Source organism: Loxodonta africana, chromosome 17 (genome assembly GCF_030014295.1).
Source record: "Loxodonta africana isolate mLoxAfr1 chromosome 17, mLoxAfr1.hap2, whole genome shotgun sequence".
NCBI lineage: Eukaryota > Metazoa > Chordata > Mammalia > Proboscidea > Elephantidae > Loxodonta > Loxodonta africana.
The window spans coordinates 66082869-66216755 of record NC_087358.1 but is presented as its reverse complement, the minus strand read 5'-3'; the positions used below and the strand labels follow the sequence as shown (position 1 = coordinate 66216755).

General features: G+C 41.4%; 1 protein-coding gene and 1 pseudogene across 1 annotated transcript; one reads left to right on the top strand and one right to left on the bottom strand.

The window, feature by feature from the left end:
- The first annotated feature begins 42237 nt into the window (after positions 1 to 42237).
- Positions 42238 to 107771, top strand: LCP1 (lymphocyte cytosolic protein 1). Its single transcript, XM_023551298.2, has 16 exons — positions 42238 to 42367; positions 66969 to 67056; positions 67660 to 67823; positions 68012 to 68141; positions 70124 to 70256; positions 73676 to 73757; positions 75669 to 75834; positions 77753 to 77895; positions 81697 to 81792; positions 85527 to 85722; positions 88972 to 89050; positions 90013 to 90127; positions 91223 to 91356; positions 98570 to 98693; positions 102848 to 102972; positions 106302 to 107771. The coding sequence occupies exons 2-16, from the start codon at positions 66993 to 66995 to the stop codon at positions 106432 to 106434; spliced, it is 1884 nt and encodes a 627-aa protein (XP_023407066.1). The 5' UTR covers positions 42238 to 42367; positions 66969 to 66992; the 3' UTR covers positions 106435 to 107771.
- A 23631-nt stretch (positions 107772 to 131402) lies between these two features.
- LOC100662851 (acidic leucine-rich nuclear phosphoprotein 32 family member E-like) lies at positions 131403 to 133182 on the bottom strand (annotated as a pseudogene).
- Between the last annotated feature and the right edge of the window lie 705 nt (positions 133183 to 133887).

The following is a 133887-nucleotide window of genomic DNA, read 5'->3' as shown; positions in this document are numbered from 1 at the left end:
GTCCCCGAAAAGCGCACGTTCTGTTTTCCTTCTCTTCCTTTAATCCAACCGATTTTGTCTTTCTGTTGCTTTAAAGTTCCTGGTTGAAGAGGAACTGGGTAGAAATAAGGGGACTAGGGGGTCCAGGTGGCTTTAGAAACCCATTTTTCATTGACGTAGTCATTTGTTCTGATTATCGTATTGTAGCTTGTCTCCTCTGTCATGGTGTTGACAAACCTGTATGTACAGTGTACCTATGCACAGTGATCGTTTGTGGCTGCATGCATGTGTATGTTTCTCTGGAGATTTGAGGGAGAAGGCGAATTTATTAGGTAGATGTGTAAATCCCAACTCGGAAAGTAAAATATATGGACGTTCCTTCCTTTTTTAAAAAAATGTTAAGTGCAGGTGCAGGAACTTAACAGGTCTTGGAAGATGAGAGACTAGTTCTAGTTTGGGGCATCTTTCAAGATTGATTTCCTAACTCAGCCTTCCTTTTTCTGCTTAAGAGCAAGTATATATTTTTTAAATAACAATGAAAGAAGTGGAAAAGTAAAAGTTGTATCTCTGTTTCGTCAGACTCTGGGAAATATTATGCAATTTGTTTTCCTTTAGGGTATTAAATGTAGGTTTTCCTCCCTTGTTACTTTGTCCTAGTTAGACTCCTGCCCCAAACCATAGATTTGTCTTATTTTTACCCACATCTACTTCGTGGATCACCTTCTCAGACAGACAAAAAAGCTGACCGTGAATGGCGGATCCAAGTGTTACCGTTTTGTGTTAAGTAATAATATATTTTGTATCTGATGCTGCAGCAATGTTAGGAAGTTCTGTGTGTGAACTCGATGCTTATATTTTTAGTTCACTTAGCATATTTGTGCATATTTTGTAAGTGTGAAAAATGTTTACGTTCTTAAGCATATAAGTGTGTATGTAAGTTGAGTCAGGTTCCTATGCTCTTAAAAACTTTTGTACCATGAAAACTACTGGGATTCAGTTTTACTGACCAATGCCTGCCGTTGAAAATTTGTGCTTAGTATCGCAAAGTCAAAATCTAGGCAAGGTGCTTATCGAAATATATTTTTAAAATGCTTTGTCATACATGGAGTTAGGCATCAGACTTCATTCCCTGAAGACTTCTTCAGGCAAGTACCAGGCCAGATCCTCGTCCAAATTCCACTTGGATAATTTTATTACATATATTTTGAAAATTAATATTAATACATCAGTTTTCTTTCTTTTTAAAATATGTCTCTTTGAAATAACGTAGCTCCCGCTTTGACTTGAAGGGTCTCCTTTATCTGTTGTACAGTACTGTCAGCCTACTTATTTGTCTCATCAGCTCTGCACTTTGGCACAACCACGTGAAGCTTGTCAAAGAGAACCACAACCACTTTTGCTCTATTAGCAGATTGTATTAGGCCAGGGTAACGGTGAGCGCCAAAGTTATATATCCTGTAGTTTTTTTTTTTTTTTAATGTTGCTAAAATAAGATAAAAGCCTTATACAAAGGCAACCCTAGGCACCCTGCAGGTAATGTTATTGATTTTCTTCTGAGTAGGGGATGCTTGGGGAACTTCAGATTTGCTGTTGGCAAAGGACACAACCAGCTCTGTTGGAATGACGTAGAAATTGTTGCCTGAATCTTCACTGTTTTGTATATACCTCCCTTATCCTACTTAAATTAAAAAAAAAACTTAAATAAATTGGAGAAAATATTATTAAAATGTAGAGTTAAAATATACAGTATTTAAAATATGTTACACATTAAAATAAGGAACCCTGATGGCGCAGTTGGTCTTCTAACCAAAAGGTCAGCAATTTCAATCCACCAGCTGCCACTCCTTGGAAACCCTGCAGGGCAGTACTACCCTGTCCTTATAGAGTCACTATGAGTTGGAATCAACTTGACGGCAACTTTTTTTTTTTTAACATATTAAAATATAAAAATAAAAATCTCTTTCCTTTTAAACAGATCAGAGCTTTTCAAAACAATTAGGTAAATGTAGATTTAATTCAGCGTTTTACCTTATGGGACTAACTAGAGTAATTTGTGCTTTTATGCTCATATTAGTTTTTAAAAATTCTTTCAAAAAATTAGTAGTTACTTTTGAGTGCACATTGGATAAACTGGTAATTTCCCAGGGTAAGCCCAGGACACGAAAATGCTTTTGAGAAACAGGTATTATCTTGTTCTGAATTTACCAGACTGCCTGATTATATTAATTATGTTTACTGGGAAACGTCCTTAGACTTCACTAGTCACAAAGGCTTAAATGTATACATTTATTTCATGGGTTTTTGTGTTATAACTTAGAGAACAGTTTTATGTTTTCTTAAATGTTAATAAAGATATTTTGAAGAAGAGGTTTTTCTTTTTACCCCTCATTATCTCACTGTAAAGACAAAAACTTCAACCCTGTTCTCAAAGATTTTTTGGCCAGTTATTTTTTTTTTGTCTTTCAAGATAATATTTATTTTCCTTTGTGTGAACTAAAGGTCCTGGGATTACTTTCAATGAAAACATTACTAATAAGTAAATGTCAGGCAACCTACATCATAGAATTAAAGGAAATATTCCCAGACATAATGAAAGGACAATGGCTATTTGTTTTAAAAAGTGTATTAATTTGGCAAAAGTGTGATAGATATACTTACAACAATGACAAAAAAAAAAAACAAAAAACGGTAGCTGCTGAAGCTGCTTATGTACAACCAAATACCTCCTGGGATTTGTTTCCTTGCTTTGGAGGTTTAGGGTCATGATTTCATGGGACATCCCAGTTCATTGGCCTAATAACGTGTTTAGTGCTTCTGTGCTACTTCCTAGTGCGTTGCATCTTGCCTGGGTAATTAAAAGCTTGCAATCAGCTGTTCGAGGCACAATAATTGGTCTCTATTCATCTGGAGCAAGAGAGGAAGGAGAGTCAGGAATAGGAGGGTATGGAATGTGTGGCTAACTGCACCCCTGAACAACTGCTTCCTCTGCCATGAGATCAGAACTGGATGCTGCCCAGCTACTATTACTGAACATTTTGATTAAAGATGCCATAGAAGAATCCTGATCAAAATGAGGAAAATTCAGAACAAAATTCTAATTCTCATGAACTCTAGACTTTCTAGAGCCTTGGAGGGTGGATAAACCTCAAACTATTGCCCTGAGATAATCTTTAAACCTTAAATCAAAAATATCCCCTGAAAACATCTTAAAATTGAGCAATACTTTGGCTTAACTAGTAAAAAAAAAAAAGGTCTGCCTTGAGGTTTATGCTATTTTAAGAACTATCTATATAGGGTCAAATTGACAACAGCAACTCAAAAGATTAGATAGGAACCTTAGGGGACAGTGAATTTATGTTAATGAGGGAGGAACAACTCAAAAAAGGAGGATGAGAACGGTTGTACAACTCGAAGAATGTAATCAGTCTCACTAAATTGTACACGTAGAAACTGTTGAATTGGTGTACGTTCTGCTGTGTATATTCTCAACAATAACAAAATAAATAAACTTTAGGAGAAAAAGTGTATTAATGAATTCAGTCATTCATTCTAGAATGATCTATTGGAAACCTGCTATGCATAAGGTACTCTGCTAGGTGCTAAACTTTAAACAATGATCCCTGGTGTTGCAATAGTTAAATGCTTGGCTGCTGACCAAAAGGTCAGAGGCTCAAACCCGCGGTAGAAGAGACCTGGTGATCTGCTCCTGTAAAGATCACCACCTAGGAAACCCTATGGGGCAGTTCTGCTCTGTCCTGTAGGCTCACTATGAGTCAGATTGACTCGACAGCACACAGCAACAAGCTTTAAACTGTATTAATACAGCTTACAATTATTAGTTGGAGGCTTTATGATCTTAGGCTTTGAACTGAAATTCTAAATCATTTCCAAAGGCTTTACTTATCTCTAATTATAGCTGCTAGAAGCTTTAAAAGAAATTTCACAATTTTTTATGTTGCTTAGATAAAAACCAATTTCCATCAAGTGGATTCTGACTCAGGGTGACCGCGTGTGTCAGAGTAGAAGTCTTTAATGGCTGATTTTTTGGGAAGTAGACCGCTAAGCTTTCTTTCAGGGCGCCTCTGAGTAGACTCAAACCGCCAGCCTCTTGGTTAGCATCCAGCACATTAACTGTGTGTACCGCCCAGAGACTCCTTATTGCTTGGATAGAATAGTGTTTGTTATTCACGCTACCCCAAATACTCAGAAACAATTTCATATTTCCTTAGCTGCAGTGGTCATTTTAGATTGTTTGTCTCTCTGGACTTAGCTGATATTAGATACTATATATTTGTGTCCTTTCACCAAGCAAAATTAAATAATTTTTGTTTCCTTGGGCTTAGTTTGACTAAACAACATTGCTTTTCGTGCAGCGAGTTATGAAATTTCTCATCTTTAAGTGCAGGCAATGTCAATGTCGGTCACTTACTGTGTGGAAGACACTGGTCTACATTTACATTTCTAAATTTTGCATTTTATCTCACTCCGCAATTATCACATTAATTGAAAATTCCAATCAAAGGCAGCATGGCAAAGTTTAGCTTGTCTGGGCTCAAATCCAGCTGCTGCCACTCGTTAGCTCTGTGCCCTTGGACCCGACACTCAACCTTTTTAAGCCACAATAGTTTCCTTACCTGTAAAACTAGGTTAAAATGATACTAATTCATACAGTGGAGTCCCTGGTGGTGCAAACGGTTAACGGGCTTGACTGCTAACCAAATGGAGTTTTGAGTCCACCTAGAGGCACCTCGGAAGAAAGGCATGGCAACCTACTTCTGAAAAATCAGCCACTGAAAACCCCATGGAGCACAATTCTACTCTGACACACATGCGGCAGCCATGAGTTGAAATTGACTCCATGGCGATTGGTATGAGGACCTCATAAGGTAGTGTGGGAATTTAAAGAGATAATCTGTGTAAAGGGCTTAGTACTGTGCCTGGCACAAAGTGAGCGCTCAGTAGATGTTCTTAGAAAACTAAAATAAGAAAATAAATGACTCAGGTTTCCTGTCTCCCTTGTCCTGCTTTATGTGATGATTCTTGATATGAACAAGAATACGTGGAGTATTAGAGGGTGAATCCTGGCCATGTTTCCATCGAATATCACTCTGAGTTTGCTGATGGCCCTGTTATGTCGGTGAGTTGAGTTCACAGCTTTCTGAGTGTGAAATAGGTGCTGCGTTCTAGACAGCATCCTGCATTCTGTCACAGGTCCTTATACTCCTCTGGGCTTCAGAGAAACTGCAGGACAGCTCGTGCCTGAAAAGGTCCGAGAACAGTGATGTAATTAAGGCCTGGACTCTTCCCTCAAGTGAATTGAGTTCATGAGGTCCTGTCAGCACTGATAGAGCTGGGCTGCATCCATGATGCATTTCCACCAGCAATCCGAGGCAGAAAGCCGCCTTGTACTCTGTGTCCCCTGGGCCAGCTGTGAACCTAGCAAAGGTGTACAGCGTTAAAGGGCACAACGTGAAGCTCGTTTGGATGGCTGGAGGGAAAGGTTATAAAAGCACACAGTCTTCCTCAAGTCTTTTTCTGCTCTGTGCTCCAGACTTTGGAAGATTAGTTGAATATTTGGAACCTGCAGGAATTTAGTTCTAAACTTACAAGGAATATGTGCATGCCCGTAAGCTACTTGAGCTGCAAGACCTCTGTTCAGCCCTTAAAAACCACCTGTAGCATTTAGACCCATAAACCAAGCCAGTTGATTCCAACTCTTGGCAACTCCATGTGTTTCAGAGTAGAACTGCTTCAGAGGGTTTTCATGCTGTGACCTCTCAGAAGCCAGGCCTTTCTTCTGGGGCACCTCTGGATGGGTTCAAACCATCAAGCTTTGGGTTAGTGATCAAGTGTTAACAACTTGCACTACCCAGGGATGTGCTTTTAGACTCGTGTTGTTGTTGTTGTGTGCCATCGAGTCAATTCTACTCATAGCAACTCTATAGGACAGAGTAGAACTGCACTGTAGGGTTTCCAAGGAGCAGCTGATGGATCTGAACTGTCGACCTTTTGGTTAGCAGCCTGAGCTCTTAACCACTCCGCCACCAGGGCTCCACCAATCTGGTAATGCCCATAGAATTTCAAACTCTGATGAACTCTGGGCTTTCTGGAGCCATGGAGGGCGGTTAAACCCCTGAAACTATTGCCTTGAGGTAATCTTTAAACCTTAAATCAAAAATATCCCCTGAAGTCATCTTAAAATCTAACAATAGTTTAGCTTCACTAGTAAAAAAGGTCTGCCTTGAGCTTTGTGCTATTTTAAGAACTATGTATATGGGGTCAAATTGACATCAGCAACTCAAAAGACTAGATAGGAACCTTAGTGGGCAGTGAGTTTACATTAACGAGGGAGGGACAACTCAGAGAAGGAGGGTGAGAATGGTTACACAACTCGAAGAATGTAATCGGTGTCACTAAATTGTACATGTAGAAACTTTTAAGCTGGTGTATGTTTGGCTGTGTATATTCTCAACAACAACAACAAAATAAATAAAATTCAGGGGGAAAAGCGTATTAATGAATTCAGTCATTCATTCCAGAATGACTTATTAGGAACCTACTAGTATATGGTAGCTATGAGTTGGAATCAATTCAACGGCAACAGGTTTTTGGTTTGGTTTACTCTGTATTAGGCATTTTGCTAGGTACTAAACCTTAAACAATGATCCCTGGTGTTGGAATGGTTAAATGCTTGGCTGCTAACCAAAAGGTTGGAGGCTCGAACCCATTAGCCACCCCGTGGGAGAAAAGACCTGGTGGTCTGCTCCTGTAAAGATTACAGCCTAGGAAACCTTATGGGGCAGTTCTACTCTGTCCTATTGGGTCACTATGAATCGGAATTGACTCAACAGCACACAACAACAAGCTTTAACCTTTATTAATACAACTTACAATTGTTAGTTTGAGCCTTTATAATTTTAGACATTGAAATGAAATTTTAAATCATTTCCAAAGGTTTTACTCCTCTATACTTATAGCTACTTGACCCCTGGGTGTGCAGAAATGCTTTGTAATGATTTATTCTTCATCCTAACACAAATAAGAGTTTCTGAGCTGAAACCACGCATGAGATGGATTTGCTTTTCAAACTTCTCATTCTGCTTTGTGCTCACCGTCCGATTACTCACAGGTGTGGAGAGGCTACTGCTGTGTGGCTGAGGGAGGGTGGGGGAAAAACACAGACTGCTTGGGCATGTGCTGGGACTTTATATTCCCCATGCTGATGGAGGGCTTCCATTTCTTAACCATAACTGGACAAATAGAACCATAACTTACGTTTCAGTCTCACACAGTTTCGTGTGCTTTTGACAGTTGTACCTCATTTCCAACAATCACAATCCCCCACCCTAATAATTTGTTTTGATGTCAGACATTTTATCAGGGTTGAAGTTAATGAATTTCAGGACCTAGATTCTCCTTCCACCTTGCCCCAGGTAGTTACATGCCTTGATGATACGGAGAAAGTTCCTTTATTCCCGGTGAGGTAATACCCTCTGAGGGAGACAATATGGTATCTAGCCCTATTCAGGAGCCACGTGGAAGACAGGTTAGGGCTTCACTCTTCTCTCCACTGCAGTTCCAAGCAGAACTATTTGACATAATGCCAGCTGCTGTCCAGCCAGTTCCTACTCATGACTACCCCATGTGTGTCAGAGTAGAACTGTGCTCTATAGGGTTTTCAATGGCTGGTTTTTCAGAAGCAGATAACGAGGACTTTCTTTCAAGGCACTTTTGGGTAGATTCACACCTCCAGTCTTTCAGTTAGCAGCCAAATCATTAACCATTGTGCCACCCAGGGGCTCCATTTAACATGATAGGCTCTGCTTAAGGTTATAAGAGATTTGTATGCAAACTACCAAACTAGTTGCTTTTTAGTTGCTTTCGACTTGACACTTAGTCTGTGCCCCTGTTTCTCACTAGATGTTACGTTGTCCTGAGTCATGAAAGCTTACGTGGCCACTGCTAGTGGGGTGCCTTCCTTGTGCCCAGGAGCACCCCGCACACATCATTACTTCCCACCCCACCCAGAATCAGACCACCATCAGGAGACACTTCTGAGTCACCGCTTCTCTCAGCAGGAGCTAAGGAAACCAGAACTTTTCCATCTTCCCCACCCCCACCCCATACCCAGCTCACAGCATTGAAAGAACTGTGTCCAGAGGATTTGTAACTTGGTCTATCACTTTACCCAGGTGTTGCTACTTGGGAGAAGGAAAAACAGCTCATCCTCCACACTCACTCCATGGAGATTATCAGTGCATAGTTGTGAGACATTTTATGTCCCCAGTGGAGGTAAAATGAAGATTACGCTAATGAGGTCAGTGATGTACATATGTACTAAAAGGAGCTAAAGTGATAGACCACAGTGATTGAAAGCGGAAACACGAGTCTACCAAATCTGGCTTGGCACCATTTGCTTAGTAGAAATCAATTCGGAATCAGAAGGGCCGGTTTTGCTAATTTTGTACTGTAAGCCGTAAGATGAGCTGCGGTGATTTGTAGACCCACTCCTAAGGACTAGACATGGCCCAGGGTGTCTCTGAATACATGCATTTCACTGATTTATACTTACTATAATGGGGAAAATGTTATTTTCAATGAGAAGTGTTTTTTTTCTTAGGTGTAGAAGTATTAGAGCCTTGAATGCTTCAAGAACTTCCCACCATAGTGGAGGTGTGGATTTTAAGAGGTCAAAATCTTTCGAATGCATTGTTGGCATCTTCCAGTGAAGGATAACCAAACCAAACTTGTTGCCGTCGAGTCGATTCCAACTCATAGCAACCCTGTAGGACAGAATAGAATTGCTCCATAGGGTTTCCAAGAAGCAGACCTTTTAGTCAGCAGCCAGGCTGTTAACCATTGTACCACCAGGCCTCCACAGAGGCAAAGGGCTTTAGTAAAATAGAAGAGAGAACCTATCTTCTGCTTGACCTCTAGATGTCCCCAGAGTGACCTCCACTGTCCAGAATATCTGTATAAAGACTAACAAGCAACTAAGAATCCCTGGTGGTGTAGTGGTTAAGTGCTATGGCTACTAACCAAAAGGATGGCACTTTGAATCCACTGGCCACTCCTTGGAAACTCTATGGGACAGTTGTACTCTGTCTTATAGGGTCACTGTGAGTCAGACTCAACAGTAATGGTTTTCTTGGGTTTTTTTTTTTTTTTTTTTTTTTTGCTCTTCCTGGTTGGAGACCTAGTGGCACAGTGGGTAAGAGCTCAGCTGCTAACCAAAGGGTCAACAGTTCGAATCCACCAGCTGCTCTTTGAAAAGCCTATGGGGCAGTTCTACTCTGTCCTATAGGTCGCTATGAGTCAGAATCGACTTCACGGCAATGGGTTTACTTCTTTTGGTACCTATGAACATGGAACATCTCTCCATTTATTTAGTCCTTTTTAAATTTCTTACATCAGTGTTTTTTAGTTTTCCTCATATAGATCTTGTACGTATTTTGTTAGATTTGTACCTACATATTTAAATTTATTTGCATCATGTATTTGTTTCTAAGGGCCACCATAGAAAAGCACCACAAACTGGGTGGCTAAAAACAACAGAAATTTTATTCTCTCACACGTCTGGAGGCTAAAAGTTCAAAATTGAGGAGTCGGCAGGGTCATACTCTCTCCAAATGCTCTAGGGAAGATCCTTCCTTGTCCCTTCCAGCTTTTGGTAGTCCCACTCATTCCCTGGCTTGTGGCAGGATAACTCTAATCTCTGCCTCCATCTTCACATGGCCATCTTCCCTGTGTGCCTGTCTGTGTACTCTCCCATGGCATCTTCCCTGTATGTCTCTCTTTCTCTTTGTCTCTTCTCCTCTTCTTATAGGGGTACCAGCCATATTAGATTAGGGCACAACCTACTCATGTTAACTAGTAATATCTGAAAAGACCCTGTTTCTAAATAAGATCGCATTCAAAGGCACCAGAGGTTAAGACTTGAACATATCTTTTTGGGGAAACAATTCAACCCGTAGCAGGTGCTAATATAATTTTTAATTTCAATTGTTCATTGCTGGTATGTAGGAAACAGTTTTTTTTTTTTTTTTTTTTTTTGCGTATTAACCTTGTATCCTGCGATCTTGCTATAACTGAACATTTTAATTCAATATTTAACACATCTTTTTTTTTGTAATATATTTTTTTATTGTACTTTAGATGAAGGTGTACAGAGCAAATTAGTTTCTCATTAAACAATTAATACACATATTGTTTTGTGACATTGGCTGCCAACCCCACGATATGTCAACATTCTCCCGTTCTCCACCTTGGTTTCCCCATTTCCTTTCATCCAGCTTTCCTGTCCCCTCCTGCCTCCTGGTCATTGCCTCTTGGCTGGTATGCCCATTTAGTCTCATATACGTGGTTGAGGTACGTGCATTGTTTGTTTTATGGGCCTGTCTAATCTTTGGCTGAAGGGTGAACCTTAGGAGAGACCTCAGTACTGAGTTACAAGGGTGTCTAGGGGCCATACTCTCAGAGTTTCTCCAGTCTCTGTCAGATCAGTAAGTCTGGTCCTTTTTTGTAAGTTTGAATTTTGTTCTACATTTTTCTCCAGCTCTGTCCAGAACCTTCTATTGTGATTCCTGTCAGAGCAGTCAGTGGTGGTAGCTGGGTACCATCTCATTGTGCTGGACTTAGTCTGGTGGAGGCTGTGGTAGTTGTGGTCTATTGATTCTTTGGACTAATCTTTTCCTGTGTCTTTGGTTCTCTTCATTCTCCCTTGCTCCAAATGGGGTGGGACCAGTGGAGTATCTTAGGTGGCTGCTTACAAACTTTTAAGACCCCAGACACTACTCAACAAGGTAGGATATAGAATATTTTCTTTATAAGCTCTGTTATACCAAGTCAGCTAGATGTTCCCTGAGACCATGGTCCCCAGCCCTCTATGCAGCAATCTGATCCCTTGGGGAGTTTGGATATGCCTATGAAGCTTCCATAACTTTGCCTTGCTCAAAATGTGCTGCCTTCCCCAGTATTGTATACTATCTTACATTTCACCAAAAGTTACCACTTATCTATTGTCCAGTTGTAACCATCAAAGATTGTCCCTTGTATAAACCTTTTCATGAGTTTTTACAGTAGTGGTCTCATACAATATTTGTATTTTTGTGATTGGCTTTAACTCAGCATTAACATGTCTTTTATTTTCTCCATTTATCAACTGTAGCCCACCCCAGATATTCAAGCATTGGACGAGGAATTGGTCCAATGAATATTTGTTGGGTGAATGAATGAAAATCTAGAATATCCTTTCTACTTATGAACAGGTTAGATTTCAAAAGACTATTTTCAAATTCATTTATATTTAAATCTATAGTGATTAAAAGAAGCAGTAGTGGTGCAACAATTAAGCACTTGGCTGTTAACCAAAATGTTGGTGATTTGGACCCACTTAGCGGCTCAATGGGAGAAAGACCCGGTGATCTACTTCCAAAGAGATTACAGCTTAGGAAACTCAATGGGGCAGTTCTACTCTGTCACGTGGGGTTGCTGTAGTTGAAAACTGACCCGACAGCACCTGACAACAACATAGTGATTAAACAACAACATCATAATTAAAATGGATTTAAGAAGTATTTCCTGGAAGTTTAGCATTTCCACTAAAGATGAAATCTTTAAAATCAGGTCTATTTTGTTCCTTTGTGATGATATACAATCTATAAGACACTGTTTCCTATAGTTGATTGTTCTGATCTACATTGAAACTCTATGGAGGCAGTTAACTCTCCTCTATACCCTAGGCAATTGTGAGCTGAAATGGACTAGTATTGGCCATTTTGAATCAGACAGTCATATGGTCTACTATGCCAGGAGTGACAAATTGAAGAGGAATGGCATTGCATTCAGCATCAAAAAGAATATTTCAGGATCTACCCTGAAGTACAATGCTGATAGGATAATATCCATATGCCTACAAGGAGGATGAGTTATTATGACTATTATTCAAAATTTACGCACCAACCACTAAGGCCAAAGATGAAGAAATTGAAGATTTTTACCAACTTCTGCAGTCTGAAATTGATCAAACATGCAATCAGGATGCATTGATAATTACTGGTGATTGGAACGCGAAAGTTGGAAACCAAGAGGAAGGATCAGGAGTTGGAAAACTTGGCCTTGGTGATAGAAACATTCCTGGAGATTGCATGATAGAATTTTGCAAGACCAACGACTTCTTCATTGCAAATATCTTTTTTCACCAACACAAACGGCGACGATACATGGGAATCTCACCAGATAGAACACATGGGAATCAAATTGATCACATCCGTGGAAAGAGATGATGGAAAGGCTCAATATCATCAGTGAGAACAAGGCCAGGTCAAGTTGAAGCTGAAGAAAATTAGAACAAGTCCACAAGAGCCAAAGTGTGACCTTGAGTATATCTCACCTGAATTTAGAGACCATCTTAAGAATAGATTTGACATATTAAACTCTAATGACCGAAGACTAGACAAGGACATCACACATGAAAAATGCAAAAGGTCATTAAAAAGACAGGAAAGAAAGAAAAGACTAAAATGGATGTCAGGAAAGACTCTGAAAGTTGCTCCTGAATGTACAGTAGCTAAAGCAAATGGAAGAAATGATGAAGAGAAAGAGCTGAACAGAAGATTTCAAAGGGAAGTTCAAGAAGACAAAGTAAAGTATCATAATGACATGTGCAAAGGCCTGGAGTTAGAAAACCAAAAGAGAAGAACATGCTCAGCATTTCTCAAGCTGAAAGAGCTGAAGAAAATATTCAAGCCTTGAGTTGCAATACTGAAGGATTCCATGGACAAAATACTAAACAACGCAGGAAGCATCAAAAGAAGATGGAAGGAATACACAGAGTCACTATACCAAAAAGAATTGGTTGACGTTCAGCCGTTTCAGGAGGTAACATATGATCAGGAACTGATGGTACTGAAGGAAGAAGTCCAAGCTGCACTGAAGGCAATGGCAAAAAACAAGGCTCCAAGAACTGATAGAATATCAAATGAGATATTTCAACAAACAGATGCAGCGCTGGAGGTGCTAACTCATCTATGCCAAGAAATATGGAAGACAGCTTCCTGGCCAACTGACTGGAAGAGATCCATATTTATGCCTATTCCCAAGAAAGGTGATCCAACTGAATGTGGAAATTATAGAACAATATCATTAATATCACATGCAAGCAAAATTTTGCTGAAGATCATTCAAAAGTGGCTGCAGCAATATATCAACAGGGAACTGCCAGAAATTCAGGCCGGTTTCAGAAGAGGACGTGGAACCAGGGATATCATTGCTGATGTCAGATGGATCCTGGCTGAAAGCAGAGAATACAAGAAGGATGTTTACCTGTGTTTTATTGACTATGCAAAGGCATTCAACTGTGTGGATCATAACAAGTTATGGATAACATTGTGAAGAACGAGAATTTCAGAACACTTAATTATGTTCATGAGGAACCTGTACATAGATTAAGAGGCAGCTGTTCAAACAGAACAAGGGGATACTGCATGGATCAAAGTCAGGAAAGGTGTGCATCAGGGTTGTATCCCTTCACCATACCTCTTCATTCTGTTTGCTGAGCAAATAGTCCAAGAAGCTGAACTATATAAAGAAGAACAGGGCATCAGGATTGGAGGAAGACTCATTAACAACCTGCCTTATACAGATGACACAACCTTGCTTGCTGAAAGTGAAGAGACTTGAAACACTGATGAGAATCAAAGATCACAGCCTTCAGTATGGATTACACCTCAACATAAACATAACATAAAACATAAAAACAATCAACATAAAACAATTGCCTCATATGCATGCTAAAGTTAGACAATGAATGAGGAAGACTGAAGAAGAATTGACGCCTTTGAACTATGGTGTTGGTGACGAATATTGAATATACCGTGGACTGCCAAAAGAATGAACAAATCTGTCTTGGAAGAAGTACATCCAGAATGCTCCTTAGAGGCAAGGATGGGGAGACTTTGTCTCACATACTTTGGACATGTTATCAGGAGGGAACAGTCCCTGGAGAAGGACATCATGCTTGGTAAAGTAGAAGGTCAGCGAAAAAGAGGAAGACCCTCAAGGAGATGGATTGACACAGTGGCTGCAACAATGGGCTCAAGCAAAGCAACGATCATGAGGGTGGCGCAGGACTATGCAGTATTTCCTTCTGTTGTACGTAGGGTCTAGGGTTGCTGTAAGTCTGAAAAAACTCTCCAGCACCTAACAACAACACATTGAAAATCTATGGAGGGAGTTAACTCTCCTCTTTAATGGTATCTGCAACTATTTCAGGTTAGTCCTTAGCTGAGGTACTCACTGGATAACCACATGAATTAAATTCAACTCTTCACCTAGTCAGTATCTGCAAACACCAGTGTAGCTGCACGAAGTGGAGAGAAACCATGCTGAATGCTTGTATTTTAAATTCATGATTGCCAATGTACTAATTGCAAAGGGGAAAATAGTACCTTTACAGCAGAGGAGACTGCAGGCATCATTTGCCCATGACAGGATGCTCCAGGAAGGACACAGCATCACTTATGTGGTATTGTCACCAACAATGCATACCATGATTAAATCGTGAGGAAACAGACAAACGCACATTGAAGGACATTGTATAACCTGACAGTACTTTTCAAAAGTGTCAAGGTGATGAGAGAAGGACTGAAGAACTGTCCTAGATTAAAGGAGACTAAGGAGACATGATGACTAAATGCAATGTGGGATAATGAATCCTGATCCAGAAATAGGACATTAGTGGGACAGTCTGCTAAACTTGAGTAAGGCCTATAACTAAAAAACGAAACCAAACCCACTGCTGTCGAGTCGATTCCGACTCACAGCAACCCTATAGGACAGAGTAGAACTGCCCCATAGAGTTTCCAAGGAGCGCCTGGCGGATTCAAACTGCCAGCCTCTTGGTTAGCAGCCGTAGCACTTAACCACTACGCCACCAGGGTTTCCTGAGTAAGGCCTATAGAATAGTGAATAGTGGTGGGCCAATGGTAGTTTCCTGGTATTGACAATTGTACTATGATTGTGTAAGATGTTAACATTTGGGGAAACTGGATAAAGAAAAAAAAATGTATGGAAATTCTTTGAACCTTTATGCAACATTTTGTAAGTCTGAAATTATTTCAAAATGAAAAGTTGAATAATTAAAGGAAAATAATGTAAAGTTTGTGGTTACTAGCCTAAAATGTTACTCAGCTACCACTTCATATTGTCCCAAAACATTGATTCTTTCAAACTCAGAGGCAATTCTTTTATATACTTTCCTTTCTCTACAACTCTTCTATACCGCCTTCCCCAACCTCATTTGTTATGAAAATAGAAGCAAACAGAACAGTTTCCCAGGCCCACCTCCCAACATCTGGGACCATTCCCTCTGCTTGCTCTCTTATTACAATGGATGTGCTTTCCTTGGTCCTAGACAAGGCCAAGCCCTCCACTTGTGTACTGAATCTCATCTTCTTTCTTATCTTTTCAAGAAAATTGCTCTGGAAAATCTTCCCTCTGTCTTTTGCATTTTTTTTTTCCTCTCCCTGTTGGATCATTCCTGGAATCATAGAAACATCCTATTATTTCTCCTCCATTAAAAAAAAAATTCTTAAGAGAGACTGGAAGGAAGGAGTGGGCTGTCTCATTAGGGGGAGAGTAATTGGGAGTATGTAGTAAGGTATATATAAGTGAGAGAGTGACTTGATTTATAAACTTTAACTTAAAGTACAATAAAAATTATAAAAAAAAAAAAAATTCTTGAGCCTACTTCCCCCTTTAGTCAGCTCCCACATCACTTCTCTTCTTCTGTTTTCAATAAAACTTTTGAAATTAGTTTACAGTTACTATCTCCAGTTTTGGAGCCCTGGTGGCACGGTAGTTAAGACCTTGGCTGCTAACCAAAAGGTCAGCAGTTCAAATCCACCAGCCACTCCTTGGAAACCCCATGGGGCAGTTCTGCTCTGTCCTATAGGGTCACTATGAGTCAAAATCGACTCGACAGCAATGGGTTTAGTTTTCTTGGTTTGTTTCCAATTTCTACCCTCCCATTCTTTTGGTGGTATGCCTGGGTGGTACAAATGGTTAATCCATTCAGCTGCTAATCAAAAGTTTAGAGGCTTGAGTCCACCCAGAGGTGCCTTGGATAAAAGGCTTGGCAACCTACTTTCCCCAAAATTATTCCCCAAAATTAGCCATTAAAAACCCTATGAAGCAGGTGGGGCCAAGACGGTGGAGTAGTCAGATGCTTCCAGTGGTCCCTCTTACAACAAAGACCCCAAGAAACAAGTGAATCTATTATATATGACAATCTAGGAACCCTGAACATCAATGGCAAAGTGGAGGAATCGGACCGAGCAGCTTAGGAAAGGAGAGATGGTTTAGAAGCAGTGAGGAGTAGCCAAACCTGACCTGGCAGGAACTGGCACCCTGCAGGCCAGGATCAGCTGGCACCAGCTGTGAGGCAAGCAGTGGCATTCAGGACAAGTTTTCCACATCAAGAGAGATTGAGCGGTGGAGACTTGACTCATGCCTCCAGAATCAGTGAAAAGCAGCTTTAAATCGACAAAAGATAATTACATGCGCCCAACTTATCATGCAGATCAAAAAATACCCCTTTGGGAAAAATCTCTCTCCCACTTACCTGCTCCCTTCCCTCTCTGCACTGGGTCTAAGCCAGCTTCAGAGAGTGCTGCATCCCCTGGTCCGGAAGTAGGACCCTACATGCACCCTGAGCCATTCTCCCAACCTTGGAGAGGGAATAAATTAACAAAAAGGGAAAAAATAATCTGCTGGGTCCCCTAAGCCAGGAACTCAGGGCAGACACAGCTCCTTTGCCTAGGCACCGGCATAAAGGGTCCATGGACTTTGAATGCTTTTTACCCCTGCATAGACCTGGTGTGGGCCCATTTCAAGAGAATAGGCCCTCATTAGTACAGTACAACAGGGTATATACCTGAAGTCTAACTTCAGCTGTTTCAGTTATATGGTGGAGAGGCAGGTTCGTGATATTTGACACAGCTCTGCTTATTAAGCACGGTCCTCAACTACCCACATTGGAGGCCTGAGGACTGGTGCTCCACCCATGCCACCTAGCCCCCATGACAGGGGTCCAAGAATAAGTGGTACCCCCCAAGTCTTTACACCAAACAGCATTGGGTGCATATAGTCCAGCTGCAAAACCTACCCACCTATGCACTTTAGGGAACAGGGACATGATTTCCTCACAGACACTCGGGCAGCTGTCATCCCCTGCCTTGCTCAGCATGTAACCTTCTACTGAAGTCAGATACCTGTGCCTGCACCAATCACCCCTACTCATCTAGGACTGTAAGTGAGAGCCTACACCCCACACTTGGTGATCAACTACCTGGGCACCTGAGCTGAATCCATTTAAGAAAAGTAAAAGGATCCCTGGGCTCACATACCTAGTAACAGCTCTAACCACCTGGTGACAGGACGTTAGAGCTTCAAAGGCACCAATAATCAAATTAGCTCACTAGAGAAGCCTATTTGAGCATATCAAAACAAAACAAGAAGCCAGGACACAGTAAGCAAACATAAATGAATACAGTAACTTATTGATGGCTTGGAGACAACAATCGATATCGAATCACATAAAGATGCAGACCATGATGGCTTCAGCAAGCTCCCAAAACAAAGAATCAAGGTATCTTCTGGATGAAGAGAATTCTTGAATTACTGCAGATAGAATACAAAAGATTAATATACAGAATTCTTCAAGAGATCAGAGAAAACGCAGAACAAGCCAAGCAGCATACAGACAAAGCAACAGAAGAACCTAAGAAGATTAGGGAAGAGCATAATGACAAATTTAACAGGCTACAGGAATCCATACAGAGATAGCAAACAGAAATCCAGAAGATTAACTGTAAAATTTCAGAGTTAAACAACTCAATAGAAACTCATAGGAGCAGAATTGAGGCAATGGAAGTCAGAATTAGTGAGAATGAAGATAAAGCACTTGACACCAACATATTTGAGGAGAAATCAGATAAAATAATTAAAAAAATGAAGAAACCCTAAGAATTATGTGGGACTCTATGAGTCAGAATTGACTCGATGGCACTGGGTGGGGTATCAAGAGGAATAACCTATGAATGACTGGAGTACCAGAACGGGGGATAACAGAAAATACAGATCGAATTGTTGAAGATTTGTTGGCAGAAAAGTTCCCTCATATTATGAAAGATGAGAAGATAGCTATCTAAGATGCTCATTAAACCCCACACAAGGTAAATTCCAAAAGAAAGTCACCAAGACATAATCAAACTCGCCAAAACCAAAGATAGAGAATTTTAAGAGTGGCTAGGGACCCAGGGATAAACGAAAAGTCACCTACAAAGGAGATTCAAGAAGACTAAGCTTGGACAACTCAGCAGAAACCATGCAGGCAAGAAGGCAATAGAATAACAAATATTAAGCCTTGAAGGAAAAAAATTGCCAGCCAAGAATTGTATATTCAGCAAAACTGTCTCTCAAATATGATGGCAAAATTAGGACATTTCCAGATAAATGGAAGTTTAGGGAATTTGGAAAAACCAAACCAAAATTACAAGAAATACTAAAGGGAGTCCTCTGATTAGAAAATCAATTACATCAGATAAGAACCCAAGACTAGAACACAGGACAGAGCAACCAGGTATCAACCCAGATAGGGAAATCACAAAAATAAATCAAAGCTAAAATGCCAAAAACAGGGAAACAGAGACATCATTATGTAAAATGTGACAACATTAAAACAAAAAAGAGGGACTAAAAAAGGTAGTCACAGATTTTTCATATTGAGAGGAAGTCTAAGCAATATAAAGAAATAAAAGATTGGTTTAAACTTAGGAAAATAGGTGTAAATATCAAGGTAAAAACAAAGAAAACTAATATTGCTACACATCAAAATGAAAAACATAAAAACTCAGCAAATACAAAATCAACAACAATGAAAAAGAGGAAAAGAAACTACAGAAGGAAAAATGACTCAGCACAGAAAATTGAGTGGAACAAAGAAACTGTCAACAACGCACACACAAAAAAGACATCAGAATGACAGCACTAAACTCATACCTATCAATAATTACACTGAATGTAAATGGACTAAATGAACCAATAAAGAGTCAGAGAGTGGCAGAATGCCTACAAGAGACACATATTAGACTTAAAGACACAAACAAACTAAAACCCAAAGAATGGAAAAAAATATATCAAGCAAACAACAATCAAAAAAGAGCAGGAGTGGCAATATTAATTTCTGTAAAATAGCCTTTAAAGTAAATCCACCACAAAAAATAAGGAAGGACACTATATAATGATTTAAGGGTCAATACACCAGGAGGACATCACCATAATAAATATTTGCCCACCCAACAACAGGGCTCCAAAATACATAAAACAAACTCTAACAGCATTGAAAAGAGAAACAGCTCCACAATAATAGTAGGAGACTTCAACACACCACTTTTGGTGAAGGACAGAACATCCAGAAAAAATCTCAATAAAGACATGAAAGCATCTTTTCTGATCATAAAGCCATGAAAGTAGAAATCAGTAACAGAAAAGCAAGGAAAAAAATCAAACACATGTAAACCGAACAACACCTTACTCAAAAACTACTAAGTTATAGAAGAAATTAAGGATGGAATAAAGAAATTCACAGACTCAAATGAGAATAAAAACACATCCTTTCAGAACCTTTGAGACACAGCAAAAGCAGTGCTCAGAGGTCAATTTATATCAATAAATGCACACATCCAAAAAGAAGAAAGGGCCAAAATCAAAACATTAACCCTACAACTCGAGCAAATACAAAGACAGCAGCAAAAGAAGCCCTTGGGCATCAGAAGAAAGCAAATAATAAAAATTAGAGCAGAATTAAATGAAATAGAGAATAGAAACACAACTGAAAGAGTTAACAAGACCAAAAGCTGGTTCTTTGAAAAGATCAACAAAATTGATGAACCACTGGCCAAACTGACAAAGAAAAACAGGAGAGGAAGCAAATAACCTGAATAAGAAATGAGATGGGTGACATCACAACAGAACCAACTGAAATTAAAATAATCATAACAAAATACTGTGAAAAATTTAACTAACTCTAACAAATTTGAAAACCTAGAGGAAATGGACAAATTTCTAGAAACACACTACCCACCTAAACTAACACAAACAGGTAGAATAAATAAACCTATAACTAAAGAAGAGATTGAAAAGGTAATTAAAAAAAAAACAAAACTTCCAACAACAACAAAAAAGCCCTGGCCCTGACAGCTTCACTGAGAATTCTACCAAACTTTCATAGAAGAGTTAACACCACTACTGCTAAAGGTATTTCAGAATATAGAAAAGGATATACCTCATGAACTTAGACACAAAAATCCTCAACAAAATTCTAGCCAGTAGAATTCAACAATATATCAAAAAAATAATTCACCATGACCAAGTGGGATTCATACCAGATATTCAGGGATGGTTCACCATTAGAAAAACAATCAATATAATCCATCACAGAAATAAAACAAAAGACAAGAACCACGTGATCTTATCAGTTGATGCAGAAAATGCATTTGACAAAGTCCAACATCCCTTCATTATAAAAACTCTCAACAAAATAGAGGAATAGAAGGGCAATTCCTCGGCATAATAAAGGGCATTTATACAAAGCCAACAGCCAGCATCATCCTAATGGAGACAGTCTGATAGCATTCCCCTTGAGAACCGGAACCAGGCAAGGATGCTGTTTATCACCACTCTTATTCAACATTGTGCTGGAGGTCCTAAACAGAGTGATTAGGCTAGAAAAAGAAATAAAGGACATCCAAATTGGTAAGGAAGTAGTAAAAGTATCTCTATTTGCAGACGATATGATCTTATACACATAAAACCCTAAAGAATCCACAAGAAAACTACTGGAACTAATAGAAGAGTTCAGCAAAGTGTCCTGATACAGGATAAACATACAAAAATTAGCTGGATTTCTCTACACCAATAAAGAGAACGTCAAAGAGGAAATCGCCAAATCAATACCATTTACAACAACCCCCAAGAAGATAAAATAGGAATAAATCTAACCAGAGACATAAAAGACCTATACAAAGAAAACTATAAGACACTACTACGAGAAACCAAAAGAGACCTACATAAGTGGAAAAACATACCTTGCACATGCATAGGAATACTCAACATTGTGAAAATATCTATTCTACCCAAAGTGATCTACAGATACAATGCAATCCCGATCCAAATTCCGATGGCATTTTTTAATGAGATGGAGAAACAAATCACCAACTTCCTGTGGAAATGGAAGAGGCCCTGGATAAGTAAAGCATTACTGAAAAAGAAGAACAAAGTGGGAGGCCTCACTCTACCTGATTTTAGAACCCATTATACCACCACAGTAGTCAAAACAGCCTGGTACTGGTACAACAACAGATACATAGACCAATGGAACAGAATTGAGAATCCAGACAAAAATTCATCCACCTATGAGCAGCTGATATTTGACAAAGACAGTCTCTTTAACAAATTGTGCTGGCATAACTGGATATCCATCTGCAAAAAAGTGAAATAGACCCATACCTCACACCATGCACAAAAACTAACTCAAAATGACCAAAGATCTAAATATAAAATCTAGAACAATAAAGATCATGGAAGGAAAAATAGGGACAATGCTAAAAGCCCTAATACATGGCATAAAATGTATACAAAACATTACCAAGAATGCACAAACACCAGAAGAGAAACTAGATAACTAAAAAAAAACTAGATGCTCCTAAAAATCAAACACTTACGCTCATCCAAAGACTTCACCAAAAGAGTAAAAAGACTACCTACAGACTGAGAAAAAAAATTTGGTTATGACAAATCCAATAAGTGTCTAATCTCTAAAATCTACAGGATACTGCAAAACCTTAACAACAAAAAGACAAATAACCCAATTAAAAAATGGGCAAAGGATATGAACAGGCACTTCAAAGAAGACATTCAAATGGCTGACAGATACATGAGGAAATGCTCACAATCATTAGCCATTAGAGAAATGCAAATCAAAACTACAATGAGATACCATCTCACCCCAACAAGGTTGGCATTAATCCAAAAAACACAAAATAATAAATGTTGGAGAGGTTGTGGAGAGATTGGAACACTTACACACTGGTGATGGGAATGTAAAATGGTACAACCACTTTGGAAACCGATTTGGTGCTTCGTTATAAAGCTAGAAATAGAACTTCATACAATCCAGCAATCCCACTTCTTGGAATATAGCCTAGATAAATAAGAGCCTTCATACAAATAGATATATGCACACCCATGTTCATTGCAGCACTGTTTACAATAGCAAAAAGATGGAAACAACCTAGGTGCCCATCAACAGATGAAGGTATAAACAAATTATGGTATATTCGCACAATGGAATATTATGCAACGGTACAGAACAAAGATGAATCCATGAAACATCTCCTAACGTGGAAGAATCTGGAAGGCATTATGCTGAGTGAAATTAGTCAAAAAAGGACAAATATTGTATGAGACTGCTATTATAACAACTCAAGAAAACACACAGGAAAACATTCTTTGATGGTTATGAGGGTGGGGAGGGAGGGAGAGGGATATTCACTAACTAGGTAATAAGACGGGAATTATTTTAGGTGAAGGGAAGGACAACACACAATACAGGGGAACTCAGCACAACTGGACTAAACCAAAAGCTAAGAAGTTTCCTGAACACAACCAAACTCTTCGAGGGATGGAGTAGCAGGGGCAGGAGTCTAGGGACCATGGTTTTGGGAGACATCTACATCAAATGGCATAACAAAATGTGTTAAGAAAACGTTCTGCATCCCACTTTGGTGAGTGGCATCTGGGGTCTTTAAAAGGTCACAAGTGGCCATCTCAGACACATCAGTTGGTCTCGACCCACCTGGAGCAAAGGAGAATGAAGAACACCAAAGACATGAGGAAAATATGAGCCCAAGAAACAGGACCACATAAACCAGAGACTACACTAGCCTGAGACAGGAAGAACTAGATGGTGCCCTGCTACCATCAATGGCTGCCCTGAAGGGAACACAACAGAGAGTCCCTGGTGGAGCAGGAGAAAAGTGGAGTGCAGAACTCAAATTCTTGTAAAAAAAACCAGACTTAATGGCCTAAGACTGGAGGGATCCAGAGTACATGGCCCCCGGACTCTCTGTAAGCCCAAAACTAAAACGTTCCTGAAGCCAACGCTTCAGATAAAGATTAGACTAGACTATAGGACCTAAAATGATACTGTTGAGGAGTGTGCTTCTTGGCTCAAGTAGACACATGATACTAAGTGGGCAGGAGGCGAGATGAGAAGGCAGAGGGGGACAGGAGCTAGTTGAATGGAGACAGGAAATACAGGGTGGAGAGGAGGAGGGTGCTGTCACATTCTAGGGAGAGCAACTAGGGTCACATAACAATGTGTGTGTAAGTTTTTGTACGAGAAACTGATTTGAATTGTAAACTTTCACTTAAAAAAAGGGTGGAGAGAGGCTAATAAAAAAAAAAAAAAAACACCACTTCTGCACACAGTTCAACTCTAACACACATAGGATCGCCCTGCGTATGAATCGACTTGACGGCAACTGATATTATTCTTTTGGGAAACCACTCTGATGGGACTTCTGCCCCACCCCTCCAGCAAACTACTCCTAAAGAAGACTACTGATGACCTCCTCCATGTTTCTGTACTCGGTGCTAGGCTTCCACACCATCCACATTGCCTGGTTTATCCTGTACATCTCTGGGAGCTCCTCCTTAGTTTCCTTTGCTGGTTGCTCCCTCTTCATTTTCCTAACTTGTTATGTTGTGATACCCCAAAACTCAGAGCTTGAGCCTCTTCTCTTTTCTCTGTACTCACTCACTAAGTGATCTCCTCTAATCTCGTAGCTTTAAATACTTCTATATGTTGATGACTCCAAATTTATGCCTATAGCGTGGACCTCCAGACATCTATCCAATTGCCTACTCCACATCTCCTAACTGGAAATCTAATAGGCATCTCAAACTAACAGGTCTAGAGTTGAGCTCCTGTGGTTTCCTACCCCACGCCTGACCTCCAGCTAGTCTCCTCCACCTCAGTTAATGATAACTGCATCTTTCCAATGGCTCAAGCCAAAGGCCTTGGATTCACCTTTGACTCTTCAGTTTCTTTTACTTCGCAAAGAATCTGTCTGCAAATTCTCTCAGCTCTGCTATCAAAATATACGCAGAATCAGATGACTTCTTGCCACCTCCACTGCTAAGACCTTGCTCCAAACCACCATCATTTCTCATCTAGATTATTACAACAGCCTCCCATCCGGCTTTGCTCTCCTTTGGTTTAATTAGGGCATAGCAATCAGAAGGATCCTTTTAAAGTGTACATCAGATCCTTTTAACTCCTTTGATTAAACTGCCGTTACTGCAATAGCTTCTCATATGACTTATTTTAAAAGCAAATACCCTGCATGACCAGGCCTTTCTGACCTGAGCTCCTCCTTCTCTACCTCTTTCACTTTATTTTAGCACATTAGCCTTGAAAATAGCAGGCACTTTCCCCTCAAGGTCTTTGCACTTGTTTTCCTTCTGCCTTGAATTCTCTTTCCCCAGACATCGTATGGCTTGCTCCACTTTCACTTCCCGGCTGTCAGTTTTCCTCCTGTTTCTACCTTCTTTCTAAGTAAGGCCTTTCTTGTTTGCTAAATTTAAATTTTCAATTCCACATCACCACCCCTCCTCCCTTAAATGCACATGAACACGCATGTGTACGCCCGTACACAGATACACAGACTTTCTCTTCCTCTTCTTTGCAGTAATTTTTTTCCCCCTGGTGGTGTAGTGGTTAAGAGCTACGGCTGCTAACCAAAAGGTCAACTGCTAAAATCCACCAGGCGCTTCTTGGAAATTCTATGGGGCAGTTCTACTCTGTCCTACAGGGTCGCCTTGAATCAGAATTTACTCGATGGCTATGGGTTTGTTTTTTTTTGGAAGACTTATTTCTATCTAATATGTATCTTATTGTGTTTATTGTCTGTCTCAACTGGAATGTGAACTCTATAAGATCATGGACACTTGCCTGATTTGTATGCTATTGTGTCTTATGAAGATATCTGGCGCGTAGTAAGCCCTCGACGGCAGTGGGGTTTTTTTTAGTGGAGTAAGCACTCGATAAATATTTGTGGATGAATGGATGGATGTAGGAGTGTACACTGGAACCTCAACACAAACTTTGGTGAAATAGGCTTTGAGCCAATGTAATCGTCCATGTTTTGAACCACTTTCAGCAGTATTTCACCATGATAAGTTAATTTCTCAAATACCTACCCTTATTCTGAAATAACATTAAAACCAAAAGGCCAAATCCATTGCCATAAAGTCAATTCTGACTCATGGTGACCCTACGTGTTACAGAGTAGAACTGCTCTATAGGGGTTTTTGTTTTGTTTTTACTGTAATTTTTACTGAAACAGATCAATAGGCCTTTCTTCCACCATGCCACTGGGTAGGTTTGAACTGGCAACCCTTAGGTTAGTAGTTGAGTGCAAATGTTAGTGCCACCCTGGGACCTGAAATAACATTAGGCATTCAATATTTTCCACGCCAAAGATTTTCTCCTAGTTCTAGCTGCTGATGGTGGTTATGATTGTGTAGGTGAAGTCCATTTCAATATTTTGCATGATTTATTATTGGCCTTGTAGATTCTTTTACTGTTCTCCAGTCTTTTGCACTTATTGCACAAAAAAAGGTTAATAATGTTTGTAAAGCACAAGCAAATTTACCATGGAGCAGAGGTTGTGTATTAATGACATCCAGATGAATCTGGGTCCCAGATTAGCCAAGATGATGTTTAATGTTTTAAAATTCATTGTCAATATTTTAAAAATCAAGTGATTTCTCATAAAAATCCAGATTTCTGGTTTCTGTCGAACAATCAAGTTTGCATTCCTTCTGCTACTACCTTTAGAAAGACATGCATTTCCAGCGTAAGGCAGTCCCCGCCACTTACACTCAACCCACTTCGCTCAATTTCCTTACCCCTCTGGGTCTGGAGGCATTTGAGATTGACTCAAGCCATAGGCAGGGAAATGGTTTAGAGACTAAAACAACACTGAGCACTTACTAATGCCACCCCCTGGGGAGCACAGAGTTGGCATACTTATTCTGAAGCGTTTCTTCCTACCTGTGAACATTTATAAAATAAGTGTTTCTAAGTAGAGTAGCTTCAGTATATCTACTACCAAATGCAGTTTTGGAGAGTCCATGCTTCATTCGTGCTAGTGCTTTTTTCTTTCTTCCTCTCTTTTAAGTAAAAAACATATATTTTATCTTTCATTTGCCTTCGTTTATCTTGATTTGGACAGGAGAAAGTGATAGGAAGGAAGTTGAGGTGGAAAGGGACCCTTCTCCTTTCCATGTTCGCATTTCTCTGACTGGAGTTCATAAAGAATTAGGAGGCCTTTGTAAGGTTGAAGCCCTCTGTCTTAGTTGTCTAGTGCTGCTGTAACAGAAATACCACAAGTGGATGTCTTTAACAAACAGAAATTTTGTTAAAGACATCCACTTGTGGTATTTCCTCCTTTCTAGGAGGCTAGAAGTCCGAATTCAGGGCGTCACCTCCAGGGAAGACTTTCTCTGTTGACTGTAGGGGAAGATCCTAGTCATCAATCTACCCCTGGTTTAGGAGCTTCTCAGGGCAGGGACGTTGAGTCCAAAGAATGCACTGTGCTCTCTACTCTTCTTTCTTGTTGGTATGAGATCCCTCCCCTCTCTGCTGGCTCGCTTCTCTCTTTTATATGTCAAAAGAGATTGACTCAAGATACAACCTAATTCTGTAGATTGTGTCCTGCTTCATTAACACAACTGCCACTAATCCTGCCTCATTAATATAGAGGTTAGAATTTACTACACATCAGTTCACAAAATGAAGGACAACCACAAAACACTGGGAATCCATGGCCTAGCCAAGTTGATACACATTTTGGGTAGACACAGTTGAATCCGTAACACCCTCCAATGTGTAGAAAACTGACACAGGCCTTTGGGGTTGTGACAGGAAATACTCAATCACCCAGGTTAAAATGTGTGACCACTTATATATTTATCATGTTTCCTGGCTACTATATCATTCATCAAAAAGAGGATCTCCGTCTACTTGTTAACAAGCACTCAGCCTTCAGCTATGGAAAGTAGGTGGCCAAAGGACAATGGGAAGGAGAAGCAGAACTAGTTAAAATACCACTGAGGTTTTGGAAGAGAAGTTAGGTTGTTGTTATTGTGAATTGCCATTCAGTCAGTTCTGATTCATGGCGACCTCATTTACAACAGACCAGCCCTGCACCATCTTCACAATTTTTGGTATGCTTGAGTCCATTGTTGCAGCCACTGTGTATTTTGAGTGTCTTCCAACCTAGGGAGCTCATCTTCCAGCACTGTAACGGACAATATCCTGGAAGAGTAGAAGAACTAATTAAATGTCACTGAGGTTCATGCCTGGTTACTTTGAATTGGAAGGAAGAGGTATGATATAAATTGTCATGGGCTAGACTAAGCATTCCACAAGGGCAGAGAGTATGTCCCTCTTACTCTGTGTTCTCAATGTCTAGCTGAGTACCTTCTGAACAGTAGGAAGAATGAATAAATGAGTGACAGAATTTGGTGTTGTGGTCATTGTAGGCTGAAGAAAGTTTTCTGATTTCCTGGGCACATACACCCTAGGGTCTCATTGACAGAAACAGTGCTCGCACATTGTTGTATATGGAAATGGATTGTAAATATTCCTGTTTGGTTCAAGGGGTGTCATTTTTAGTCATGATTTCCTGCCCCTGCGTAGGATTCTTCTCAAAATGACCAGAAGCTAAATGGCACATGCCTTCTTTATTGAGACTTAACCTTTACTGGGCACAGAGAAGCAGGAATAAAATGTTCTTTCACACCAAAAAATTGATCAAAGCTGCCTGTCATTTTTCTTCCTCTTAATTTTAGATGTCAGTCCTTGAACTTCTTCTCATTTGCTTCTAAGTGCTCCCTCTTAGAGAGCTGCCCCATTCCATAGTGTTAGTTGTCATCTCCCTGCTGATGAGGCTCACCTTTATCTTCTGCCCTGACTGAGTCCTCGAGCTCTGGTTACATAGCTTCCATCATCCATAGGCTAGTGCTCTGGAGCTATCATCAGTGTTGCCTCAACCTCATTGTTGTCCAAAAGGATTTCATTGTTATCTCCCTTAAATGCTATGTTCTGTCAACAGCATCAACTCTTCCTGAATTTCTCTAGGTGATTAACCTCGAAGTCATCTTTGATCCATCCTTCTAATTTATCCCCTATGAACAGTCGGTCTCTGAGCTATCTCCTGTTTGTCTCTCGCTTCTCTGACCCATTGCCACGGTCCCAAGCTTGGGAGTGATCACCTCATGCCTCATCCATAGCCACAGTTTCCTAATCCTTATTTCTAGTCTCTTCCCATCACCTTCCATTTCCCTCTCACCAGATGGACCTTCTAATATCATTCATTTTGTCATATCACTCCGTACCACATAAGCTTCCCTTGGTTTTCTTTATCTTTGTTTCTTTTGTGTCTTCTTTAGCACTTCATTGTACACAATAAGTACTTGCTTTGCAAAACTCACTGCCCTCCAGTCGATTCTGACTCATAGTGACTATATAGGACAGAGTAGAACTGCCCCACAGAATTTCCAAGGCTGTAAATCTTTACGGAAGCAGACTTCCACATCTTTCTCCTGCGGAGTGCCCGGTGGGTTCAAACCAGTGGTAGAAATACGGAAGCTGTGTCATATGAATTCACCAAAGCAACATTGACTGTCCTTTGGCCTCGTTAGTGCACTATAAACAGCTGATTCATATCTCCATGTAAGGAATGGAGAACTTGACAAGAAATATTTTCATATTGTAGCTGCAAATAAACACTAAGGTCAAAGACGTTTCATCTGGGCCTCATTGTCCCCACCTTAAAATAGAGAAAATGCCACATGTATCATAGACTTGCTGGGAGTATTAAATGGGATATGAGAAGCTAAGCAGCATGGACATTTAGTAGATACAAAAGAAGTTTTAGTTGAATTTTAATACAAAATAATTGTTGTTGGGTGCAGTCGAGTAGATTTTTAACTTATAGTGACCCCTTGTGACAGAATAGAACTGCCCCATAGGGTTTTCTAAGCTGTAATCTTTACAAGAGCAAATCGCCAGGTCTTTCTCCTGTGGAGATGCTAAACAAACAAACAAACAAAGCCTTTGCTGCCGAGTCTGATTCATAGAGACCCTATAGGACAGAGCAGAACTGCCCCCATAGGGCTTCCAAGGAGCGGCTGGTGGACTTGAACTACCAACCTTTTGGTTAGCAGCCATAGCGCTTAACCACTGCACTGCCAGGGCTCCATGGAGACACTAGGTGGGTATAAACCACCGACCTTTTGGTTTGCAGCTGAGCACTTAACCGTTATACCACCAGGGCTCCTCGATTGAGTGAATGGATGAATTCTAACTGACATAATGAACTATTTAAGTATTTTATATAAATCACATGTTCAGATTCAACTAAAATTTGGCGCTAACTAGGTGTCAAACACATGGCACTAACATAACCCCTGTGTTAGGTATGTTAACACCTCTAACTCATTCAGTCTTCAAAGTCACCCTGTGATACAGGTGGTGTTTTTTTCCAATTTACATATAAGTTTAGCTGAGAAGGGGGAAAATGTAATATGAAAATATGTTGCAAGATGAAGGTATTTCTGGTCAAGTTCTCTATTTTTTAATTGGAGATCTGAATCAGCTGTTTATTCTGTACAAACCAGGCCAAAGGATTATCGGTGTTGCTTCGGTGAATTCATGTAACACAGCTGCATGTATAAATCCTTACCCAAGGTCTGTTATACACTCTGCAATCAGGATCTGTCTCTAACATTTTCGATTTTAGATCTTTTGCTTTTCCCACGTACCATGTTCCTCAAATGTTTTTTGTATCAGTTTCTTTCTTTCTTTTTTTTAGGTTTGCATTGTCAAAAGGTTCATGCTTTCACATTTTTATCTTCCATTGTATTTGACTCACGCTTTTTCTCTTATTGCTTTCTATATCCTTATTTTAAAATCTTTGACCCTGTGTTTGTATTCTTGGTGGCTGGGAGTGTTTCAAACATTGTCTCAGCAGCAGCCTATCTGTTTATAGAAGCTGCAGAAATTCTGTACTTCCAGCTTGGGAAACTGAAGGTAAGTGACAAACATTGGTTTCAGCCTGCATTGGTTTTAATGGCTCTGTTAGTGAAATGCAAGTCCCGGGGAGGGGGGAGGGGGTGCAAACAGTTAACGCGCTCCACTGCTAACCAAAATGTTGGAGGTTTGAGTCCACTCAGAAGTGCCTCTAAAGAAAAGGCCTAGTGATCTACTGAAAACTCAGCCACTGAAAACCCTATGGAGCGCAGAATCCGCTTGACGGTAACTGGTTGGTGCAGATGGATTGTACAAAGTCAGTGAACACCTAGGGAGCTGTTATAAGCTAGGAGTGTGGGGATTCTTTACTTTTGAAATGGTTATAGCCTCCACAGTTAGCTGAAGTCTACTTTTTAATACTTAGAAATGTTATAGGAATAACATTTTTATATGCCTGACATTTCTTGAAAATAAAATTTGCGGATATGAACAGCCCTCTATTTTACAATCTAACTGGCAATAATAGCTGTAATTAACTTTCATTGTGACGTTATCAGAAAAGGTTGGTAAAATTAGCCTTTAGCAGATGTAAAGTCAACTTTTATGCTGTAAGTCTTATAGGGCAGCTGCCTATGTAAAATCTCTGGAAGACCTCTCTTGCTAAGAGAGTGAATTTTTGATGTACATTTAAAACATCTAATTACTTTTGCTCTTTGGTTTAATTTGTAAATACCATGCTATTTATGGAAACAATTTGCTTTCTCAGTTAATTGCGTATTGACTGACTTTGGGCTGTGTGCAGTGCACTGTGTTAGGTGCTGTGGGAGCGTGCAAGTCCTGTGCTCCAGAAGCTGACATTCCCTTTGGGGATGTCTGGAACATCCCGCACTGTTTGTAGGGGCTGGCCCCTGTGTCCACAGTGCCCTTCCTCCCTCTCTCCCTCCTCTGCCTGGCTAGCTTCTGCACATTTTTCAAGGATCAGCTGCACATCTGCTAACAAGTGTCCTTACTTCTGCCCAGCCCCATGTCTTTTTTGTACACTAGGCATCTCTCAATCACAGTGTTTGTCACAGGAATTGTAATTGTTAGCATATTCGCTAACCTCCTGATTGTGAACTCCTTGAGCGTAGAAGACTGAGTCTTTTTGTTTTGCTTTCTGAGCATCTGGCACATAGGATGTTCCTCATAAGAGTTTGATGAATGAATAAGGACACTACAAACACATACAGCTATATAAAGATTGTCAAAGAAAAGTGGTAGGCAATAAACGTCAAGAATGGCTTATAAACAAGTACAATACATTTTTGGTTCCCTGGGTGGTTGGATGGTACAAAGAGTTAACATGTTTGGCTCTAGCCAAAAGGTTGGAGGTTTGAGTCCACCCAGAGGCACCTAGGAAGAAAGGCCTGGCAATTTACTTCTCATAAATCAGCCATTGAAAACCTTCTGGGGTGTAGTTCTACTCTGATGTACATGGGACTACAAACAGTCGGAGTCAACTTGATGGCAACTGATGGGTTTTTACCACTCTCATTCCCTTATACCTAGCTGACGGTAAAATCTTCCTGAATGGTCTAGTCTCTATCCTACCTACCCCCACTCCAGCTGTTGGATTTCATTTCTCCTCATTGGAGTTAGAGGGATTGATCTAAACCACAGGTCTGACTGTGTCACTTTCCAATTGTGACCCTCAAATAGCTCCCAATTGCTTGAAGTATAATGCCCAAGCTCCTTAACACAGCTTAATACACCCACCTAGTGTGGTGAAATGAGTTCCTTTATGTGGCCTTTTGCCTTGGTTCTTATGGCCCCAACTTGAAAGATTTTTCCCCTCAAGCCCTGAGGAGTTACCTTTGCCCTAGTTTTTATCCCAGAGGGTTTGTTACATTTCCTGGGTGAACTGTGAACAACTTGGTTTGATACTTTTTGTCTGGTCCTGTGCTGCAGCCTGCCTTGCAATTTGTATGTACTTTGCAGGGATTGGTCAATATACGCATGCAAATGAAATGAGTGTGGACTATGCAAATGAGGTGACTGTAGCCTACTATGCAAATGAAGTGTCTGTGGTCTACTGAGGGGTGATTGGTCAGTTTGTGGCCCTGCTAGAAGGGGCCATGCCTTGAAATTGACAAGAAGTTGTGTATACATGCGCTCAACTTCACAGAGGTTTTTGAGACAAAGAAGCAGGAAAGAAGCAGAGAGAAGCAGAGAGAGAGAGGAGGCAAGGAACCTCCTAAAAGAGCTGTAACACAGGTCAAGGGGCTATAACACTGAAGACAGTGAGAAACCCAGAAGGGCCCCAGCAGAAGAGCTGGCATCAGGGATTTGAATCAATTCATTCTGGTTCGAACCCCTGCTGAGAATTTGCATTTCCACTCCAGATATAGCCACTGCCACTGAGTGGATTCCAGCTCATAGCAACCCTATGAGACAGGGTAGAAATGTCCAGTAGGGTTTCCAAGGCTGTAAATCTATATGGAAGCAGACTGCCACATCCTTCTCGTGAGGAGCAGCTGGTGGGTTCGAACCCGGACCTTCTGGTTAGCTGCAGTGTGTTTAACTACTGTGCCACCAGGACTCTTACCATAGATATACTGAATAAGAATCTACATTTTAACAAGATCCCCAGGTGATTCTTATGTACAATAAATTTTGAGGACCACCACTCTACTATTGGTTCTCAGAATTGGTCCCTAACCAGCAGTCTTAGTATCATCTAGGAACTTGTTAAAAATGCTAATTCTCAGCCGGGGTTCGAACAAGAACCAACCGGTTCAAAGTCCTTGCTGCCACTGATAGTCCCACAAGGGTTCTAGTGGCAGAGACGGTAGTGACAGACGGCAGGACCAAGAGGAGCCTGTCCTCAGAGGGCTGAGAGAAGCTGAGAGAGCTGTCTTGCACTGAAGAAGGGAGGCTTTGCCTACATCTTCCTGATCCTGTTTCCGAGTTGTAGCCTGTTGATCCTAATCCCGAATTGTACCCTGTTAATGAACAAATCTTCCTTGGAAGAAGTGCAGCTAGAATGCTCCTTAGAAGGGAGGATGGCAAGACTTTGTCCTACATACTTTGGCCATGTTATCGGGAGGAAACAGTCCCTGGAGAAAGACATCATGCTTGGTAAGGTAGAAAGTCAGCAAAAAAGAGAAAAACCCTCAACAAGATGGATCGACATAGTGGCTGCAACAATGGGCTCAAACGTAGCAATGATTGTGAGGATGGCACAGGACTGGGCAGCGTTTCGTTCTGTTGTACATAGGGTTGTTATGAGCTGTAACCAACTCAATGGCACCTAACAACAACAACACTTCCTTAATAAACCACATAACTGTAAGTATGGTCTGCGAGTTCTGTGAAGCCTTTATAACAGATTATCGAACCCAGAAGTAGAGAGTGCCGTGGGAGGGATAGCTGGTGTCAGAATTGGTTAATAAGGTTGGAGAGTGGAGGTGTGTCTGCTCTCCACCTCATAGGGATCAGCCTTGGACTGATCTTAATTTGCATTATCCTCCCTGAAGTTAGAGAGGTTCTGACGCTACTACTGTCACTACTACCGCCACCCTTTTACATCTAGTCTCTGGTAAATTCTCCAGCCTTTTCCCTCTCTTTGCACCCCTTCCCCTGCCCAACCTTTGCAGTCTTGACTGCAGTAGTACTCAGCTTTTGTCAGGTTCTTGATCTGCCTTACTGTCTCTCATCGATGACCTTTTGCATATGCCATTCCCTTGAGTTTACAATGTACTTCCCCTTTCTTTTTCATCCCATCCGTCAAGTCTCAGTTTAGTCCACGTCATGGTTTGAATTACGTCCCCCCAAAAATGTGTGTATCAATTGGGTTGGGCCAGGATTCCCACTACTGTGTGATTTTCCTATATGTTGTAAATCCTGCCTCTATGGTGTTAATGAGAGAGGATGGGTGGGAGTTGTGTTAGTGGGGCAGGACTCAATCTACATGATTGGATTGTGCCTTGAGGCAATCTCTTGAGATATAAAAGAGAGAAGTGAGCAGAGAAAAGGGACCTCATACCACCAAGAAAGGAGTGCTGGGAGCGGAGTGCATCCTTTGGACCCCAGGTACCTCTTTGGAAAAGCTCCTATTCTGGGGCAAGATCAAAAAGAAGGCCGCCAGAGAGAGAAAGCCTTCCGCTGGAGCTGACACCCTAAATCTGGACTTAAAGCCTACTTTACTGTGAAGAAATAAATTTCTCTTTATTAAAGCCATCCACTTGTGGTATTTCTGTTATAGCATCACTATATAACTAAGACAGTCCACTTCATTAATTTATTCAACAATTACTTTAGAAACACATGGCACAGTGTTTAGATGCTGACAAAACACAGTCCCTGGTCTCATGGAATTCCCAGTCTACTAGGAGAAACCTGTGGAAAATAGCACAGTAGTAGACAAGATTGAATTGTGTGCACCAAAAAGATACATTGAAGCCCAAAACGATGTGTTTGTTTAGAAATAGAGTCTTTAAAGAGGTTGTCAATTAACATGAGATCATACTGGAGTAGGTGGGTCATAATCCAACCTGGGTGGAGTCTTATAAAAGAGAAGAGAGAGGAGATGGCCATGTGACCACAAAGGTATGCTGTAGCTGCAAGCCAAGGAATGCCTGAAGCTACCAGAGGCTGAGAGAGACAAAGGATCTTCCCCTAGAGTCTTCAGAGAGCATAAGGCCCTGCTGACACTATATTTGGACAAGCCCTCAGAAGAAGGTCCTTGAGAGGTGCAAATGGTTTGCCCTTAGCTAGTAACTGAAAGGAGCCCTGGAGGTACAGTTAAGAGCTCAGCTACTAACCAAAAGGTCAGCAGTTCAAATCCAACAGCCACTCCTTGAAAACCCTATGAGGAGGTTCTATTCCATCCTATAGAGTCACTATGAGTTAGAATCGACTTGATAGCAACAGGTAATGAGTGGTAACTGAAAAGGTATCCCTGGGTTGTGCATATGATTAAGTTTTGACTACTAGCTGAAAGGTTGATGGTTTGGACTCACCCAGAGACTCCTTGGAAGTAAGGCCTGGTAATTGCTTCCAAAAGGTCACAGCCTTGAAAACCCTATGGAGCAGTTCTACTCTGCCACATGGGGTAGGAATCGACTCTACAGCAACTAATGACAACAAAAACAGTAACTGAAGGGTTGAAGGTTCAAACCCACCAGGGGCACCAAGAAAACAAAGGCCCAGCAATTTGCTTCCATAAAGATTACAGCCAAGAAAGCAGTTTTACCCTGTAACACGTGGGGTCATCATGAGTCAGAGTAGACTTGACAGCATAAAACAAAAACAACACGTCTTCATAATAATAAATTTCTGTTCTTATAAGCCACTCAAGGAGCCCTGGTGGTACAGTGGTTAAATGTTCAGCTGCTCACCAAAAGGTCTGCAGTTCAAATCCACCAGCTGGTCTGTGGGAGATAGATGTAGCAGTCTGCTTCCGTAAAGATTTACAGTCTTGGAAACCCTGTGGGACAGTTCTACTATGTCCTATAGGGTCGCTGTAAGTGGGAATTGAGTCTATGGAAGTGGGTTTGGTTTTTTGTTTGTTTATAAGCCACTCAATTTGTGATACTTTGTTATGGCAGCCCTGAGAAATTAACAGAAGAGATGGTAGCAAACTATTGGAGTCCATAAAATCGATGGACTTGTGGCAAGTGCCCTAGCAAACAAGACAAAGCTGAACCTCAAGCCTGTATTGAGAGAAGCCAACCAGAAGCAAGTCAAATCATACCACCAAACCCCAGCAAAGCTCAGGACTCAGAGGTGCCATATAACTGAAGGCAGGGGTATGTGTAATACGTGAAGCAAAAGTGTTTTTCCCTTTGTACAAATCCTGCCGATGCATGGAGGGGAAGTGGGGGAGTATAAGAGATTAAAATGGTAGAAAAACATGAGATAATTGATGGAGCAAGGCAGCTGAGGAAGTAGAGAGAGATGAGATTAAATTGTAATGGGGAACTATCGACCTTTTCCCCACACATTTGTAAGTTTGTCTTACTGTTGGGGGCTTGTGTGTTGCTGTGATGCTGGAAGCTATGCCACCAGTATTTAAATACCAGCAGGGTCACCCATGGTAGACAGGTTTCAGCTGAGTTTCCAGAGTAAGACAGACTAGGAAGAAGCACCCGGCAGTCTTCTTCTGAAAAGAATTAGCCAGTGAAAACCTTATGAATAACAGTAGAACATTGATATAGTGGTGCCAGAAAATGAGCCCCTCAGGTTGGAAGGCATTCAAAAGACGACTGGGGAAGAGCTGCCACCTCAAAGTAGAGTGAACCTTAATGATGTGGATGGAGTAAGCTTTCGGGACCTTCATTTGCTGATGTATCACTACTCAAAATGAGAAGAAACAGCTGTGAACATCCATTAATAATCAGAACATGGAATGTACGAAGTATGAATCTAGGAAAATTGGAAATCATCAAAAATAAAATGGAATGCATAAACATTAATATCCTGGGCATGAGTGAGCTGAAATGGACTGGTATTGGCCATTTTGAATCCATCAATCATATAGTCTACTATGATAACTGGAAGAGGAATGGTGTCACTTTCATCATCAAAAAGAACATTTCAAGATCTATTCTAAAGTGCAATGCTGTCCGTGATAGGATAATATCCATACACACCTACAAGGAAGACCAGTTAATACGACTATTATTTAAGTTTACGCATCAATCATTAAGGCCAAAGATGAAGAAATAGGAAGATTTTTACCAACTTCGGCAATCTGAAATTGATCGAACATGCAATCAGAAGGCATTGATAATTACTGGTGATTGGAATACAAAAGTTGGAAACAAAGAAGAAGGATTCATAGTTGGAAAATATGACCTTGGTGGTAGAAACAATGCCGGAGATCACATGACAGAATTTTGCAAGACCAACAACTTCTTCATTGCAAATACCTTTTTTTGACAACATAAATGGTGACTATACATGTGGACCTCACCAGATGGAATACACAGGAATCAAATGGACTACATCTGTGTGAAGAGACAATGGAAAACCTCAGTGTCATCAGTCAGAACAAGGCTAGGGGCTGACTGTGGAACAGGCCACCAATTGCTCATATACAAGTTCAAGTTGAAACTGAGTAAAATTAGGACAAGTCCAGGAGAGACAAAGTATGACCTTGAGTATTTCCCACCTGAATTTAGAGACCATCATAAGAATAGATTTGACACGTAGAACACTAATGACTGAAGACCAGACAAATTGTGGAATGACATCAAGGATATCATACATGAAGAAAGCAAGAGATCATTAAAAAGACAGGAAGGAAAGAAAAGACCAAAATGGATGTCAGAAGAGATTCTGAAACTTGTCCTTGGACACAGAGTAGCTAAAGCAATGAGAAATGATGAAGTTAAAGAGCTGAACAGAAGATTTCAAAGGGTGGCTCGAGAAGACAAAGTATTATAATGACACTTGCAAAGACCTGGAGATAGAAAATCAAAAAGGAAGAACATGTTCAGCATTTCTCAAGCTGAGAGAACTGGAGAAAAAATTGAAGACTCGAGTTGCAACACTGAAGGGTTCTACAGGCAAAATACTGAACAATGCAGGAAGCATCAAAAGAAGATGGAAGGAATACACAGAGTCACTGTACCAAAAAGAATTGGTAGACATTCAACCATTTCAGGAGGTAGCATATGATCAGGAATCCATGGCACTGAAGGAAGAAGTCCAAGCTGCACCAAAGGCATTGGTGAAAAACAAATCTCCAGGAATTGACAGAATACAAATTGAGATGTTGCAACAAACAGATGTAGCACTGGAAGTGCTCACTCATCTATGCCAAGAAATTTGGAAGATAGCTACCTGGCCAACTTACTGGAAGAGATCCATATTTATGGCTAGTCCCCAAGAAAGGTGATCCAACCGAATGTGGAAATTATCAAACAATATCATTAATCACACTCAAGTAAAATTTTGCTGAAGATCTCTCAAAAGTGGCTGCAGCAGCATATCAACAGGGAAATGCCAGAATTTTAAGCCGGATTCAGAATAGAGTGTGGAACCAGGCATATCATTGCTGATGTCAGAAGGATACTGGTTAAAAGCAGAGAACACCAGAAGGATATTTACCTGTGTTTTATTGACTATGCAAAGGCATTCAACTGTGTGGATCATAACAAACTATGGATAACACTGCGAAGAAGGGGAATTCCTGAACCCTTAGTTGTGCTCATGAGGAGACTGTACATAGATAAAGAAGCAGTTGTTCAAACATAACAAGGGGATACTGTGAGGTTTAAAGTCAGGAAAAGTGTGTGCCAAGGTTGTATCCTTTCACCACGCTTATTCAATCTGTATGCTGAGCAAATAATCCAAGAAGCTGGACTGTATGAAAAAGAATGCAGCATCATGATTGGAGGAGGACTCATTAACAACCTGTGATATGCAGACGACACAATCTTGCTTGCTGAAAGTGAAGAGGATTTGAAACACTTACTGATGAAGATCAAAGATCACAGCCTTCAGTATGGATTACACCTCAATATAAAGAAACAAAAATCCTCACAACTGGCCCAGTAAGGAACGTCATGGTAAATGGAGAAAAGATTGAAGTTGTCAAGGATTGCATTTGCTTTGGATCCACAATCAACACCCGCAGAAGCAGCAGTCAAGAAATCAAAAGACTCATTGCATTGGGCAAATGTACTGCAAAAGACCTCTTTAAAGTTTTAAAAAACAAAGATGTCAACTTGAAGACTAAGGTACGCCTGACCCAAGTCATGGTGTTTTCAATCACCTTGTATGCATGCGAAAGCTGGATGATGAACAAGGAAGACCAAAGAAGAACTGACACCTTTGAATTGTGATGTCAGAGAATATTGAATATACCATGAACTGCCAAAAGAAGGAACAAATCTGTCTTGGAGGAAGTACAACCAGAATGTTCCTTAGAAGCAAGGATGGCAAGACTATGTCTCACACACTTTGGACATGTTATCGGGAGGAATCAGTCCCCTGGAGAAGGCCGTCACACTTGTTAAAGTAGAGGGTCAGCAACAAAGAGGAAGCCCCTCAAGGAAATAGATTGACACAGTGGTTGCAACAATGGGCTCACCAATTGCAATGACTGTGAGAATAGCACAGGACTGGGCACTATTTTGTTCTGCTGTACATGGGGTCACTGTGAGTCGGAACTGACTGAATGGCCTAACAACACAACAACATAACAAGCAGTTCTAAACAATGATTGATAAAATACTCCTCCTGAAAAGGTTTCATTGGTCTGTCTTGGTTATCTAGTGCTGCTGTAACAGAAATACCACAAAGAGGATGGCTTTAACAAAGAGAAATTTATTCTCACAGTCTAGTAGGCTAGAAGTCCAAATTCAGGGAGCCACCTCCAGGGCAAGGCTGTCTCTCTCTCGGTTCAGAGGGAAGGTCCTTGTCATCAGTCTTCCTCTGGTCAAGGAGCTTTTCCGTGCAGGGACACTTGGTCCAAAAGACACATGCTCCTGCTCTTCTTTCTTGGTGGTATGAGGTCCCTGTCTCTCTGCTCATTTCTCTCTTTTGTATCTCAAAAGATATTGGCTTAAAACACAGCCTAATCTTGTACGTTGAGTCCTGCCTCATTAACACAATTTTCCCTAATCCCACCTCATCAACATCATGGAAATAGAATTTACAACACACCAGAAAATCACATCAGATGACAAAATGGTAGACAATCACACAATGCTGGGAACCATGGCCTAGCCAAGTTGACATTTTTGGGGAACACAATTCAAACCATGACAAAGTCTAAGACCTAAAACTGCCTGCACTAAGTAGACCTGCCCCACAGGGAGGCAGATGAAGAGGTTAAGATTGAGAGAGTAGGCGGAGGCTCATAAGGACCAAGTGCAGGATGTGGGTGAGGTGGTAGTGGGTGGCTGTTGTGGTGAAGAGCGGACGTGGTGCTCGGGTTGAAGAGGACTCCTTCAGCTGGGTGGTTATAAGAGCACCCATTTCAACTGCTTTCAGCTTTTAGAATCTAAACATCATCTGGAATCCTACACTCCTTAATTTTAACTTGAACCAACTGCTAGTCATAATTACATATGCTTTACCATCTTCAAAGGTCATCTCTGCATCTGCATCAATGTCTCACTGTGTCTTTTCACCACTTTCATAATTGATGGTGTTATGAGTTGAATTATGTTGAAGCCCTAACTCCTGGTACCTATGAATGTGACCTTGTTTGGAGACAGGGTCTTTGAAGATGTTATCAGTCAACATGAGGTTATACTGGAGTAAGGTGGGTCTACTCCCATCTGAGTGGTGCCCTATAAAAGAGGAGAAGAGACACAGAGGAAAGACAAGTTCCTTGCTGAGAATTTGCATTTCCACCCCCAGATACACTGAATCAGAATCTACATTTTTAATAAGATCCACCAGATGATTCTTATGTCTAACTTCCTGGGAACTTGTTAGAAATGCAAATTCTCAGCAGAGGTTTGAACCAGAACAAACCAGTTTGAAGCCCTGCTTTATCGATTCTTCAGATCTCAGACGACCAGGCATCAGTAGATTCAGAAAGGTACTGTTTTGTCTTCTTTCAGGTAAATGAAATGTGTATATGTTCCCCTTTAGGAAGTGTTACTGTTGGATCTTCATTCCAGCACGAAACCACAGGGATGTGGCACCTGATGAGGGAGGTCCACAGTACAGCCAGAATGTTCCTTAGAAGCAAGGATGGCAAGACTTGGTCTCAAGTATTTTGGACATGTTATGAGGAGGGACCAGTCCCTGGAGAAGGACATCATGCTTGGTGAAGCAGAGGGTCAGTGAAAGAGAGGAAGACCCTCAACAAGGTGCATTGACATAGTGGGTACAACAATGGGCTCAAACATAGCAATGACTGTAAGGATGGCACAGGACTGGGCAGTGTTTTGTTCTGTTGTACATAGGGTCGCTATGAGTTGGAACTGTTGGTGTGCTCAAATCCATTATTGCAGCCACTGTATATTTGAGTGCCTCTTGATATAGGGGGCTCGTCTTCTAGCATTATATCAGACAGTGTCCTATTGTGATCCATAACATTTTCATTGGCTAGTTTTTAGAAGTAGATCACCAGGCCTTTCATTCTAGTCTTAGTCTGGAAGCTCCACTGAAACTTGTCCGCCATGGGTGACTCTGCTGATAGCTGAAATCCTGGTGACCTAGCTTCTGGCACCATAGCAACATGAAAGCCACCACAGTGTGTTGACTATGCTTAATATTTAGTCAGCATTACTCAGGGTGCTACAGTGTAAGTAGAGAAAACTTCACCCTCTGTTAGGCTATCAGCACTTGAAATGTGTTTAAACACTGGAATTCACCCTCAAACAAGCATCTGGGGCTTGGACATAGAATATAACTTTTTTCCCCCTGCTAATTTTATAAAATGTGTATTCAGAAAAAAAATATATCTGGTCTATATGAAAGAACTTGGCTACCTGTTTAACTCTAGCAAGTTGCCTGTGTAATGTATTGCTGCTCTTGATAGGAAACTTCTCAATAATTTAAGTCATGAATTGGGTTAAAGAGATCCTTAGCACATAAGTGTTCTATAAATAAAAGAATGAGTGAAGAATATAGTAACCCTCCTTTCCAAACCCTGCCCTTAAAGAGATCCTTTTGTTTTGTTTGTACCAATAAGATCACTGCTAGGGGACTCTTAAGGGAGGTTTAGCTTCACCTGGGTGGGACTTTTCCAAGGGAGTCCCTTTTAGCTTGTTTCAGGTGTTCGGCCACCTTTTCCCTTGGCTCTGTCACTAAAAATGAATAGTTTGTTGATTTCTGATGTAAGTAGCTTAGCACCAGGGCTTTGCGTTGCCATCCTGGTCAGAAAAAGAAGTGAAGGCGGAGCGCTGAGCGTGCCTTGCTGTCTGAAATCAGAATGGTTGAAGCAGTCCAGTGCCTACTAGGAGAAAGCTAGAGGAGAAAGAAAGGGAAGGAGAGAGAAAAATGCTTGTGAAGAGGAAGTGGTAAGAGGCTTCAGCATTTCAGTGTGACCTGTTCTGTCAGGTGATTTCTGTGGGGGAGGGGACATGAAAAAAAAAAAGTTCGGTAAAATGTCCTTATAAAGACAAAATCTATTTCTTTCCTGGCTGATGATTTGTCATTCTAGTCACTTCCTGCCTTGTGACCACACACCCGGGGTTGACAAAGTTGTTCTCCAGATCAGAAAGAAGGGGGTTTCTGATCACACGCCAGTCCTACCGAGGACAGTTTCTCTACAAGGTAAATTTTCCTCCTGGCTTTTTGTTGTCTCCAAGTGTTTATGGTGTAGTTGCTGGTTATTTGGCTCTGTTTCTTTGACTGTAGACTTTGGCTTCAGGGGACTGGAGATAGCACCTGTCCTCTGAGTCCTCTGTGAGCCCCACTACCCTTTAACTGCCCATGAAACCTGCAGCCACCTTGCGCTGCCGTCATGATGGGACCCCTCAGCTCATTGGTTTGGGTTCTCCTCAAGTTCTCCACAGTTCTCCCCATGGGGGGGGCGGAGAAAAAAAACTCATATTTTTCCTTTTTAAATGAAGCCAAGTTCTAATTTATTTTTATTGCTTTATTTTAGAGAGGTTATATTTACTGTGATTTTATCTCCTTTAAAATGTTTTCAGCAAGTCCATATCGATCATTTAGATTGTGCTGCTCGGTGGACTAATGGGGTGGTTTAATTTTAGCTCCTGTCGGTCTGTTGGTCTAACATTTTTCTAAGGTACTTTTATGGATGGGTTAGCATCTTGAGTCAGGCATGACTGAGTGTGCTGCTGGTTATTTGAGTCATTTTGGCGCCAAGGTTTTTTAATGGGTGCGCTTAATAACCACATGGAATTAGAGGCCTCTTCCTCTCCATTTATTCTCTGAAAATAAAAGCAAATTGGGTTGCTTAATTGTACTGTGTTTGTAAGATTGTCCGGACTATCCATTATGTTTATGCATAGACAGATGAATACCCAGTTAAATCTTGGGAAAAGGCTTCTGTCTAAAATAGAAGTTCTTTTAAAGTTGATGTAGGGTATTTATTCCAGAAACTTTGCTGAAATATAGAGACTTTGGGTCTTGTAGTATCAGCCCTGTTGGCGCAGTGGTTAAAGTGCTAGGCTGCTAACTGAAAGGTTGGCAGTTCGAATCCACTAGCTGCTCCATGGGAGAAAGATGTAATAGTCTCTTCCTGTAAAAATTACAGCCTAGGAAACCCTATGGGGCAGTTCTACTCTGCCCTGTATGGTTGCTATGAATGGGAATCGACGTGATGGCAATGGGTTTGGTTTCTTTGGTTTTCAGTATCAGCTTTTATTTAATGATCATTATCAAATAATGTTAAGAACCAGAGACAGAAGATAAGCATAAAAGCCATTAAGATTGGAAACAGATTCATTCATCAGCACAATTTTTCCTAATCAAGTATGGCAGCTTGTTTTCCAAAATTACTCCTTCAGGACAACATAAAAACAATGACAACAACTTACCATTAAGCAAATAAAGGCAGCTTGTTTTTGAATTTGTATAAATTTATCTTAATTTCTTTGTATGAAAATTTTTAAAAGAACATCTGTGGAGGCAAATTTAAATGGAATTAACCCTTTACCTGTAAGTGTGAATTTCTGGAAGTTGCAAACTGTGACCATCAATATTATTTTTATAACTCACCTGAATATTTTTAAACTAGCAAAAATGTGGAGTTGGGATAGGAGCTTGAACCCCAGAAAGGAAGAGATTTTAAAAAATATGCTGTGTCTTATTGTGTAGGAAAAATATTAATGAGAATAAAATTGATTTAGATATAAAGTCATGATTGTATTTTCCATGCATTGGGAGGGAATAAAAAGGAATATGAAAACGTTAATTCAAAGAAAAAAAAGTCTTTTGATTGAAATCAAATTTAGGTTGTGAAAGGATCATAACAAAACATCCATTCATCTTGATTCTATCTACTCTCTAGTAAAGTCAGGACATAGTCTTCTGGACCTTGTAATTTGAACAAGCACTGCTATGGTGGTGGAGATGTGCTTAGGAAGACATTTCAGTAGCAATTCCAGAGATTCTTTCCTTTGTAGCATTTTGTCTCCTCTGTGAACTATGTGTCTTAGGGTTCTTTTGAGAAACAGAAATGTATATAGAGAGAAAAAAAAAAAAGGGAGAGGGAAAGGTATTTACTTCAAGGGATTGGCTCATGTGATTGGTGCGGGGGGGCGGGGGCAAGTCCAAAACCCATAGGTCAGGTGGCAAGCTGGAGACTCCTGAAGGCTTGTGTCCCAAGATCTGTGGGTCAGGCAACAGGAAGAGTGAAGTGAGAGGAAGAGTTTTGCCAAAATATCTGTTTATACTTTGGAGACAGAACATACCCAAAGGGAACTCCCTTTTCAACTGATTGATTAGATTAGATTATGGACGATGATTCCATAACATTATATTACGTTACATTACAATACAGAACAGCAACTAGACTAGTGTTTGGCGAAACCACTGAGAACCATAGCCTAGCCAAACTGACAGAAAATTAACCCTCATACTGCGCCTGGAAATAATCAGTAATTTGGGGAACAATTTCAGTGTTTTAACTTCATTTATAATTTTATCTCTCAACCCTTTGGGGAAGGGGAAGGCCAACAAGCAAAATCTTATTCAAATGTATCTATTTAAATTAGAGAAGAGGGGAACAGTAATAATAACACTGCATATTGGTAAGCAAATATTCTACCCAGCCACTCTATGTGCATTATCTCACTTAATATCTCAGCTACCTTTAGAGATGAGGAATGGGTTTAGATCCTTGATGGAGCTGGCCTAAGGCCACTGGGCAGTTAAGCAGTAGAGAGCAGCCAAGATTCCAGGCTCCGTACTGCCTCATCTGTCTATTACCAGATCTTCCGTTCCATGTCAACATACTTTTCCCAGATATAGATGATTATAGGCTTTTATTACTGATGCTGACTAAAGAGATTTTGGGACTCACAGTTTTGGGAGAGAGAGAAGAAATTTCCAAGAAATCCAAAATTGGTTTTATTTTGATAAATGAGAGGTTCCATCACAGGTTTCAAATAATAATAGAATGAAAAAGTATTTTAACTAATGCATAATTTTACTAAAGAATTTTGTAAAATTCTTTACAAATTTGCCTGAACCTACTTCTCCAACCTTATTTCTTGTTACTTCCTCCTGCTCAACCCCCACCATCTCACCCCCTTGCTTCCCCACATTGTGGATATACCAGACCACAAGCCACCAGAATGTTCTTTCACTCCACGTGCTTTGCTCTAACGGTTTCTGCAATTGCTTTCTTCTTTACTTGTAAAAAAACTCTGGTCACTGTTCAAGGTTCACTTTAAGGGACATGTCTTTTCTGAGGCCTTTCCTGACCGTTCTTTTCCCCCACCAACTATTTTGTGTCTATGTGTGTGTTTGCTTAATACTTTGATCTTTGAGCACATATAGCATAAGCCATATTGTTTGAGTTTCACAGTCTATCTGCAAAGAGACCTGACTCTTCTCCATCTCTCCTGGCACACAGTAGGTGCTAATGATATTTATTGAATTGAAAATTTGTCACAAATATTTTTTCTCGGCTCCTTAAATATGCATGGATGTCTTTGCTTTGATTTCTCTTACTAAATACTTTCTGACTTCCTATAGTGACTGCTATGAGGGAAGATACAACCAATAAGATAATACTTTGCATTTTGCCACACTTCATCTTTGTCAAAGCACTATTCTTCATCGAAGCCTCAAAACACTATAGGGCCTCTGACCCCGAGGAATTTGGGAAATTTTGCAGTGACAGTGGCAACCAGGCAAAATAATAATTTCATTATTTTAGTCTAAATACATTCACTGGGATGAAACTTAGCTTCCCTCACCAAAACTATGTACCCAGTAATGGACTTCTTTGGTGGCAAAGAATGTAAGAACAGATATCATTAACTTCGGCTTAGTTACTTTGGATTATTCTCAGAAAATTCTCAAGTCAACTTCTTGTTGCTGAAAAAGCTCAGGCCCATCTGTGTATATAGGAGAAATGGCAAATAAATTTTGAAATCAGGTTAGATAAAATAAAATTGAGAAATTTTTTCTTAAGATTACATTTACAAAGAGCCAAATATTCACTTTACAAGGTAGGATTATAAAGGCATTGGACTTTATGAATAATAGCAGATATTATACCAGAATGACCTTGGATGAATCCAGTTGCCTTCCTAGGGTTTTCGTTTGTTTGTTTTTGTCTGCTAGTGTCCAGGAATTGAGGTTTCTGAAAACCTCCCCAGCTCATAGATATCATCGAATGAAGCAATACTATTCTGTCTACATATTGAACGTTGCAGAAATAAAAAGCAGCATCAGAACCCGATGAAATAGAAAACTCATCAGTGTCAGCAGATTTGTCCCTGTTCTGCCAGAATAGCAACGCACATCTTGAATCAGAGGAGCTCATGTTTCACATTGTGTTCACTTGGAAGTTCTAAGAAGTCCCCTCCTGCTTAGATGTTCGTCTTCTAGGGACATCTCCCCACAGCTGCTGTAGCCTCTGGGCGCCCCAGATGGCATCTCCCGGGTGCTTTCCTCAGTTCCCTTCTGATTCAACTTCCCTTCTTGTACTACTGACTCTCCCTGATGTTTTGGTTTGTCAATTTCAATCATTGCATCAGTCTTCCCAGCAATTTCATAGTCACTCCACCTTGTAACATACGGCAGCTGCAGAGGAAAGAAAAAAATTTCATCTTAGCTCATAAATCGCTTACTTTGAATTGGCTGTTTTTCTAAGTACTTTGGCCACATTGGAAACCCTGGTGGCGTAGTGGTTAAGTGCTACGGCTGCTAACCAAAGGGTCAGCAGTTTGAATCCGCCAGGTGCGCCTTGGAAACTCTATGGGACAGTTCTACTCTGTCCTACAGGGTCGCTATGAGTCGGAATCAACTCGACGGCACTGGGTTTAGTTGGCCACATTAATGCATCCTGGGAGGTAGTTACTGGTGTCATCTTCACATTCGAAGGCTGGTTCATTCATTTGTGTGTTTCGATACTTAAATTTTTTTGCAATGGAACCATTTTATATTAACTACCAAACTCCAAGGCAACCTCCTAGAATAACAGGCAGCAGCTTAATTGTACCTAAGCCCTCGAGTTGAGCTCAGATAGTGAGACCAGTTTACCAGTTGCCATCAAGCCGACTCCAATTCTTGGCAACCCCATGTGTGTGTCGGAGCAGAACTGTGCTCCACAGGGTTTTCAATGACTGATTTTTCAGAATTTGTCAGTCCTTCCTTACCAGGCATCTCTGGGTAGACTTGAACCTCTAATCTTTCAGTTAGCATCTGAGTGTGTTAACCAACCATTTGCATCACCCAGGGATCCCTCCATATAATCATAATTTTCCCCAAATAAATGTATCCATATTATAATTGTTTTTATTAAACAGACTCTTCTTTATTCTCCTCATCGTCATCAACATTTATGTTTGCTCAGCTCCTCTGTGCATCTAACAACTTAGTTTATAGCAACTTACTGGTCTCTGCATAGAACACAAAACATGCTACCCATCCTCCAAAGATTTACAAAGTTCTTTGTCTTACAAGTTTAAAATAATTTTAGCCAACTTGCATTTCCAGGGTCTTGTGACTGCTAAGACATGAATAAATAAAGCAATTTAGTATTATGCCCAAGCACACGTATTTATAATTGTATAGTAAAGGCCAAACATAACCCCACCCAAAAAAATCAAACCTGTTGCCTCTGACTCACAGCGACCGTATAGGACAGAGTAGAGCTGCCCCACAGGGTTTCCAAGGAGCACCTGGTGGATTCCAACTGCCGACCTTTTGGTTAGCAGCCGTAGCTCTTAACCACTGCGCCACCAGTGCTCCTTGGGCCAAATACAGGTGTCCTAAAAACTATGAAGGAATAAAAGATTGTTTTAATTGTGAGTGGAAGAAGAAAGAGCAAAAATGACCCACTTACTGAGTTAAAATAAGTTTTGCTCAACTTCAGAACTGTGGCTGTCAGCCCCACTTACTAGTTACAGGGAGGCTATTTCTTAAATATGGTCGGTTGTTTTTTCTGGCGGAAGGAAAAGCTAAGATGTTAAATTGGGGAACAAGCAAAGCCACAGTTCTGTGGTTGCAGCATTGATTCTTGTTTTAGTCCAGCACCAGTTACACGGGTGGGCACCCTCTTTCTCTCTCTGCCTCTTTCTTGCTCTCTCGCACACGTGCACAGGCACGCATGTACACATACATACACGTACAGACAAACGCACATGCAAGCATGTACTTCTTGACTGGCTGAGCTAAGTTAAAATGAAAAAAGGGATTATGTTCTCCATAGACAGAAAAACCAAGACACCAAAGTCAGCAGGCAAATTAATTCAGCACGTGAGCTGCCATCTCCCAGATAATTTGTTTTTTTCCCCTCTGGTTGCACTTTTAAGACAGAAGTGAGTTAATGACATACTTACCTTAATTTTAAACAATACCCTGCATTTTGATCCTCAGTTTGGTAATCCTCACTAAAATTTACCTGAGCTGTGTATCCAAATGTATGAGGTAAGGAGATACACAAGTGTATTTGCCTAAAATTTGCATCTTTTTCCTCTTCGTTATTTCCCAGGCAAAATTTAGAATTAGAATTGCATCATTGTTAACTGTTGATGAAACATTTTAAATGTGAGCCCTTTGTACATCCTGGGCGTCATCAGCTCAGGTTGCCTTCACCAGGGTTAGGAAAGAGGAGAAGGATATGTTTCTTATGGAGAAAGCTGGGTAATAGGGATAAAATGAGGTTCATGGAAACATGAAGAACATTTGTGCAGTGTTTCATGGTTGAGTAACTCTTTCTTCATGTTAAAAACATGTCATCACCTCCCCCTGACAGCCTCAATGCTTCAAAACATTTTGAAAGTTTCTCCTGTGGAAAGATTGAATGTTGTGTGCGCCTTGGAGGACTTTCGGATTCCTCCTTTCCCTCGGTGTCTTTCAAGTTGAGACTTTTCATGAAAATACCACCGAGTCCCTGTTTCTTCCCTGTGACCACAGAGAAGGACAGCTGTGACTCTTAAGCTATCTGGTGATGGTCACACCATCTTTCTCCTCTCTCCACACCTATCCTGCTTGTTCATTGCATTTTCGGGGCCTCAGTTCTTCCTCCAATATCACATATGTTGTTAGGTGCCATCAAGTTGATTTTGACTCATAGCAACCTCATGTGACAGAGTAAAACTGCTCCATAGGGTTTTCTAGGCTGTAATCTTTACAGAAGCACATTGCCAGGTCTTTTTCCTGCAGAGCTACTGGGTGGGTTTGAACCACCAACTTTTTGGTTAGCAGCCCAGCACTTAACGTGGTGCCACCAGGACTCCTTATATCATATGTAGTGTCAGCTTTGTTAAGCTTATGAGCCTGAGGGTCTGCTGTTCTAGTGTGTGAAAGAGGCAGGTTTGGTAAAGAAAAAGGAGCAAATCTGGAGGCAGATTTGGATTCAGATTCTAGACTTTTACTAAATGTGGAGTCTGAGCAAGTCTCTTAACCCTTCTGAGGCTCATCTTCCTCATTAATAAAATAGGGAAAGAACGATCTACTTCCTACATCTGTTCTTGGGTCTTATTTTCTCCTTCTCTTTCCCCATTTTATCAATCTCTATGCATGTTTCACGCTGCTGTCACTACTGACTTTATTGAGGCCTTACTATTTCCTAGGCACCCTGTTACGCACTTGATATATATTTGCTCTTTTATTTCCATACCGTAGCTATGTATAGCTGATACTATTATCTCCTTGTAACATATGACAAAACTGAGGTTCAAGAAGGTTTAAGTGCCTTGGCCAATATTAAGTGGCAGAGCCAGGATTCACAGCTTGGCTCTTGTCCATTTTATACTGGCAGTTTTTTAAAGGTGCTAATTGTTTCTTGTTTAAACTGCGTTGCATCTTCTGCCCTTGTTTAAACTGCATTGCATCTTCTACCATTATTCACTAATTGCTTCCTAAGGACAAGTCTAAATATTCCCTTCTGTGATTAAGTATTGAGTGACTATTCCTAATGCCATCCTTTCCATCAGGAAAAGATCCTGGCTCTGCTTTGAGTAGGTCTGCTGGTATACCCAATATATTTGAAAAACAAACAAATCAATGCTTGAGGATTATGTGGTACGAAGTCCTTAAAATGATGGCTGTGAAGGTAGATTAGGCTGTTACCCACTTAAAGTGTTGACAAAGGGATGTTATAGCATATCCTGTAGTAAATTGTTACTGGTAAATATCTGCCAACCAAACTGTAACTTCCAACAAATGAAGATAAGTATAGCTCGTCAAATTAATACAGATTGCTTGATTCCATTAATCTAGACCTCCTTATTTTGCCTTTTTCGGAGAGCAAGCTTGTCACCAGATACTCTAAAACAACAGCCTCGAGGAGCCTATTGAAAACAAGGTCAAGTTATTAAGGACCCATAGAAGCTTCTATTCTCATTGCTAATATGCAAATGTCTGCTGTATATAGTCTCAGGGTTTTTCAGCTCAAACTAATGGAGAAAATGCCTGGAGAATTAGAGAATGGAAGAGAAGATGGAAGGTAGAGTACAGCTAACAGAATTGTGTCTTGGTACACCTGAGAGTGAGGAAGCACTGCCCAGTGGTCCTCATCACAGATACACAGAGATCACTTAGCTTTTCTTGACTCATGATGGATGTGGTTAGGCTCACTATCTTAAAATTGCTGTACACCTTCCCACTCTGGCCATACTTCCTCAACGATTAGAAGGTGCTTTCCACTGTCAGTATCTCAGGCAAGGCTAAGCCTAAGCCTTAGCCCTTGACCACTCAACACAAAATCAGTCAATACCAAGGCTGTTGACTTCTGGCTGGCATCACTTACAAATTTTGCCGTACCACCCGAAGTTATGGCTTCATAGACTGCGGATGAGAAATATGGTACAAGAACCAAAACAGCCAGGCTAAGGACATCTAGACATAGAACACACATGTGAAATCTAGGTTTACACACACACAGATACACAGTTAAGTGTGGTTATAGATGATGACTCTATATAGTATTTCATACAATTTATAGCGGAAATTTGGGTTTGTTTCCCTAGATGATCTTGTAAAAGTTCTAGTTCTTTTTTATTTTGCTTTTCCTTCCTTCCTTCTTCCCTCCCTCCCTTTCTTTCTTCCTTCCTTTCCCTGTCATTGCAGTATAAACTTTAAACACATTGTCTCACTAAATCCTAACACAATCTTGTCAGCATTGTGGTTGTATTATTTTTGCTTTTATTTATTTTGTTGTTGTTGAGAATATACATGGCAAAACATAGACCAATTCAGCTGTTTCTGCATGTACAATTCATTGACATTGATTATTTTCTTTGAGTTGTGCAGCCATTCTACTCCTCCTTGGCTTATGGTTGCATTATCAATATTCCCTTTTTACAGAAGAAGAAACTGAGGCTCAGAAAATTTAGGTAACAGTTACTGTACAAAAACTCACAGCAAGAAGTGGTTGAGTCAGAAAATCCAGCATCTCTTCACCATACCGGGTTGCTTCCTAGTTCATTCTTTTTTTTTTTTTACATAGGAAGCCCAATTTTAAAAAGGAAGATATGATCATTAGTGCTAGGATGAGGTATGTGGGGTGCTTGAAACTCCTTAACGTTGGCTTAGACTGGAGAAAAGTGGGTTGTGTTCTAGCATAGCTGAGGCTGTGAACTAAGGAACCTGCGCCAGTCTTGAAACACGTGGAAGAAGAAAGTCCTTCCCAGATTCCCCTCTCCATCCACGTATAAGGCGTAAACTATGTTTCAGGGACTGTGTATCTCAAGGGTTTTTCAACTTCAAGTTGCTTAAATGCTCATTGACTGGTGTTTTTCCCACACCTTGGCTAGCCCAAACCAAGGTTCCAGAGACCCTACTTCTCTTTTTGGATTAATCACTGACTCACTCTGAGACTTTGGGGAGTAACTTCACTTTTCAGGATCCCCATTTTTCCCTCTCTAACATGACCAGTTCCCTCCTCAGTTTGCAGAACTATATTTTCTACATGGGAGATTGTGATATGAAGAGGAAGCTATCTGTGTACATACAAATAGGACATAAGGGGTTCCAGGCATGGTCATTTTGTTGGTTGGGGAGGGTGAGGAACATTCATATTACCTGAAGTGAGTACAGTAAGCGTTTTGACTTGAGATAGCAAGGAGAACCAAAGTTACCAAAGTTTTCCTTCTAGAAACAAGAGCTAGTGAGGAAGAGAACCACGCTGCTACCTCCTCAGCCTCTTCTCCTGTTGTTCCACCTCATACTTCCCTGGCTTCAGCCACACCAAACCTCCCACAGCTTCCTCACAGCACGCTTTCTTGTCTCCCTGTTTTGAAGGCCTGTTTTCTCTCCTTAAAATGCCCTTATCCATTTTGAAAGCTCCCACTTGTTCCTTAAGACTCTTAGCTCAATGTCAATATTGCCTTCTCCGGAAAGCCTTCCCTTCCCTTCCCAGGCAGAGTTAAGTGCTTCTTTCTCTGGGCTCCCATAGCATCATGATAACAATAACTTTAAGGTGTTCATGTCAATGTAGTCATTAATTTGGACAACCATTTCCCTTCACTACACTGTATGCTCCTCAAGAGCAAGGATTACTCACTATTCATCTTTGTATCTCCAGTACCTAGGCTGTGGTAAGTGCTTTATTAACAGTCAATGAATGCATGAATGACAGGGGTGTGGAGGCTACTGCTCGGGAGAATCCCTTTCTTCACCAGAGGCAGGGAGACACAAGCAGGAGGGGCAAGATCAAGTCTGGTGGTGTTCTACTTCCCCCCTTAACTCTCCTCAAGATGTTGAGTAACTGAAGAGAAGAGACATTTAGACTTCTCAAAAAAAAAAAAAAAAAAAAAGCCCAGGAAGGGAGGGCCCCAGTCTGAAATAAAATGTTGCAGAAGAGTGTTTATCATCATGAGGTCAGAGGTGAGAAACCCCAAAGAAGGGCAGAGATCCTTGAGTTACAGGAACCAGACTGCCAAATGTGCTAGAAAAGGAGCCCTTGGGTGAGGCCTGCATCCACATTGGCCTGTGGTGTTGAGGGTACTGCCCTGCACCAGCTCAGCATCAGCAGAAGGCTTCTCACAGCTATGTGACCCGGAGCTGGCTATTTCAGTCTTAATCCCCTCTATCGAAAGTGGGAATCATAATAACACTGTATAGGGTTGTAGAGTCGGAATCGACTCGACAGCAGTGGGTTTGGTTTTGGGGTTTGGTATATGGTTGTAGCAAGAATCAAATGCAATAATGCATAGAAAAGATTGAACACTGATTTTTTTAACCGCTCAATAAACATTAGCTATTATACCTTCTCCTCACTTATCAACTATCTCATTATCCGACGTTTCACATTTACAACAATAGTAAAAAATCTCCTATCCGACTATTTTGCACATTAATGTATTACATCTAGCACTAATGAACGCCAAGGTGCGAGACAAGGGTAATGCTGGCTTTGATGGTGAAAGCTTGTGTCAACTTGGCTGAGCCATAATACTCAGTGGTTTGGCAGTTATATAATAATGTGATTTGCAAGTTATGTAATGATGTAATTTGGCAGTTTCATGATGTAATTTGCCAGTTATATAATGATGTGATTTGGCAGTTATGTAATGATGTAGTCATCATCCACTTTGTGATCTGATGTGATCATCCTCCATTTCCACGTAGTGTCAGTTTCGCAGAATGACCTGGTCTTTGGAGTTTAACCATGTCGATAAGTGAGGAGAGGGTGTATTATAGAAGTCCCTGGGTGATGTGCTCAGTTACTAACTGAAAGGTTGGAGGTTGGAGTCTACCCATGTATGCCTTGGAAAAAAGGCCTGGTGATCTTGATAAGTCCAGATAAGTCAGTATGGAAATCCCATTCAGGTGGATACCAGTAGCCCATTCCGAAAAATCAGCCATTGAAAACCCTACGGAGCATGATTCTACTCTGACACACATGGGTTTGCCATGAGTCTGAATCAACTCAATGGCAACTGGGTTTTTTTTTTTAATTATTATTATTGTCCAACTAGTCTTCTCATTTCTCCATTAGCTATTGCTTTCTTTGATTCCAACATAGATGGATTTTCTATGGAGAATATAGATTAAAAATCCCACATGAATAAGGAAAAAGACTAACTGATCTTCAAGTAATCTACTCATCTATCAAAATCCAGTTCCAATGTCACTTCCTCTGGGAGGCCATCTTTGACTCTTCAAGGAAGAGGAATTTCTTCCTTTCTGTGCCTCTAAAAAGTCCCCCTAGGTACCCAACTAAAGCACCCTGTATCCTAGTTACCTGTGTCTCTCCCCTACCAAACTGGATACGGTCACATCTTATCTTTGTGTTCCCAGCAGCTAGCAGCTAGCACAGGACTTGGCATATAGAAGATATTTAAAAAAAAAAAAAGAACAGTTGTTGTTGACTGGACTCTGAGTCATGGCGACCCCACATGTGTCAGAGTAGAACTGAGGTTTTCAATGACTGATTTTTCAGGAGTGGATGGATTTCCAGGCCTTTCTTCTAAGGTGCCTCTGGGTGGACGCAAACCTCCAACCTTTTGGTTAGCAGCCAGAAATGTTAACCGTGTGCACCATAGATGTTCACTGAAAGGAGAAACGTAGATATAAATAAACAAATTTGCTTAGTGGCAACAGTTAGAATGGCCTAAGGATGAATTTCATAGCCCAGATAAGTTAATATGAAAATTACACGCAAGCAGATACCAGTAGCACATTCCTAATTACTTCCAGAATGGTCCTTGGTAAACTTAGTTCATCCCAGGAGATTTTACCAGGTAACATCAGCACAGGCTAGCTCACAGACTGCCCAGAGACCCACCAGCTGCCATCAAGCTAAATCCAACTCATGGGGCCTGTGTTTGTATCAGAGAAGAACTGTACTCCGCAAAGCTTTCAATGACTGATTTTTCACAAGCAGATCACCGGGCCTTTCTTCTGAGGTGCCTCTGGGTAGACTGAACCTCCAGCCTTTCAGCTAGCAGCTGAGTGTGTTAACCATTTGCACTGCCCGGGGACTCCTGCCTGGGGACTCTTACTGCTTTTTAGTCACCAAAGTAGTTTTTCCAGCAAAGTAGTTTCATGTAAACTTGAAACATTCACTTCCTTTATTTTTAGGTGCTTCTACCTTCCAGCAGGAGGGACATGATAAGTGTATACGTAAGAGTTGTTGTTGTGTGCTGCCGAGTCAATTCCTACCCATAGTGACCCTATAGGACAGAACAGAACTGCCCCATAGGGTTTCCTGGGCTGTAATCTTCACAGGAGCAGATCACCAGGCCTTTTCTCCTGCAGAGCAGCTGGTGGGTTCGAACATCAACCTTTCAGTTAACAGCAGAGGGCTTAACCATGGTGCCACCAGGGCTCTTTATAAACAAGAGTATTATGATTAAACTCCTCAAAGAAGGTGATATTAGACTTTAAAAGCCCTGTGTATTATTAGTTTATGAGTTTGTTCATTTATAGAACCATTTACTGAGTACCTACTATGTGCAAGACCTGAGTGTGTGCTGTGACATAACACGTAGTCTGCGAGCCATGGTCTGCTGAGGGAGACAGATGTGGAAACAAGGAGCCACACTGCAGACGAGGAAGCAACTCACCGACTTCCACACAACAGCCAGAAGAATGGAATGTCTGAAATCATGCTGCTTTTCTTTTCTAAATAAATCTTAGGGTATACAGTATTCATCGATGAATTTGAGCCTTTGAACATTTTGCCTCAGGATGAGCTGTTTTAATTCAGTTCGCTTTTTGGTTGCTAAGGAAAATGACAGCCTTAATGCCAAGTCAAGAATCAATGTACAGATGAATACAGGGGCACTTACCCTACCTGGGTCAGCGTCACCCAGAAGGGGCACACAGTGTTTGCACATGTTACTCTCAGCCTAGACTAGACAGTGCCTTCTCAACACTTAGATTAAGTTCTTCCTCGTATGCAGGAGAGAGGCAGTGGTGGTTCAGGGGTAGAACTCTCACCTGCTAGGTGGGAGACCCAGGTTTGATTCCCAGCCAGTGCACCTCATGAGCAGCCACCACCCATCTGTCAGTGGAGGCTTGCGTGTTGCTGTGATGCTGAACAGGTTTCAGTGGAGCTTCTGGACTAAGATGGACTAGGAAGAAAGGCCTGGTGATCTACTTCCAAAAAGTCAGCCAGCAAAAATCTTATGGATCACAGTGGTCCAGTCCCATTGTGCATGGGGTTGCCATGAGTCAGGAGCCAACTTGACAGCAGCTACCAACAACAACATGTGCAGGAAACATACATGTAATTATATTCGAAATTGAAATCATGGGGAAACAATACTTACTATTTGAGTAGGTCTTATTTAAAGAGCAGAGTTCTATCTTAAGTTTAAAAATTCTTTATAAAGGAAAGAGGAAGAACAAGGAGGCTGGACTCAGGCCCAACCACACCCGCCAATGAGCCTCGTGATATTGGGCACATCTTTTGACTTGGTGTCATTTTACTCACCTGTGACAGGAAGGAGGGTGGCCAGATAGGTCATCTCTAAGGCTCCCTACACCTCTGCATTCTAAGATTCTGTTCGTCTTAAGTTCACCATTGAACAAACTTGGCATAGACCCAGAAGATAGCAAAACCCAAAAAGCTCTGAAAGATTTGAAAAATAAGCCCTGAAAAATCAATCAGATTAAAAGCATACAAGAGACCTGTTGGCCGGCATGGCGGCATGGGATGGAAGCTTTATGAGTCCAGCAGTCTCTGTTAATTCCCACTGCGAATAGCACAAGAAAGAGGGAGCTTTAGTTGTATCAGAAAAGATTTAGGTTACCAGGTAGGGAGATGAGACACCAGAGAGGTTGTCGGGTTTCCTTATTTGGAAATTTTTAAGAAAAGAGTCAGTGGCTCTCTTTCTGGGACAGTTTGTGTACAGTCTTGCCTAGAAGCCGGGAGTGAACTGGATCAGCGTGTTTTCAACTGTATGTGGTGACAGATCAGAAAACAGACCCACCTGATGCTCTGCTGAGTTCCCTGTGCACAGCAAAGCTGTGGGTCTCCTGAGCCAGTGGGCGTCTGCCTTGGTGGTGAGGAGAATGCTCCTGTACAGAGCTTTCTATGCTGCTGAGGTAAGAGCAGGAACAGAGGCCCCCGCCCTGGGAGCCAGGCTGGGCTGGGCGATGCTTGCTTCCCTGCTGGGTCTCTTTCAGAGGTGGCTGTTCCAGGAGAAGCCACATCAGGGCCAAGCCACAGCTGCTGAGGGCGCCTAAATCTATTTCTAGGCTCATTTGAAATATTACTTGACCTGAATCTAATTCATATATACACTTGTCAGTTACTGAATAGAGGAATCTCTAGGTGGTGCAAACAGTTAACGTGCTAACCGAAAGGTTGGTTGTTCAAGTTCACCCAGAGGTGACTTGGAAGAAGGGGCTGGAGATCTACTTCTGAAATATCAGCCATTGAAAACCCTGAGGAGATTCTCATGGACTCCAGACTTTACGGAGCCGAGGGGGATGAATGAACCCCTGAAACTATTGCCTTGAGATAATCTTTCAAACTTAAACCGAAAATATCCCCTGAAATCTTCTTCAAACCAAATGATAGTTAAAAAAAAAAAAAAGCCTGCCTTGAGCATTATGCTCTTTTAAAAACTATCTATATGGGATCAAAATGACAACAGCAACTCAAAATATTAGATAGGAACCTTAGGGGGCAGTGAGTTCATGTTGATGGTGGAGGAACAGCTCAGAAACAGAAGGTGAGAATGGCTGCACAGCTCGAAGAATGTAATCAATGTCACTGAATTGTACATGTTGAAACAGTTGAATTGGTGTATGTTTCACTGTGTATATTCTCAAAAACAAAATTAAAAAAAAAAAGAATATGAAATAACTGGAAAAAAAAAAAAAAAAGAAAGAAAGCCATGTGGAGCACAGTACTATTTTGACACACATGGGGTCACCATGAGTTGGAATTGACTCGATGACAACTGACTTACCGGTACTGAATAGAACTTCGGAATTTCTAAAATGGAAGAGACTTCATTTCTCAGTATACAGATGAGGAAACTGAGGCACAGAGAGGCAAAATGCAGTCTGAAGTTGTACAGACGGGCAGTAGGCTGGGTCTCCTGCCTACCAGGGTAGGTACTTTCTTCCACTCCTGCCACTTATTTAGTAATGGTTTCTTTGGGGAAACCCTGGTGGCACAGTGGTTAAGAGCTACGGCTGCTCACCAAAAGGTCAGCAGTTTGAATCCACCAAGTGCTCTTTGGAAATTCCATGAGGCAGTTCTACTCTGTCTTATAGGGTCACTATGAGTTGGAATTGACTTGACAGCAGTGGGTTTGGTTTTTTTTTTTTTTTGGAGATACACAAATTAATTACCTGAACAACTTTATTGCATGGGCTGGTTTAGGTGTTAGCCATTTTTATTTTTTGATAGGCTTCCGTGCCAATTCCTTCCTCTTACCTGGTCTTTCTTTTTCCCCTTGCAGTTCTGTGTTTAACCTTTTCACTTGTTCGTATCTGATCTTCAGAACTTTTCATTGTATGAACCGTGCCAGAGCAGAACTGCCCTGTAGGGTTTCTAAGGAGTGGCTGAATGAATCCACCAGCTGCTCTTTGGAAACCCTATGGGGCAGCTCTGCTCTGTCTTTTGGGGCCCTATGAGTATGGACTGGGCAGCAAAGAGCTTTGTTTAGTTTGTTGTTTTGGTTTGGAAAAAGGCATTGTCTTTTGTTTTGTTAATGAGGTTATATTGGAGTAGGGTGTGTTCCAAACTTAACCTCTTCTGAGTGTTGTCTTATGAGAAGGGAAAACACAGTTGAAGAGATACACATGGAGGGGTAAGAGAAAGTGTGAGGAGCTGTCTACAAGCCAAGGGACACCCAGAAATGCCTGGGGCTACCAACAAGGAAGGGGCCTCCCCCTCAGGCACTGCCCTGATTTGGCCTTCTAGCCTCCAACACTGAGACAATAAAGCCACTCACTTTGTGGTATCTTGTTACAGCCGTCCTAGGAAACTAAGACACATATACAGTCATTTACCCAGAACAAGACCCATACGTCGTCTACTTAGGAAAACGTAGAGGGCAGGATTAAATGAAAGCAAAGCTCCTTCCTTGCCTGAGGTAATTATCTTGATGGCTTTAAATATTTAAATATATATATATAGGTATTTTATATTGCTTCAGTGTCCTATGTAGGTTGTCTAATTTCTGTAGACATCATCATCTTACACTAAAGATCACAATATTAGTGTTGTTCTAGACTTCACATTGTTTTGGATTACTCATTGCTCATGGCGATGCTCGGAAGTTGCGGAGTTTCCCCCGGATATGTACTGAAATCATTGAAGTAGAGCTGGGAATTTGAGTCCTGAGTTCCCAGTTTTATCTTACTCCCTGAGTCCAATTGCAAGAAAAGTAGGGCACGTTCAGAAGAGTCTCTGGGTGACGTGATACCAGGTGACAGATGCTCCCTGGTCCTGGCAGGCCATGTAACTGGACATCAGGGTATTGAGTTAAAATACTGACCTGCCCAGCACTAATGCTTTGAACAAGAGATCCTAGCCCGAGCTCATCTCACTCTGGACAAGCCACCATTTTCCAAACTTTCTGCTGTTTCCTATAGAGACGCGGGCACTGAAACATTCGGTCTTCTTTTCACTATCAGTGTCTTAGGCTCCTGGCGTTGCCGTAACAGAAATGCCACAAGTGAGTGGCTTTGAAGAACTGAAATTTATTTTCTTACATTTCTGGGAGCTAAAAGCCCAAATCAGAGCCTGAGCGGTATCGATTCCTTCTGTGGGCCTCGCTCCTAGTTTCTGGCGTCTGCCTGTAACCCTTGTCACCCCTTTGCTTGTGGACCCTCGTCACATGGCACCTGTCTTCCCTCTGTGTGTGTCTGTGTCTGTTCTGCCTTTTTATAACTCACCTACCTTACTCTGGTATGACCTCGTTAACAGGACTCAATGTATATATTCATAAAGAATTATGAAACTTCTCAGAGAAAATTCAGCTTACATTTTCACTTTCTTCAGTAAGTTCCACAGCACTTGTGTTTTGTAATAAACTCCTTCATATAGTTTCTGTTCAGATTTCAGGAAACTTTAGTCAGGTGCTTTTCTTGTAAGAGCTCATTCTCAGAAATTCCCTTTTACTACTGATCTGGGAAATATTAGACTCCTTTAAACAGAGGCTCAAAACTCACCAGCTTATAGGAATGAACAGGTATTATAGCTTTTGCAGTTTTGGGGATTAACTTTGTTATAATTTTAAAAATAATCTTATTTAAAAAAAGAGAGAGAGAGAACAACCAGCACATTCTCTGGCCAAATGTCCTGGGATTCTATAACTATCGATTTAATAAATTTAAGTGCTCACAGAAAAACCAGCAACTAGCCAAGACTTAGATGAATGATTTGCGATTTGTCTTCATAGATTTATGACTTGGCCAGAAACTGGGTTCTAAAACTCACCTTGGATTTGCAAGAGATCTTAAAATGGTTCCTGGCAGGACGCAGATGTAGCAGTCATGAAAAAGGGGCATCCTCCGTGCCCCCAGTGTCTTTATAGTTGACTGTCAGCGTGGAGCCAGCAGTTTGCAAACTGAAACCCCTACCAATTATCCTTATCAATCTCTCTCACATAGCCCATACCTCCAAATATGCATAATTATAGTGGGTGCATTTTCCCTCAGGCAAACACATTAATAGGCTATGTAAAGTACCTAACGTTTGATTCTGAACTCCTCAGCATTCTTCTTAGCGATGGTCTGATCTGCATGTTAATTGTCTCCCTTCCTGCTTCTCTGCAAATGCTGCCATTTGCACATACAGTTCAATTAGTGTGGGAGTCACTTCTCAGTTATGGACTTTAATGGCCCTTTTACTGGTAACTCCACCCTTTTTCTGCTTTGCTCTTCAGCAAGGCATTTACACACTCTAGGCTGGCATTGCCTTGAGAATGTGTTCATGCACAAAGCATTTTGCCTCATTGGACCTTCAGTTTTGTTGTCTATAAGATGAGGGAGCTGTAATAAATTATTTCTAAGGTTCTGTATTACAGGGTGCAGTGGTAATTTGGTGGTAGCATTCTCACCTTCCATGCTGGAGACCCAGGTTTGATTCCCAGACAAGGCACCTCATGCACAGCCACCACCCATCTGTCAGTGGAGGCTTGCACGTTGCTATTTTACTGAACAGGTTTCAGTGGAGCTTCCAGACTAAGACAAACGAGGAAGAAAGGCCTGGTGATCTACTTCCAAAAATCAGCCAATGAAAACCTACGGATCAAAATGGTCCGATCCACAGCCCAATACGGGGATGGTGTAGGAGCGGGCAGCGTTTCATTTTGTTGTGTGTGGGGTCTCCATGAGTCAAGCAAGGGCTGACTCAATGACAGCCAACAACAGCGAGGTTCTGTACTAGTTTTCTAGGGCTGCCTAAACAAAGTGCCATAAATTGGGTGGCTTATAAGAATGGAAATGTACTGTCTCACACTTCTGGAAGCTGTTGTTGTTATTAGGTGCTGTTGAGTCAGTTCCAACTCATAGCCACCATATGTACAACAGAACAACACACTGCCTAGTCCTGTGCCATCCTCACAATCGTTGCTATGCTTGAGCTCATTGTTGCAGCTACTGTGTCAATCCATCTCATTGAAAGTCATCCATCTCATTGAGAGCCTTCCTCTTTTTCGCTGACCCTCTATTTTAGCAAGCATGATATCCTTCTTCAGGGGCTTGTCCCTCCTGATAATATATCCAAAGTACGTGAAACAAAGTCTTGCCATCCCCACTTGTAAGGAGCATTTTGGCTGTACTTCTTCCAAGGCAGATTTGTTCACTCTTCTGGCAGTCCGTGGTATATTCAATATTCTTCGCTAACGCCGTAATTCAAAGGCATCAATTCTTCTTTGGTCTTCCTTATTCATTATCCAGCTTTCACATGCATACGAGGCAATCGAAAATACCATGGCTTGAGTTAAAAACCCTATGAGTTAGGTGTACCTTAGTCCTCAAAGTGACATCTTTGTTCAAAATCATGGTGTTGACTGAGTTGATTCGTCCTTACAAATCTCTTAGAAAAATACTGTTACCCAGTTGCTCAGGGTTTTTCGTTTTGACCTAGTTGATATGGCTTAAAATCACATGGTTTTAGAATAACCTTTTCCTCCTTCCTATGTGTTATTTGAATGGGTCATGTAATTTTTTTCAAAGTCTTTCTTTTTTATTATTTATTTTGTTGTTGAGGCTATACACAGCAAAATGTACACCAATTTAGCTGTTTCTACATGTACAGTTCAGTGACATTGATTATGTTCTTTGAATTGTGCGTCCATTCTCCCCTTCCTTTTCTGAGTTGTTCCTCCCTCATTAACATAACACTCACTGCCCTTCAGGATTCTTATCTAATCTTTTCAGTTGGTGTTGTCACTTTGATCCTATACAGATAATTCTTAAAAGAGCACAGTACTCAAAGCAGACAGTGTTTACTGGTTAAGCTAAATTACTTTTTGGTTTTTGAGGATGGCGAGGCTTCGTCTCACCTGCTTTGGACATGTATCTGGGGGACCAATCCCTGGAAAAGGATATCATGCTTGGTAAAGTAGAGTCAGGGAAAAAAGAGGAAGACTGTCAACGAGATGATCTGACACAGTGGTGCAACAATGTCCTCAAACATAGCCTCAAACATTGTGAGTACGGCTCAGGACTGGGCCGTGTTTTGTTCTGTTGTGCGTGGGGTCACTATGAGTCGGGACCGGCTCTATGGTACCTAACAACAACAGCATTGTTTGGTTTTAAGAAGACTAAGGGGGATATCTTGGTTTCGGTTTTAAAGATTACCTCAGGGCAATAGCTTTAAGGGTTCATCCAGCTTCCGTGGGTCCAGGAAGTCTGGAAGGGTCATGTAATTTTTATGCTAAAATATTTTCTCTGCTTTTCTGCTGTGTCATGATCTTTAGATTCTCTTTTTTTTTCATTTCTTCCTTGGCTCTCCTCTTGAATTTTAAAACGCCATCGCATTCACCAGTCTCTTAGAGCCTCTAACGTCTGGAATTCCTGTGTCAAAGGTTAGGTCCAGGTTTGGATTCAGAAATCCCACTGATCCTCTTTACCTATAATATTGTTTCAGTTCTTCCCTTGTCCCTCGTACTTCCAGGATGGCTCACTAGGTCCATGTAGACATGCCTCATCTGAAATGGAGAACAGTGCCTGGCTCATTCACAGAATATTTGCTAAATAAATGAATTTGTTCCCTAACCCATGAGTAGCCATAAACAAGAGGTGTTAAGACACTTAAAAACAACAAGGGCCAACCAGGTATAGGGCTTTAGACCAGATGTTACCACCAGGCTGTGCTACAATATGATGAGGGAGAACCTTCTGTAATGAGCATTATTGAGTATCGGTGGAGAGTATGAAAAAGAGCCAAGTCAAATTAGTCACAAGAATTTAGTTAAGCGCGTAAAGTTATGTGACTTATTTCTTACAACAGAACCTCTGTTTCTTAACACATGAAAGCAAAAGCTTCCTAAGTGGGACCATCTAGACAGTAAGAGATTGTAGTTTTGTTATTGAATTGTAGTAGCTTTTTAAATCTCTCGTGGGGCTGTGCATATTATAGATACTTAATGGATAATTGCTGAGCGAATGAGTGAGTGGATGAAATGAGCATCTGTCTTAGGCATCTAGTGCTGCTGTAACAGAAATACCACAAGTGGATAGCTTTATCAAAGAGAAATTTATCCTCTCACAGTCTAGTAGGCTACAAGTCCAAATTCGGGGCGTCATCTCCAGGGGAAGGCTTTCTATTTCTGTTGGCTCTGGAGGAAGGTCCTTGTCATCAATCTTTCCCTGGACTAGGAGCTTCTCCACACAGGAACCCCAGGTCCAAAGAACACACTCTGCTTCCAGCTTTGCTTTCTTGGTGGTATGAGGTCACCCACTCTCTGTTTGCTTCCCCGTCCTTTTATCTCTTGTAAATAAAAGGTGGTACGTGCCACACCCCAGGGAAACTCCCCATTACATTGGATCAGGGATATGACCTAAGCAATGGTTGTTACATCCCACCCTAATCCTCTTTAACCACAGACAGAGATTATGATTTATAACACATAGGAAAATCACAAAATGGAGGAAAACTGCACAATACTGGGGATCATGGCCTGACCAAGTTAACACATATTTTGGGGGGACACAATTTAATCCATGACAGCATCTGAAAGAAATATGAAGGAATTGAACCTGGGCAGATAGGTGGTAGAGGAGAAAAGGCTTGAGAATTTGAGTCTTGGCTTCTCCTTACCTAGCTGTGTGATCTAAGCTATTTCTGAACTTCTCTGAGCTTCTGTTTCCTGCTGTATAAGATGAGAATATAGGTACATATACCATCAGCTCAGAGGAGCTCGGCTGCTAACCAAAAGGTAGTCCTACTCTGTCGTATAGGATCGCTATGCATGGAAATTCTACTCAACAGCAACAGGTTTTATGCCATCAGCTCACATATAAAGGCTACCTCTCACAAGGGGCTACTACATCTCACAAGTGTCCTCTTCTTGAGGACTGGGTGAATACATTACTATCAGACCCCAGTTCCACTGCCCTAAGACGATTAGAAGACAAATTGGTTTGTGTGACTCATAAAGATAGAGTGAGTTGTGTAACTGGTGATATTTCCGTTCTGCATTGGGACTAGAGAACTTGGAGCTAGGTTTTCAGCCTAATTCTGACAAGATGCATGTATTTAAACTCTTAAAGTTCTTCCCTGCCATCATCCTATTTCACCTTATACCTACTTCTCTTTCTCACACGGTGTATCATATCATTGGTTTTACTCTTAGGTTTGGATGTATCTTTGTAACCTGGTTCAAACTGCTTCTGGAACGAGGCATGGTGGAAAGAATGGAAGGGGAGGGAAAGAAATGAAATAAGAGGGAAAGAAGGGAAGGGGAGAAGAGTAGAGGGAAGGGAAGGGGAGAAGAGTAGAGGGAAGGAAAGGGAAGAAAGTCAGAGCGCCGGTACCAGTAACCATCTCTGTGGGCAATTGTGAACCATGAATGAGATTGTGTTTGCTTTTGCAGTTAGTCCTCGTTTTCACCTTCTTTTAGAGAACCCAATGGACCAATATCTTTTTAGAGCTCTAAAACAAATAATAATAAGATTTTTTTTAGTAGCAAAAATGTATTTTTAAAGTAATCTAAATAATCATAGCGTATACAGTTCCCTAAGGTTCAAATCGTGCCCCCTGGAGTTCCCACAGATGTGTAAGATGACAAGAAGCTAGGATAATAGGGACAGGGGGTACCTCTTGGTTTCTTCAACCAAAGGCTCTCCCAGTTGTTACTTTTATTTGTTCACCCTTATTCACATGTAAGATTTTGGCTAATAAAGTGTTGCCTGGGGAAACAGTTTGAAACCACTGAAATATGTAAGTGGCAGGACAGTAAGCTGCGGAATACCGGATGTGAATTTGCAAAATAGAACGTGTAGAATGTCATGCATTTTGAATTACAGGTTTAACAGTTAAAACTGCTTCCTTTTTTGTGTGGTTGTTGCTTGCCATTGAGAACAAGTACAGCGCTACAGAATGAAGTGAAAATATAGAATAGGAAGTAGATTTACAACAGCATCCTGTCAGGAATTTAAAGTATTTTCAGAAATCGGTAATTTCACTATTGTATTTAAAAAAACAAAAACCATTGCCATTGAGTCAATTCCGACCCATAGAGATCCTATAATTATGCTTAGGAAATACCCCATTTCCAGGTTCCCACCCCACCTATCCTCTCCCCAGGAGGAAATCTATCACGTTTCAGTGGAACTCCTATTTGAAATTTTAGGGAATAGATTAGCTAGAAGCAGGGAGAATATAATGTCTTCTGTTTCACTCTCTTCCTACCCACTAGAGGGCAGCAATAACAGCAGGAAAGGGAAATTGCTCAAGCAGTGGCATTTTCTCAGCAAGACCGAATCCTATGTGGGAACACCGAAAAATCCCCCTGTGCCCCACGTATGAGTTATTACAGGGCCAGCTTCCCTTCCTCCTTCTCTAAATAGTTAGACAACTTGGGTAACTCCCTTTGAAGTCACAAAATTTATCCATTGGCTTGGCAAAATATTAGTTTTAAAAATGAACATTAAAGGCATCGCTCTAAAAAAGACATTTATGTAAAAATTTAGAGTGTTTTAGTTGTCTACTGCTGTGTAGTTTACTACTCTAAAACTTCGTAATTTAAAACAGCAGTCATTTTATCATCTCTCTTGATTCTATTGGTTGATTGACTGGGCACAGCTGGGCAATACTTCTTCTCCATGTGATGTTGACTGAGGCTGTAGTCCCCTGGGAGCTCAATAGGGCTGGAAAGTCCACAATGGCCCAGCTGATGCTATTTGTCATCTGGGGGCTCAGTAGTCACTGTGAACCAGAGCACCCAGTTTTCCTTCATTAGTCTCTTCATGTGACTTGGGTGTCTCACAACATGGCAGATGGGTTCTAAGAGGGAACGTTCCAAAAGGAAGGAGCGAACGTTTCCCATCCTGCGCATCACTTCCACCATCTGCTAAGGGTGAAAGCAGTCACAGGATCAGCCCAGATTCAAGGGGGAAGAGAAGTAATGTGAGGAGCAGGGTGTATTAACCGGTCGGGGAGGAGTTATTGAGGGCCGTCTTTGGAGACTATGAGATGGTGGGTTAAGAAAAAGGTATTTCTTATTTTGGGGAAGGTAGTTATACATCATGGGGGATGCAGAGAAGAATTTCTTTGTTTGATAAACAGGAATTGCTTCTTTATGTGGTACTTTAAGAATAAAGTTGCACAAAAATCATTCTTTGTGTCCCCCTCCCCCAGATCTGTCACCTAAAGCAATAAAAAATGGCCAGAGGATCAGTGTCCGATGAAGAAATGATGGAGCTTAGGGAAGCTTTTGCCAAAGTTGGTGAGTAGAGCTGGTATTTCATGTTGCACAGTTCTCTTCTTTATTGAGTAGCTTTGGGACAGCCCCGGTGAAATGGTAACATGAGCAAAATAGTGGAGCCAACAAGAATCCAGTGGTATTGGTTACAGGTGCTGGTGGAACTTGATGAAAGACGTAATTCAAGAAAATTAACTTCTCTCCTTGTCCAATGATGGAATACGGACCTTTCCCACCTGTAGCTTTTTCCTGGAAATGGCCCCTAAGTCTCATCTTTTGTATCTTTTCTGTTTTCTTTGGGTTCCTTTGTTTTCCTACTATTAAATGCTATTTCTTACTCTAAACCTGTGATTTATTTTTCCCTTCTGTTTTTCTAATAGTTCGTTTAGATTCTGTTGCCCAGACCTCTGTTTTGAAATAATGACTCATTTACTCTGGATGTTGGAGGTAATGCTAATACCCATACCCAATCACAACAGGCCTCTTATGAGACCCTGACTCTTTCATGGGATCAAGCTATGACACCTACGTGATCAAGCCATGACCCCTTGCCTCCTCACCTCCATCTAGTCTTCTCTCACCTCTCCAATGCTGATATCTGAAACTTGTATGTCCTTTGCATCGCAGATATCGATGGCAACGGGTACATCAGCTGCAATGAGTTGAATGACTTGTTCAAGGCTGCCTGCTTGCCTCTGCCTGGTTATAGAGTGAGAGAAATTACAGAAAACCTGATTGCTACAGGTGATCTGGACAAAGATGGGAGGATCAGCTTTGACGAGTTTATGAAGGTAAGTATGATGCAGAATGATACAAGAAGACACATTTGAAACTTGGAACTTGTATGCAGTTTCAAAAAAATATTCATAAAAAAAATTCCCACCTGCTACCTATGGGTGCTTCTACGTTACGTGGTCTTTCCTTCAGGGTTTTCGTGATCACACCTTGGGTTTCTAAGGATGCATGATACCTTTTGCAGATTTTTCGTGGGCTAAAAAGCACGGAGGTTGCCAAGACCTTTAGAAAAGCAATCAATAAGAAGGAAGGAATTTGTGCGATTGGTGGCACCTCGGAGCAGTCCAGTGTTGGCACCCAGCATTCCTATTCAGGTAGGTCGGACTAAAGGGAGGAAAGCAGAGATGGAGACGGTGTTGGGATGAAGAGATAGCTGAGGGAGAGCGAAAAGAAAAGGAATAGAAAAAACCCACACCTTCTGGGGTTACAGAACTACACTTGATACTCAAACCTAAGGAGGATCAGCAAAGAGAGCCACAAACTCAAGTTTATAGACTACTACCTGTTTTCTTGTACATAAGTGGGCCAATTCCAGGTACATAAGATAGAAGCAGTCCTAGCTCCAGGTGAGGTCTAATACCAAATAATACCACCACACACACACACCACACATACCTGTTGCTGTCGAGTTGATTTTGACTCATGTTGACTCTACAGGACAGAGTAGAGCTGCTCTATAGGGTTTTCAGGGAGCAGCTGGTGGATTTAAACTGCTAACCTTTTAGTTAGCAGCCATGGCTCTTAACCACTGTGCCACCAGTAATACCACCACCATTTTTTTTTTAAATACATTAAAGACTGCCAAAATTCCTTTGTAAATCTTATGGACAGAATTAGCTACTCAGGCTTTTACCTCCAATTTCATGATTATTCTCAATGCCTACTGAATAGCCAAAAAAAATTGTTTTTATATCAGGCAATAATTTTCTGTATGATTTTTTAAAAATTATGCATTTGTTTAGAAGGCTGCCATCCAACAGCCTTAGTGGAACCTTCTAATAGCAAACAGTACAGTAAACCAACATTTCCCAAACTGAGTTGTTCAAAATATTAATTGACCTTAAAGATGAGTTACATGGTTAAATACTGTCTATAATTGCTAAGACAGAGTTAAGCCTTTTATTTTTAAATATATGACTTTCAGAACTTTTGCTATGTAAACGTGCATTTTGAACCTTCAAGACACTAATATGCTGTGTAATGTTTTCCCAACTCTTGTGACCCGGGATTCTTTTGAAGAGATAAAATGAGTTTTCCGTAACACACAATTTGGGAAACACAGTGCTTGTCTGTAAAGCATAGCTTGAGGTTTTATTACAACTTCTAAAATCAACTTCTGGCAGCTTCAATGATAGGAAAGAAAGAGTACATCATAAATAATTTCATTTCATAGCAATTTCATTATAACTGTAAGAAGAAGCTCAGTGATATTGCAGAGATTACCTATGGTCAGCCAACATTTAAATCAGCAGGCTTTCAGAGCTAAAGACTCTGAGCCCCCTCCTCTCTCCAACCAGAGCGATTCTGCTTTTGCTATTTTAGACGAAGCTCTGAGTTTCATCCTGTAAACATTAGACCACATTCATATTTAAAATTTCCGTGTGTGTATGTGTGTGTGTATAAACAGAAAGATTAAAATATCCTTCTAAATCTGCTTCCTGTATGTTTTATATATTGAAGTACACGTAGATTCTGTACCTATTTTCCCAACTATCTGAGATTTATATATATGTTGTGTGTGTGTGTGTGTGTGCAAAACAACAACAAACAACCCGTTGCCGTCAAGTTGATTCCAACTCAAAGCGACCCTATAGGACAGAGTAGAACTGCCCATAGGGTTTCCAAGGAGTGGCTAGTGGTTTGAACTGCCAACATTTTGGTTAGCAACCAAGCTCTTAACCACTGTGCCACCAGGGCTCCACATATATGTATTTATTTTGTTGTCATTGTTGAGGATATACACAGCAAAATATACACCAAGTCAACAGTTTCCTTATGTACCATTTATTGACATTAATTACATTTGAGTCGTGCAACCATTTTCACCTTCCTTTTCTGAGTCATTCCTCCCTCTTTAACATAAGCTCACTGCCCCCTAAGGTTCCTATGTAATCTTTCGAGTTACTGTTAAATGATCTGAGATGTTTAAATGTCAATAAACATGAGATGATGGGATAATGACCAGATAACCTCACAGTGTCTCTCCTGGGCAAGAGATTCTAAGATGGATGTGTTTAATTTTGTTCATACCAGATTTTCTCTTTGCAAGTGAGTTATTCTAATCATTTGCTTGCAGAGGAAGAAAAGTATGCCTTTGTCAACTGGATAAACAAAGCCCTGGAAAATGATCCCGATTGTAGGCACGTCATCCCGATGAATCCCAACACAGACGACCTCTTTAACTCCGTTGGGGATGGCATTGTTCTCTGGTGAGTAATACTTCCTCCTTGGTGTACAAAGGCTCCCACCCATAGACTTATCCTGGGCCAACTTCCCCTGGCACTCAGCAGGAACCTGAAATGCATTCCTGGCCTTTCACTTGTGAGGTCGGCAACTGTAAACATATTACAAAGGCAACTCACAAAGAGAAATGTAAACCTGCTTTTGTGGAGAGACACATTGTAGAGATAAGCATAGACATAGATATAGTCATACAAGGTCAATAGCGATTACTTTGGGAATATATACTGGTTTGCATCATCTGAGCTTGACCTACCATGAAAGCACATGTTGTTAACTACCATTGAGTAGGCTCTGACTCATGGCAACCCATGTACAGCAGAACCATCCTGCATCATCTTCATGATTATTGTTACGTTTGAGTCCATTGTTGTGGTCACTGTGCATTTTGAGTGCCTCCCAACCTAGGAGGCTCATCTTCCAGCACTATATTGAACAGTGTTCTGTTGTGATTTATAAGGTTTTCATTGGCTGAATTTCGGAAGTAGAACACTGGACCTTTCTTTCTAGTCTATCTTAGTCTGGAAGCTCTGCTGAAACCTTTCCACCATGGGTGACCTGGCTGATATTTGATATACCAGTAGCATAGCTTCCAGCATCACACAAGCCACCACGATATGGCAAATGGACAGAAGAAGGTGGTGAGAGTACATAGGGGTCATAAGAGCAGCACGATAACTGAAGTGATCCAATGCAAGCTGTAATCCTTCAGTAAAGGGACTTTGTTGCACACAAAGATACAACTGCAATACTGAGGGCACCAGGACAAGGAAGAATGTGTACCCTACGTAAAACCAAACTAAACCCGTTGCTGTCAAGTTGATTCCAACTCATAACGACCCTATAGGACAGAGTAGAACTGTTTCCAAGGAGCAGCTGGTGGATTCGAACTGCCAGCCTTTTGGTTAGCAGCCATAGCTCTTAACCACTGCACCACCAGGGCTCTGTATCCTTCATCCTCTAAACACAGTGCTGGTCAGTTCAGAATGCTGTCTTCGAAACTGCCTCTGGAGCTCTTGCCTTAGCAGCTTCTCTGCCACTGCAGAACATGATCCTGGTGAGGAGACTTGACGTGTCCAACCTGAGGTGGGCTCAGGAGGTGAAGGGAACTCCCCCTCCTCTGCTCTGACCACAGCAACTCTGCTTTTGGTATTTTGTTTATTAGAGCTCAGCATGAGATTGTATTCTGAAAAGGTTCAACTACTAAAAAAAGAAAAAAAGCATTGAACAAACTAGCCTACAGGTTTGTGTTAATGGTGGTGGAATGATTTGGAAGAAGATAGCAGGAATGGTTGCACAACTTGAAGAATGTCATCCGTGTCCCAAGTTGTACATGTAGAAATCCTTGAGTTGCTGTATGCTTTACTGTCCATGTTTTCACCTAAAAATAACTAAAAACAAACAACCTAGCCTACAGAATAAGTCCTGACTCCTTAGCTTGGTACCCAACACACTCCATGGTCCTCCTTCAATCTCCTGGTCTAACCTCCCAAAACCCAGATGACTCAGTGGGACCCAGCCCAGGGAGCAGCATGAAGGATCGCGTGAATCCCTGCAGGCTTCAGAGAATCTTCTCTCTCCCCCGTGCATACCCTGCTGGGAACTTAGAACTGTGGCTTCGCCTTTTACTTTCATTTTTAGAAGGTCCTTCCCCATCTTCTTCTCCTATACAAATCCTTTCACCATGAAATTTTTCTGGTTTATTCAAACCCCCAGAAATCTGTCCCTTCACTGAATTCTTAGAGGACACATTGTTTATAACACCTTGGGAGCTATTAGAATGTACTGCTGTAGGCTGTTAAGGTAGCTTTTTATAGGCTTGTATTTTGTCTCTATACCTTGACTGTAAGCTTTTCAAAAGCAGGGAGAAGGTCAGACCCTCCCTTTCAGTCTTCCAGAGCTTCTAATTAACTACTAGTCTCATGTCTTTCAAATGATGATTAAGGAGTTTGCTTTGTGTAAATTCAAATAAAATGCCTTTTATTTTAACACACACGTACACACACACACACATACACGTGCACATGGAAAAGCTATGGAAGTATATCTTTAAGGAACAACAATAAAAAGGTAGTTGCTTAAAAAATATTAGGGAACAAAGTGAATGCTCGTTTTTCTTCTTAAAAAAGGTATAGTCACAGCTGAGTTCACCATTCTTTGTTTTTGTTATTTCTTTTGAAATTTTTTATTTCAATTTCTTTTCTTTAAATAAAATGGAGGTGACTTAAGGAAACATTTTTATTTCCCATTGAAAGTTAAACAGATACTAACTTGGGTAAAATCAGTTGTTCATTTAAACAACAACTGCTTGTTTTAGATGTCTAATCAATGTATTAGGTGATCTAGTGGATGAAATTTGTAAAAAACAGGTAAAATAATAGCTAAACAAACAGAAAACCCCAAACCAGTTGCCACTGAGTCAATTGCAACTTACTGAGTCCGTGGGTGGTGCAAACAGTTAAGCACTGGGCTACTAACTAAAGGTTGGTGGTTCAAACCCAACTACGGGTACCTCGGAAGAAAGGCCTGGTAATCTATTTCCAAAAGGTCACAGCCATGAAAATTCTACAGAGTACAGTTCTACTGTGCAACACATGAGACTACCATGAAAATAATGGCTATAAAACCAAAAAACAAACCCACTACCGTCAAGTCAATTCCAACTCACAGGGACCCTGTAGGACCTAGTAGAACTGCCTCGTTGGGTTTCCAAGGAGCGGCTGGTAGATTTGAACTGCCAAGCTTCTGGTTACCAGCCAGGCTCTTAACCACTGCACCACCAGGGCTAATGGAATAGAAAAAAGGTTGTCATATGATTGGTTGACGGTACAGAATTCCACCAGGTAACAAAAACAAATGTTGGCATTATATAAGCTCAAAAGTATACAGATAGTCTTTTAATAATGGGAACAATTTTCTTGGCCAAGAAAGTGAAGTATTCTTGAGGGATTTGCTTTGACTGTCCACCCAGAAATTCCTAATGTGCTTAGGGAACCAGGATTAGTCTGCAGTTTTCAGGTGAGTGAATGGCATGAGGTCCTCACTTCCTGTCTCCATGTAGGGCTTCAGAAACACTAGCCTTTTCCTAAGTAGTTTGGAATTTTCATAATTGAATTTATATTGAAACACTGGATGAAAAAAAACAAACTGGTTACTGTCGAGTCGATTCTGACTCATAGCAACCCTATAGGACAGAGTAGAACTGACCCATAGGGTTTTCAAGGGGTGGCTGGTGGATTCGAACTGCTGATGTTGTGATAAGCAGCTGAGCTCTTAACCACTGCGCCCCTAGGGATAAAAAAAAAATATCGCTGAAACTTAAATCCAATGTTACTGGTTCTGTAATTCAGAATTCTTTAATCAAATCCTTTAATCCCTTCTCTTTCAGTAAAATGATCAATTTATCAGTGCCAGACACAATAGATGAGAGAACAATCAACAAAAAGAAACTCACTCCTTTCACCATTCAGGTATGTCTTTCCACGATTACTAACAGAGCGTTGTGCTTAGAATGAGCACAGTAGCTACTGAGTGCTCAGACACTATTCCCCAAACCCGGGCTTTGGGCCGATGATTTGTCATGACTAGTGGACATTGAAGGAGCCCTGGTGGCACAATGGTTAAGCACTCAGCTGCTAACTGGAAGGTTGGCAGTTAGAATCCACCCAGCTGCTCCATAGGAGAAAGGCCTGGAGACCTGCTTCTGTAAAGATTATAGCTTAGAAAACCCTACAGGGCAGTCCTGCTCTTGTCACATGGGGTCACTGTGGGTTGATATTGACTCAATGGCACCTAACAGCAACAACAACAGTGGGGATTGAGGTACACATATTATTAGTATAACAAGGGGGAATGAAGGTGGGTGGGATGTTAGTAGTTGCAGGATTAGGTGTTTGTTTTGGCCGTTTGTGAATAAAATTCACATTGGCTGAAGTTTTAACTCAGACTTTTCCCTGACATATTATCTTTGAGCTGACGCCAAATACATAGCATTTTAGCTGAAAAGATAAGCCTTTCTACGAAGTGAGGGTGAAAAACGGGAAGTGCTCTGGCAGCGTTTGCTGTGGTACTGGCCGCAGCCAGGAGTGTGATAAATATAACCTGCTTTTACGCCTTCAGTTTGGTGGTTAGCTGGGGCAGTAACCAGCAGCAAGTGAGCTGCCTCTCTGGGTTCCATTCCAATGTTTTAACATGAGTGCTATCCTCTTGCTCAGAAGCTCTTCCTCACTTCTTAAGTTAGCTTCAACGTATAATTTTCTGTTTGGATTTAAGCAGGCCTGTGTACTTCTCAAACTGAAGTGGTGATCAAACTGAGAACAACGATTAGACATATAAATGCACGTAATGTCAAATTTACTCGTAACCTTGGCTGTAAATAGAAATAGTATTTCTTACTCATCACTTCAGCTGCACACTAAAGGAGAGCTCGCTTTTCTTCTGACAATTCCCCTTCCGAATTTGCTGGTGGCCTGGGTTTTTCGTTGTTGTTGCTCTGGGTTTGTTTTTTTTTAATTTGCTTGTTTTTAATTGGTCATTAAAATAATTCCCATACACCAGACACACCGACTGCCCGTGAGTTACATTCTATGCACTGCTGTTAACCAAAGAACCTATTATATATATGTGTGTGTATGCATAGGTCCCTGGGTGGCATAAGTAGGTTCTCTTGGCTACTAACCAAAAGGTGCCGTGGAAGAAAGTCCTGGCAATCTGCTTCCATAAAGATTACAGCCAAGAAAACCCTATGGAGCTCAGTTCTACTCTCACACACATGGGGTTGCCATGATTCAAAATCAACTTGACAGCAATGGGTTTAAAAAAAATATATATATATATATAATTGTTTGAGTTTCCTAGATATTATGGATACTCAATATTAATTGTCCTAGTTAAAAGCATCCCATCTTTTCCAAGAACTTGATTGGTACCTTTTTTATTCCCTTAATACCCAATGTGCAAGTCAAACAGCTATTCTGTTACTCTGTTTTATGACCTTTATTTACATCAACAATTGTGTTATTAATGGCAGCCAGTGACAAGACAATGACTTCCCCCAAGTCTAATGGGGATGTTGAGTGTGCAGCCTCCATCACAGAGTAAGAGAAAAATTAGACTCACTGGTTTCATCTTGACCAGGATGATCTTCAACTTTGGGTGCCGGTTTGATTGAGTGCCCCCTGTGTCAACCCAGTGTCTGGGTTACTGGATTTTCACTTCTAGTTGTTTGCCACCACATTTTCTCAGTATTAACATCTAGTGAACACAATGCCTTAGACCTGTGAACTTTCCAGAAGGAAAACATTGTTACTCTTGCCAGTAATCATCATCACTTGGCATCTGTGAAGTCAAAGAACAAAACTGGCTTACCTTTTCTGCCTCAGGAAAACTTGAACCTGGCTCTGAACTCTGCCTCAGCCATCGGGTGCCACGTGGTCAACATAGGAGCTGAGGACTTAAAGGAGGGGAAGCCTTACCTGGTCCTGGGGCTCCTGTGGCAAGTCATCAAGATTGGGTTGTTTGCTGACATCGAACTCAGCAGAAATGAAGGTACAAAAAAAGTCTCACATTATTCATGTTGTAGCTTTCTATTAATATGTGTGTTGGTAGGAGGAGGGTATCAGGAATGGTCGAGCTCAGAATTTTCAAGTTTTGGAAATTATACAAAGGTATATTGAATCCATTGTATTAATGTAACAGATTCTATCCATGCTGACCTTCTTTTAAAACAAGGGAGCAAAAGCTGTTTGTGATCACTGACTAATAGCTTTTTCACAACATACAGCTCATGCTAGCTGTCTGGGACTCCAACGGCAAAAGCTTTTCTTGGAGAGCTCATTTGTCTTTAGATACTTCATAACAGACAAGAGTCCTCGTAACTTGTATTTTATGAACTATTCCACCTTTATATACTGGAGCAATTGCTTCGGATTAGGACTTGATGTGTTATATTTCTTATCAAGGCTGTAGAAAATGACATGTAGAGTTTCAAAGTTCTCGACTAAATGTGTAGCTACTAATTTTATTCTCTCTGCTCCCGCCATCCTATCTGTATGCAAACAGTTGCCCAGTTGATTAGACAGACGTAGTAGACCTTGATAAACCCAAACCCGTTGCCATGGAGTCGATTCCGACTCATAGTGACCCTATAGGACACAACAGAACTGCCCCATAGGGTTTCCAAGCAGTGGCTGGTGGAGTTGAACTGCTGACCTTTTGGTTAACAGCCCAGCTCTTAGCCACTCCCCTACCAGGGCTCCATCACACAAAAGACATTGTTACCCTTGACTTCAGAAAGAGATGCTACCACTATGAAATATGTAGCCAAAGTCCAATCTTTAGTTACATCTAGTCCTTTTTTTTTTTTTTTTTTTTTAGTCCTTACTTATATGTCCAAATCCCAATAACCAGTGAAGAATCCTAGGGTAGAACTTTAAAATCAGCATACTAAACAGAATTTAAAGTTAAAAAAATATATAGAGAGAGAGATCTTAGAACCCAGGAGAAACAATATTGATTTGCACATAATGACCTCAGCTAAATTTAAACCCTTTAGCTGAGCAAAAAATATTCTTCAAAGGAAACAGAGAAAAGAGTTGCTTACATTTTTAGAGGCTGTAATTATGCAGGTAAGCATTTGAAATATAAAACACCTACGGGAACAGGCAAAAGAACATTGTCGTTATTACAGAATTGATCTTTTAAAAGCAAAAACGTCCTCTCATGAAATGTGGTCTGAGGGATCCAACGAGGAATTCTAAGCTAATTGTCCTGGCTGTCGTCATGGCTCTGCTGCAGTGTTCTTAGGCGTAGCGTTGAGATTCATTGGTGTCTTGTCTTCTCCATCTGAAAAACGGAGATAATAAATAATATCACAACACTTTACACCTTCTTTTAGGGAACAGTTAAGTGCTCAGCTACTAATGGGAAAGTTGGAGATACAAGCCCACCCAGAGGTACCACTGAGGAAAAGCCTGGTGATCTACTTCTGAAAAGTCAGCCATTGCAAACCCTATGGAGCACGTTTCCACTCTGACACACATGGGGTCCCCATGAGTCAGAATTGACTCAATGGCAATTTTTGATGTTTTAGGGAATCCTAATAAACCTGTTGCCATTGAGTTGATTCCAACTCATAACGAACCCTATAGGACAGAGTAGAACCGCCCAAAGGGTTTCCAAGGCCGTGATCTTTACAGAAGCAGACTGCCATATCTTTCTTCTGCAGAGTGGCTGGTGGCTATGAACCCCCGACCTTTCAGGAAGCAGCACAGCACTTAACCATTGGGCCACCAGGGCTCCCTGGGGTACTAATGAAGCCTTTATTCCGTGGGCAAGGCTATAAGTACTTTTACCCCAGGAAGATAATTTTGCTGTCTTCAGCTTTCCAACAGAGCTGAATGAAAGCTGGTACTAATCCTCCATTGCCCCCTTATATTTATTTGTCTTCCGCTTTTGCACTTCTCAGCTCTGGTTGCTCTTTTGAGAGAGGGAGAGAGCCTGGAGAATCTGATGAAGCTGTCCCCTGAGGAGCTCCTGCTGAGATGGGCAAACTACCACCTGGAAAACGCAGGCTGTGGCAAAATCAGCAACTTCAGTTCTGACATCAAGGTAGGAGGCGTGTACCGTGGACGCCTAAAGGGGAATCGGGGTGTTCATGGCAAAAAGACAAAGATCTGGGGCCTTGTCTTCTGATAACCCCGGCTCAGTTAGTGAGCCCCTGGTGCTGTTTTGGCTGCTCCTTGTTTTCTAATCAGTCTGTCTGTAGCCCTAGTACTGAGCCAGCCACACAGACCTGCCCAAAGTCCTGGCAGCTGGGCAGCATCAAGGGAAGATGAGTTTGCCTTGGAGTTTCAATATCAGGAAGTGGGGGGACCAGAGGGAGGACAGGCACAGGGCCAGGGATAAGACCCTGTTTTCTCAAGGACAGAGAGTATGTTGAGGACTGTAAAGCCTTCCTGGTTTTACAAACAGAAGCACCAGATGGGGATTCCTTTAAAACAAATTAAATGAGGATGGATTTCCTAATTATACTAAAATAGCAAATGCAGGGCCTACTATGTGCCAGGTGCTGTTCTGACTTCTATTTACAAGTATTAACTCACTTAGCGCTCACAATGAGGGATGAGACAAGGATAATTACCTTCCCATTTTGCAGATAAGGAAACCGAGGTAAAGAGAATTTAAGTAACTTGTTCAAGTTTACGTACTGTAACACAGGGCCGTGATTTACATCCACGCAGTCAGATTCCATGGTCCATGTACTTGACACCAAAATGACCCAAGAATTTCTTGAATGCTTTTCATTTGTAGAAATCAGAGTGATTTCTAAAAGATAATGATTGCAAAACTATACAGACAATAAAAAGACCAGTGGTCCCCAGGGATTGAGTTGGGGTGGGGAGAGGAGAAAGCAATGACTAGGTGGAACGCAAGGGATCAGCGCCTTTGTTGTCATTGATGAACCAACGTGGATACATTATCCTTAAGTGAAGTCCTAGTTACATTAGGATTCACTGTGTGTTGTACAGTCCTACAGGTTTTAGCAAATGGATCATGTCATGTATCCGCCATTACAGTGTCATGCAGAGCAGTCGTAGCACACTAATGCAGAGTGTTAATAACAAAGGAAACTGTGTAGGGGGAGAAGGGGGCATATGGGAATCTCTACTTTTTCTGCTTAATTTTTCTGTAAACTTTAACTGCTCTAAAAAAAAAAGTCTAATAGTTAAAAAAAAAAAAAAAAACTAGTACAAAGCAGAAGGAAAAAGAAAAAAATGATAATGATTGTGGAACCCTCTGCAATGAGAATTTATCCCAGAGCATGTAGAAGACACAATCGATCCTAAAAAAGAGATCCAGAAGGGAAGACGTTGAGGGAGGCATACACTGTGGCTGTCAAGTTTATGAAAAGTTCCATGTTGAGGTGAAAGGAAACAGCTGTTTGCGTTGACAATAGGTGGACCAAGATAGAAAGGGCTTAAGGAGCAGGAAAGAACGTCAGAAAGCAGTTCCTAGCAGCCCATGGCGTGAGATTCTAGGAAAACATTTTGGTCTCTTCTTTCCTAAAAGTTAAAGAAATGTTTTCTAAAGAGTAAGAGTCAGAAGAAAGGCATGTAAGCCACCAAAGCCGACCTAGGTTTATCGTTCTGTGAGTGACACCTTCCCCTGGAGTGCAACATGGACTCAGGGCCCGCTATGCACAATGCCAGTTAAGAGCTAAGCTTGTAGATGGAAGAGCCCCCTTTGCTTAGGACCTATGCTAACAATTCCAGAGTCATTCAGCTTCAACTTTCACTGGTTATGAACACTCTTCTAGCACTGCCCAGCAAGCACGGGCTTAGCAGGAGCTGGACGTGATGGTCTCTGGTTGTGCTCACCAGATAAGCTCTGCAGTTTCAAAACTGTTCTGCTAAAATTAGGCTGCCTGATCTCAGCTGTAAACTTGCCTGATTTCCCATCGCTAAAAGGCTATGTTTTCTAGGGCAATTGTTTTGGACTTTGGAAAGTATCTGTATGAGGTAGAAAAGGGCAAGCTGAGCACTTACCTGGTGGTGGTTCTGTTCTCAGGGTGCAGCCCCTTCTGGTTGAGGTCTGTGCTGTCACATGTGGGTCTGAGTGCCAGCACTCTGGAACAACAATAAACACCACCCGGTTGCCCTCTAGGCAATTCTGACTCATGTAACCTCATGTGGGTCTGGGTAGAACTGTGCCCCATGGCAGCACTACCCAGGGACAGCACCTCTGGAGGGGCCCTTAAACACAGAGCTGATGTCTTAAGCCGGGTTAGAGAGAGAGAGATTTATCTCAACGAAATGCTCACATGCTTGTAGAGCCTGGCAAGTCCTAAGTCCACAGGTCAGGTGTCAGGCTGGAGGTTTGTCCTGACTCACACAGAGCTGGGGCTGATGAACTCAAGATCAGCAGATAAGACGGCAGGCTGCTGGCTCCCTGGTTGCAGAGGCCGACAAATCCGAAGACTGGGAGGCAATGTGGCAGGCCACTGGCTCAAGTCCCAAAAACCGTAGGTCAGAGGATGATGGACCAGATATAGGATCCAGAGTGGGCAAAAGCCAGTGAGGTTTGCCAGAATGTCCATACATACTGTATGCAGGTCACACCCCTGAGGAAATTCCCCTTCAACTGATTGGCTGATCACATCAGATCACATCACGGAGGTGATGACATTATATCACAAAATGGAAGATAACTGCATCATAACATAACTGCCAAACCACTGAGAATCATGGCCCAGCCAAGTTGATACACAACATTAACTATCACAGTGGGCAAACATGGGGAGACTGATTATAAGTTGGCAAGAGGAGAAAGAGCGCCATGTAAGAATGGGTGAGAAAGGTTTATTAGGGGTCAGGCGAAATGAGGTGGGCAGATTTTATATGTGCCTAGCATCTGCACGGAACTTTCACAGAGTTCACAATAGTGACAACAACAACAAAACAAGTAAGGGGTGGGGGCGTAGAAAGGAAAGAGATGAAAATCAGTTTCCCCGGGGGCACAGCATCAATGGCTCACAGCCACGGCCGCTGTCCCTCATCTCTCTGATGTCACAGGGGTGAGCAGTGCTCTACCTGCCCTGGTACCTGCCTGGTTTTAGAAACAAACAAAGCAACAGCTGATGTGTCAGTCTTTAAGAGAAATTAAGATGCCTTTAAATGATTTAAATAAATTACCTGAAATGTTGTATTGTTTCATTGCACGAGAATAAGTTTATAGTTCTGAGATGATGATTCTGAGAATTCTTTTTGTCAATAAGCTTATTTCCAGAATCTAGAAAACCTGAGAATTCAATACCTAAATTCAATCTCCTATAACTAAATTTAACCTTTTTTTCTAGCCTCTAGATAAACACTAAACGCACTTATCATCTTAATCTCTCTCCTTTTATGCAAAGACTGCCTGTTAACGCTTCAGCCTTCCGTCTTTGAAATCTTTTCTTTTGCTGATTGTCCACTTAAATGCATTTTTAAAATGTGCTTTAAACTTCTCCTTTCTTTTTCTGTCACTTCTTTTTTTTTTTAAACCTTAGCTGACTGACTTCTACAGCAATATAAAGGTATATATTTTTCCTGTCTACAATTTAATACGCATAAATTAATTGTTTTTCTCCCCTAAGGACAACAGAATAGAATCTGTTTCTATGGGCTGCATTTTGTGTATGTCCCGTACTTTTAATTGTTTCCTTTTAAAAAGAGAACCCAATATGTTATGCCAGCAGACAAATAGAAAATGCAAATCAGTGAATGTGTTTCTAGCTTTGTTAATTAAGTTATATTCTTGAATGGTAGTCAAATGAGAAATAAAGTATGTTTGCTTTTGAGAAATTACTGCCACGCTAAGTATGTAATTAGCTGCACTGTTTTGAAATTGTGATTTCTTAATTTCTCACAGGACTCAAAAGCTTATTACCACCTGCTTGAACAGGTGGCCCCAAAAGGAGATGAGGAAGGTATTCCTGCTGTTGTCATTGACATGTCAGGACTGAGGGTAAGTATGCGTCCCAAGGTGTGTGTAGAGAACGCAGGCTGCCCTCCATAGTTAACCGTTCCTTCACTCTGAGTAGCACAGACTCTGGAATTCCATGAGTGGGCATTTCTTTTTTTTTTTTTGTACTTTCGATGAAGGTTTACAGAACAAACTAGTTTCTCATTAAACAGTTAGTACACATATCATTTTATGACGTTGGTTAACAACCCCATGACATGTCAACACTCTACCTTCTCGAAGTTGGGTTCCCTATTACCAGCTTTCCTGTTCCCTCCTACCTTCTAGTCCTTGCCCCTGGGCTGGTGCACCCCTTTAGTCTCATTTTCTTTTATACTGTCCAATCTTTGGCTGAAGGGTGAACCTCAGGAGTGACTTCATTACTGAGCTGAAAGGGTGTCCAGGGGCCATACTCTCACAGTTTCTCCAGTCTCTGTCAGACCGGCAAGTCTGGTCTTTCTTTCTGAGTTAGAATTTTGTTCTACATTTTTCTCCAGCTCTGTTCTGGGCCCTCTATTGTGATTCCTGTCAGAACAGTCAGTGGTGGTAGCCAGGCACCATCTAGTTGTGCTGGACTCGGTGTGGTGGAGGCTGTAGTAGTTGTGGTCCATTAGTCCTTTGGACTAATCCTTTCCTTGTGTCTTTGGTTTTCTTCATTATTCCTTGCTCCAGATGGTGTAGGACCAGTGGAGTATCTTAGATGGCTGCTCACAGGCTTTTAAGACCCCAGACAATCATGAGTTGGGGCATTCTGTTTCAAGCTAAGTGTGCCTGGTAAAACCCACAGTTTTAGATAATAATTGTGGGAAATTGAATCTGAGGGGGGAAAAAAAACCTTCAGGAAGGAAAGAAACTAATACTAATTACGTGCCATCCACCACACTACCAGTTCTGTATGTGTCTCATCATTTAATAGTCTCTACAGCACCAAGAAGACCTCTGGGTGATTTGTGATTAGCTGCTAACCTAAAGGTTGGTGGTTCAAACCCACCCAGTGGTACTGCAGAAGAAAGGCCCAGCAATCTGATTCCATAAAGATCACAGCCGAGAAAACCCTACGGAGTAGTTTTACTCTGTAACACATGGGGTCGCCATGAGTCAAAATCGACTTGACGGCAACAGATTTTGTTTTGTTTTTGTGGTATAGTTCCAAGAAGTAGTATTTTTTTCCTTTTTTAGGTATTGGAATCTTATTTCTGGAGAGAGATGGGATATTTATACAAATAAATAAATTCCCTTTTTAGAGAGGGAAAAAACTGTGACCCAAATGAAGGGTTCGTTAATATATTCAGGATAACGTGATTGGTAGTTAATGTGATTCCAGGCTGGGGCTCTTTTCTCTTAGTCACAGCAGTCCACATCACTTCCGCTTGCTGAGTTCTGCTCTGTGCCAAGTGCCATGCTGTGCATATCACACACACTACCTCTAATCCCACAAATATCACTGAAGTAGGCATTATTAACTCTGTTTTATAGCTGAGAAAACAGAAGGTCAGAGAAGCTAATAGTTAGTTCATGGCCCCAGAGCTAGTGCGTGGTATCTGGCTCCAAAATTTACCCAGCCACCACGCTGCCTCACTACACCATTGAGGGTAATGGGGGAAAGGAACTGGACAGGATCTTGTGAGTTCTCAGAAGAGTCTGGTTTGAGGACCCTTAAAATCACAGTGGGCACAGCAAGCGTCTGAATGTTAAAACATCAGTTTTTCCACTTTAAAATTGATCTTATCAAGTCACCTTACCCATTTCTGTGCCTGATTTAATGTCATTGGTGTTAAATCCAATGAGTTGATAGTGGAGTTAACTTACCCCTAAATGAGAAGGGAAGCTCATGAAATGTATAGTGTTATTTAGTAAAGCATCACATTGAGAAGTAATTCTCGTTTAAAGTTCTGTTTTCAGAACATTGGTAATTTCGTAGACTCTTAAGATCTTTCAGAACAGGGGATCATATTTCAACAAAATTTACTCTTCTTGTTTACAAATGACTGGGGATTTTCTAGAACTATTTGAATAGACTCAATCTGAAGTCTGCAAAAGCCTAAGTGATATTATGTATTTATCAATAATATTTTATAGGCTAACTAAATAATCAAGTTCATTTTTTTCTTTTTTTGTGCTTTAGATGAAGGTTTGCAGGGCAAATTAGTTTCTCTTTAAATAATTAATACACATTGTTTTGCGACATTGGTTGCTGACCCTGCGATGTGTCAACATTCTCCCCTTCTCCCCTTGGGTTCCTCGTTTCCATTCATCCAATTTTCCTGTCCCCTCCTCCCTTCTTGCCCTTGCCTGTGGGCTGGTGGGCCCATTTAGTCTCGTATACATGGCTGAGCTACCTGTATTATTGTTTTATGGGTCTGTCCAATCTTTGGCTGAAGGGTGAACCTCAGGAGCAACTTCGGTACTGAGTTAAAAGGGTGTCGGGGGCCATATTCCTGGGGTTTCTCCAGTTTCTGTCAGACCAGCAAGTCTGGTCTTTTTGTGAGTTAGGATTTTGTTCTCAATTTTTCTCCAACTCTGTCCTGGGCCCTCTGTTGTGATCTCTGTCAGAGCAGTCAGTGGTAGTAGCCAGGCACCATCTAGTTGTGCTGGACTCGGTGTGGTGGAGGCTGTGGTAGTTGTGGTCCATCAGTCCTTTGGACTAATCTTTTCCTTGTGTCTTTGGTTTTCTTCATTATTCCTTGCTCCAGATGGGGTGGGACCAGTGGAGCATCTTAGATGGCTGCTCACAGGCTTTTAAGACCCCAGACACTACTGACCAAAGTAGGATGTAGAACATTTTCTTCATAAACTATGTTATACTACTTGAGATAGGTGTCCCCCGAGACCATGGTCCCCAACCCTCAGCCCAGTAATAATCAAGTGTATTTTGCTTGGGCTGCAAGTATACCAACTCGGAGTGGGAAAGGTGGTTATCTCATACTGACAGACCTTACTGGCAGGTATAGGTTATCTTTGAACTAATGTAAATGATTACTTAATAAATAAATATTTTGGCGGACAAAATCTCATGAAGTCTGTTTAAGAAAATAATAAAGAGGGAACCTAATAGTTGAAAATAAGACCAATGTAAATGATAAGATTATGGAATCCACTGAATCGCTTTAAAAACAGGGCAGCCAACCATTTATCTGAAATGATCTCGTAAAGAGCTGGGAGGACTCAGTGCCTTAACTTCTAAGATTCCTTTTATGTGTGATTTTCTGATTTTGACTTCAGGCAAATTTAAGTAATAGCGTGCTGTGATTAAAAGTCTGTGGGGGCAACATGTTGTGTTAATGAGGCCATGGGGGTTCAGTGTAGAATTCTCATCTCCCAGGGTAGAGACCCAGGTTTGAGTCCCCACCAGTGCACCTCATGAGCAGCCACCCCCCATCTGTCGGTGGAGGTTGCGTGTTGCTGTGATGCTGAACAGGTTTCAGCAGAGCTTCCAGACTCAAACGGACTAGGAAGAAGGGCCTGCAAATTTACTTCTGAAAGTGAGCCAGTGAAAACCGTATGGTTCACAATGGAACACTGTCTGATCTGCACCCAATACTGGGAATGGGTGCAGGACCAGGCAGTGTTTTGTTCCATTGTGCATGGGATTGCCTGAGTCAGGGCCATCTCTACGGCAGAAAACATTAAGTGGCTACCTTAGATAAACACTAAGGGTTTTGGTAAGATGCTTGCTTCTTTTTCACGGTCTACGTGGTGACCTTGACCCAGCCTTGCGCCCTCCTTGTTCACTGCAGGAGAAGGATGACATCCAGCGAGCAGAGTGTATGCTGCAGCAGGCAGAGAGGCTGGGCTGCCGGCAGTTTGTCACAGCCACTGATGTGGTCCGAGGGAATCCCAAGCTGAACCTGGCCTTCATTGCCAACCTCTTCAACAGATACCCTGCCCTGCACAAACCAGAGAACCAGGACATCGACTGGGGGGCTCTTGAAGGTAAAAGGTTGCTTAAGATGTTAGGACAAGCACTCACAATTCTAATTCAATGGCAGTTCAAAATCACCTCCCAAGCAAATGCAGACCCTTCACACAGCTGGGAAAGACCTGCAAACAGGTCATCAATTCTCTAGTAACAAAGAGAATAACAAAGAGAATAAACAGATTAATCAAGTCAATTACAGCCAAGCAGGAATAATTAAATACCATTATATCACATCCATTATACATAGGCTGCATCCATTATCAGAACTAAATGATTTAGGGGAGACAATATATTAATGATCGGATGAAATAAACCCTGAGTCCCCAAAACCTAATTTATACACTTAATGGACTGAGTGTTAATTCCTGGAGGCAAGAAATTGCAACCAGTTATCACTAAAAATATTTGACTTAGATAAGCTAACAGATACTGAGTTTTTTGGTTTCGTTTTATTCATTCGGTTTTGGATTATGGGGGCACAGAATGCTATTTTGAGGCAAAATCCCTGACATTTGTGGTTTTGGGGTTAATGCCCAGACACTGGGGGAAAAGCATATAGCTTTAGTCAGCCCCTAGCAGATAACAGTGCCAGAGATGTTTACTTCTATTTCATTTTTTCCCATCATGAACTAATCCTAGTATTGAAATAAGAATTAATATCACCGAAGCAAGGAAATCCAGATCTCAAGTACTGGCTGATCCTTTTCCAGCAGTGCTTTCCTCCAGCCGGACATGCAGTGTCAATCCCTGTCCCAGCACTGCTGTGTTCGTGCCGTTTGATAAATCACGGCCAGGGATCTGTATATTTTGGTGACTTCCATTAAGCCCTCTAATCACCCATTTCCAGCTGCTTCTAGGGCCCTTCACTATCACTTGAAATTCAACACATACAAAATGGAATTAGTGGTGCAACAGTTAGGCGCTCAGCTCCCAACAGAAAGGCTGGCGGTTTAAACCCAGCCAGTGACTCCGTGGAGGAAAGACCTGGCAATCTGCTTCTGTAAAGATTACAGTGTAGGAAACCCTATGGGGCAGCCCTACTCTGTCAGATGGGATCGCTATAAGTTGAAAGTCAACCAGACGGCACGCGCCTGCAAGCTCCCCCATTGCCTTTCCAGAGTCCCTTGGTGGTATGAATGTTTAACACACTCTATGCTAACAGAAAGGTTAGGGGTTGGAGTCCACCCAGAGGTCACACAGAAGAAAGGCCTGGTGATCTACTTCCAAAAACCAGCCATTGAAAATCCTGTGGAGCACTACACCGATACACGTGGGGTCACCATGAGTCGTCATCAACTCATTTTTACTGCCTTTTCCCCTCCAGCCCTTACTCCACCCCCCTCCCATCAGCTCCCCTTTAGAAATTCTCCATTTCCATCCATCAGACCATTTTTCTTTTAGTTACTAAAACCCTAGACCTTGAGTTCCACTTCAATTCCTACTTCACCCTTCTATCTAGTAAACCCAGAAATACTAATAATTCTTCCTCTGCTATGTCTCTGAGATTATTGTTTTCCCTTTCTGCTCTCCTGGACGCTTATTACCTCATATGCCGATTATTTCAGTTGGTCCCAGGGGCTTGTTCCTCCATTCATCAAGCCTTTGAGTGGGCCCCAGTGCCAAGCACTAGCCCTTCTGTGTGTTTAGTTTATATTCATCCCACCTTCCAATCAGTCTGCACACTGCCGCAGGCACATCGCAATTCGGCTTGCCTTGTATCTATGCCCTGCTCAAGAATTTATTATAGTATTAAAAAAAAAATCTATCATGAAGGACGTTGTCTAATACATCAAGTGCAAAATCTGCTACCTGGCCTTCAGACGGCCCTGACCCCGGTTTCAGGCTCTGGACGCCGTATCTCCGTGTCCTGTATAGCATGGATCCCTGGCCCGTCCGTTCCTGACGTGATTGATGGAGGCCTTGCCTGCCGCCCCTTTGTGTTCATATCTGCACCACTTCCTACCCCACCCCGCTCCATCCCCCCAAATTCTCTCCTCTCTCCTAGCCAGATTTACTAGCCCTTTAAGGTGAAGCTCAAAGCACATTCCCTCCAGATTTAATCCACACTGTTTTCCCCCTGGTGGCACAACAGTTATGTGCTCGGCTGCTGACTGAGAGGTTGGAGGTTCAAACCTACCCAGCTGCTGTGCAGAAGAAAGACCTGGCAATCTGTTCCCACAAAGATGATAGCCTAGGAAGCCCTGTGGGCCAGTTCTGCTCTATCACATGGGGTTGCTGTGAGTCAGAATTGATTCGGTGGCACCCAACAACAATAACATTATTTCCCCAGAGTTCCTGGGAGGTACAAACAGTTAGCACACTCAGCTGCTAACCAAAAAGTTGAAGGTCTGAGTCCATCCAGAGGTACCTCGGAAGAAGGGCCTGGTGATCTACTTCTGAAAATTCAGCCATTTAAAACCCTGTGGAGCACAGCTCTACTCTGACACACATGGGGTCACCATACGTTGGAGTTGACTCGAGGGCAACTGGTTTTACTGGTATTTTTTCCCCTGTTTCAACTTAGATATCGAATGTGGCTGCCTCATATCTTAGGCCTCTAGCTTGCGTGATCTCCAGTAGCTTGGTGTCTTATATTTCTTGTTTACCCAGAAAAAATGGAAGCCTGTGAAGACAAATTTCGAACAGTTTCCCCACAGGGTATCTCGTGCAATACTACTAGGCATCTTAGAAATACATGTTAAATTGAATTGAACAAATAAGCATAGAATAGCAGCCCTTAACCAAACTCATTAAGGTTTATTTTGTTATTGTTGTGTGCCCTCGAGACAATTCCGACTCCTAGCAAACCTATAGGATAGAGTAGAACTGCCCCAGAGGGTTCCCAAGGCTGTAGTCTGTATCGGAACAGATCCCCGTGTCTTTTCTCCTGCGGAGCAGCTGATGGGTTCCCACTGCCAACCTTTCCGTTAGTAGCCAAGCACTTAACCATTGTGCCACCAGGTTTATTTTATTTACCTTTTTTTTTCATTCTCCTTTCAGTTTTTAATGACCTCTTTAGTTGAACTTAGGCAGTCCTGTTGTGCAAATGGTTAAGCACTGAGCTGCTAACCGAAAGGTTGGAAGTTTGAGTTCATCCAGACGTGCCTCGGAAGAAAGACCTGGCAATCTACTTTTGAAAAATCATCCATTGAAAATTCCACGGAGCACAATTCTACTCTGTCACCCATAGGGTCACCATGATTCAGAATAAACTCAGCAGCAACTAGTTGGGTTTGAAAGATCCCTGGTCTTTGTTCATTTAGGTGAGACGAGGGAGGAGCGGACATTTAGGAACTGGATGAACTCCTTGGGAGTGAACCCTCGAGTCAATCATTTGTACAGGTAAGAATATTTGGATTCTCATCTTTAATATGAAACGCAGAGACCTTAGAACATCCTCAGAGTTCCAAATAGCTTTGTGGTGCATAATTCTCGTCACAAAAATGTGTGTACTTTGACGAGAAGGGAAAACAGTGCCCAATTGAGCTGTGTGTGCTGGGCATTCAGCTGAGAAACCCACTTCCATACACCAGCCTCGCTGGGGGTCTAAAACAAAGGCATGCTTCAGCCAAATGATGTGCTTACTACATGTCACAAGCCTATAACTTTAACTTACGAGCAGTTAAAACAATAAATGTTAAATTTGCAGTTGTTAAGTATCTTCTAGTCCCCATAATGCACTTGGCTGCTAACTGATAGGTTGAAGGGTCGAGTCTACCCAAAAGCACCTCAGAAGAAATGCGTGGCAATCAACTTCTGAAAAATCATCCCTTGAAAACTTTATGGAGCGCGGCTTTACTCTGACACACGTGGGGTTGCCACGAGTTGGAATCAGCTTGAAGGCAACTGTTTTATTGTTTGTGCCATTTGTTAGAGCCACATTCCTTTTCCTGGAGGCAGCATGTCTTGGTGACAGGGCATAGGTAGTCACACCTGGGGAGCCCTTGGTATATGCCTGGATTTCCCTGAGTTGTACTTTCTTCACCTCTAAAGATGGAACTACTAATGCCAGTTTTGCAGGGTTGTGTGAATGTGCCTCGAGCTAATACGTAAAGAAGTACCTCGAGCCCTGGTGGCATGGTGTTGGGCTGCTAACCAAAAAGTTGGCAGTTTACATCCACCAGCCACTCCTTGGAAACCCTATGGGACAGTTCTACTCTGTCCTATGGGGTCGCTGTGAGTTGGAATTGACTCGACAACAACGTGGGTTTGTTTTTGTTTGTTTGTTTTCGTTTTTGGCCCACTGTAGGCCCATCCTAAAAATTGGGTATCTGAGCATTCTTTTTGTGTTTGTTTTTGTTCAGTGACTTATCAGATGCCCTGGTCATCTTCCAACTCTATGAAAAGATTAAAGTCCCTGTTGACTGGAACAGAGTGAACAAACCACCATACCCCAAACTGGGGGGCAATATGAAGAAGGTAAACAGTGGCTATTCTGATGTCCCAAGGGGCAGGTGAAGTCATCAGCCTGCAAGGGCACTATGTAATTCTTTATCAGGAGGCCAGACCTAGATAAATAATGTTTATCCAGGGATTAAATTACAGCGCAGCAATCAGAAACCTGGCTAGTTTCATTAGAGAAATTCCATTATTCTAGCTGATTCCCTATTTATACTTCTATGCTGGATGTCTGTAAACTTCATGATGTAAAAATTCTAATTAAGATAATTACAGCAGGCAGAACCACAGTGCTGTTTTTCCCTCAGCAGGATCCTCAATGTAATTTTCCAAAGAACTGGAGCTTTTACCGACAGTGTGACTTGTACAAATAGTTTGTCTACTGTCAACACGGCGGGAACACACTGTTTTGTCAAAGCAGCAATAGGGTTGGGCTGGCACAACCGTTTCTCACCAATTCTCACCTCTGCAATTCGTAATGACCTCTGCATAGCCACAGGAATACCTGCCCACCTGTCAGCCCACTAGGTGCATATAGGATGGAGAATAGACATTTTCCATGTGGTGATCTGTGAATTCAGCTATTTTTAGCAATATTATGGACAGGTAACTGAGGAGGGTTCTCTATTTACATAGTGTGGTATAGCCATGAAAATGTTTATAATAAGAGTCCGTGGGCGTCGCAAATGGATAAGCGCTCGACCAGAAGGTTGGCGTGTTTGAACACACCCAAAGGCACTTTAGAAGACAGGCCTGGCGATCTGCTTCCAAAAGCCTTGAAAACCCTATGGAGTGCAGTTGTATTCAGAACACATGGTGTCACAGTGCTGGGTAGCCATGAACATGTTTATAATAATGAATTCATTTTGGTTTTGCACTTAGAGCATGCTCCAAATATTTTTGGTGGAAGTGAGGGGTTCTATTGAAGAAAAGATGGAAAATCTTTGAACGAGTTTGGAATCCTAGAATTGCAGAGGCAGGAGAAACTTGAGAGATCGCTCAGTCTGACCGTCCGTGGTTCCTTCTGTGTCTTTATTTTGACTATCTTATTTTACATGGCATTTATCATCATAGAGACGATGACCTGAAATTGTTTTACTTCATGCTCATTAACAGCTTGAGAACTGTAACTACGCAGTGGAATTGGGGAAGAATCAAGCTAAGTTCTCCCTGGTTGGCATTGCTGGACAAGATCTCAATGAAGGAAACCGCACTCTGACATTGGCCTTGATTTGGCAGCTAATGAGAAGGTAGGGAAACTCATGGAAATGGCTTCTTCTTGAATGTACTGTTGGCCTAGAAAAATGCTAGCAAGTTTTCAGGGATGTGGTTTAATCCAGGAAAGCTATTTTTTAAGTTAAACTTAATAACCCAAGAAGTGTTTTGTTTTGTTTTTTTCCTGTTTTGTTTTTGTTTTCCTCCTTTAATTTCATTCAGTTTTTGTTTCAGGTATTTTGAAGCTCTGTCATTAGGCTCATAGACATTTTCCATTGCTACATCCTCTTAATGAATCCCCCCTTGATCTTTATGGGATGGCCCTCTCTCTGCCTGGTAATATTCTTTTCTCTGAAATCTACTTTTTCTTCCCCCCCCCCCCCAGTGGCTTAAAACAACACAAATTTATTATCCTACATTTCTGGCAGTCAGAAATCCAGAATGGGTCTCATGGGGCTAAAATCAAGGTGTCAGTAAGGCTGTGTTTTTTTCCTGAAAGCTGTAGGGATATGTTTGCTTCTAGAGGCTGCCCACGTTCCTTGGTTTGTGGCCCCCTTCCATCTTCACGGAAACCCTGGTGGCACAGTGGTTCAGAGCTTGGTTAGTGAAAGCTTGTCTGCTAACCAAAAGGTCAGCAGTTCAAATCCACCAGGCACTCTTGGAAACCCTGTGAGGCAGTTCTACTCCGTCCTACAGGGTCACGATGAGTTGGAATTGACTCGAGGGCGATGGGTTTGGTCCATCTTCAAAGCCAGCGATGACACCACTCTGACATCAGCTTTCATTGTCACATCTTTCTCTTGCTTCCCTCTTTCACTTCAGAGGACCTTCGTGATTGCATTAGGACCGCCTGGATCATCCAGAATAATTTCCGCATCTCAAAATCCTTGTAAATCTTTATAAGGATTTTGAAATCTATTTTTTCTGATATTAATATAGCAGCTTCCCTTTGATTTGTGTTAGCACAGCATCTTTTTCCCTCCTTTTACATTTAACTGGTTTTTGTCAATAATAGTTAATTACCCTTTTAAAAGATTTTTAAAATAAGGGGAAAAGTATGCTAAATTTGCCCATATGTTTACCATTTCTGGCACTCTTCATTTGTGTCGATCCAGGTTTCTGTCTGGTATTATTTTCCTTCTACCTGAAAGATTTCTGTTGGCAGATTCTTTCAGCTTTCGTATGTCTGAAAAAGTATTTCATTTTTGGTTTTGAAAGATGTTTTCTCTCAGCGCAGAATTCTAGGATGACAGTTTTTTTCTTTCAGTGCTTTAAAGATATTGTTTCACTGCCCTTTGGAGTGCATTGTTTCCAACGAAAAACCAGCTGTCATTGTTATCTTTGTTTCTCTGAATGTAATATATCTTTTCTCCTCTGGCTGCTTTTAAGATTTTCTCTTTATCACTGGTTTTAAGCAATTTGATTATGAAGTACCTTGGCGTTTCTTTTGCTTGTGATTTGTTGAGCTTCTTGGATCTGCAAATTTACAATTCTTAACAAATTTGGAAAAATTTTCGGGCATTATTTCTTCAAATATGTCTTCTGTACCCTTCCCATCTCCACTGGGGACTCCTGGTACATTTGAAGGAGCCCTGGTGGCACAGTAGTTAAAACACTTGGCTGCTAACCAAAAGGTCGACGATTTGAACCCACCAGCTGCTCCATGGCAGAAAGGTGTGGCAGTCTGCTCCCATAAATATTTACAGCCTTGGAAACCCTATGTGGCTGTTCTACTGTGTCCTACAGGGTCACTTTTGGTATAAAAGCACAGGTCTTGGGAGAAACTTAGTTAGCAAATCCATAAGTATGAAGTAGTTCACTTTTAAACGCTTTGCTCATTCCCTCTATACTGACGGTTCTGACCAGACAGAAATCTTACGTCCTTAAATAGAGCTGATATTACTAGGACTTAATTCATTTTTCTATCTGGAAGGGAGCCCCAGAAACCATTTGTCGCATCACGTTATGTCTAATAAGGTAATGGCAAAGACAGGCTTTGTGGTGTTTCTAGGCACTTCTCCTTTATTCCCAGGCCACTGTCTGCAGACCCTGATACTCGTGACAAGTCTTCAGTGTAACTGTGTCAGTGTTTCCAGATGATACAGGGTCATCAGAAGTGATCACAGTAAATTTCACTGCCTGATTCCCATTTTCTTTACCAAATATAAAGCTCCACTACCCTTCTCTCAGCTAGGCTGTCTTTAATCATGGAAGACAGAGGCCACAAAGTCTCTCTGGCACAAAGATCCCCAGAACTATATAGCTTTCCACACATCTTCTATTTTACTACATATATCTAGAACCTATCTGAAGGTTCCTTAGGGCCCATTCTCCCCAGCGTATTTTGAGAAATGATTTCTAAACTATTTGTTATTATTTTTCATATGTGTTCTTAATTTTTAACAGACTGACTTTTGGCACTGGTTGCTTGAAAAACAAAGCAAAAGTCATTTTAGTCGCAATAGTCAAATTGAGTCATGTGTTTCAGATATAAAATACTCTTTGAAATATTCTGTTTTAGTGATAAGAAACTCGGGCCAGCTCTATTCTGTTTTGAATTTCATAATATCTGAAAAGCACCTTGTAATACGATCTTTATTCAGAAATTTTAAAAAAGTGTGGTCAGAAGACATACTTTATATGAATAAGTATCATTTACACATGTATGTATGTATATATATTTGCTAAGTTCTATACATATATACATGGAACCCTGGTGGCACAGTGGTTAAGAGCTATGGCTGCTAACCAAAGGGTCAGCAGTTTGCAGCTACCAGCCGCTCCTTGGAAACCCTATGGGGCAGTTCTAGTCTGTCCTATAGTTCGCTATGAACATGATAAGTCCTAATCCACTGCTGCCTCCACCTGGTTAATAAGCCATATTTTTTGTGACCCTTTTCTACACAAGAATTGTACATATAAGAAAGGGTGCAGACAACTGCATTACTGTTGAAGGTGAAGAAATGACTGATCGTTTTTTAAATGCCACCAGAAGGGACTTTTTGTTTGTTTGCTTGGGCACATTAACAGATCTATTAAATTTACAGCCAGCTCTAGCTGGAATTTACCTCAGTGGATTGCACAGATGTGCTAATTTGGTCATTTATCTGCACAATAAATAGCATGTCATTCTCCCCCCCAAGAACAAATGAGAGATGTGTGCTTAAACGTCCCTTTCCTTCAGTAGTTTGGAAGTTGTTCTCAGATTGGAAAGCTGACAAATTGTGTGTGAATAAATTTGGAGACAAAGGCCTGAAACAAGTAGGCTGATGGCAGGCAGCAATGATAGTTAGACTCAAGGGAATGAGCAGACTCTGAGGCAGGCAAATGAGTGGACACCCCCAAATTAAAACAAGCTTGGGATGGAGGGAGCCTTAGTGACGCAGTGGTTAAGAGCTCAGCTGCTAACCGAAAGGTCAGCACTTGGGATCTACCAGCCCCTCCTTGGAAGCCCTATGGAGCAGTTCTGCTCTGTCCTATAGGGCTGCTAGGAGTTAGAATCGACTCGACGGCAGTAGGTTTGGTTTTTTTATGGTTCTGGGATGGAGAGGTTGGAATAGTCCTTGAAAAACAAAAAATGTTTTATTAGTTTTGTCTCTCGGCACCAAATGTTAAATAAATAAGACAAGTATTGGAAGGCAGGAAGGCAAGCAAAAATTGTACCCCCTCTCTTGCCAGCACGTCCACACCTCCTCAGTCCTGTTTTGTGGAATGAAGAGCTGGATAAAACTGGGGCTCGTGCGGCTGTTTTGTTTTGACTGAGAGCTTTTCAACACAGTGCATTTTGCAAACACCAGTGATGCTGGGATCCCATCTAGAGGGCTCCATTTAATTACAGTTACCCCAAAACATGCTTGACAATATGGAGTGATTGTCTCAAAAGGAAAATTCTGAATAGACGCACACCAAATTAATTTCTTTTAAAATGTTGATGCTACATGTAGATGAGTAGTTGCCAAGTGGACTGTCTCAAGTCGAGGATCCAGAAAAATTCTGTCCTTTATTTTTATCATTGTATTTACAACTGGGTATCTCATTCATTTTAAAACTCTTTTTTTTTTTGTCTTACTTGAGGTGACAGAAAGGCTATTTGTGCTCCCCAAAACTCTGTGTCCTACTGGAGGGGCGATTCTGAAACCCCAGAATGCAGTAAGCCACCAGCACGATTTTCTTCATCTCTGTAAGGACCCCTGTTCCTTAAGCCCATTGCCATCGAGTCAATTTCAACTCATAGCGACCCTACAGAACAGAGTAGAACTGCCTCGTAGGGTTTTCAGGGAGCATTTGGTGGATTTGAAGTGCCGACCTTTTGGTTAACAGCCATTGCTCTTAACCATTTACGCCATCAGGGTTTCCAAGTGGTTTTTTTTTTCCCCCCCCCCAGGGGTAGATTTTTGTATAAAGGTAAGCCTCTCCTCTGTACCGTTTACTTCCGTAGCTCAGAAGGTGGGTCGAAAGTACTGCTTCTGGCCACTTGAGTTTGTCAGTAAAGCAGGGCTGTAACTTCTGACAAAAGGAAGTAAGAATTAAGTCCTAAAATGAGTGGAGCTGCTAGAAGATAAAAAAAAATTCATTTGTTTCCTCAGGCGAGGAGCCCTGGTGGGACAGAGGTTGAGCACTTGGCTGTTAACCCAAAGGCTGGCAATTCAAACCCACCAGCTACTCCGCAGAGAAAATACGTGGCAGTCTGCGTCGGTAAAGATTACAGCCTTGGAAACCCTATGGGGCAGTTCTACTCTGTCCTATTGGGTTGCGACGAGTTGGAATTGACTCGACAGCAATGGGTTTTTTCCTCAGGTTATACATAGACATGACATGATGAGGCAAGCATTAACCCACCATTTCTCAATGAGAAGGCTGTTAGGCAGAACTTCTTAAGTGTTATAGCAAATGCTAATAACATAATACACATGCTAACTATTGGGAAACAAGAAACCAGTTATATCGTAGACGTAGTCTTTACGAACAGGTCAAAACTAAGACCTTTTCCAAATGAGGAAGGTTTTGAAAATCCACCTGGGACTTCTCCCATTTGTAATTATTATTCCTTAGCATTTTGGTCCCATCTCTAGGCCCAGGCTAATTATTTCTCACCTGTACTTTCTCCAGATTGTTTCGTTCCTAGATTTCCCTGGGAAAAAGCCACTCTTTTCATTTATTTCACCCACCACTCTACTCTTTCATTTACTAGATGTTGTTAATATGTACTAGGGAGTCCCTGGGTACTGCAAATGGTTAATGCACTTGGCTGCTCACTGAAAGCTTGGAGTCTACTCAGAGGCACCTTGGAAGAAAGGCCTGGCAATCTACTTCTGAAAAATCAGCCATTAAAAGCCCTGTGGAGCGAAGTTCTACTCTGACACGCATGGGGTCCCCATGAGTTGGAATCAAGTGGGCAGCAAGTAGTTAATATGTACTAGGCACTCTGCTGACCTCTGCAAAGACAGGATGACCCGAGGCCTTGAACATGTGGGAGGGGGTATGGTGGACAGAGGGATATACACATCAGTTATATCAAAAGTTCTGGGAGACAGGTTTGAGCCAAGTGTAACAAGAATGATGAATATACTACAGGGCTAATTGGAAAAGTGACACTTGAGCTGGGTCTTGCTCAAGGAGATTAGAAATTTACTTGAGGGAAAGGGCCTCTCAGGTAGAGAGCAGGGCTGAGTCATGGAGGCAGGATACATGGTGTGAGCAGGGAGCTGAGGACTGCTCTGTGTGCTTGAAATGCAAGTGTCTGTGGAAGGGACAGCTACAGGGGCGGGACAGAGAGAAGGGAAGTGGGAAATCGGAGATGCACTGAAAGGGTCACGTGGGGTCCCTGGGTGGTACAAACAGTTAACACACTCGGTTGCCAACCCGATATTTGGAGGCTCGCCCAGAGGTGCCGCGGAAAAAAGGCCTGGTGATCTACTTCTGAAAAATCAAAGATTGAAAATCCTATTGAGCACAGTTCTACTCTAACACTCATGGGGTTGCCATGAGTCGGAATCAACACAGCAGCAGCTGGTTTGGTTTGGTTTGGTTTGGTTTGGTATACCCTACTAAGGAGTTTGACCTCCATTCTCTGAGCGACGGGGAGTTACTTTGAATGATGTGACCTGGACTGTACTTTAGAAAGGTACTATTGGAGCTACTGTGAGGGAAAGTGACAGAGTGAGGGGGAACCAGTTATTTGAGAGAGATTCGGAAGGCATAACCGAGAAGACTTTGCTGCCAGTTTGGTCAACAGGATTTTTTTGGCAGAGAAAGGTTGCAGAAGCCATTTCACTACCACCTACAATGACACGAAGGTGCTTTGACCGAGAGGAAGAGTGGTGCTGCTCCTATTTCAGGGCATAGACATGACCACCGTGTGGAAAATCGTGGAGAGTTATACTCCCACGGAAGTATTAACTGGAGGAAGGTACCCAAGGGATTATGTGAGCAACATCCTGGGGCACCCAAGTAGAGAGTGACCTCATTTAGGTCGGCCCTTGCAGGAGAGATTTAATCGCAGGACACTTGAGTTTCAGTTTGAGAAACTCACACTGCAATCCAAGCCTTGCAGGTCTTTCTTGTGTCATTTGACCCCTCTGGCAAACTGAACCATGAAGTCAACACACCTCTTGTTGTCCAGTGGCTTGGCTTTCCCTTTTCAGAACGCAGTAGCTCTGGGGGAGTGTTGCTTCTTCTCTGTTCCATGGAATTTTAGGGTCTCGAAGCATCTTCTTAATAAGTGTTTCCCCCCAAACTTCAATCCTCATCATACTACGGATCTAAGGTGATTCCTACCTTCAGACCAGAGGTTACCTTTTCTCCGTCTTTGCCTAACATTTCTGCTTAAAATTGACATAAAGAAGAAACTCTTTCAGATTTTCCCTGTGTTCTTTTTGGCTACTTGCGGTTTCTTAACGTTGAATTGTTCTTTGATTTTTATGGGTTCCTTTAAGAAAAATGTCACTGGTTCAAATTCTTTGCTTCCTTTTCCTTTCCTTCTCTTCTGTTCTCTCCTCCTACACAGAGCAGTGACAGTACTAAGAGGTGTTTCCTGTACATTTCCTTGTAACAACCATAAAGTTACCTTTTAAGTTATTGTTTGAAACTAATGCTGTGATATATTCTTTTTTTCCTCGGATGTAGTGGTGTCTACACTATCTTCTGTGGTGTGCCTAGAAAGAAAAGACAACTCTGACCGTAGTTACTTCCTGTTACGTTGAATTCTTTAGCAACTTTGTTCCAGATATCATTCATGATTTTGTCCAGGTACACGCTGAATATCCTCGAAGATATTGGCGGTGGGCAGAAGGTCAATGATGACACTATTGTCAACTGGGTGAATGAAACATTGAAGGAAGCAGGGAAAAGTTCATCTATCTCCAGTTTCAAGGTAAAATCCCTAGTCTGCTGCAAGGGCCACCTGACTCTATGCTTGCCTTTATGGTCTGCACTGCATTTTAAAGTGGCCTTCAGTGTTGGCTACTTGAGGCCTCCCCTCCCATGTTGATTTTCCTCGGATCACTCATTATTGTTTTGATGTTTATAGGCCATTTCACTGACAGATTTCTTGTATTTCACTTTCTGCCATAAAAATCAATAATAATCAAGCCATCGTTTTTAATACCCCATTGAAGGCATTGTTCTTTCCGAGTAACGTAAAATATGATAGTCTTATTTAAATGTGCACAGTTCCATGATTCTATTTTTTAACATTGTAATGATTTTAACATTTAACATTATAACGGTGAAATGTTTAATGTTTAATGTTCTCCCACATGGTGCTTTTTGAGGAAAAACCTGTTGTATAACTGTATCCAAACCTTATTTTTATTAATAACCACATTATATTTATTCAGTTTCTTAACTCGGCTGTCTTACGTTACTCACAGAGTCTGCCGTAAACACACGTGATTCATACCATAATGCGTGTGCGGCCTTAACTACGCTTTCCCAGCTCAAAGGCCAGGCTCTCGGGGAGGGGAAAACGCCTTCGGAGGCATATTACCACGGTTAGCGATGTAACTCCTCGTGATATTCATCCCCGGCTTCAAAATCACATCTCTCCCCACCAGTAAGGGCAGACAAAGGGAGTCCCTTGCACAAAAGATTAAGCACTCAACTACTAACCGAAAAGGTTGTCAGCTCAAACCTACCCAGAGGTGCCTTGCAAGAAAGGCCTGGTGATCGGCTTCTGAAAAGTCACAGTCTTGAAAACCCTACGGAACACAGTTCTACTCTGTACACATAGGGTCAGCATGAGTCAGAGACTTGACAGCAACTGGCTTTGTTTTTTTTTTAAGGGCAGACGATGTCTCTGGGCAGGGCTATACCAGGAGTGCCACTCCTTGTAAGCCACCACAGATAAGGGTCACCTTAGCCGTACCTCCAGCTGACTGTTCAGTCTGGAGAGCTGAGCAAGTGTGGGAACAGAAATGGCACTATGGTGTCGAGTGACAGAAGTGAGCCAATTCTTCCAGAAAGATTTGGAAAGGCAGCGGAGAAGGGCAAAGGGCACTCCCAATACTGAGTGCACACTGAGTGCCAAGTACTCCTTGTTCATGTTCTCTCATTTCATCCCCACAGACATTGGGAAGGAAGCTTTATGTCTTCCTCATTCCATAGGTGAGGAAATCAAAGCTCATTTCCTGAGGTCCCGGCTAGTAATTGCTAGTGATGGTCCATAAGTGGGATGAGGTTGTAGAGCAGAGTGTATCATAGGTCATTTAACCGCTCCTTAGGAAGTGACTGACACATTGGTGGTTCAGTGGTAGAATTCTTGCCTCCCATGAGGAGACTCAGGTTCAGTTCCTGGCCCACACACCTCACGCACAGCCACCAGCTGTCTGTCAGCAGAGGCTTGTGTGTTGCTGTGATGTTGAACAGGTTTCAGCAGAGCTTGCAAACTAAGACAGACTAGGAAGAAAGCCTGGGGATCTAATTCCAAAAAATCACAATGGAACAGAGTTTGATTCCCAACCAATCATGGGGATGGGGTCACCATGAGTTGGACCTGACTCAATGACAAATAACAACAGAACGAAGTGACTAGTGAAATAGCCCAAGAAGCTTCTATTCCTATTATTCAGTTAGCAGCCAAGCTCCAGCCCATTACATTGCCCGTGGCTCCCGGGGTGTCTGGGGAGGAGGTTTGGCAAGCTCTGCTGGGGTTCACTCTTGGGAATGTGTGACAATTCTTTTGTTCCTTGTGATACTCTGGGGTAACTCTCCTCTGTCTTTCCAGTAAGACATTACAGAATTAGGTCAATAAAAAGGGCCACACCGTGTACCAAAGGAAAATGTCGCATTAGCTAGCACACTTCTTTTAGGTGCACAAAACTCTTAACAGCAATGAACATAGCCTACCCTTGATTAACCGCTTTGGAAACAATCCTGGTTCCCTCCTCAGCTACTTCTGCCATCAGTTGCTGTCCCATTTCTCTGCCTGTCAACACCTTCACAGGACTGTGGACGGAAAGTTAGGATAAAGATGAAGCACAAATCTTCCCATTTTGCTTCCTCTGTGCTTCTTCACCAAATATTTCTGTGAGGGCAGAAGCTAAAGCTATTGGCGAAAAGCTAGATTATGATTACTGAGTTTAATTTCATGATAGCCATTTTATTAACCAGGAATAAATAAAAAAGGACCCATTAAATATATTAAATATATCATTCCTAAGTAGCAGACTGATACTACAGACCTAGCATCTTGCAAGCGTCCTGGGTCCTATCTCTTCCTTAGAATCTGTTCTGATGTGAGCCCTCAAAGTACCAGAGTCCTTGGACTTCACTGTGCTTGGACAGTGGCTTGCAGTTGGACCTCCTGTCTGCATCGCATGGTTCCCCAGGACTGAGGTTTCCTGGTGGAAGAGGAGAGAGAGTCGGGTGGGAGTAGCAGATGCTGCAGAGATTTGCACATTCACACCTTAGGAGCCATCACAACTCTGCATGTGAACATCAAACTGTTTACAAATGCCGAAGAAGGAGCCCAGGGTTTCATGTCAGAATAAAAAAAAAACTAGTTGCCATCAAGTCATCTCCGACTCATGGTGACCTTATGTGTGTCAGAGTAGAACTGTGCTCCATAGGGTTTTCCAAGGCTGATTTTTTGGAAGTAGATTGCCAGGCCTTTCTTCCAAGGTGCCTCTGGGTGGACTTAAACCTCCAACCTTTCAGTTAGCAGCCAAGCACGTTAACCAGCATCTCCTATGTCAGAATGCCTAGGTCCAAATCCCAGCTCCACCGCTTATCAGCAACTCACTTGACATCAGAAACTCTGTAAATTAAGAGTAGCCCTACACCTGGGGCACCTGGTGATAATCAAGTGAGACAACCTATGAGAAAGTGCTGGGAGCCATGGTCGCACAGTGGTTAAAGTGTTTGGCTGCTAAACGAAAAGTTGGCAGTTCAAACCCACCAGCCATTCCATGGAAGAAAGATGTGACAGTCTGCTTCCGTAAAGGTTTACAGCCTTGGAAGCCCCCGTGCGGCAGTTCTACTCTGTCCTATAGGGTGCTAGGAGTCAGAATTGACTTGACGGCAACGGTTTGGTGATTGCAGTTAATCACAAAATTGTCCTCACTGTCTCCATGGGCCCACGGACTGTTCTCTTTTCCTGAGGTCTCCAAGAAAGGAGCAGTCACTGAAGCTTATGTCCTTCTGCACCCTCGTCACTCTCCCTGCCAGTCCCCTCGGGGATGTCCTCTCAAAATGAAGCAAAAGTTTCTCTAGACACCTATAGCCTCTCCTTTCTTGTGGTTTCTTTTTCAAGCATTCCTTCTCTCCTTCTGTCACTACATTGCCCATAGTTAAGTTAGAATTATATTTTAACCTCTGCTCTTTTCTTGGGAGCACCAGTGGCACAGTGGTTAAGCTGCTAACCAAAAGGTTGGCAGTTGGAACACACCAGCAGCTCAGTGAGAGAAAAGACCTAGCAATCTGCTTCCACTAAGTATACAGCCTAGGAAACCCAGCCTAGTTCTACTCCGTCACATGGGATTGCTATGAGTTGGAATTGACCTGACAGCACCTAACAACAGCAACGTGCTTTCCTCTAGTTGTACTAACGCTCTTCAGTTCACTATTTGAGGATAAGTTCATCCCTGTTGGCAGACAGGAGTCCCTGAATGGTGCAAACCACTAACGCACTCAGCTGCCAACCAAGAGTTTGGAGGTTCAACTCCATCCAGAGACACGTGAAAACAATGGCCTGGCGACCTGCTTCCGAAAGCCCACAGCCCTGAAAACCATATGGAGTGCAGTTGTACTCTGCAACACATGAGGTTGCCATGTGTTGGGATTGACCTGACCACAGCTGGCTTCTGGTTGGCAGACAGTGGGTTTCTCTGCTTAGTAAACCACCAGGAACTTACTGATCCTCCTAAAGAAACTACAGTTGATTTGAAACACTGTGTAGAATACTGTGGCATTTTCCATACCAGGTTGTGTAAATTTTATGTCAAAGAGGAAAGAAACATCTATTTCCCTTGAGTCAAATTGATGTAACTTTTGGACATGTTGAAAAATCCTCCCTTTCTCTCTGTGCAGGACCCGAAGATTAGCACAAGCCTGCCTGTTCTGGATCTCATTGATGCCATTCAACCGGGTTCCATTAACTATGACCTTCTGAAGACTGAGAACCTGGATGATGAGGAGAAGCTCAACAATGCAAAGTACGTAAATGAACCTGAGATCTGGAGCAAAGGACCAGACTGGCAATGAAATAGCTGGAAAGCCTATTGCTAGTGCCTTCGTTTGTTTTTAGTACCGATGCTTTTTTTTCCTTTTCATTATTCATTGTAGTCTCGTCATCATTTTAGATGTGGTACGATAGCAGTTTAAGGCTTCTGTATTAGAATGGGAACAAGAAAAAAGCAAGAGTAGTCTTGCAACTGATAAGCAAGCCTGTACAGGTAGTCCCCAATTTATGACAGGGTTCTGTCCCAACAACTCTCTCGCAAGTCGCTGATGTAAGTCAAGGACCTCATTTTTCTTTTTTTAGTTTTCATTATTATTGCCTTTTATTATCAGTATCTTTATAAAGCCAATCTTCATTTGTCTTTGGGAGTTAGAAACATTACATACAAACTTATAGATATATTTTAATACATATGTACATAAAAGAATACACAAATCATAAAAATTTACTCTGACAATGAAGAAGAGTTGGATGGCATTGGATTTTGTCAGCTGTGGTAATAACTCCATTTGTGGAAGGTTCTGGATCATCTGGAATATCCCTGGGAATGGGAGCGGTGTTTCTAGTCAGAAAATTAGTGAGAGTTGCCTGTATGCTCCTTTTCTTTTTTTATTTGTATATTTCGTGGTGACATCTCACGGCTTCCTGAATCTGCCTGTTGACTTGAGCAAAGTGATCAGCATTTGGGTCCATGTTTTCAAGCCACTGAAGGCCCTGATTTAGTGTAGAAAACTGACTCTCCACGGCAGTGTTTTGAACAGTGAATCATAAAACTGAACGTCTGGGAATGATAACATCAGCAAGTTATGAGCTGCAACATTGTACATAGTCCATGTCACTAACAATAAGACGTCCCAAACAAAAAACCGATGGCCGTAAGTGTGGTTCGTCGTAACTGAGTATGTCGTGAATCAGGGACCACGTTTAGTTTCATAAAACCAATTTTTCCTAACCACACTCTACAGAAGACTTCCTAACTAACGTTTGTGTATGGCTGGCCCCAAATGCAATCACCCCATTTGTCAATATCCATGGATATGCATGGGCAGTGGTGGGGTTCAAAGCCAGAGTCTTTACCACATGGGGAGCAGCTGCCATTTGTTTTACAATCAGTCCACCTGCCAAATGATTACTACAGGGCCCAGGGTTGGCAAACTACAGTCTATGAGCCAAACCTGGCCTGTTGTCTGTCTTTATAGATACAGATTTATTAGAACACAGCCACGCCTGTTCACTTGCTTTCTGTGGCTGCTTCCCTACTACAGGCAGAGTTGAGTAGTTGCAACAAAGCCCACAAAGCTTAAAATCCTTACTGTCTGGTCTTTACAGAAGCATTGGCTAACCCCTGCTCTAGAGATGCACCTTGCTCAGAGCAGGAATAAACCTCACAATAGACTCATACCCAGCAGACCTGCCTTCTAACCCATCAGTGCCCTTCCCCCTGTCCCCTGTGTGGGAAAGTGGGGACCTGCGTCCTGGCATGCATTTAGTAAGCACAGTCTAATGGAGTCAAGATCAATGATCAACCAGCAGTTATGACGGGGTGTGATGGGTGCTATGGAGTATACAGAAGGGCCCAGGAAAGGGACTGAACCCATCAGAAGGCCTTGGAAGGCTCTGCAGAGAAAATAACCTTTAAGATGAGATGGAAAGGATGAGTAAGAAGGATGTGTTCAGGTGAAGGAGACAGGAAGAATATCCCAGGCAGAGGGAAAAACACATATGAAGACTCAGAGATTTAAAAAAAAAAAAAAAAAGAAAGCCTCGAGTCCAGATGTTCAAGGGGGATTGAATTAGATTTAAGAAACTTGCTCAGGGTCACACAATTATTAAATGGTGCAGCTGAGATTCAAAGTCTGACTTCAGATTCCTAGGCAGTCCTGTAGGGGTGAGATACAAAGTTACTTAGAAAAACAGACAAAGGAACTCATAAAATGCTAAGAATGGTCATGCCACAGTGACAAGATTCTGCATGAATTTTTTTAAAGCTTCTTTTCTAACTTTTAAGCATTTTTCTCTAGATTTTACTGTAAAAAAAAAAAAGTTACTTAAAAAGAATTAACAATTAAGATGTCCTTGTTGTGTGCTGTTGAGTAGATTTTGATTCTTGGCGATCCCACAGGACGGAGTAAAGCTGCCCCACAGGGTTTTCTTAGCTATAATCTTTACAGGAGCAGATCGCCAGGTCTTTCTCCTGTGGAGCTACTGGGTGGGTTCAAATCACCAAGCTTTTGGTTAGCAGTTGAGTGCTTAACTGTTTCCACCACCAGGGCTCCTTAATAATTAAGACAGAAGAAAAAGGATGGGACTACTCCTGCCTGATGCTCTTAATTTAATTTGATCAATAAAGTAAGAGTTAAAGTTATTTAGGAGAGCAGAAGGGAGGATAGGGCCTTGGGTAAAGTAGAGGGACTGCAGTAGCCATTTGTGTGAGGCTACCAGATTATAAATGAGGTGAATAAAAGAACTGCCAGGGAGTAGTGTGGGTTCATTGGGAAATAAATTACAACTAGTAAAAGTTATCCTTATATAACTATAAATAGAGCAAAAATGTTCTGATACAGCTACGATAATCTTATGTGAAAATGTATAAGACTCTGGCTATTCTCATACTAACAGAAATAAATACACGTGTATGTGAGCAAGGATGAGAATGCAACCAGGAAAAAAGAATTGATGTGTAAAGTTTAGGTATTATAGGTTCATTTTTCCTCTTTTCTTCCTTGTAGAAATGTTTCTGTAGTTAAAATATAGTCTGCAAACTTTTCATAGCACAAATTCTTGTTCAGTTCTATGGCATTACGCTGCATAACCAAACCAGTCGCATCGAGTCAATTCTCACGGCAACCCTGTGTGTGTCAGAGTAGAACTGTGCCACATAGGGTTTTTAATGAATGATTTTTCAGAAGTAGGTCACAGGCCTGTGTCCCAAGACACACCTCCAACCTTTCGGTTAGTAACCAAGCTCATTAACCACTTGCACACTCGGGGACTCCGTATGCTGTATAGCCCAAGAGAATACTCATGGTTCCAGGCATCGAAGGAAGTGAGGACTAGGAAGTCTCCAAGGACAAATAATAAATATGTAATCATCACGAGGCTAGACAGCAAGTCTGATGGAGTCAGGAACTTTGTCCAGCCAAGAGAAGCCCAGAAAAAAGGGAGGAAGCCAGTGGCTGGCTCCAGACATACCAGGAGTGAATTCTCTTCTGAAAGTTGATCAACAGTAACCAGGATCCTGGGGGTCCCCTGCCTCCTTTGGGGTTCAACTCTCCTCATCTTTTCTTCTTTTCTCCCTTTCAGATATGCCATCTCCATGGCCCGGAAAATTGGAGCACGGGTGTATGCCCTTCCAGAAGACCTGGTTGAAGTCAATCCCAAAATGGTCATGACAGTGTTCGCCTGCCTCATGGGGAAAGGAATGAAGAGGGTGTGAAGCCCAGTGGGTGGGATGGGGCCAGCACCACCCCCCCACATACCCCTCCAGCTGCTTGGCCCAGAACCCTCCCAGGAAGCCTGGGGATCTGTTACAAGCCTCTCCTCTTTCCCCCTTCCACACTCTGTCTCCCCGTGACGTTGCTCTCCACCCTCCCAGAACGACGCCCCTCTGTGGCCCATCTCTGCTGGCCATCCTTGGCTCTGGGCCGTTTGGAGCATCTGACAAGCCAGTCAGCCTGTTTTAGTCCCACAAGATTTGGGTGGCCTGCAAAAGTAAGCCTGATCACCAGAACCTTTCCCCAGAACTGGGGTCCCAAATGTCATCAATTTTTTTTTTTCAGCCAGGAAGAAGCTCTCTGTTTTTAACTATAGGATCTAGGCTTGGACCAGAGTTAACACATCTTGAATACCTGTGCTAGCAGGTAGAGTCTTAGCTATTGGCCAAAGGTTGAATCCAAGGAAGGTGTAATGGAACAGAAAACCACTAGGCGACAGCGTGGAGCCATAACTAAGATCTGTGCTTTAGGGTGCTGCCTCTCCATATGTTTAACCCTGCCTATTAGACCTTTTTTTTTTTTTTTTATTAGACCTAGTTATTGTGGATGTCTAAATAAATATCTGGTGACATTTGGAAGCAATCCTATTCTGCCTTTATTTTCTCACAGATTGTAGAGTATCTGATTACTGCCATGCCATATTTTCAGTGTTTACTTTTTTGGTAGTACAGAAGCCTTTTGCCACCCCCCACACCTCAGGGGACTACTTGTGCCAATGAACACACACACACACACATCTAGCCAGATGTCAAGGGTAAAATGAGTATCAGCTGGATGCGACCTGGCTGACTTGCTTTACAAAGAGCTTTTTACTGGACTTTTAAGCAATTCCAAAACAAAACCAGAACAGTGTAAACTTAGCAGCCCTAGTAGATTAAGCAATTTCCACCAAACCAACTGAAAGCAAAAAAGCAGCACAGCTTTGTGAACCAACACCAGACCCCCCTCTCAGGGCGAAAGGGCTCATCGATGAGGCTTCTTCTGTAGGGAGGGAATGGAATGGGACCTAGCCATCTTCCTAAGCCATTGAAATATACCACCCTGGGTCTCTTCCTTGGCAGTGGGCTCCAGAAGCCGATATGTGGCTTATCTGGGCCCATGACCTGTATTTCTTCTGTACCTGAATGCAAAGTGGTTGGCTTTGTCTTCGTCTGAATTTAATGTAGTCTCAGATGATTCTTCCCCATCTGCTTCCGGGGAGGAAGACTGTTACTGCCTTAGTGGAAAATGAAGATAAAATAATGCTTGAGATCTCTCCAAATAAAATGTTGCTGTATTTTGGGTGTCTGTAGATGTTTCCTTTTGAAGATTTAATAAGAGTGTACTATAAGCCATTAATTCATTCATTGGCCATGGTGGGGGTATTTACACCACAGGAATGATCAAACCCTAAAAATCAGGGCTTTTTTTTCTCTCGGAGCACTAATTTTCCATCCCACCATTGCCTCTGTGCCAGGCCTTCAGGTCCCCTCCTGGGCAGCAGCCACATTACCAATGACATGTGTGTCCCTCCAGAAATATTTATACACACACACACACACATCCCTTTTTTACAACATATTAGCATACCACATACATCATTCTGCATCTCTCCTTTTTCACTTAATACCCTATCTTGGAGATTGCTCTATGTTTGTACAAGTAAATCTGCCTCAATCTTCCGTATAGGTGCGCGGTAGTTCCAGTTGCCATCAAATCGATTCCAACCCGTGGTGACTCCATGTGTGTCAGAGTAGAACTGTGCTCCACAGGGTTTTCAATGGCTGATTTTTCAGAAGTACATCACCAGGCCTTTCTTCCAAGGCACCTCTGGGTGGACTTGAACCTCCAGCCTTTTGATTAGCAGCCAAAAGCATTAACCGTTTGCACCGCTCGAGGACACATTCTGTTGTATGGATGTGCCAGTGGCCTATACATGGATATTTAGATGTTTCAGTCTTTGCCACAGCAAATAAGGCCACAATGAATAATCCTATACCTACTTTGCAAGGAAGATTAATTTTAATTCCACAGGTACTTACTTAGTTTCTGTTCTAGCAAAGGTATTGATCATTGAGGAATAAAACATGATCCTTCTCTTAAGCTGCTCCAAGTTATTTTGCAAAGAATCACTAAGCCAGGACGGACCCCTGCGCCTATCTATTCCAACCTTTGTGTTATGGCCGATGAAGCAGGCAACACAGCAGGGAGATAGTGTGCACACACTCACGCACACACAATATGCAATAAAAAGCAAAATGTGATAAATGCTCTAAGGAATTTGTAAACAAAGTATTTTGGGAGCTTGGGGGGAAATGAGTTCTGAATAAAGGATCTGTTAAGCTTTGCAGAAGAGCTGAGATCTGACAAATGAGAAGTGAGCAGCAGGCACGATTGTTAGTTGCCATCGAGTTGATGCTGGCTCATGGCAACCTTATATACAACAGAACATCGCCCAGCCCTCCGCCATCTCCGTGAGCCATACCTTACAGACACACGTCCAAAGAGTAGAGCGCATTTCTAGATTTTTAATAAGGGTCAGTAACTTAAAAAAATTAATTTACATTAGACAACAGTTTCCTGACTGAGTAGGAGTGTTAAATAGATGTCGTTATGAGAAAAATTGTAAAGTTTTCTTACTTGCAGAGTTTTTGGAATAAAATGGATTCCCATCTGTCTGGAAATTAGGACACTTTAGAACCTGTCTGGAAACCCTGGTGGCATAGTGGTTAAGTGCTACGACTGCTAACCAAAAGGTCAGCAGTTTGAACCCACCAGGTGCTCCTTGGCAACTCTATGGGGCAGTTTCTACTCTGTCCAATAGGGTCACTATGAGTCAGAATCGACTTGATGGCAATGGGTTTTTTTGTTTTGTTTTAGAGCCTGTCTGATGTAATGATGTGTTCGACTAGTTAGACTAGGTTAGATGGCCTCAAAGTCTCAGCCAGCCTAGTGAGCTCATCCACTGGGACACTCACAAACACACACACACTCGCACCCACACACCTAGCCTCTCCTTTGGAGCACAGTTGTGGCCTCTTAATTACAAAGACTGTAAACTCTTAGTCCAACTTGGACCAGCCTATCTCAGGCAGATGCTTAATGTATGAGAAGCATTTCCACGTGCTTCCCTGTGTCCCTGGCATGGCTCTTGAGCCCACCCTTCTTTTATTTTTATGTATTTGTTCTGAAATAAATATAGCAAAACATGTGCCATTTCAACCATTTTTACATGTACAATTCAGTGGCATTAATTACATTCATCATGTTATGCAGCCATCACCACTGTGCTATTTCAAATGTTTTCATCACCTAATATGGACTGAATTGTGTCCCCCTAAATTATCTGTTATGCAGTCCCAGTGGCACAGTAGTTAAAGTACTCATCTGCCAACCAGAAGGTCTGGCAGTTTGAACCCACAAGCAGCTCCACGGGAGAAAGATGCGGCAGCCTGCTTCCGTAAAGATTACAGCCTTAGAAACCCTATGGGGCGGTTCTACTCTATCCTATAGGGTTGCTATGAGTCTGAATCCACTCTGTGGCAATGGGTTTAAAATATCTCTTGGAATCTTAACCCCTGTATGGGTGAATGTAATCCTGTTTGGGAATAGGGTTTTCCTTATTATGTTAGGCGCCCTGGTGGTACACTGGTTAACCGCTAAGCTGCTAATCAAAAGGTTAGTGGTTCGAATCCACCAGCCGCTCTGCAGGAGAAACAGGTGGCAGCCTGCTTCCATAAAGATTTACAGCCTTGGAAGCCCTATGGGGCAGTTCTACTCCGTCCTATAGGGTTGCTATGAGTCAGAATGGACTCTAGGGCAGTGGATTTGTTCTGTTATGCTAATGGGGCCATATCAGTGTAGGGTATGTCCTAAACCTAATCAGTTCTGAGTTATAAGAAGCAGCCTAGACACAGAGACAAGTAAGTACAAACAGGGGGATGACAGATGCCATGTGAGGATCACCAAAAAAAAAAAAAAAAGTGAAGAACAGAAGCTGAAAGAAACAGAGACAAAGAGCTTCTTTCCCTATAGCCACTGCTCTGAGTTTGGATTTCCAGCCTCTTGAACTGTGAGGAAATAAATTCCTCTCTTTAAAGCCACTCACTGTGGTATTTCTGTTACAGCAGCACCAGGAGACTAAGACGCCATCCTTAGTGGGGACTAGTACCCTGTAAACAGCACCTCCCCGCAAGCCCAGCTTTCTTACAGTTACTGTACCTGTTGTCAGACAGCAGCTGCTGAGGTATCATAGACCTTTGTTCTTTGTCCGACCCAGACATGCCAACAGGCTCAGATTAAATGCCTGCATTGCACTCTGGGTGAACTTGACATTGTTTTGCCCAGCCCTTCTCTTCCAAGCTTATGATCTGGAAAGGAGAGCTGTAGTTCAGAACAACTTAGCAATATTGCCTGATCACCTTGTGAAATCTAGACACGTTGACAGTTTCTTAATAAAATTCTGGAAATTAAACTCTGGACTGCCAAAGACTGCTTTTTACCCTGGGTCGTTTCACTCCTATTTCTCAAAGACAGAATTTACCAATTCAATGTGTGACAAAAAGAAAATTGTATGTTTTTTCATGTCTAAAACCAAATCAAATTCATTGGATTCCAACTCACAGCGACACTATAGGACAGGATAGAACTGCCCATAGGGTTTCCAAGGCTGTAATCTTTATGGAAGCCGACTGCCACATCTTTCTCCCGTGGAGCAGCTGGCGAGTTCAAGCTGCTTCCCTTTTGGTTAGCAGCTAAGTGCTTAACCACGGCACCACCAGGGCTCCTTTTTTCATGTCTAAAGTCTATAAACACTTAATAATCCATCTTACATCAGGCGCAAAAACGTAGATGATCTAGTCAATGCCCACTACTTCAAAATTAACAATTCAGGGATGGGTTAACAAAATGGTGTTACCACATCCAGGAAGGAGGTTCCTTGTCCTGCGTGCTCAGACTTGCCAATTATCTGAACTCTGGTCTTTGAGAAAGAGAAAGTAACTTTATTGCAACGCACAGAGCAAAGAGCCAGGAAAAAGTTCTTCAGATCTGGCACCCAAGCTATGGGGAAGCAGGGCTTATATGTGATTTGGGCAGCAAGATGGAGGCCACGCAGGTGTACTGGGGAGGGAAAATGCTAGAAGGCAGCCAAGAAACAGGAGGTGTTGTGCTTCGTGTTGGACCTCTCGCATCAGAATAGGGTCTAGGTGATGATTTTCCTTCTGATTCATTCCCCCTGTTGCTGCATTCTCTGTTGAGATCAATTAGCAGTCATAGCTGGTCCTTCTGCATATGCGGGGTGGGCCAAATCTGACTTGGGCTAAAGACTAATGGAAATTTACTGGCATTCATAGGGTCAGGTACAATGGCAATGATTTATATGGTATCAAAAATAGGAGTTCTATTTTAACAAGTATTTTGGTTAATAGTTATATAATTTTTGAAATAGCAACTTTTAGAAAATTAGAATGCAAGCAAACTTTTAATTCTAAAGCTATGTGGGATCTAATGTAACAAGTGATGACTCCGTAGGCATTTCTGGACTCAACTATACCACGAGTCTACCATCGTGAGCCCCAACTCTTCAAACCAGGGACACCTGGGAGCTGGCTAGAGATGCAGAATCTCAGCTCCACTTCAGACCTACCAATCACAGTCTACATTTTAATAAGATCCCCAGTATGCACATTAAAGTTTAAGAAGTACAGTCCTAAAATAGAGGAGTCCTGGCAGTGCAGTGGTTAAGAGCTCAGCTGCTAACCAAATCCACCTTCCGCTCCTTGGAAACCCTATGGGTAGGTTCTACTCTCTCCTATACGGTCACTATGAGTCAGAATCGGCTCAACGGGAATAAGCCCTAAAATAATTGTTGCCGTTGGATGCTATCAAGTCGATTCCAACTCACGGAGACCTCATATGACAGAGTAGAACTGCCCCATAGGGTTTTCTTGGCTGCAAGTGTTAAGGAAGCAGATCACCAGGTCTTCATCCTGGAGAGCTTCTGGGTGGGTTCAAACTGTCAACCATTCAGTTAGCAGTGGAGCGCTTAGCTGTTGCGCCACCAGCACTCCTTTTCCTAGAGGAATAGAGGTCTCATTTAAAGATCTATAGAAAGTGAAGAGACAACCTACAGACTGGGAGAAAATTTTTAGAAACCATATATCAGATAAGAGTTCAATATCCAGAATATATAAAGAACTCTTACAACTTAACAAAACAAAACAAAAAGACAAACAATCCAACTGAAAAATGGCCCAAAGACTTGAATAGACATTTCATCAAAGAGGATATTTGAAAGGCCAAGAAGCACATGAAAAGATGTTTAACGACATTAGCCATTAGGGGAATGCAAATCAAAGCCACGATGAGATAGCACTTTACTCCCGCTAGGATGGCTAAGATAAAAAAGGAAAATAACAAATATTGGTGAGGATGTGGAGAAATTGGAATATTGGAACTCCCATCCATTGCTGGTGGGAATGCAAAATGGTTCAGCTAACTACGGAAAAAAACTGGTTCTTCAAAAAGTTAGACATAGAGCTACCATTTGACCAGGCAATTTCACTGTTAGGCATATAACCAAGAGACTTGAAAACAGACACATGTACACCAGTGTTCATTGCAGCACTATTCCCAACAGCCAAAGCGTGTAAACAACCCAGATATCCATCAACAGATGCATGGATAAACAAAATGTGGTACGTACATACCATAGAATACTACCCAGCCCTAAAGAGGAAAGAAGTTCTGATGTGTGTCCCAGCATGGATTCAAACTGCTGACCTTTTGGTTGTTAGGCAAGCTCTTAACCACCGCACCACCAGGGTTTCTTAAAACATTATGCTGAGTGAAATAAGTCAGTTACAAAAGGACAAAAATTAAATAATCTCACTTATATGAAATACCTGGAAACCCTGGTGGCGTAGTGGTTAAATGCTACGGATTCTAGCCAAAAGGCCGGCAGTTCAAATCCACTAGGTGCTCCTTGGAAACTCGATGGGGCAGTTCTACTCTGTCCTGCAGGGTCGCTATGGGTTGGAATTGACTCGATGGCAACGGGTTTCAACGGGGTATATGGAATACCTAGAATAAACAAATGTATAGAGATCAAAGTTTAATAGTGATTAACAGGAGCAGGAGGAAGGTGGAAAGGGGAATTTATTGGCATTTGAGTTTCTGTTTATGATGATGGAAAATTTGGCAACAGATTTTAGTGATGGTTGCACACCATAATCGAGTAATTAGTGTCACTAAATTGTACACATTAAAGATGTTGCTGAATTGGCAGATGTCTTATCTGTATTTTTACAACAATAAAGAAAAAAGATATATAGAAAGATTAAATCAACGAACTTTAAATTACACTTTCCTGGTTATATGGGATTTGAGAGATTACAATGGGTTCCTACTAACATTTTCACATCACTAGTATTCATTTGAGGTCTCCAAGGTGGCTCTGTCCTCCATTTGTGTGCATCTCCCACCACCCAGCATTGCCCTTTGGTGTCCCCTCTCCCTGGGTCTTTCTCTTCCCTGTGGCCCCCACTCCCAGGCACATGCCCCAAGAGCAGTGTCTCCCTGGCCCTGCTGGGCACATTTGTGGTGTCTCCTGGCACAACCTCTCTGTCAGGGATTGAATTATGGCCCCCCCACAAAATGTGTGTAACGATTTGGCTGGGCCATTATTCCCGGTATTGTGTGATTTTCCTATATGTTGAAAATCCTGCCTCTATGATGTTAATGAGGGAGGATGAGCAGCAGTTGTGTTAGTGAGGCAGGACTCAGCCTACATGATTGGATTGTGTCTTGAGACAATCTCTTGAGATATAAAAGAAAGAAGCAAGCAGAGATACAGGGGGATCTCATACCACCAAGAAAGCAGTGCCAGGAGCAGAGCGCATTCTTTGCACCTGGGTTCCTGTGCAGAGAAACTCCTAGTCGGGGGAAAGATAGATGAGAGAGCCAGCATCGCCAGAGGGAGAAAGCCCTCCCTGGAGCTGACACACTGAATTTGGACTTTTAGCCTACTTTACTGTGGAGAAATAAATTTTTCTTTGTTAAAGCCATCCACTTGCGGTATTTCTGTTACAGCAGCTCTAGATGACTAAGACACTCTTCTGTGCCAGCTGCCCAGGGAAGCCACTTGTAGGGATCCCACCTGATCAATGCCACCTTAAAAGTCTTCCTTCCTGCCCCTCCCCCACTTACATTGGACCTACTCGACTTTTCTCCCATTGTCTCAGGGCAATGTCTCTATGACTTCCAGCCAACAGCCTGGTACAGTTCACCAAAATGTCCCAAGGGGAGGGGATCACGATCCCTCCAGTGCCTATGCTTTTCTTCCCCCCAAATTCCTCACTGTTATCTCTGCCAAATTCCTGATGGCAAAGAGAGAAAGGAAAGTGTCTTTTTAGTAGAAGTACTACCATACAAAGGTCTTGAGATGGAAGCTTCATATCTTTGAGGAATAAGACCAGTATGGTGGATGGGGAGACAGAAATACCACACCTTGGCAGTAGTTTTCAGACTTCAGTGTGCTTCAGAATCACCCAGGGAGCTTGTTAAACACACATTTCGCAGACCTCACCTTGATATTAGGGGCCTATAGGGCTGGTGGGCTTAGGACTCTACATTTCCCACAAACGCTGTCAGACACACAGACCAGACTTGGAGGAGCAGTCATCCAGACCAGCCATTCTCAAGCTTGGCTGCACACTGGAATCGCCTTAGGGGCTTTAAAAAATGCTGATGCCTACCCCCCACCCCCAAGATTCTGACAGAATAGATCTGGCATCATAGGTCCCCAGATGACTCTACTACACAGTCAAGTTTGAGGACCACTGATCTAAAGCTGGAGACCTTGGGTGGTGCAAAAGATTAACAAATTTGGTGATTTGGGTCCACCCAGAGGCACCTTGGAAGAAAGGCTGTCAGTCTCCTGAAAAATCAGCCATTGAAACTCTCTGGAGCGCAGTTATACTCTGACACATATGAGGTCGCCATGAGTCAAAATCGCCTCTATAGCGATTGGTTTGGCTTGATTTTTTTTTTTTTTTAATAGTGTGGGGATTCTATTCCAAAAGGCAGGCCTGCGTGGGGCATCTTAACAGGAGGCCTGGTGGGTAGGGAAGTGGCAACACCAAAAGAGGGGATGAAGGGATGGAAATGTTCCAAAGGTAAACTTTGCTTTCTTTACAGTTTAACCATCTAGTCAACAAGTATTTGCTCAGTGCCTGTTGGGTGGCAGTAATCCTCTGGGTGCTACTAGTCCATGTCAGCTCAGTCCTACGCTCCAAAGCAAGGGAATCAGAACCTGGAATAGAGTGTTCTGCGTTGAAGCCTTAACCCTCCCTCTTTAATGGCTTCTGAGATGGCCTGACAGGGCGCCAGATACACAAAGCCTTTGTGCAGATTATAAGACTGCTTCATTTTCCGTGAATAAAGATGAGAGAGAGTGTGAAGGGAAGAACCGTCTATCAATTATGCATCTTCAAACCTCTCCTCATGTTATGCTGCTTCAATGGCTGAATGATTTTGAAAGGAAAACGTGTCAATTGTGCTTCACCTGAACTCATAATGAAAAGCCATTAAGTTAATTGACTGTCTCAGCACCTACCTAAAAATGCTGCTGTACTGTGTATCCCAGTTGCACTAACCAAAATTGCAATGGGGTTTGCCCTTATTCTCAGGCAAGACAGACCATTTGTCACTTGGGGAAGGTTATCTTCACAGAACACTCTTCATGAAGATAGAGGGTCAGGGTTCTTGAAGAGATACTTGCCATGTTATTTTTGCCACCTAATGTTCCAGATTGGCTGGAGAACAAATAAATGCACAGACGAGCTAGGTTCCAGGCGAATGCCTCAGTCTGATAGACCTGATCGGACTAGATTAGCTCCTGGGGTGGTAACTCATCACCTACCTCTTCAGGAAGCAGCAGAGGAAGAGGACAAGCCTTCCTCAAGGTCATGAAGACCTGGATAAGGCTGGGGCAGAGAACACACTGGTCCCTGCCTGCTCCCTTTCTGGTTTGTCATTTTTATATGAATGAGACATATTAAACAACTGTTGTGCCAGTTACTTTTAAATGTTATCTCCCTGAATCCTCACAGCAGTCCTCTGGGGTAGTTATTACTAACTTCATTTTTCAGAAGAAGAAAATGAACCTCAGAGAGGCTAAGAGATTTGCCTGTTATGAGTCGGAACCTACTCCATGGCACACAGCAACAACACACAGCTGCAAACATTTAAGTACTCTACTGTTGGCTGAAAGTTTGATGGCTCAAACCCACCTACAGGCCCTTGGAAGTCCAGCCTGGTGATCTGCTTCCAAAAAGTAACAACCTTGAAAACTCTATAGAGCAGTTCTACTCTGCACCCATGGGATCGCCATGAGTCGGGATTAACTTGACAAGAAGTAACAGCAATAACACAGCTGGGGTGGAGTTTGTCTGACCCAACTTCTATGTTCTTTTCACACCTCCCAAAAAGGTCCCAGAATCACAGAGGGGAATCTCAAAGAGAGACGAAGAGGAAGGAAATAAACTAGTCTCCATTCCTTTCTTTCTTTTCTTTTTTTTTTACATCAAATAAAATTCAACTTTCAAGTATCAAGTCTGAGGAATTTTGATGGGATACAATCGTGTAACTACCACTACAATCAAAATATAAAGATTTCCCTCGCCCCTCAAAATTCTCCTGTATCCCTTTATCATCAATCCCTCCCCTCAGGCCCAGTCCCTGGCAACAACTCATCTGTTTTCTGTCCCTATAGTTTTGTCTTTTATAGGATATCGTTGTTGTTGTTGTTGTTAGGTGCCGTCGAGTTGGTTCCGACTCATAGCAACCCTACGCACAACAGAACGAAACACCGCCCGGTCCTGCCCCGTCCTCGCAATCGTTGTTATGCTTGAGCTCATTGCTGAAGCCACTGTGTCAATGCACCTCATTGAGGGTCTTCCTCTTTTCCGCTGACCCTGTACTCCGCCAAGCATGATGTCCTTCTCCAGGGACTGATCCCTCCTGACAACATGTCCAAAGTATGTAAGACGCATTCTCGCCATCCTTGCTTCTAAGGAACATTGTGGTTGTACTTCTTCCAGGACAGATTTATTCCTTCTTCTGGCAGTCCAAGGTATATTCAATATTCTTCACAAACACCACAATTCAAAGACATCAATTCTTCGGTCTTCCTTACTCGTTGTCCAGCTTTCACATGCATATGATGTGATTGAAAATACCATGGCCTGGGTCAGGTTCACCTTCGTCTTCGAGTTGACATCTTTGCTCTTCACCACTTTAAAGAGGTCCTTTGCAGCAGATTTACCCAATGCAATGCGGTGTTTGATTTCTTGACTGCTGCTTCCATGGCTGTTGATTGTGGATCCAAGTAAAATGAAATCCTTGACAACTTCAATCTTTTCTCTGTTTATCATGATGTTGCTCATTGGTCCACTTGTGAGGATTTTTGTTTTCTTTATGTCGAGGTGTAATCCATACTGAAGGCTGTGGTGTTCGATCTTCATTAGTAAGTGCTTCAAGTCCTCTTCACTTTCATCAAGCAAGGTTGTGTCATCTGCATAACACAGGTTGTTAATGAGTCTTCCTCCAACCCTGAAGCCCTGTTCTTCTTCATATAGTTCAGCTTCTGGATTATTTGCTCAGCATACAGATTGAATAGGTATGGTGAAAGAATACAACCCTGACGTACACCTTTCCTGATTTTAAACCAATCAGTATCCCCTTGTTCTGTCCGAATGACTTCCTTTTGATCTATGTAAAGGTTCCTCATGAGCACAATTAAGTGTTCTGGAATTCCCATTCTTCGCAATGTTATCCATAATTTGTTATGATCCACACAGACGAATGTCTTTGCATAATCAATAAAACACAGGTAAACATCCTTCTGGTATTCTCTGCTTTCAGCCAGGATCAATCTGACATCAGCAATGATATCCCTGGTTCCACGTCCTCTTCTGAAACTGGCCTGAATTTCTGGCAGTTCCCTGTTGATATACTGCTGCAGCCGTTTTTGAATGATCTTCAGCAGAATTTTGCTTTCGTGCAATATTAATGATATTGTTCTATAATTTCCACATTCAGTTGGATCACCTTTCTTGGGAATACGCATAAATATGGATCTCTTCCAGTCAGTTGGCCAGGAAGCTGTCTTCCATATTTCTTGGCATAGATGAGTTAGCACCTCCAGCGCTGCATCTGTTTGTTGAAATATCTCAATTGATATTCCATCAATTCCTGAAGCCTTGTTTTTCACCAATGCCTTCAGAGCAGCTTGGACTTCTTCCTTCAGTATCATTGGTTCCTGATCATACGCCATCTCTTGAAATGGTTGAATATGGACTAATTCTTCTTGATATAATGACTCTGTGTATTCCTTCTATCTTCTTTTGATGCTTCCTGCATTGTTTAATATTTTCCCCATGGAATCCTTCACTATTGCAACTTGAGGCTTGAATTTTTTCTTCAGTTCTTTCAGCTTGAGAAACACCGAGTGCATTCTTCTGTTTTGGTTTTCCATCTCCAGCTCTTTGCACATGTCATTACAATACTTTACTTTGTCTTCTTGAGACACCCTTTGAAATCTTCTGTTCAGTTCTTTTACTTCATCAATTCTTCCTTTTGCTTTAGCTGCTCAACGCTCAAGAGCAAGTTTCAGAGTCTCCTCTGACATCCATCTTGGTCTTTTCTTTCTTTCCTGTCTTTTCAATGACCTCTTGCTTTCTTCATGGATGATGTCCTTGATGTCATTCCACAACTCATCTGGTCTTCAGTCACTAGTGTTCAATGCATCAAATCTATTCTTCACATGGTCTCTAAATTCAGGTGAGGTATACTCAAGGTCATATTTTGGCTCTCGTGGACTTGCCCTGATTTTCTTCAGTTTTAGCTTGAACTTGCATATGAGCAATTGATGGTCTGTTCCACAGTCGGCCCCTGGCCTTGTTCTGACTGATGATATTGAGCTTTTCCATCATCTCTTTCCACAGATGTAGTTCATTTGATTTCTGTGTGTTCTATCTGGTGAGGTCTGTGTGTATAGTCACCATTTACGTTGGTGAAAAAAGGTATTTGCAATGAAGAAGTCGTTGGTCTTGCAAAATTCTATCATTCGATCTCCAGCATTGTTTCTATCACCAAGGCCATATTTTCCAACTACTGATCCTTCTTCTTTGTTTCCAACTTTTGCATTCCAATCGCCAGTAATTATCAATGCATCTTGATTGCATGTTCGATCAATTTCAGACTGCAGCAGCTGATAAAAATCTTCTGTTTCTTCATCTTCAGCCCTGGTGGTTGGTGAATAAATTTGAATAATCGTCATATTAACTGGTCTTCCTTGTAGGCGTATGGATATTATCCTATCACTGACAGCATTGTACTTCGGCATAGATCTTGAAACGTTCTTTTTGATGATGAGTGCAACACCATTCCTCTTTGAGTTGTCATTCCCAGCATAGTAGACTATATGATTGTCCAATTCAAAATGTCCAATACCAGTCCATTTCAGCTCACTAATGCCTGGGATATCGATGTTTATGCGTTCCATTTCATTTTGGACAATTTCCAATTTTCCTAGATTCATACTTCGTACATTCCAGGTTCCGATTATTAATGGATGTTTGCAGTGCTTTCTTCTCATTTTGAGTGGTGCCACATCAGCAAATGAAGGTTCCGAAAGCTTTACTCCATCCACGTCATTAAGGTCGACTCTACTTTGAGGAGGCAGCTCTTCCCCAGGTATCTTTTGAGTGCCTTCCAACCTGGGGGGCTCATCTTCCAGCCTATATCAGACAGTGTTCCGCTGCTATTCATAAGGTTTTCACTGGCTAATGCTTTTCAGAAGTAGACTGCGAGGTCCTTCTTCCTAGTCCATCTTAGTCTGGAAGCTCAGCTCAAACCTGTCCTCCATGGGTGACCCTGCCGGTATCTGAATATCGGTGGCATAGCTTCCAGCATCAGAACAACACGCAAGCCCCCACAGTACAACAAACTGACAGACGTGGGGGCAAGAATAATACATACTTTAGATATTATATTTATTTATATTTATATATATTTATACTTTTTTAAAGTATATATTATTCTTTTTTTCATGAATAACACATAGTTTAAAAAGTATATGCCAAACTACCACTCTACCACTTTGCCTTCTTGTTTTGTAATATACTTTAGTTCTACATATGCTACAAATGCCACATCACATCGTTCTTATTTTTACTTTAAATGGTCCACAGTGGCCAGATTGAGAGAGTTTTCTTTGATGCTGTTTTTGTTTGTTTGTTTTATCTTTGTTGACATTGTTACCCATTTTGGTGTTCTTTATTCTTTTGTGTGTTTCAATCTGGTATCATTTTCCTTCAGCCTAAGGAACTTCTTTTGGCATTTCTGTGGTGCAGGTCTTCTGGAGAGAAGTTCATTCAGCTTTTATCTATTGGGAAATATTTTTATTTCACCTAATTCTAAAATTTATGTAGTAATGCAAAGGGCCTACAGTAGCCAAAGCTTTAAAAAATTGAAGAACTTAATTTCAAGTTTTTAACTATAAAGCTACTAGTAATTTAGAAGTGTAGTATTGGCATATGATGGTCTTGATAATGCCAACTATTGTGAGGCGTTATATGACCGGGCAGTATTTTGTTCTGTTGTATATAAGGTCGACTCAATGAAAGCTATCTATCTATCTATCTATCATTTATCTATCTATCTATCATCTATCTATCTATCATCTATCTATCTCTATCTATCTATCATTTATCTATCTATCTATCTATCTATTATCTCTCTCTCTACCTACCTACCTACCTACCTACCTATCTACCTACCTATCTATCTATCTATCTATCCATCCATCCATCCATCCATCCATCCATCCATCCATCCATCCATCCATCCATCTATCTATCTATCTATCATCTACCTATCTACCTATCTATCTATTATTGGTATAAGGATAGAAATATTGATCAATGAAACAGACTAGCTTGTCCAGAAATAGACTTACACTTAAGTCAATTGTTTTTCACAAAGTTGACAAAGCAATTCAATGGGGAAAGGAAACTCTTTTCAGCAAATGATGCTGGAACAATTGGATATCCATCCACCTGAAAAATTCGAGAACCTCAACCTCTTCCTCATACTACTCACAAAAATGAATTCCAGCTGGACTGTAAGAGTAAAAAGCTTCAAGAAGAATGTGTTTTCATGTCTAAAATTCCTTCGACAAGACCCAGAAAGCACTAACCATTAAAGAAGAAACGATAAATTGAACTCAGCAAAATAAAAATCTTCTGTGCTTCCTAAGACACTAACAAAAAATAAATAGGGCTAAAAAAAATTAGGCAAACCACAAAGTGACATAAAATATTTACAAAATATGTCCGGAATATATAATTGATAATAAAAAGACAAACAGCCAAATTTTTCAAAACAGTGAAAAGGCTTTAGTAGGCACTGCCTGCAGAAAAATGTATTTACAATACATATATGTTCTTACCAAAAGAGAATATATTCAGTACACAAACCAAACCCACTTCCATTGAGCTGATTCTTGTTCATAGCAACCCCATAGGACAGGGTAGAACTGCCCCATAGGGTTTCTAATACTGTAACTCTTTACTCAAGCAGACTGCTGTATCTTTCTCCTTTGGAGTGGCCGGTGGGTTTGAACTGCCAACTTTCTGGTTAGCAGCCAAGTGCTTTAACCACTGTGTCACCAGGGCTCCATATATATGTATATATACCTGCTGAAGGATTGATCGGTAATAGGACGAACCATCTGAGATATATATACATGGAACCCTGGTGGAATAGTGGATAAAGCACTTGACAAGAAGTTCAGCAGTTTGAACTCACCAGCAGCTCTGCAGGAGAAAGATGTGGCTGGCTGCTTCCATAAAGATTTACAGCCTTGGAAATTCAAGGAGCGGTTGGTAGATTCAAACTGCTGATCTTTTGGTTGACACCCAAGTTCTTAACAACTATATCACCAGGGCTCCAGGTTATATGTATGTATGTATGTGTAGATATACATATATACACACACATACACATATATATACATATATGCACATACACGTATATGTGTGTGTGTATACATATGTACACAAATTCCTGCCTGAATAAATAAGTATATACACTCTTGCCTGAGTTTCCAGCCTTCCCTACAAATTTTGGACTTGACAGCCCCCAAAATCATGTGAGAAAATTCCTGAAAATAAATCTCTTCGTATATATAGCCAATAAGCACATAAATTTTTTCACTGTCATTAAAAAAAAAACCACTATCATTATTAGTCACTAGGAAATATAAATTGAGACCAAAATTAAACACACTTACGAGAATGACTAAGATGAAAAAAGATTGGCTGCATCAAAAATAATGGCAAGGATGTGGACAACTGTAATTGGTGGTAGGAGTGTAAAATGGTATATCGAAAAACCAAAAACATTGCTGTCGAGTCAATTCCAACTCATAGCAACCCTATGTGGCCACCTTAAAAAAAGGTACATGTAGTGGGTAAAATTGCCTTCCACAAAAGGTGTGTTCAAGTACTAACCCCCAGAACTTGTGAATGGACCCTATTTACTAGACTCATAGATGTAATCAAGTTAAGATGAGGCCATATTAGGGTGGACCCAAAATCCAATGACTGGTGTCTACGTAAGATAAAGGAGTGGGAGACTTGGATACAGGGACACAGAGAAGACACAGGGAAGCTGGCCATGGGAAGATGGGGGCAGAGAAATTTTCTATACCTTGATAAGCACGTGGGTTACTCAATTACAGGTATTTTTCAAAACTGATCTAGCTGTACATTTAAGGTCTGTGCGTTTCACTATATGTACCTCAATTTTTTTAAACTGCTGCCCAGGACTGGCTTATAAGGAGCTGCTGGTCTGCAGAAGACAGAACCCAGGACAGTCGAGTCGATTTCGACTTATAGCAACCCTATAGGACAGAGTAGAACTACCCTTGCGGCAGACAGAACAGTAACCAAATCAGGAGTAATTAACCCAGTAACTAAATGAAGCCATTTGTGTCAGGTGACTGGATCTTTGAAATCCACAATATAGGCAGCCCCCGGGTTACGAATGTCTGATTTAAGTACAACCCATAGTTACGAACCAACCCCCATAAAGCCTTTTATATTAAAAATTCCAGGTACATACAATGGTTCATAATAACAAATGGATGCTGCTTTGCCATGTACCTCAAAACATTATTATTATTACTGTATTATTATGTTTAAAATGTTTTAGTGTGTCTGGAAGTGTTCCTTTAATGTTTTTTACAAATAGAAAGGTACACTGTATACTATATACTACAGACAAACATTTGACTAACTGGCATTAGATATGAACCATACCAAACTTACTTACGTTCCAACTTATGTACAAATTCAACTTAAAGGCACATTTAGGAACGGAACTGGTTTGTAATCCGGGGACTGCTCATATTAACATGGTGCAGAAACTCCAAGAAATCAGTGTAAGACAAGGTTCTGGATTGGAAGCATGTGCGAAACAGAAGCAAGCATAGAGGGAGAGAAAGACTTGTTGTTGTTAGTTGCCGTAGCCTCAGCTCCGACTCAAGAGGGCCTTATGTGTAACAGAATGAAACGTTGCTCAGTTGTGTGCCATCTTCGTGGATGTTATGTTTAAGATCACAAAAGTCTTCCTATTCAACAAGAGCCTGCAAACCAAGCTTCCAGTCAGAGAAGAAATCAAATGCTAAGAAAGTTAGCTAACAAAACAGTCTGAACATGAAGTCATCCCAAACGTAATTAACCTTATCTCACAGTCTGACACAGACTTTGAAATAAATATTCTGAGGGTTCTCAAAGACAGATCTGAAGGAACCATACCTTTAAAAAAGGAACAATAAATTATAAAAAATAAAATAAACTGATACAAAACAAGTGTTGGGAAAATATGAAAAATAACCTTTACTAAAAGTTGGGAAAGATTTATATCATCATAGGAAAAGCCTGAATCGGTTATGTAGACTAAACTAGGCACAAAGAGAATTAGTGAATTTGAAGACAGTGCTGAGAAACTCACCAGAATACAGCATACAGAGACAAAGATTAAGATTTTTTAAAACATGAAAAACAGTTAAGAGACACAGGAGTAGATCAAGGCACTCCAATGAGAACCCCTACATGGGACTAAAAAAAAAAATGCCAAGCCCATTGCCGTGGAGTTAATTCTGACTCATGGTGACCCTATAGGACAGAGGATAACTGCTCCACAGGGTTTCCAAGGAGCAGCTGGTATATTCGAACTGCTGACCTTTTGGTTAACAGCTGAGCTCTTACCACAGCACCACCAGGGCTCCTACAAGGGACTAGCAGCGATATAATAGTTGAAGAAATAATAAAATGATTTTCCAAAATTGAAGAAATATATAAATCCTGAGACCAAAAGTCTATTCTGTGTAGTGGGCAAGATAATGAAAATTAAATCCATAGCTAGGTCAGGATAATAGATCTGAGGAGGATCAAGGATAAAGATAATCCCTCAAAAATCAACACGTACAAAGTACCACAAGCCTGCAAGCCAACAGCAGATTCCTACCTCACAACAGGAGATGTCAGAAGACCACAGAGGACCTGTCAAATTCAGCTAAGCCTGTATGTGAAAGCGAGGGCAGAAAAACGTTACTGTTAGATAAACACATGTAATAGAACTTACCACCAACAGATCTTCACTAAAAGACGTTTTAAAAGATAACTTCAGCAAAAAGAAACGTTAACCCAGAGAACAAATATAGGATACAAGGAGAAAAATAGAGCGCACAAACAATCTGTCAATAAATTTTGTAAACTATCCACAGTCTCACTAAGCTACTTCTTCTGTTTAAAAACAGTTGTGTTTCTCTCCCCATCACTGTGGTTATGCTATTCATTTGAAACACAGTTAGGTTCATTTGTTTATGTTTGTATTCCTTTTATTTGTTTGTTTGTTTTTAAGTATGTAAAAAAATTAACATGGTTCTGAAATTCTGAACTATTCGTAAAGGTATAATCAAAGGAGTGTCCCGCCTCTCATTTCTTTCTACCATGTTCTTATCCTCCATCTTTTCACCCTCTTCCACCTCCTACTGTGGGTAAACAATCTCACTGATTTCTGGTTTATCCTTCCTGTGTTTCTTTTCCACTTATAGCAGATACATGTGATAGTGATTTATGTGTGTGTGTGTGTAGCAATTGTATTACGTTGTTGTTGTCGTTAGGTGCCATTGAGTAAGTTCCAACTCATAGCGACCCTATGTATAACAGAATGCAACACTGCCTGGTCCTGCACCATCCTCACAACCTTTGCTATGCTTGAGCCCATTGTTGTAGCCACTGTGTCAATCCATCTCATTGAGAGTCTTTTTTGCTAACGCTCTACTTTACTAAGCCATGATATCCTCCTCCAGGGACAGGCCTCTCCTGGTAACATGTTGGAAGTATGTGAGATGAAGTATCACCATCCTCCCTTCTAAAAAGCATTCTGGCTGTGCTTTTTCTAAGACAGATCTGTTTGTACTTATGGCAGTATAGTCAATGCTCTTCACCAACACCATAAATCCAAAGCATCAGTTCTTCTTTGGTCTTCCTTATTCGTTGTCTAGCTTTCAGATGCATATGAGGCAACTGAAAATAGCATGGGTTGGGTCAGGTGCACCTTAGTCCTCAAAGTGACATCTTTGCTTTTTAACACTTTGAACATTTTTTACACATGCAATTCAGTGACATTAATTACATTCGTTATGTTGTGTAACCATCACTACTTTTTATTTCCAAATTTCTCCATCGCCTGTAATGGAGGCTCAGTGTCCCCTAGGCCATAGCTCCCTCTCTCCCTCTCCCTCTCACCCCACATGTCTGTACTCTTACTTCTCCTTGTTACACAAAAGGTAGCTTGACTGGAAGTCACTTCAGTACATTAAATGTGTTTCAGGAGCTTTGAACCTCAGAAAAGAAGGTTTAAAATCTCAACATTTCTCAGAAGTTCCTTGTTGGAGTTGATTTCTTCTGCACATTTGCCTATCCTGTCCCCAAGAACATTCAAGTGCATTTGCCAGGGAGGAGTGCCATGCACTAGACACATTGTCTCACAGTGCTATCTCCAGAACGATGGGTGGTGGGCCTTGATTAACCCAAAACCAAACCCACTGCCGTTGAGTCAATGCCAACTCATAGTGACCCTGTAGGACAGAGTAGAACTTCCCCATAGGGTTTCCAAGGAGTGGCTGGTGGAATAGAACTGCCTACCTTTTGGTTAGCACCCTTAGCTCCTAACCACTGTATCACCAGGGCTCTGCTATTACAGTGACCTTCCCTAAGTAAAGGTGATTCAAAGTAAATGAGTGTCTTTATTGCTCTAAAGAGCTCTCCACTACATGTTATTCCTGTTCTCTTCCAAATAGACCGAACATTCCATATGGTCAAGTCAGAATCCTTTGAATGTGCCTTGTGTAATCCTCCTACAGCTGAACTTTGTATCATCCAGAAATACGGGAAATTCACCTTCTATGTCTTCATCTAAACATATTAAACAAGACAGAAGTTAGTACTCCACTGGGATCTCCCCCATTGTGGACTGTCAGCCACATTAGTCAGTATTTTATGGCTATGGTTCTTCAACAAACCAGACAAGTTCCTGCTATGTTACTATCCTTTTATTCTTGGCCTCATCTTTCTCAAGGAGTTAAATGTTTTGTAGTCTCAACTAAGAAAAGCGACTATCCTCATACTTTCTTTTTGACGATTCAGGTTTCAAAAAACAACCTAACAAAATAAATGTGTATTTCCCTTTTTGGGAGTGGAAATGAAGCCAAGTTGATTGATCCACAAACACGAGAGGGAACACACCATTATAGTTTAACCAGTGTTTAAAGAAGGCTCTTGTGCAATCAGTTATCTAGGCTCTTCTCTTGACAGAGTTTTGCGTTAGAGCGAACCACTGTTGAGATGAAGCTTTATAGCCTCGGCGTCCTTTTAGCCGTCATCTTCTTCTGTGAGCAGCATGTCTCCGCATTTCAGAGGTAATTCACTGGAACCCTGGACCATGGAGGGCCATTTTCCTCACTTACTTGCTCCATGTTGAATCAAGTCAGTGCACTGGCCTGGGCAGCAAAAAGTTAAGGTCTGAAGGCCAACTCTTTCAGAAACTTGCCTTGTTGCCCTGACAAACGAATAGATTTCCGTGCAATATGGATCTTCCTAGATTTATGATCTGCCTTTTCTCTTTTCTGGCTGTAATCCTGATTCTGGGAGAAGTCTGTATAATATGTATGTTCAGTGACTATGGAGATGAAAGAAATAGAACCTTTTATAAAAGTAGTTATTTACACCCTAGCATTATTTACACCTAGCATATCATAGAACAAGATTCATCTTGTTCTCCTATATAAAATATATTAACCAAAACCAAAATATATTAGAGGTGGATAATTTGTTTTCCTTTTATTCATGGAACATAGGAGGGGGAGAGGGCAAAGGTGTCAAATAAGAGGTTTGGATCATACATGGGTATTCAGTGTTAAATGCAAAGGAAGCAGAATTTTGTTATAAAGAACACATCGATGAACGTATCTAATTCCTCATTGTTTAGTGCAGTGATTTCTAGAGGGAATGCTCTGCCATCAACCTTTTCTACTGCAGATCACGTAGAGAACACAAATGAATGCAAGCTCTAGCTTAGATAATACCTGGAGTGAATAGTTCCAGGCTCTCTGCAATATTATGACTTATTAACTTGTCAATTTGTAAGCTGTTTTTAATTGATATTGTTTCTTTTGGAATTGATTTTCCCCCTTTCTTTTGCTTCCATGATCCTTCCTTTCTATAATCAGTCTGAAACTAGTCGCTCTCTCTGTTTTAGTGATTGGCAAAGAGAGAAGGGCATAGAGCAAATGAACTTGCCCAGGAAGGAGGAAGCTCTACCAAAAAACACCTTTTCTAATTCACAAATAGCTACAGGACAGTGGTTTGGAAAACAGAGCTCGACTCATGAGGTTGAAAATGTGTTGGTACATCATCGCTGAACTGACCCTAGCTGGTTGACTCTTTAGTGTTCAGTACGACTGTTGAGTGTTAAGGAACAAATTCCATCACCAGATAATGGTTGTTACTGAACTGACATGGAGTCAAAATAGAATAATTTGTGACTTCAATTTTATCAATACATCTGATGGCTGTGGTTTGTAAAGTCCTTGCCAGCTCTAAAATTCTGCATCTTTACCCTGTCTCTTTAAAATGAGTAAGCACATAGCAGTTTAGTGGGACTGAAGGTAATGTAAATGAAGGAAAAAGACACAGAAAAAAATAGTGAAGAAATGAGTGAGGCAGTTCCCACATGCGTGACTTTTCTTGGTGTCTTTTACTTCAGCGCGTACTCTAAGATCTGACGGATTCCCATGCTGAAGAGAGTAATGAGAACAGGATAGTTTAACCACTGAAGACGCTATTGAAAATATTTAATATCTCACATATATAGAGATGGTTCCTGTGTATGCTGGGGTAGGGAGTTTGAGGGCGGCAGCTTGGGGGGCAGATGCATTTCTGATTCTTGGTTCCAATCCTCCCACTAGAAATGAAATTGCAAACTTGTCTTTCTGTGAGTAAAAATGCCTTGTTCTTTAACCAAATGTTTCTGCCTGCTGCTTTTCCAGGAATGGTCTGTTACTGAAGTGCAAAGGGAAATCAATTTCATTCAGGGCAACGGACTTTGATGAATTACTTCAGGGGTTAAAAATATAAACCTTTCTTAAAAGAGCTAACAGTCTGGCTTTTTCCTAAAGCCGTTCTTTGTTATGGTTTTCTTGATATGATCATTTTGCTAAGAACAGTTTGTTCCCAGGCGGTCTCTTTGTGGCTGATTTGTAGGTGTATTTTTGATAAATCATGGTAGTTAAATGCCCTGGAACAACAATAAAAAAAGTTTTAGAAGCATAAATACCGTATACCAAAGATAAAGACAGCCAAAACAGCACATTTCAGTATTCACTTGCTTTAAAAGGTTAAACATCATGAAGGGCAAAAATAAAATATTGGCAAGAATCTTGTAAATGGTCATTAACTTGCACTGTGCAATGATTACCTGAGTGCAGTCTGTCAGCTGAGGCTTTTTATTTGGAAAAAGGAAGACAGAAAAAGCAGGAAGAAAAGAAGGAAAGGAATTAGAGAAAGGAGAAGGTCGAGGATGAAGGGCTTCTGATTTTTTTTTTTTCTTGTAACAAATCTCCAACATATTTAAAGCAATTTAGTTATAAAAACTTTAAGTTACAGCAGCCACAGAAAAAAATAGGGAACAGAACCATAGAATAATTGGGAGTACTGCCTTTGTTTGTTTGTTTTCCAGCACCGTCATGGCTTTATTCAAAACACAGTTGCACAAAAGTAGTGACTTCAGAGTTTTTTAAGGAGAGATTCTGGAGGAACTTAACACATATATACATTAGCACACTATATACATTAACACACCGTATACATTAACACACTGTATACAAAGAGCATTAAAATAGGACCAGAACCCAACCTCTGCAAAATGTAACACGTACCTTTAATGATTCGTGTGAAAATACCACCCACAAAGCTAAATACGTTTAAAAAGTTATCTGGAGGCTCTAAGTGTTGTTTTGAAAGCAAAGAATTCTATTTCTGCTTGCACAATATGATGATTGATGAGGAGGTCAATATATAGATTTAATTTAAAAACAAGTATTTTATATCTAACATAGTATGTGATGAGAATTCTTAGGGACTAAAACAGGGCGTTTCGATTGTTAAAAAGGTGATATGTTAGTCTTTTGGAGACTCCAAGCTCACCATTAAATTGATCCCGAGAATTTCATTTCAGTCAGTTGTGCAACTTTTTAGTTTCTGTACAAATAACTTCATAATTTTTACTGTAAAACTAAAAACTCACACATTTTAAACCAAAGAAGTATTATACTCCATAATTGAAATGTGCCCCAGCATAGGAGTGCAACTTCAGCTAATTTGTTGGCATTAACTTTAAAAAATTTTACAGTGAGTGTTGACATGTCCTGGGGTTCTTAACCAATGTCATAAAACAATATGTGTACTAACTGTTTAATGAGAAACTAGTTTGTTCTGTAAATGTTCATCTAAAGTACAATAAAAAAAGTAAAAAAAAAATTTTTACAAATATTAAAACAAAAAAAATTAGATAGCCAACATTAAAGAAGCAAGAGCACCCATGACAGAGAGGTAGATGTACTTGTCTACTCATTGTATTTTTTAATAGCCATGCAAGGAAACACATACAGGCACACTCACACCTATCCTAAATATTTTCCTATAATTTTAATATTAAGTCCCAAATATTTTGCCAACTGCCTAATATATCCCGATTAAATGCTCTAATATGTGATAATCCTTTATAGCTCCAGGAAGAATAAAGATTCTACTCAGGAAAACTATAAAATATCTTGTAGGGCAGTACCCAAATCATTGAGGAAGCCAACTTAAAAATATTGAGGTGAGTGTCTAATTGATTATCAACAGGCAGTTGTTCAGAGTTTTGAAGAACACTGATGCTGCTTCTCAAAGCCTCCCTTGCTTCTTTTCTTTCTTCATCTACTAGTACTGTCTGTACGTCTTGTCGGTCAAGAGAGATTTATAGTAAGCAAAGCCTCTGTTGCATAAAACTATATGGATAATAACATTTGTAACTGAGAAAATACTTGATTTCTCTCACTTAGCTTATTTAAAACCAGCTCAGGTCTGAAAAGGTGGTTGAGATACAAGACTAAAGTTTTTCCTGCATAGTCACAATTTCCCAACTTTTTTTCTGAGACAGAGGGAGGGGAGTGAAACAAGAAACGAAGGGGATCATAAAGGAATTGCTGAGAGGAAAAAGAACACATACCTAAAAACAAACGACCCCTGGCATGTCACGATCTACACCCTAAAGAAGAAAGTGTTGCCCTGCGTGTTTCTGAACTTAGTATAAGCAATTTTTCTTTCAAAAATAAACTCTTGCCAGTCGTCTGGCTTAAAAGAGGTTTCAGAAGCCTCCACAAAATCTGTGAACTCTCTTGCTGGATAGAGCCTTTATTATTCTGCTTCTCTTTTCCAAGGAACTTTTGTGACAAAGAAGCATCCAAAAATCCACAGCCAAAAAGTTACTGCTTTCAAACTAAAGATCTCTGGCTCACCTCTAAAAAAATAACCAACTTATCATTGGAGAGACTATTGTCATTTCATATTGCAGCTGTGATTTCAGTTAGTTTATAAATAACATTAAAACCTTATTAATGAAATACATTATACCATACCTGTGTAAAAGCTATCATGTTTGAATTACGGGCTAAAAATGACTAGTGCAGTGAGCTTGAATTAGAAAAATTAATATTCCAAATACATTTCTAGGGAGTTCCACAATGGAGGGGGGGAGGTCAATGAAAAATATTCTTTACGGTAAAATCACACTTTTCCTATATAAAATACACGTTATTTTCTGTAAGGATAGTTATAGTACGTGAAGAAACAAAGCAGACACAATCAGTTTATTGCAAACCCAAGAATATTAGGAAATCTCATCTTAGAATGATCTAGTCACCTTCTTCTCCATCATTTTCAGCATCTCGTTTCATTCTCCCCTTGAAGACCTTCTTCTTCTTTTTCTTCCTCTTCCTCCCCTTCTTCGTCACAGTCACCATCATCTTCTTCACACTGAATTTCTTCTTTCATTAAATATGAGAGGCCCACTTCCTCTGCTCCCTCTCTGAAATCTGAGCCTGCTTCATTGTCATCGCCACCCTCATCCTCCTCTACTTCCTTCCCCTTCCTCATATCCTTCAGGTGGACTAGCTTCATCTTCTTCATCCTCTTCGTCTTCAGCTCCATTCTCATCATCGCCCTCTTGAAGTGTTTCAGGTGCTTCATTATCCTCTTAATCAAATTCATCTAAGTGTGTAACTGTCTGCAGCAGTTCAAAAGTACTTCCTCTATAATCCTTAAGGTTTGCTATCTCACGGTTGAACAAGTCAAGACATAACAAAGTTTTAGGATTTTGCAGAGCTTCTACTGTGCTGAGGTAGATGTCTTAGGCTAGGTAAGATTTGGACATTTCTCTGCCAGGACTTCCAAGCCTCTGGAAATGCTTTTGTTACTAAATTCAAACTTTCAAAGTTTATTTAAGCTGGGAAGTCAGGCCAGTGAACTTAATTCCTCCAAGATAGACCTGTTCATTCTTCCGACAGTCCATGGTATATTCAATATTTCTTTGCTAACAGGTAATTCAAAGGCATCAATTCTTCTTCAGGCTTCCTTATTTATCATCCAGCTTTCACATGCATATGAAGTGCTTGAAAATACCATGGCTTGGGTCAGGTGCACCTTAGTCCTCAAAGTGACATCTTTGTTTTCAATGCTTTAAAGAGGTCTTTTGCAGCAGATTCACCCAACACAATGCATCCTTTGATTATTTTCCTTTTTTTTTTAAATTGCTATTTAGGTGAAAAATCTACAGAGGAAATTAGTTTCTCACTAAACAGTTAATATACAAATTGTTTTGTGACATTGGTTGCATAACCTGAGATGTCAACATGCTCCCCTTCCCCATCCAAGTTTCCCTGTTTCCATTTGTCCAGTTTTCTGTCCCTTCCTGCATTCTAGTCTTTGCTTTTGGGCTGTTGTGCCCACTAGTGTCATATACATGATTGAACTATGAAGTACATCTCTCACGTGTGTTTTTGATCTCTCACGTGTGTTTTTGTTGGTCCTATAGACCTGTTTAATCCTTGGCTGAAGGTGAACTTCAGGAGTGACTTCAGGACTGAGTTAAAAGGGTGTCTGGGCACCACATAATCTTGGGATTTCTCCAGTCTCTAATCAGCAAGCCTGGTCTTTTAGTTTAGTTTTGTTTTGTTTCTGTGAATTTGAATTTTGTTCTACATTTTTCTCCCACTCTGTCTGGGACCCACTATCGTGATCCCTGACAGAGTAGTTGGTGATGGTAACAGGGTACCACCAGCTCTGTCTGGTGGAGGTTGTGGTAGTTGTGGTATCCCTTAGATTAATCTTTCCCTTGTATCTTTGGTCTTCTTCATTCTACATTGCTCTAGCCAGGATGGGATGAATAGATGTATCTTAGATGGCTGCTCGCAGGCTTTTAAGATGCCATTTGCTACTCACCCACAGTCAGATATAGAGCTAGATGTCCCCTGAGACCATGGTCCCCAGCCCTCAGCACAGTAGCTTGGTCTTGCAGGGCATTTGGCTGTGTCTATGAAGATTTTATGACTTTGCCTAGTCAAGTTGTGCTGACTTCCCCAGTACTGTGTACCGTCTTACCCTTCACCAAATTTATCCCTTATCTACTGTCTAGTTAGTGTTTTTTCCTCCCCTCCCTCATAGCCATCAAAGATCATTTCT

Excerpts from the sequence above, each read along its gene's own strand:
- LCP1 (XM_023551298.2), top strand. The coding sequence starts at position 66,993 with ATGGCCAGAGGATCAGTGTCCGATGAAGAAATGATGGAGCTTAGGGAA. Across the intron at positions 67,057-67,659 it reads GGAAGCTTTTGCCAAAGTTG|ATATCGATGGCAACGGGTAC; the intron begins GTGAGTAGAGCT and ends TTTGCATCGCAG. Across the intron at positions 73,758-75,668 it reads TCACTCCTTTCACCATTCAG|GAAAACTTGAACCTGGCTCT; the intron begins GTATGTCTTTCC and ends TTTCTGCCTCAG.